We start from the raw sequence: 144,179 nt of genomic DNA, 5'->3' as shown, positions 1-144,179 counted from the left end.
TCATTCTTTTTTTTTTTTTTTTTTAAGCCGTTAACGTTGACAAACTGTTCATGGGTTTTACAAACTTCACTTTTCAACAATTTTTTCATTAAAAAGGGCCCCACAGTACTATTCACACATTTAAAAATTATTTTGCTACAGTATTTCAGTTTCAGCAAAATAAACTCAATTCAAACAGACCCTAAGGGTATTGAAATTAATTGACATTTCTGTAATTTTGTGGTTTCTCATGTTAAGAGTCTAGTTTCACTTGACAGAGCCGCCAACAGTGTAGTTACATAAGATGCATTTCATGTTTTTTTATTTTCTTCTTTTATGGTTTTTCATTTTGTTCTTCATATATACTTGACATTGATCATATTGCTTATTGATTACCTTAATGGCTTTATCTTCCGGATAAATAGCATATCAAGGTTGTGGTAACTCTATTATATTGAGGTTATAGTTTAGTGCATAGCATGTATACTTAAAATTGACTGTCCACGTTTCAAATATCCTATAATATAATCATTTATTACTTATAAAAGAATGCACTTATTGTTCTTAAATTCTTGTAGACTTCATGCAACCATGGTTATTGATGAGCTCTAAATGAGTAATAGACATTAATTCAGCAAAAGAAAAGATTCAACAAAGCTCTTTGACGGTGTATAGTTTCTTAATACTGAATTAGCTTATTGTGTCAAAACGACTTGAAGTAGTTTTGTGTTAAACTCCTTTTATAGCTACACCATTGTTATATTTGTATTTTTTGATGATTCGCTGCTTGGTTTCAATGTGTTTACTGAAATCATTAAGTATTTAATTTTGCCCGCCATGCTTGCATTGTGATGAAGATGCTTGGCATTGTAGTGTGTGTAAACGAGGATATACTGCTCAATTGTGTTAAATGTCTTTTTCCTTAGACGACGAGATTTTTGTTATACCTGTCTAAAGGGTCTAAAAGTCTCTATTGATAAGAAGTTGAAAGGAGAGGGGGGGAGAAGAGGGGTGGGGGCAACCATTGCATATTACATATTACCATCTAATAAGGGTCTTAATTGTAGGGATTTATTTTAAATAGTTGCATTTGTTCTTTGTTTTATCTTTTTTCCTATAAATCTTTATTTCTTTATGTTAATATGAAATGTGAAAGTCAAATCAAGAGTTGTGAATGTGTGAATCTGTGCACATTTGTATGTGCTATCACTTCCAATTTGCATCTTAGTGCTTTTCATCAAATAGATTGATTGATATTTTCTTTTAATTTTGTTTTAGTTGACATATACAAGTGCCCTATAGTTTAAATTCCAAACTATAGAGGCCAAACTTTGCTGTGATGATTAATACTTTCTGTTCAAAATGTCATTACTCTTATTCACACTTTATTGTTTCAATGATTTCCATTAGCTTTATACAATGGAATGCAATGCACCATTTCATGAATTTATGGATGCACACACACAAACATTCTCTCTTATCTTCCTGTTAAAAATTAGCATTCTGTCAAGATCTTCAAGCTCTTGCCCATAACTTGTGGGAACTACTAAAACAAAGTTTCTCTCTAAACTAGTTTGGTTTGGAGAGAAACCCTTTAAACTTCTCACATATTTTTATATTGAGTGTCAATTTTGAAACTCTAACCGTTGGATTGCATGTTCTTCTTATATCCTTCACGCTTACAAAATTTCAAGAAGATCAAAAATCAATTGCTATGTCATCAAAGAAATGTTAAAGTTTCAAGTTTTTGTGATCTAAAATTGTGAATAAAAATAAGTTTATTGATCAAATAGTAAGTAAAATCCGATTTGAACGAAATTTGATATGGATGTTAAGAATATAAGAAACATGAAATTCAATGGTTAGATTTTCAAAATTCCCACAAAAAAAGAGACAAATGGGAAGTTTGAAGAATTTCTCTCTAAACTTGTTTGGAGAGAAACTTTGTTCGAAACTACTATCTAGTTGTTGTTACCTACCATGCTTTTGTTAAAGGGTGACTAATTTCTAATAATCTTTGTTAGCACATGACTTGTTTGAGAAAATTAGAAATACTTGGAGGTGGAAATTTTGGTTTGTAGCCTATAAAGTTGATATGAAGAGAGCATATGATAGACTTTATTGGGACTTCATTTTGGCTATGCTAAAAACAATAAATTTTAGTCTTCATTGGATCAATTTGATTAGGCAATGTATCTGCACAATTTCATATCAAATTCAATTGAATGGTTCCCGGGCAATTTTTTTTTCCTTAATATGGCTTAAGGCAAGTGGATCCACTTTCACCTTATATGTGTGCAACTATGTTGTCTCTGGCTTTATTGGAGGGACAGCTTCAAAGTATTTGTAAGGGAATAAGGATGGCAAGAAACTTGGACCCTAGTTGATTGCATTATTTTTGTTCAAGGTACTAATGATGTGCAACATAGTGTGTTGAAAATTTTGAGGTGGTATTGTAACCTTTTTGGACAGGTTGTAAATTTTGACAAATCTAAGGTTTTTTTTCTATTGCATCAGTTCTGAACATAGTATAAACTGTGTTAGATCTTCTTAACCCATTAAAAAAAATGTTTTCCACCCATACTTCCACTGACCCTCACTTCAAAAGAAGAGGAAAACCCTATGTGGGACAAGTATTTTCCTTCCCTCACCAGCCACTATATGAGTGGACTATAAAGAAAAGAATCCAGCATCTATAAATATAGCCTGATCCCCAAGAAGAAAGGATTCGGAAACTTTTTAGTAAAAAATGTGAAGTTCAAAAGAGAGAAAGTATGGAATATTGTACACAAACCATCTTTTATCGACCAACCTAAGGAAGAAAAGTCAATGCATACTTTCTCTTTAGATCTTATCATTGTATTAGTTTTTACTTTTTAGCCTATACTATATTATTAATTGTGATGATCTAATCTTTGTTATAATTATATAAAGATTTTTGATCCACACATATTATGAGCTGAGTGCCTCTTTTACATTTATTTTATTTTATTTTATTTATTATTATTATTTTTTTTTTTTTTGTGCTTTGAAGTGCCTATTGTAATATGTAAAGATATTGTTAAAACGATTCAAAAGGTTTTTTTTTTTTTTTTTTTTTTTGGGGGGGGGGGGGGATATTGTAGGAATCAAGAAAAATTCATTTACTAATATAGCAAGAGCAATTTGTTTGCTGAATATAAGGAAACTATAAATCATTTGCTTTTCTCTTGTCTAATTGCAAGAGCAATTTTTGCTTTGCTTTAGTGTGTGGAATTAGAATGGATTATTTATAAAGCATAATGGATTCTTTACAACTCTAATAAGTGAGGATCTGGTTATTGGAATTGTGGTTTGTTATCTTTGAAAATAATTTAGTTAGTTTCAAATTTTAGATATTAAACTTAATTAAACCATATGGAAGAATTTACCATTAAGTGACAAAACCTCAGTGGTTGTAGGTATCTGACTTTCATCTTATGGTAATCCAATTACTTTGTTAATGATTATTTCTTCAATTGAGTATAGTTTCCTTTCACCCCTCGAAAAAAAGCTCTTCAATTGAGTATTCTTTTCTCTCCAATCATGATAAATTGCAAACCAACAACACCCTAACCAACCAAAGAAAATGTAATTTGTAATGATCATTATTGAAAAGGAGGACTATGCTCCAATTGGCTTCAAACTCAAATTCATCCACATGAGAAGACCAATATGCCATTCAATCCAAAAGTCATTCATGATTTGTATTTATAAGATACTTGAATAATCTTGTTAATATCATTTTTCTTGTATTTTAAACTTTGATTAAGAAAGAATTTTTGTATTAACATATTTAAATTATGATAAGTAACTGTATTTAGAATTTTAATATTGTTATTATACATAATACACAACAATGTTAAAATATTCTATCAAAAGATCTATCTGACCTCTTTAAGGAATGTGTTAATGAGTGCCACATTAAAAAGTAGCAAAAGCTATGCTTATAAGGCAAGGGTGGGAGGCGTCTTTCCCCGATGTGGGATTGAATAAATTCGTAAGGGTGGCATTGGCTCCTCGGCCTATTCCCAAAGAGAACAATACCTGATTAGGGAAAGATTCGTTCCTCCCAAAAAAAGGCGCTTTTGAGGGCAGTGCCCATCAAAGGTATTGTCCGCTTTGGGTGAAGACTGCACGGATTTGTTACCCCAAAGCGCATGCCTCTACCAATGCATATGCGACAACAGTTTTTGAGACTTGCTTTGTACACACACACTATGGTACACCCTTCCTTAGGCCAAGTGCTTATAAGGCAAGGGTGGGAGGCGTCTTTCCCTAATGTGGGATTGAGCAAATCCGTACGGGTGGGAGCAAGGGTCGACCCTGCCTATCCCAAAGTGGACAATATCTGATTAGAAAAAGATTCGTTTCCCCCACAAAAAAAGCGCATTTTTGTGGGAGGAATGAATCTTTCTCCAATCAGGTATTGTAGCAGATTTTTTTTTTCTTTATGATATAAATGTTTTTTTCTTTTGAGATAATCTTTATGATTAAATGTAATGTTTACACTATTAAAACTTGAATTTTAAGGTTATCTTTTGAAAAAAAAAAAATATATATATATATATATATATATATATTGAGAAACTGAAAATAAATGACATTAGATTGCTATTGCTGACTTTTTAATTTTTTGTGCTATTTCTTCTCAAAAAAGGTTTTTGTGCTATTAACTACCATATATATGTCTTTCTCGAAAAAAAAAAAAAAAAAAAAAAAAAAAAAACCACCATATATATGTGCCAAGTGTTCAGGACCTCAAATATGGAATGAAATAAATGCATTTATTAGTATTATATTTATCCTTATTTGTGAGTATTTAATATTTATCCTAATCAATTCCTTTGAATGGTTCAACAATTTTATCTTGCTCAATGCCACGTTTTGTCTTTTCTTAGCTGGTTGTTCATTCATCTCTTTAAAGAGAAATACCAATTTCATATAACATTAGAAATTTCAAGTAGAATAATAGCAATTATATTTTTGAAAGTTTGAATTCAATATCTAAAAACGCTAGTATTCATTAATCTTTAAAATAAAACTACAAAATCTTATGTGAAAGACATGTTAGTCCAACAACGAATGACAATGCACACTTCGATGCAGAGTATGCATTCCTCAAATGGCTAAAATAAAATAAACGAATAGCTAATCAAAAACCAAATTATAAAAAAAAAATATATATATATATATATATATATTAAAATTTTAAATTAGGCTAAATTAGAATTCTATTTAAAAAAATTAAAAAAAAAAATTGTATGAGTTTTTTATTTAACATATATTACATTTCCATACATGGTAACATAGAAAGAAAAAAGTTTTTTATAATCATTTTTTTTTTTTTTACTCGGTCTGTCAATGACAAATTCTTCGATATCGATACGTTTCAAAGATGTTATACATGGCAGGTGGAGATTTCTTTCCTAGATACATATAACATAGATAGGTAATAAATCATATACCTTTCTCTTTTAAAGATAATAAAAAAATAAAAAAAATAAAAAAAAATAAAAAAACAATTAATTTACTTTAATGATAGTCATAGGGCCACATTGGAGTGCCTATAATCCCACGATTCCCACCTCTATAAATAGCGCAGGCACCATTAGTTTGTAACTCAACAATAGTCTTTCCTTTTTTTTTGAGATAAACGATAGAACAAATAGTCTTTCAATCCAAAAGAGCATGGAGAAGAAAATAATGAGTTGTTTAGTATTAGCCTTTGGGTTGATGATTATTTTGGTCCTAAATGCAAGTGCAAGTGCTGCAGATGGCATAACATGCGAGGAGGCTTTAACACAATTGATAACCTGCCAACCATACTTCCTTGGTTTTGGCCCCACACCAAGCCCTACATGCTGTAAAGGTGCAGAAAATGTATCGCAACAGGCGAACACCACTGCAATACGTAGGTCTTTGTGTGAATGTTTCGAAAATGCTGCAAAATCATTTCAAATTATACCTGAAAGACTAAAACAGCTTCCCCAACTTTGCAAAATCCAAGTTCCTGTTCCTCTTGACCCCACTGTGGATTGCAACACGTAATCTCTCTCTCCCTCTCTTTTTTTGTGTGTAAAAATGGTCATAATATATATGAAAAAAAAAAATTGTAATGAATCTTCTCATGTCTCGACTAATACGTTTGTGTTTAATGATGTGCAGTGTGCCATGATGCTCTATGGAGTTGGAGATGTGAAATAAACAATGGGGAAGCAAGCACGCAACAAATATAGCCAGTTTAGGTGTTAACGTTGTACAACTTATATGCGCCTCATTTATTTTAATTATTTCTTATATTTGTAACACCTATTGTAAGTGAAATGAATAAAAATATTCGTACTTTATTTATCCAATAAAAATAAATGAATTAATGAATGAATAATTTATTGCTTAATGACTCTTGCAAAGTATTATTTCTCTCTAATTGTTTAAATTTGACTCAATATCCACATTAATATTGCCAGGGCTATAGTAGAAATTTGAAGACACCAAGATTTTTTGTTATAATCTATTTTTATTTACTGATTTCGTAATTGTATAATATAATCCAACCTGTATGTGATTAATACTATACAGACACAAAGAATGTTGCATCAATAATTTCTGGAAAAAAAATTGACTATTGAAATTCGATCTTAATGGTTATATTGATAGAAAAAGAGAGATTAGTCATAACATTCCAAGTTTGATCAAATTATCCAACGGCCCAATTGGTCTAATGGCTCCTCCAGGCTATGGAGGAGTGAGGGGTTCAACTAAGATAGATATATATATACACACACATATACATACACGATCAACTTAACAATTCCATGGGAGTCTTTACCTGATGAGATTCATATTTTCACTTTCCTACCCATCAATTCCATAATTTTCTGCACCTTAGTCTTAAAAACTTGGAAATCCCAAATCCAAAACCCAACTTCCATGGGGCTCTGCACTGGGTTGCTTTCAAGATCACTAGTGATGTTAAAATACATAATTTAAGGGATGAAGTCTTTCACGAAATATTGCTGTCAGAACTTCAAGCTTATACCCCCCTGAAGCTTCTGTTTTCACATATGGGAATTCCATCCCCTTGTTTTATGTTGATTATAGTCACTGTCTCAATATATCGGTGATGAAATTAACAATATGGTGTTGTTTCCTCGCGGACCAAAGCTTTAACTATGACTAATCAAGGCAGCTTAGGTTCACTAGAGTACATATATAGTGAAGTACATACCAAAGGCAGTAGGTTTTACAAGGAATGATAGGATTGTGTTGGATATGGATGGAGGACACCTTCTGTCACTGGATTTTGAGACCCAAGAGATTAAGTATCTTAATATAATTGGATATAAGTATAATTTTGTTGATGCTTACATTGAGAGTCTAGTTTTGCTCGACAAATCTGCCAAGAATGTAGTTACTGAGGAAAATAGGTAAGATGCATTTTATGCTTTTTTTTTCATGGTTTTACATTTAGTTATTTAAATATACTTGGCGGTGATTATATCAAAAATTAGATATCAATATATACTGTTCGATATGGCACTGCTCTATAAATTCTTATTATTGCTAATTGATTACCTTAATTAAATGTGTTTTTTATTAAGAATAAATAACTTATCAAGGATAGTTGAGTACATGCTCGCATGTATACTTAAAATTCTCATATAAAATTTTCTCTAATTATTCATTTATTAATTTTATAATAAAAAAAAGTCCGTTTGGTTATTAACTTTGAGCAGACTCCCCCTCAAAAAAAAAAAAAAAAAAAAAAAAAAAAAAAAAACCTTTGAGCAGACTTGTTTATCATGAGAAGTTCATGTTTCCTGCCACGTATGATTTACATTGTATAAATTGAAGTGCTCAACTTTTTGCTGTGCTGTGAATTTTATGGTGACAGGTGACTGCTTTAATTTCACACTCATACTAAATGTTCTTAATGTTCTCGTGGTATTATTCGTGTAAAAAGTTTCTTATTCTCGTGGTGGTGAAGCGAATTTTCTGCTCACTCTATATGAATGGATGGCTTCTGTGAGTAGCCATTCCTTCTCAAGTTTGATGCACTGCTAGTACACTTCCTGCGAACTGTGAATCTGTGATGTTATAATCTGTTTTCTTTCTACATATTAATAAAGCTGATTACTTACCAAAAAATAAATTTTTGATCTGTTTGTGCTAAAATCTTTCTTGTACATTTTAAATCATCTATTACCTTAGATGCCTATCTTCATATCAAAAAACATTCCCAATGAGAAATGGTCATTGAAAAGAAGCTCTCCAGCCCCAGCAAATATTACTTGCTTTCAGTGATTAAGAATTGAAATGACGAGTATACAGTCCTCTTTAGGAACTATTTTTTCCTTCCTTAGCATGATTTGTGTTAATTTTTTTTAGTCCTGATAAAGTAGTTATGCTTAGATCTTTCTCTCTTAATTTCTATTGAATTAGTATTTTCTATTACGTAATTGTATGAAGTAGAAGCGAAAAGCCAACACCAGTGGAAACAATAAAGAGAAAAACTAGGTAAATAGTGGACAACTTAAAATACTATACCTGGGGGCAGCAATAGGCTGTATGTATGGGAAGCATTTCCTTATAGACATTAGATATCCTTCTTGTTCCACACCATTGAGTAAAGTTGGAACTCAATCCGAAAATCCCAACATAACTCCCCCAGAAAAAATCAACCAATAAGCTAAATTAACAAGTACTCTTTCTTTGTGATTAATAATGCTGAAAATTATTTCATCTTATAATGTGATAAAGTTTTTAGTTTGTTCTTTATGTCAAAGTTATCTTTTTGAGGATGGTTTAAGGTTTGTCTAAAGCAATTTAAGAAAGAGGACATTGGTGTTATGAATGGAAATAGTACATGAGCGATCAATTATTGTTGAGGAAGGGGTAGCAATGAGTAAATTTACTCCTCAAAAGGCTCTCACGGACTCGCAAAGGAGTCTTCGCATTGCATAACAAAGACAACGATCCTGATTTCCCAGAACGCAACTGCTTTGAATCCCCTTTCCCTTTCTGTGTTCCACGCAATAACTATTTCGTCGGTACTTTTAACGGTCTGCTCTGCCTTTCCCGTGATAAGTTTCTCCAACTTCCTATTGGCAATCTCACTTTCGCTACACTCAGTCCCTTCTATGCATCTTTTGGGTTTGGATTTGATCCCAAAACTAATGATTATAAAGTCATTAGGATTCTCAGTCTCGCCTTGCGTGGCTCTCAAAACTCTCCACCTGTGGTCGAGGTTTACTCACTCCCCACCAGTGAATGGAGAATACTTAGTGATAGTGCTTCTCTGCCTCCTGTATGTGGCATGCTTTGTCATGAGCGACAGGCATTTGCCAATGGGACACTGCACTAGCTTGCTTCCAGAAATATTAATGATTACAAAAGTCGTTTTGTTTTAGTTTTCTATTTGGGGGACAAGGTGTTTCACGAAATACTGCTGCCAGAACTGCCAAGTTATACCAATGAAAATGCGAATATGATGTGGACTTCCATTTCTGCATATGGAAATTCCATTGCCGCGTTTCAACAAGGGATAAGGAGTGGTAAGCTCAATATATGGGGGATGAGAGAGGATGGTGTTGCATCGTCGTGGACAAAATTTTCACATCAATGTCTAAAATTGGAACTGGCCAAACCATGTCCAGTTGGCTTTAGGAGTCATAGTGAGGTTGTAATGCGAAATTATAGTGAAGGGCTCGTCTCGTGGAATCTAGATACTCAAAAGATTAAGGGTATTGAAATTAACAGATATTTCTGTAATTTCGTGGTTTCTTATGTTAAGAGTCTAATTTTACTCCACAAAGCCGCCGACAGTGTAGTTACATAAGATGCATTTCATGTTTTTTATTTTCTTTTTTTATGGTTTTTCATTCTGTTCTTCGTATATACTTGACATTGATCATATTGCTTATTGATTACCTTAATGGCTTTATCTTCCGGATAAATAGCATATCAAGGTTGTGGTCACTCTCTATTATATTGAGGTTATAGTTTAGTGCATAGCATGTATACTTAAAATTGACTATACACGTTTCAAATATCCTATAATATAATCATTTATTACTTATAAAAGAATGCACTTATAGTTCTTAAATTCTTGCAGACTTCGTGCAACCATGGTTATCGATGAGCTCTAAATGAGTAACAGACATTAATTCAGAAAAAGAAAAGATTCAACAAAGCTCTTTGATGGTGTATAGTTTCTTAATACTGAATTAGCTTATTATGTCAAAATGACTTGAAGTAGTTTTGTGTTAAACTCCTTTTGTGACTACACCATTGTTATATTTGTATTTTTTGATGATTCGCTGCTTGGTTTCAATGTGTTTACTAAAATCATTAAGTATTTAATTTTGCCTGCCATGCCTGCATTGTGATGAAGATGCTTGCCATTGTAGTGTGTGTAAACGTGGATATACTGCTCAGGTGTGTTAAATGTCTTTTTCCTTAGACGAAGAGATTTTTGTTATACCTGTCTAAAGGGTCTAAAAGTCTCTATTGATAAGAAGTTGAAAGGAGAGGGGGGAGAAGAGGGGTGGGGGCAACCATTGCATATTACATATTATCATCTAATAAGAGTCTTAATTGTAGGGATTTATTTTAAATAGTTGCATTTGTTCTTTGTTTTATATTTTTTCCTATAAATCGTTATTTCTTTATGTTAATATGAAATGTGGAAGTCAAATCAAGAGTTGTAAATGTTTGAATCTGTGCACATTTGTATGTGCTATCACTTCCAATCTGCATCTTAGTGCTTTTTATCAAATAGACTGATTGATATTTTCTTTTAATTTTGTTTTAGTTGACATATACAAGTGCCCTATAGTTTAAATTCCAAACTTTGCTGTGATGATTAATACTTTCTGTTCAAAATGTCATTACTCTTATTCACACTTTATTGTTTCAATGATTTCTATTAGCTTTATACAATGGAATGGAATGCACCATTTCATGAATTTATGGATGCACACACACAAACATTCTCTCTTATCTTCTTGTTAAAAATTAGCATTCTGTCAAGATCTTCAAGCTCTTGCCCATAACTTGTGGGAACTACTAGAACAAAGTTTCTCTCTAAACTAGTTTGGTTTGGAGAGAAACCCTTTAAACTTTTCATATATTTTTATATTGAGTGTAAATTTTGAAACTCTAACCGGTGGATTGCATGTTCTTCTTATATCCTTCATGCTTACAAAATTTCAAAAAAATCAAAAATCAATTGCTATGCCATCAAAGAAATGTTAAAGTTTCAAGTTTTTGCGATCTAAAATTGTGTATAAACATAAGTTTATTGATCGAATAGTAAATAAAATCCGATTTGAATGAAATTTGATATGCATATTAAGAATATAAGGAACATGAAATTCAATAGTTAGATTATCAAAATTCCCACATAAAAAAGAGACAAATGGGAAGTTTGAAAAATTTCTTTCTAAACTTGTTTGGAGAGAAACTTTGTTCGAAACTACTATCTAGTTGTTGTTACCTACCATGCTTTTGTTAAAGGGTGACTGATTTCTGATAATCTTTGTTAGCACATGACTTGTTTGAGAAAATTAGAAATACTCGGAGGTGGAAATTTTGGTTTGTAGCATATAAAGTTGATATGAAGAAAGCATATGATAGACTTTACTGGGACTTCATTTTGGCTATGCTAAAAACAATAAATTTTAGTATTCATTGGATCAATTTGATTAAGCAATGTATCTACACAATTTCATATCAAATTCAATTGAATGGTTCCTGGGCAAAATTTTTTTCCTTAATATGGCTTAAGGCAAGTGGATCCACTTTCACCTTATATGTATGCAACTATGTTGTCCCTAGTTGATTGCATTATTTTTGTTCAAGGTACTAATGATGTGCAACATAGTGTGTTGAAAATTTTGAGGTGGTATTGTAACCTTTTTGGATAGATTGTAAATTTTGACAAATCTAAGGTGTTTTTCTATTGCATCAGTTCTGAACATGGTATAAATCATGTTAGATCTTCTTAACCCATTAAAAAAAATGTTTTCAACCCATACTTCCACTGACCCTCACTTCAAAAGAAGAGGAAAACCCTATGTGGGACAAGTATCTTCCTTCCTTCACCAACCACTATACGAGTGGACTATAAAGAAAGGAATCCAACATCTATAAATATGGCCTGATCCCCAAGAAGAAAGGATTTGGAAACTTTTTAGTAAAAAATGTGAAGTTCAAAAGAGAGAAAGTATGGAATATTGTACTCAAATCATCTTTTATCGACCAACCTGAGGAAGAAAAGTCAATGCATACTTTCTCTTTAGATCTTATCATTGTATTAGTTTTTACTTTTTAGCCTATACTATATTATTAATTGTGATGATCTAATCTTTGTTATTACATATAAAGATTTTTGATCCACACATATTATGAGCTGAGTGCCTCTTTTACAACTTTTTTTTTTTTTTTTTTGGTGCTTTGAAGTGCCTATTGCAATTTGTAAAGATATTGTTAAAACGATTCAAAAGGGTTTTTTTTTTTTTTTTTTTTTGGGATATTGTAGGAATCAAGAAAAATTCATTTACTAACTGCAAGAGCAATTTGTTTGCTAAATATAAGGAAACTATAAATCATTTGTTTTTCTCTTGTCTAATTGCAAGAACAATTTTTGCTTTGCTTTAGTGTGTGGAATTAGAATGGATTTATTTATAAGGAATAATGGATTCTTTACAACTCCAATAAGTGAGGATCTGGTTATTGGAATTGTGGTTTGTTATCTTTGAAAATAATTTAGTTAGTTTCAAATTTTGGATATTAACCTTAATTAAACCATATGGAAGAATTTACCATTAAGTGACAAAACCTCAGTGGTTGTAGGTATCTGACTTTAATCTTGGTAATCCAATTACTTTGTTAATAATCATTTCTTCAATTCAGTATAGTTTCCTTCCACCCCTCGAAAAAAAGCTCTTCAATTGAGTATTCTTTTCTCTCCAATCATGATAAATTGCAAACCAACAACACCCTAACCAACCAAAGAAAATGTAGTTTGTAATGATCATTATTGAAAAGGAGGACTATGCTCCAATTGGCTTCAAACTCAAATTCATCCACATGAGAAGACCAATATGCCATTCAATCCAAAAGTCATTCATGATTTGTATTTATAAGATACTTGAATAATCTTGTTAATATCATTTTTCTTGTATTTTAAACTTTGATTAAGAAAGAATTTTTGTATTAACATATTTAAATTATGATAAGTAACTGTATTTAGAATTTTAATATTGTTATTATACATAATACACAACAATGTTAAAATATTCTATCAAAAGATCTATCTAACCTCTTTAAGGAATGTGTTAATGAGTGCCACATTAAAAAGTAGCAAAAGCTATGCTTATAAGGCAAGGGTGGGAGGTGTCTCTCCCCGATGTGAGATTGAACAAATTCGTGAGGGTAGCATCGACTCCTTGGCCTATTCCCAAAGAGAACAATACCTGATTAGGGAAAGATTCGTTCCTCCCACAAAAAGGCGTTTTTGAGGGCAGTGCCTATCAAAGGTATTGTCTGCACTTTGGGTGAAGACTGCACGGATTTGTTACCCTGAAGTGCACGCCTCTACCAATGCATATGCGACAACAGTTTTTGAGACTTGCTCTGTACACACACACTACGATACACCTTTCCTTAGGCCAAGTGCTTATAAGGCAAGGGTGGGAGGCGTCTCTCCCTGATGTGGGATTGAGCAAATCTGTGTGGGTGGGAGCAAGGGTCGACCCTGCCTATCCCAAGGTGGACAATACCTGATTAGGGAAAGATTCGTTTTCCCCACAAAAAGGCGCATTTTTGTGAGAAGAATGAATCTTTCCTCAATCAAGTATTGTAGCAATTTTTTTTTTCTTTATGATATAATTTTTTTTTCTTTTGAGATAATCTTTATGATTAAATGTAATGTTTACAATATTGAAACTTGAATTTTAAGGTTATCTTTTGAAAAAAAAAAAAATATATATATATATATATATTTTTTTTTGAGAAACTGAAAATAAATGACATTAGATTGCTATTGCTGAATTTTTAATTTTTTGTGCTATTTCTTCTCAAAAAAGATTTTTGTGCTATTAACTACCATATATATGTCTTTCTCGGGGGAAAAAAATACCATATATATGTGCCAAGTGTTCAGGAGCTCAAATATGGAATGAAATAAATGCATTTATTAGTATTATATTTATCCTTATTTGTGAGTATTTAATATTTATCCTAATCAATTCTTTTGAATGGTTCAACAATTTTATCTTGCTCAAGGCCACATTTTGTCTTTTCTTGGCTGGTTGTTCATTCATCTCTTTAAAGAGAAATACCAATTTCATATAACATTAGAAATTTCAAGTAGAATAATAGCAATTATATTTTTGAAAGTTTGAATTCAATATCTAAAAACGCTAGTATTCATTAATCTTTAAAATAAAACTACAAAATCTTATGTGAAAGACATGTTAGTCCAACAATGAATGGCATGCAGAGTATGCATTCCTCAAATGGCTAAAATAAAATAAACAAATAGCTAATCAAAAAACAAATTAAAAAAAAAAAAAACTATTAAAAATTTAAATTAGGCTAAAGTAGAATTCTATTTTTAAAAAATTGTATGAGTTTTTTATTTAACATATATTAGATTTCCATACATGGTAATATAGAAAGAAAAAAGTTTTTTATATTCATTTTTTTTATTACTCAGTCTGTCAATGACAAATTCTTCGATATCGATATGTTTCAAAGATGTTATAAATGGAAGTTGGAGATTTCTTTCCTAGATACATATAACATAGATAGGTAATAAATCATATACCTTTCTCTTTTAAAAAAAAAAAAAAAAAAGAAAAAAGGAAAAAAAAAGAAACCAATTAATTTACTTTAATGATAGTCATAGGGCCACAGTGGAGTGCCTATAATCCCACGATTCCCACCTCTATAAATAGCGCAGGCACGATTAGTTTGTAACTCAACAATAGTCTTTCCTTTTTTTTTGAGATAAACGATAGAACAAATAGTCTTTCAATCCAAAAGAGAATGGAGAAGAAAATAATGAGTTGTTTAGTATTAGCCTTTGGGTTGATGATTATTTTGGTCCTAAATGCGAGTGCAAGTGCTGCAGATGGCATAACATGCGAGGAGGCTTTAACACAATTGATAACCTGCCAACCATACTTCCTTGGTTTTGGCCCCACACCAAGCCCTACATGCTGTAAAGGTGCAGAAAATGTATCGCAACAGGCGAACACCACTGCAATACGTAGGTCTTTGTGTGAATGTTTCGAAAATGCTGCAAAATCATTTCAAATTATACCTGAAAGACTAAAACAGCTTCCCCAACTTTGCAAAATCCAAGTTCCTGTTCCTCTTGACCCCACTGTGGATTGCAACACGTAATCTCTCTCTCCCTCTCTTTTTTTGTGTGTAAAAATGGTCATAATATATATGAAAAAAAAAATGTAATGAATCTTCTCATGTCTCGACTAATACGTTTGTGTTTAATGATGTGCAGTGTGCCATGATGCTCTATGGAGTTGGAGATGTGAAATAAACAATGGGGAAGCAAGCACGCAACAAATATAGCCAGTTTTGGTGTTGTACAACTTATATGCGCCTCATTTATTTTAATTATTTCTTATATTTGTAACACCTATTGTAAGTGAAATGAATAAAAATATTCGTACTTTATTTATCCAATAAAAATAAATGAATTAATGAATGAATAATTTATTGCTTAATGAATCTTGCAAAGTATTATTTCTCTCTAATTGGGACAAAATTGGCCAATGCCCTTTTCGTCCAAATTATATAGTCTTATATCCCACTTCTCAAATTAATTAGGAAAATGCCCCTCTTTTGTAACTCGATTTTCTCAAAATCGAGTTAATAAAAAAATTCCGAAACCCTATAGTGGCGTTTTAAGGAGCCTATAGTGACGCTTTAAAGACCTATAGGGTCCGTTTGGATTGAACTTATTATTACTGAAACTGAAAACTGAAAATACTGTAACAAAATAATTTTTAAATGTGTGAATAGTGTTGTGGGACCCATGAATAGTGCGTGAACAGTGTTTTTTGTCCCCTGTACAGTAAAATCACTGTTCACGTGCAGAAAAAAAAAAAAAAAAAAAAAAACAAAGAAAAAAAAAAGGGACTGAAAACGTTGTTGCAAAACGTAGACGCAAGATTAAGTTGAATCCAAACGGGTACATAGTGGCGTTTTGGAACTCGACCTCCATGAAATCGAGTTATAGGCAATTTTTTTACCTAGAACTCGAGTTCATAGAGGCCGGGTTTCAAAACACCACTATAGGTCCTTAAAACGTTACTATAGGTTCTTTAAAAACGCCACTATAGGGCTTAACTCGATTTTGAGTAAATTGAATTTTAAAAGAGGGGCATTTCCCTAATTAGTTTGGGAAGGGAGGCATAAGGCTATATAATTTGGGTGAAAAGGGCATTGGCCAGTTTTGTCCCTCTAATTGTTTAAATTTGACTCAATATCCACATTAATAATGCCAGGGCTATGGCACAAATTTGAAGACACCAATATTTTTGTTATAATCTATTTTTATTTACTGATTTCATAATTGTATAACATAATCCAACCTGTATGTGATTAATACTATACAGACACAAAGAATGTCGCATCAATAATTTCTGGAAAAAAATTGACTATTGAAATTCGATCTTAATGCTTATATTGATAGAAAAAGAGAGATTAGTCATAACATTCCAAGTTTGATCAAATTATCCAATGGCCCAATTGGTCTAATGGCTCCTCCAGGTTATGGAGGAGTAAGGGGTTCAACTAAGATATATATATATATACACACACACACACAAACACATATATACATTTTTGATGTGCAACATATAGTGCGTTGAAAATTTTGAGGTGGTACTGTAACCTTTTTGGACAGATTGTAAATTTTGACAAATCTGAGGTGTTTTTCCATCGCATTACTTCTGAACATAGTATAAACCGTGTTAGATCTTCTTAACCCATTATAACAATGTTTTCCACCCATACTTCCACTGACCCTCACTTCAAAAGAGGAGGAAAACCCTATGTGGGACAAGTATCTTCCTTCCCTCACCAAGCACCAGATGAGTGGACTATGAAGAAAGGAATCCAGCATCTATAAATATGGCCTGATCCCCAAGAAGAAAGGATTCGGAAACTTTTTAGTAAAAAATGTAAATTTCAAAAGAGAGAAAATATGGAATATTGTACTCAAACAGTCTTTTATCGACCAACCTGAGAAAGAAAAGTCAATGCTAGTAGATGTCTTTTTTCAAATATATTATGTCCATTACCTGATACTTTCTCTTTAGATCTTATCATTGTATTAGCTTTTACTTTTTAGCCTATACTATATTATTAATTGTGATGATCTAATCTTTGTTATTACATACAAAGATTTTTGACCCACACACATATTATGAGCTAAGAGCCTCTTTTACACTTTTTTGTGCTTGAAAGTGCCTGATGCAATCTGTAAAGATATTGTTAAAACGATTCAAAAGGGTTCTTTTTTTTGGGGGGGGGAGGTGTGGTTGGATATATTGTAAGAATCAAGAAAAATTCATTTACCAATTGCAAAAGCAATTTGTTTGCTAAATATAAGGAAATTGTAAATCATTTGTTTTTCACTTGTGTAATTGCAAGGGCAATTTGGCTTGCTTTAGTGTGTGGAATTAGAATGGATTTATTTATAGGGTCATACTAACGAATGCCCTTTGGGTATTGATTAATAATCTATTTTAGGAAAGTTTTGGCATCACTTTTATGGGAAATGAAAAAAACTGTTAAAAATTTAATTTTTTTTTTCTTTTCCCATAAAAACTTTCATTAAATAGATTATTAACCAATGCCTTAAAAGCATTCGTTAGCATTTCCCTTATTTATAAGGCATAATAGATTCTTTACAACTCCAATAAGTGAGGATCCGGTTATTAGAATTGTGGTATGTCATCTTTGAAAATAATGTAGTTAGTTTCAAATTTAGGATATTAACCTTAATTGAACCATACGGAAGAATTTACCATAAAGTGACAAAACCTCAGTGGTTGTAGGTATTTGGCTTTAATATTATGATAATCCAATTAGCTTGTTAATAATCACTTCTTCAATTGAGTATAGTTTCTTCCACCCCTCGAAAAAAAGATCTTCAATTTAGTATTCTTTTCTCTCCAATCATGATAAATTGCAAACCAGCAACACCTTAACCAACCAAAGAAAATGTAATTTGTAATGATCATTATTGAAAAGGAGGACTATGCTTCAATTGGCTTCAAACTCAAATTCATCCACATGAGAATACCAATATGCCATTCAATCCAAAAGTCATTCATGATTTGTATTTATAAGATACTTGAATAATCTTGTTAATATCATTTTCTTGTAATTTAAACCCTAATTAAGAAAGAATTTTTGTTTTAACATATCTATATCTATATATATATATATATATATATATATATATATTTAAATGCTGAAGCGTAGTATTTATTGTTGTTACGCTCTCGTTAAGCCACATCAGCGGCCACATCATCTACCTATTTCCCATTTCTCTCAACTACTTCCAACTATAACTTCCATTTTACCTTTTCATCTCTCCACTACTCTCAACTTTAATGTCACTCTTCATCTATCCTTTCCTCTTCCTTTTATTTTGACTATTTTTATCCCCATTCTATTACTATAAATATGATATTTTCTCTCTCATTTTATACATATTTTCTCATATGAGAAATGTTATTACTCTCTCTCTCTCATGTTTTATTTTTGTGTAAATTTTTATTTTTATTTTTTGTATCTCTACTTTAGATTGATGTATTTGTGACTTCTTTAGAATTTTATTTTGGGTTGCAATTTGGTTTTGCCTTATTAAGTTATTATCTTTTTTTTTTTTTTTTTTTTGCTTTTCTATAATTGTTAAACGTTATTCTATTGCATATAAATATAGTTTACAAGAATATAATATTATTCTATTATATATCATGACTTAGATAATTTGGTGTTTGACTTATAACTATATTTTTTATTTTGATGCTACTTTTTCTCATTTTATTTCTCTCTCTCTCTCTCTCTCTCTCTCTCTCTCTCTCTCTATATATATATATATATATTATTTATTCTTTTTTGATGAATCATTGTATTTTTGTATATAATACTATTTTGGGTTAATACAATTAGGTAGTGTGTTTGATTTTTTAAGTTTTCCATCACAAGTCTTCTCTCTCTCTCTCTCTTTTAGCTTTTGTTTGATTTTTTTTTTTTTTTTTTTTTTTGTGTGGACATAATACTTAGTTATTTTGGAAGTGAGATTTTGAATTTATATTAAAATACAATATTGGATATGTATTGGAATATGTCTATCAACTATTAAAATTAAACTACCCAAAATGAATATGTATAGAATATTTTAATTTTAACTTTTCATTGATTTATTATTTAGTTATAATATCAAAATTAAAGTAAATGAATATGTAAAGTTAAACCTGCCTAAAATGAATTTGTAAAGCCAATATATTTATATATTTAATATTGTCAAGAAATTAAAAGTAAAAAATAAATAATAAAAAGAATAATGATATGACCAATGATGTGACGGATGAAAAGGCTTAACAAAAGTGTAGTAACAAAAATCAATATGAAAATCCAATTAAAGGCAATTAAATCTTAATAAATAAAAGTGTATGTAGTCAAAAAAATAATTTTAATCATGTTCTCCTTATGTTTTTATACATACATATATATATATATATATATATATATTTTTTTTTTTTTTTTCATTTTGATAGGTGAAGTGATCAATTTTAGACATAAAGTCCATTTTTTTCCTACATATTATTTTAAATATTAAATTTATAATATGGTATAGTCTCCTAGGAATGTCTAAGAAATATGCAGTTCCTATCTTATGTATCTATATTAGTAAACAAAACTCAATCAATAGTTCAAAACTACTCCTACGATAAGGAAAATTATAAATATAATAATCTTTTTTTAAGAGAAAGGAAATTTTGAATAATATATTTGAAACTCAAACAGTTTAGTTGTACAAGAAAAACAAATTAGGAAAATATATGCACGATAACATAATTTATCAAAATATGGACCGCCTAAAAAATGAATAATATCAATCAAATAAATCCAAATAATAAAATGATGATATAAATTTTGAGATAGATAAATGAAAAATTATTTTAGAAATTATTTTCCACAAAATTTATAAAAAAAAATTATATATTATATATATTTTTTTGATAAGTAACTTATATATTATATCATAATTAAAATAAAATTATCTATTTCTATTCATCGCGTGAATCTGATACTTGTTTAAATTATGATGACGGCTGACCGTATTTAGAATTTTTATGTTGGTATTACACATAGGACACAACAAGCTTAAAATATTCCATTAAAAGATCTACGTAACCTCTTTTAAGGATATGTTAACGAGTGCTGAGTTAAAAAGTAGTAAAATTTAATAAATAAATATTAAGACTTTAATTAAAAGTTGCTCAACTCTATGGCAATGTTTACCTGACGAGATTCTTTCCCATATTTTCACTTTCCTACCTATCAAATCCATTATCATCTGTTCCTCTGTCTCAAAAGCCTGGAAATCCCTAATCCAAACCCCAACTTTCATTTCCACCCATCTCCACCACTCCCACAACAATAACCAAAACCTCTTCTGCCTCTTAAGCCTCTCACGGAATGACAAACAAGTCTACACATTGCATAAAGAAGGCGATCTTGATTTCACTGAATACACCAGCTTTGGTTCCCTTTTCCATGGTCCACACCTTCAGCATGGAAAGGCAGAGTAGGCCGTTACAAGTACCGATGACAGCACCCCAATCACTATGTCATCGGTACTTGTAACGGCCTGCTCTGCCTTTCCGATGGTTCACCCAATTTCGCTAACGAATTATTTCTCTGGAACCCTTGTGTGAGAAAGCTTCTACAATTTCCTATTCCCCGCGTCACCTTCAATACACTCGGTCGGTTTGTTCCAAGTGTCTTTTGGGTTTGGCGACTATTGCATATTACATATCACCCATCTAATAAGAGTCTTGTTGGGATACATTTTAAATAGTAGCATTTGTTCTTTAATTTTATTTTTCTGTTCGTGTGTCTTATATAAAATGTGAAGTTTTTTTGATATCCTACAATGATAACATGTTTTAAGAGATAAAACGAAATGGAATTGGTGATTGATCATGCAGAACTTATTTGAAACATTGAATTAAAGACCAGATCCTATGCACATGAAAGGAAGACAAAGATTCACAAGGCTTTCTTTTGGGATTATACATCAGTACAGTTCCTTAGAAACGGGGGAGAGGCCCCCAACTTAGTGAATTCAAGGTGGGAATTCTTGTCTTTGTTAAAAATAACAATGGTAACTTAAAATTGCATTAGATGGTGTCTTTTAGTTGCAAGAGCATAGGCTTTTGACCAAATAGGGAATTAAAGTTGTTGCAAGCATATGCCTAATAAAATCGAGACAAGGCTGTGTGCATGTGTGTGTGCGCACATGGATTTATTTTACCGTTTGTGTTAACAATATGATTGATTAAATGGTAACATTGTGCAATGAAGAAAAATCAGATTTTATTTTTGGTTTTAGAAATTATTTTATGTGATGCAAATTTGAAAAGACATGTTGAAATTTTAATGACTGATACATATTCCATATGGAACGATATATGATTCTAGTGCATTAAATCATATGTTGACATGTTGCATGAGTATGTAAATCCTTCACCTGTCCTAAGCCCAAAAAAATATTCTTGCCAGCAATTTGCTTTCTCCTTTTGTATCATGTTTCTTTTAGTAACTGTTCAGATATTAAGTCAATTACTTGTAAATTAAGGCATTTTAATTGAAGCTTCAAGCTTTTGTTCTGTCTCTGTCTCACAAGGAAGCTTGTTTCTTTTTTTTTTTCTTTTTTTTCTTTTGGGGTAAAATTCTTGTTTCTTATTATAGTTAGATGGAAGTGAGAGAATAAAACATATAAGCCTTAATTATCGAAAGGAGTGTCCAGCCTGTAACTTTTATTACTAATTAGGTACTTGCAAAATTACATGCATTTTCACTCCTTATTGTACGTGGGAATGGGATTAAGCCTATTCTCTATACCTTGGTTGTAACATTTGTAAGCGTATATAAGTTTTTTTTCCCCTGCTCCAGACCTTGTTCCTGTAACACAACTCATTTCATATTGTGTTAGTATATGGAGGTGTTTTTTTTAAAAAATTTAATTTAATTTATTTTTTATTGGGTGGTGGAAGAGGGAGTGGTAAATATTTGTTTGTTAATCACATCATTTCAGTAGTAGTAATGGGGAGTGAATGGTTAATGGATGTACTGTGAATTGAACCACTTCAATTGACCTTTTACTCTTGATGACGATGACTTCAACCTGTAATGTTGTTGTCTCCTTGTGAGTAACACCAATATAGTTATCTGGATGGTTTCTATTTGTCTTTTATCACTGTTATGTTATGTTTTCTCGTTCTGGTCTTTGATAATTTTGGTTGGAGGGAAATAAATTGTTCAGATGACATTAACAAAAACATTAGTGGTGCAGATTTCAGAATGTGTGTTTTACACAATTGACAAGATTCTCATTTCTCAAATATCCCTGGTTGGTTCATATGCTCTAATGGGTTCCACACAAGTTGTCTTTTTTCCTACTCTTTCTGTTTATATGCAACGTTTGCCCATTTGGGATTTATGGGAAATTGAATTTACCTGAAGATATTGGGGAAAAAAAATACAGATAGATTTTTCTGGCCATGGATGAAAATTCTGTTGAAAAGCCTCTTCTTTTCAGGAGAGCTGCTGATAGTGTGAAGAAAACACCTCTCTTTTTGTTATGGGCCAAGTAGACTCTTAAGTTTGTAATACGGCTTATTTTCCTCGCATGGTTTCCTCTATTTTCCTCTTCCCAGCACAGTTTGTCAATGAAGTTTTGAGAAATGGACTCAATTGAGCAGTGGAACTGTTTTTGGGATTACAGGTTGGTACTTTGAATAACTTGTTCTTCTCCATTTTCCCACCCTCTACCCCTTTCCCCCCTCCCCAACATGATTCTTATCTGCTTGGTGGCCACTGGTGTTTCAAACAGCAGGAAGTATATTCATGGTTTACAGTGGCCCAGATTTTGTTATTGCATACCTTTCCATAGCCTATCTCATCATCTCTAGGGAAGAGGAGCTCCATGAGTATGTATTTCATTTTTTTCTGTGCTAACCAGTGAATTGAATCTTTGTCTTCCATTTGTATTTTGATCTTAACCTTTTAACTAAATGGATAGCTTGTTTTGTAATTTAGAACCTTTCTTTGTAGGAGGAAGGCCTCAACAAAACCAAGATTTCGCTTGTGGACTTTCCCTGTTCTTGTATAGTTGTATGTTTCTACTCTCGAGTTTATTGTCCTCTTTGTTTAGTATTGATAATTTGATGTCTGCTGATAATTGGTTGAATTGCATACATGCTAATGACAATCTGTTTGAACACTCGGTTCTCATTTTAGAAGATTATGCTGTGTAAGGATCAATAGAGTTGTGCCTCTTCCTAAATCATTTGAGCAAGCTTGTCATAAAAGAATGACTATTTCCTCAACAATATAAGGGACTTTTTGTCCTTTTTGACGTTAGAATTTTCCTTTTTTGTTTTATCTTTTTTCCTATAAATCTTTAGTTCTTTACATTAATATGAAATGTGGAAGTCAAACCAAGCGTTGTGAATGCGTGGGTCTGTGCACATTTGTATGTGCTATCACTTCCAATTTGCATCTTAGTGCTTTTTATTAAGGGTCATGCTAACGAGTGCCCTTAGGACACTCTTTAATAATTCATTTTAGGAAAATTTTGATATCACTTTTATGGGAAATTAAAAAAGCTGTCAAAACATTAATTATTTTTTTTCTTTTCCCATAAAAATTTTCTTTAACTAGATTCTTAACGAGTGCCCTAAGGGCACTCGTTACCATTTCTCTTTTATTAAATAGACTGGTTGCTATTTTCTTTTAATTATTTTTAGTTGACATATACAAGTGCCCAGTTTAGATTCCAAACTCACTCTCTGTCTAGAGGCCAAACATTGCTGTGACAATTTACACTTTCTGTTCACAGTTTTATTACTATTATTCACACTTTATTGTTTCAATGATTTCTATTAGCTGTATACGATGGATGCACATGCACACAGACACATGCTCTCTTATCTTCCAGTAAAAAGCGAGCATTCTCTCAAGATTCTAGCTCATGCCCATGACGTGTGGGGATTACTATTGTGTTGTTGTTACCTACCATGCTTTTATTAAAGGGAGACTAATTTCTGATAATCTTTGTTAGAACATAACTTGTTTGAGAAAATTAGAAATACTAGGAGGTGGAAAACTTGGTTTGTAGCCAATAAAGTTGATATGAAGAAAGCATATGATAGACATAACTGGGACTTCATTTTGGCTATGCTAAAACCAATAAATTTTAGTCCTCATTGGATCAATTTGATTCTGCACAATTTCATATCAGATTCTAATGAATGGTTCCCAGTTGAAATTCTTTTCCTCAATGTAGCTTGAGGTGCTTATAGTTAATTCATGTAGGACATAGTGACCCGACGTTCATACTCAATGAGCTACTGGTGGTTGATTCTGATACCAAATATTACAAACCCATAGGTAGAACCTACCCTTGAAAACTAGCTTGTAAGGAGATGGTATCCAAGAGCTTATAAACACATGATTAAGCTTATACTTAATCCATGTGGGATACTAAGATCATAACACATTATTTTTGTTCAAGGTACTAATTAACAATGATTTGTTTGTAAAGTCATAGCTAATTAAAAGACATTTGTTATTTCTAATTCATGTGTGATGTGTGGTAAACATGAGGATAGTGTGGATCATTTGTTTTTTCTCGTCTAATTACAAGAGCAATTTTTTTTTTTAGACAATTAGTTTCCATTATTATGTGGTATTAGAATGGATTTTTATTTTTTCATTTTCAAAAAATAGAGAGGATTTTTTTTTTTTTGGATAAGCCATAATAGATTTTTTGCTATCCTAATAAGTGAGGGTCTGGATATTCCAATGGCTGTTATTTTTTTTGAAAATAATGCAGTTAGTTTCAAATTCATGATGTTAACCTTAAAAGCTATATGAAAAAATTTGTCAATAACAAGTGACTAAACTTCAGTGGTTGCAGGTATCTCACTCTATAATTCAATTTCTTTATTCTCAAGAGTCATATAGTTTATGCCACAACATGTCTCTAATCTTCAATTGAGTATTTTTCTCTCTCCAATGATAATAAATTGCAAACCTGTAACAATGTAACCAACCAAAGAAAATGTGATTTGTAATTATTATTATTATTTTAAAAGAGTACTATGCTCCAATTGGCTTCGAACTCAAATTCATCCACTTAAGATGCTCGATATGCCATTCAATGACTAAAAGTGGCCAATGGATTATTCCATTTAATCCAAAAGTCACAAGCAATTTGTGATGAAAGATGGTTGAAAAATTTTGTCAATATCATTTTTCAAAAGAAATGTGAGGGAATTTTTACTCTAAACCTTATAGTTTAGGGGTAATACTTCGTTGGCGTTACACATTGCATAACGGTGATGACGATCTTGATTTCACTGAATACACTAGCTTTGATTCCCCTTTCCATGCTCAACACCTTTAGCCCCATCACATAACATACAATGTTGTTGGTACTTGTAACAGCCTGCTTTGCCTTTTCGACGCTAACGAATTCTTCCTCTAGAACCCTTGTGTGAGAAAGTTTCTACAACTTCCTTATCCCAATGTCACCTTCGATTCACGCGGTTTGTCTTACGCCTCTTTTGGGTTTGGGTTTGGGTTTGATCCAAAATCTAATGATTATAAGGTGGTCTGGATTCTCTCCATATTGTGAAGTTCAAAAGAGAGAGTATGGAATATTGTACTCAAACCATCTTTTATCGACCAACCTGAGGAAGAAAAGTCAATGCATACTTTCTCTTTAGATCTTATCATTGTATTAAGTTTTACTTTTTAGCCTATACTATGTTATTAATTGTGGTGATCTAATCTTTGTTATTACATACAAAGATTTTTGACCCACACATATTATGAGCTGAGTGCCTCTTTTACACTTTTTTGTGCTATGAAGTGATTGATGCAATCTATAAAGATATTGTTAAAACAATTCAAAAGGGTTTTTTTTTTGGGATATTGTAGGAATTAAGAAAAATTCATTTACTAATTGCAAGAGCAATTTGTTTGCTGAATATAAGGAAACTGTAAATCATTTGTTTTTCTCGTGTAATTGCAAGAGTAATTTGGTTTGCTTTAGTGTGTGGAATTAGAATGAATTTATTTATAAGCTATAGTGAGGATCTGGTTATTGGAATTCGGGTATGTTAGATTTAAAAATAATGCAGTTAGTTTCAAATTTAGGATATTAACCTTAATTAAACCATATGGAAGAATTTACCATTAAGTGACAAAATCTCAGTGGTTTTAGGTATCTAACTTTAATCTTATGATAATCCAATTACCTTGTTAATAATCATTTCTTCAATTGAGTATAGTTTCTTCCACCCCTCGAAAAAAAGCTCTTCAATTGAGTATTCTTTTCTCTCCAATCATGATAAATTGCAAACCAACAACACCCTAACCAACCAAAGAAAATGTAATTTGTAATGATCATTATTGAAAAGGAGGACTATGCTCCAATTGGCTTTAAACTCAAATTCATCCACATGAGAAGACCAATATGCCATTCAATCCAAAAGTCATTCATGATTTGTATTTATAAGATACTTGAATAATCTTGTTAATATCATTTTTCTTGTATTTTAAACCTTGATTAAGAAAGAATTTATGTATTAACATATTTAAATTATGATAAGTAATTGTAATTAGAATATTTATATTGTTATTATACATAGTACACAACAATGTTAAAATATTCTATCAAAAGATCTATCTGACCTCTTTAAGGAATGTGTTAATGAGTGCTGTATTAAAAATTAGCAAAAGCTAATAAACAAATATTAAGACTTTATTCAGCCAAAAAAAAAAAAAAAAAAAAAAAAAAAAATATTAAGACTTTAACTAAAAGTTGCTCAACTCTAAAAAAAAATTGGCCGAATGCAATAAAAACTCAACATTAATAAAACATAGAGGCTAAGGCCCCATTTGACACGTGAGTTCAAACACATGTTTTCAATTTTTAGACAATATTACATATATTTCCACCCACTTTTTCACCCACATGTATTTCCAAAAAAACTGAAAATTATTGTTTAAACACATGTACCAGGCCCTAAATATTTGTGGGTTTAAGTAGCTTAAGGAAACTGTAAATCATTTGTTTTTCTCGTGTAATTGCAAGAGTAATTTAGTTTGCTTTAGTGTGTGGAATTAGAATGAATTTATTTATAAGACATAGTGAGGATCCAGTTATTGGAATTGGGGTATGTTATCTTTAAAAATAATGTAGTTAGTTTCAAATTTAGGATAATAACCTTAATTAAACCATATGGAAGAATTTACCATTAAGTGACAAAACCTCAGTGGTTGTAGGTATCTAACTTTAATCTTATGATAATCCAATTACCTTGTTGATAATCATTTCTTTAATTGAGTATAGTTTCTTCCACCCCTCGAAAAAAAGCTCTTCAATTGAGTATTCTTTTCTCTCCAATCATGATAAATTGCGATCCAACAACACCCTAACCAACCAAAGAAAATGTAATTTGTAATGATCATTATTGAAAAGGAGGACTATGCTCCAATTGGCTTCAAACTCAAATTCATCCACATGAGAGGCCAATATGCCATTCAATCCAAAAGTCACTCATGATTTGTATTTATAAGATACTTGAATAATCTTGTTAATATCATTTTTCTTGTATTTTAAACCTTGATTAAGAAAGAATTTATGTATTAACATATTTAAATTATGATAAGTAACTGTATTTAGAATTTTTTATATTGTTATTGTAGGGCCGGGGAGCTTATGATCCGACCCACGCTCTATCCGGGTTCAGGGCCCGTGCCGAGGAAGTAATGTGCCGAGGACGAGTGATCAAAGGCCGAAGGGTTAAGGGGAACAGCTGAGGACGATTCTATTCTCGGCACTCCAGGATTTCGATGAGAAGATCAAAGTCTTACTGAAGGCTACCCCCAAACCGCCCCCTGATGGGTATGTGAGTGGAGTAGGGCCCACGTGGAGGTACGGTGCAAAATTGGTTCAAGGAAAATACGTCCCCTCCGCATTGAATGCACCTGCCAGCGTCCTGATCATGTTAATGAGAAAAGATGCTTGGACGGTGTAACTTCGATCATCGCAACTAACAGAAAGTAAGAGGGGACAACTGATGGGACAGGTACAGAAGTAAGCACCTGCCTGACCAACAAGTGGAGGGCTAAGATCAACTAAGAAGGACTATATAATGTAAAAATTAGTTCACCAAGAGCTGGCTGGGAAAAATGGCCAAAAACCAGAGCCTCCCAGCCCGCCTCCAGGAGAAAGACTCCTAGGGCGAAAATGACTTAACTATGTATGAACACCACGAAAAACCCACCGTTTGGTGACCAAGGCCCAGCCTTTCAAACCCACGCTCTACAAATTATATTGTTTGGGTTTTTTTACGTGCGAACCCAACACTGTTACGGTTCGTTACAAATCGTGTCCTTACAGTTATTATACATAGTACACAACAATGTTAAAATATTCTATCAAAAGATCTATCTAACCACTTTAAGGAATGTGTTAATGAGTGCTGCATTAAAAAGTAGAAAAAACTAATAAACAAATATTAAGTCTTTAACTAAAAGTTGCTCAACTCTAAAAAAAAAAATTGGTCGAATGCAATAAAAACTCAACATTAATAAAACATAGAGGCTAAATATTTATGGGTTTAAGTAGTTTATGGATAATAAAGTCCATTTTCAATCATCTTCTTCACCAAAAAAAATTAATTAACTCTTATCAAAAAAAAAAAAAAATTAATTGATGTCTTTGATCTGATAATAAAAAAACATTTATCAGAAGCTAATGACATAGATTGAAACTTGTAACCAACTCTTTAAAAAAAAATGAAAAAAAAATATTCATCAAAGTAATAAATTTTAAATTATGGGATTTAGAATGAATTTTTCCCCAAAAGAATGGTTTAGAATGAATTTTTTTCTCCAAAAAAAAAAAAAAAAAAATCTCTTTCTCTTCAGTAAAGACTCGAAGACCCAAACTATTTCCTCTACTCCAGAGACGCTCCACACGAGCACCAGCTTCGCCCCTCCTGCCTTCGTTGATTCTCTCTCTCTGAAATCGGGGTCAATGTCAGACAGCAACAAGTCAATTCGGTGGGGATATTTACCCGATGAGATTCTTACCCATATTTTCACTTTCCTAAATTTAAAATCCATAATCATCTGTACCTCTGTCTCAAAAGCCTGGAAATCCCTAATCCAAAACCAAACTTTCATTTCCACCCATCTCCACCACTCCCTCAACAAAAACAACCTCATCCTCTTAAGGCTCTCACGCAATGACAGAATAGTCTACACATTGCATAAAGAAGACGATCCTGATTTCACTGAATACACCAGTTTTGATTCCCCTTTCTTTGCTCCTGCTCCACACCTTCACAATGTCGTCGGTACTTGTAACGGCTTGCTATGCCTTTCCGATGGTTTACCCAATGACGCTGACGAATTATTTCTCTGGAACCCTTGTGTGAGAAAGCTTCTACAATTCCCTATTCCCAATGTCACCTTCAATACACAATGTTGGATCCACGCGTCTATTGGGTTTGGATTTGACCCAAAAACTAACGATTATAAAGTGGTCAGGATTCTCTCCATATTGGGTAGTGTTTATAACATTGCAAGGGGTCGACCCGTGGTCCATGTTTACTCACTCTTCGCTGGTGAATGGAGAATGCTTACTGCTTCTGTTTCTCTGCCTCCTATATGCGCTATAATTAGTTCTGAGCCACCGGCATTTGCCAATGGGGCACTGCATTGGATTGCTTTCAGTAAAGATAACAAACAGTTTGTTTTGGTGTTTGATTTGGGGGACGAGGTCTTCCGCCAAATTCTGCTGCCGGAACTTCCAAGTTATATGTGGACTCGTGTTTCCGTATATGGAAATTCCATTGCTGGGTTTCAAAGAAGGGTAGGGAGTGGTCCGATCAATATATGGGTGATGAAAGAGTATGGTGTTGCATCGTCATGGACAAAATTTTCATATCAACGTCCAAGTCTGGGAATGCTCCGACCATGCCCAGTTGGCTTTAGGAGGAATGGTGAGGTTGTATTGGAAGATAATAGAATTGGTGAGGCTGTATTGCTAAATGATAGAAGAGTGCTCATCTCTTGGAATCCAGATAGCCAAAATGTTAAGAATCTTGAAATTAATGGATCTCATAAGACTTTTTTTGGTTCTTATGTCGAGAGTCTAGTTTTGCTCGACAAAGCCACCAAAGGTGTAGTTACATACTGAGGAAAAACAGAAAATCGGTACGATGCTTCTCATGTTTTTATTTATTCTTTTCATTGTTTTTTATTTATTTATTTGTTCTTTATATATACTTGACATTGATCATACTGCGTATTGATTACCTAAATGGCTTTATCTTCAGGATAAATAGCTTATCAAGGTTGTGGTCACTCTTATTATATTGAGATGATAGTTTGGTGCATAGCATGTTTACTTAAAATTGTTTGTCCTCATTTCAAAATCTTTAATGTAGTCATTTATTACTTATAAAATAATGCACTTATAGTTCTTAAATTCTTGCAGGACCTCATACAATCATGGTTGGTGATGAGTTCTAAATGACTAACAGACATTAATTCCACAAAAGAAAAGATTCAACAAAACTCTTTGATTGTGTATAGTTTCTTAGTACTTAATTAGTTTATTATGTCAAAATGGCCTGTAGTTGTTTTATGTTAAACTCCTTTTATGGCTACACCATTGTAATATTAGTATTTTCAATGATTTGCAATTTGGTTTCAATGTATTCACAGAAATGATTAAGCATTTAATTTTGTTTGCCATGCTTGCATTAAGATGAAGATGCTTGCCAATGCAGTGTGTGTAAACAGCTCAGTTGTGTTAAATGTCTTTTTGCTCTGTCTACTAGATTTTTGTTATACCTGTCTAATGGGTCTAAAAGTCTCTGTTGATAAGAAGTTAAAGGGAGGGGGGGGGGGGGGGGGGGTGGTGTGTTGGCGACTATTGCATATTACATATCACCCATCTAATAAGCGTCTTGTTGGGATACATTTTAAATAGTAGCATTTGTTCTTTAATTTTATTTTTCTGTTCGTGTGTCTTACATAAAATTCGAATTTTTTTTAATATCCTACAATGATAACATGTTTTAAGAGATAAAATGAAATGGAATTGATGATCGATCATGCAGAACTTATTCGAAACATTGAATTAAAGACCAGATCCTATGCACATGAAAGGAAGACAAAGATTCACAAAGTTTTCTTTTGGGACTATACATCAGTACAGTTCCTTAGAAACAGGGGAGAGGCCCCCAACTTAGTGAATTCAAAGGTGGGAATTCTTGTCTTTGTTAAAAATGACAATGGTAACTTAAAATTGCATTAGATGGTGTCTTTTAGTTGCAAGAGCATAGGCTTTTGACCAAATAGGGAATTAAAGTGGGTGCAAGCATATGCCTAATAAAATCGAGACAAGGCTGTGTGCATGTGTGTGTGCGCACATGGCTTTATTTTACCGTTTGTGTTAACAATATGATTGATTAAATGGTAACATTGTGCAATGAAGAAAAATCAGATCTTATTTTTGGTTTTAGAAATTATTTTATGTGATGCAAATTTGAAAAGACATGTTGAAATTTTAATGACTGATACATATTACATATGGAAAGATTTATGATTCTAGTGCATTAAATCATATGTTGACATGTTGCATGATTATGTAAATCCTTCACCTGTCCTAAGCCCAAAAAAATATTCTTGCCAGAAATTTGCTTTCTCCTTTTGTATCATGTTTCTTTTAGTCACTGTTCAGATATTAAGTCAATTTCTTGTAAATTAAGGCATTTTAATTGAAGCTTCAAGCTTTTGTTCTGTCTTTGTCTCACAAGGAAGCTTGTTTCTTTTTTTTTCTTTTGGGTAAAATTCTTGTTTTTTATTATAGTTAGATGGAAGTGAGAGAATAAAACATATAAGCCTTAATTATCGAAAGGAGTGTCCAGCCTGTAACTTTTATTACTAATTAGGTACTTGCAAAATTACATGCATTTTCACTCCTTATTGGACGTGGGAATGGGATTAAGCCTATTCTCTTTACCTTGGTTGTAACATTTGTAAGCGTATATAAGTTTTTTTTCCCCTGCTCCAGACCTTGTTCCTGTAACACAATTCATTTCATATTGTGTTAGTATATGGAGGTGTTTTTTTAAAAAAATTTAATTTAATTTATTTTTTATTGGGTGGTGGAAGAGGGAGTGGTAAATATTTGTTTGTTAATCACATCATTTCAGTAGTAGTAATGGGGAGTGAATGGTTAATGGACGTACTGTGAATTGAACCACTTCAATTGACCTTTTACTCTTGATGACGATGACTTCAACCTGTAATGTTGTTGTCTCCTTGTGAGTAACACCAATATAGTTATCTGGATGGTTTCTATTTGTCTTTTATCACTGTTATGTTATGTTTTCTCGTTCTGGTCTTTGATAATTTTGGTTGGAGGGAAATAAATTGTTCAGATGACATTAACAAAAACGTTAGTGGTGCAGATTTCAGAATGTATGTTTTACACAATTGACAAGATTTTCATTTCTCAAATATCCCTGGTTGGTTCATATGCTCTAGTGGGTTCCACACAAGTTGTCTTTTTTCCTACTCTTTCTGTTTATATGCAACTTTTGCCCATTTGGGATTTATGGGAAATTGAATTTACCTGAAGATATTGGGGAAAAAAAAATACAGATAGATTTTTCTGGCCATGGATGAAAATTCTGTTGAAAATCCTTTTCTTTTCAGGAGAGCTGCTGATAGTGTGAAGAAAACACCTCTCTTTTTTGTTATGGGCCAAGTCTTAAGTTTGTAATACGGCTTATTTTCCTCTTCCCAGCACAGTTTGTCAATGAAGTTTTGAGAAATGGACTCAATTGAGCAGTGGAACTTTTTTTGGGATTACAGGTTGGTACTTTGAATAACTTGTTCTTCTCCATTTTCCCACCCTCTACCCCCTTTCCCCCCTCCCCAACATGATTCTTATCTGCTTGGTGGCCACTGGTGTTTCAAACAGCAGGAAGTATATTCATGGTTTACAGTGGCCCAGATTTTGTTATTGCATACCTTTCCATAGCCTATCTCATCATCTCTAGGGAAGAGGAGCTCCATGAGTATGTATTTCATTTTTTTCTGTGCTAACCAGTGAATTGAATCTTTGTCTTCCATTTGTATTTTGAGCTTAACCTTTTAACTAAATGGATAGCTTGTTTTGTAATTTAGAACCTTTCTTTGTAGGAGGAAGGCCTCAACAAAACCAAGATTTTGCTTGTGGACTTTCCCTGTTCTTGTATAGTTGTATGTTTCTACTCTCGAGTTTATTGTCCTCTTTGTTTAGTATTGATAATTTGATGTCTGCTGATAATTGGTTGAATTGCGTACATGCTAATGACAATCTGTTTGAACACTTGGTTCTCATTTTAGAAGATTATGCTGTGTAAGGATCAATAGAGTTGTGCCTCTTCCTAAATCATTTGAGCAAGCTTGTCATAAAAGAATGACTATTTCCGCAACAATATAAAGTGACTTTTTGTCCTTTTTGATGTTAGAATTTTCCTTTTTTGTTTTATCTTTTTTCCTATAAATCTTTAGATCTTTACATTAATATGAAATGTGGAAGTCAAATCAAGCGTTGTGAATGCGTGGGTCTGTGCACATTTGTATGTGCTATCACTTCCGATTTGCATCTTAGTGCTTCTTATTAAATAGACTGATTGCTATTTTCTTTTAATTTTTTTTAGTTGACATATACAAGTGCCCAGTTTAGATTCCAAACTCACTCTCTGTCTAGAGGCCAAACATTGCTGTGACAATTTACACTTTCTGTTTACAGTGTTATTACTATTATTCACACTTTATTGTTTCAATGATTTCTATTAGCTGTATACGACAGATGCACATGCACACAGACACATGCTCTCTTATCTTCCAGTAAAAAGCTAGCATTCTCTCAAGATTCTAGCTCATGCCCATGACGTGTGGGGATTACTATTGTGTTGTTGTTACCTACCATGCTTTTGTTAAAGGGAGACTGATTTCTGATAATCTTTGTTAGAACATAACTTGTTTGAGAAAATTAGAAATACTAGGAGGTGGAAAACTTGGTTTGTAGCCTATAAAGTTGATATGAAGAAAGCATATGATAGACATAACTGGGACTTCATTTTGGCTATGCTAAAAACAATAAATTTTAGTCCTCATTGGATCAATTTGATTAAGCAATGCATCTGCACAATTTCATATCAGATTCTATTGAATGGTTCTCGGTTGAAATTCTTTTCCTCAATGTAGCTTGAGGCAGGGGGATCCACTTTCACCTTATACGTGTGCAACTATGTTGTCTTTGGCTTTATTGGAGGGACAACTTCAAAGTATTTGTAAGGGAATAAGGATTGCAACCCTAGATGATTGCATTAATGTTACAAACTTATAGATAAAACTCACCATTGAAAACCGCCTTCCAAGGAGAGAGTGCTCAAGAGTTTATAAACATATAGTTAAAGCTTATAGTTAATTCATGTAGGACATAGTGACCCGACGTTCATACTCAATGAGCTATGCTCGATTCCTCGGGGTGGTGCTTGATTCTAATACCAAATATTACAAACCCATGGGTAGAACCTACCCTTGAAAACTGGCTTGTAAGGAGATGGTATCCAAGAGCTTATAAACACATGATTAAGCTTATACTTAATCCTTATAGGATGCTAGGATCATGACACATTATTTTTGTTCAAGGTACTAATTAATAATGATTTGTTTGTAAAGTCATAGCTAATTAAAAGACATTTGTTATTTCTAATTCATGTGTGATGTGTGGTAAACATGAGGATAGTGTGGATCATTTGTTTTTTCTCGTCTAATTGCAAGAGCAATTTTTTTTTTAGACAATTAGTTTCCATTATTATGTGGTATTAGAATGGATTTTTATTTTTTTATTTTCAAAAAATAGAGAGGATTTTTTTTTTTTTTGTATAAGCCATAATAGATTTTTTGCTATCCTAATAAGTGAGGGTCTGGATATTGCAATGGCTGTTAATTTTTTTGAAAATAATTTCTGTTAATTTCAAATTTAGGATGTTAACCTTAAAAAGCTATATGAAAAAAATTTGTCAATAACAAATGACTAAACTTTGGTGGTTGTAGGTATCTCACTCTATAATTCAATTTCTTTATTCTCAAGAGTCATATAGTTTATGCCACAACATGTCTCTAATCTTCAATTGAGTATTTTTCTCTCTCCAATGATAATAAATTGCAAACCTGTAACAATGTAACCAACCAAAGACAATGTGATTTGTAATCTATATATATATATATAAAACCGAAACTTTTGCTGGCACCACAATTTTCCACGTCAGCACAATATTTAAAAAATAATAAATAAATAAAAATTATAACTCCTCAAAACCCTAACAACCTCACCCCCCTCTCAAGTTAAGAAATATAAAGCCACGGTTTCTGCAAACTCTCTCTCTCTCCAGACGTAGGAAGTCCTAAAGCATTTAAGATCTACAAAACCCTAGTAACCTTACCCCTCTCTCAAGTTAAGAAATATAAAGTCACGGTTTCTGCAAACTCTCTCTCTCCAGATGTAGGAAGCCCTAAAGCATTCAAGATCTACAATGCACGGTATAGATTTTAGCTTATAAAGTTCAGCTTTTGTAAGGTTAGTTTTGTTTATATATTAATTAATACATAGTACTTTGTTCACCATTGAATACTCATCTATATATATAAAAAACCGAAGCCTTTGCTGACACTACAATTTTCCACCAAAATTCTAACTGCGCTATCATAAAATATTATTATTAGTATGAATTTTATGGAGTTGCGGTGTTCAAGAATTGAACCAAAATTCTTTTAAATTATCTATAATATTTTGTTCTCTGAAAATTTTATCTCTTTGATTTTATTATATTGTGTTTTTTAAGCTATAGAGAGATTTTCTTTGGTTTCTGCAAACTCTCTCTCTCTCCAGATGTAGGAAGCCCTAAATGCACGGTATAGCATTCAAGATCTACAACTCACGATATAGATTTTAGCTTATAAAGTTCAGCTTTTGTAAGGTTAGTTTGTTTATATATTTAGTCCTTACATTTAGGTTTAGGTTTAGGTTTTAAGAGATTTATATATTACTACTATGTGGCTGAATTTCCCGTGACATCAGTTTTATGTTTTTAACCAAATACATTAGGAAAGCAAGAGAAGGCGCATAAATATTTAGTCCTTAGGTTTAGGTTTAGGTTTAGGTTTTAAGAGATATATATATTACTACTATGTGGCTGAATTTTCCGTGACATCAATTTTATGTTTTTTTTTTTTTTTAATTTGTTTTATGTAAGGTTAGTTTGTTTACATCAGTTCTTTATCTCAAAGATAAAGCTTTTATTTCTACCGCAAGAACTATTTAGGTATGTATCCCTTGCAAGCACACATGAACTTAAATTGTCTTTTAATATATGCATGTTTTATTATTTTCTAATAGTTTTCTCATGCATCGCACGGGTTAGCGACTAGTTATTATTATTATTATTATTATTTTAAAAGAGTACTATGCTCCAATTGGCTTCAAACTCAAATTCATCCACTTAAGATGCTCAATATGCCATTCAATGACTAAAAGTGGCCAATGGATTATTCCATTTAATCCAAAAGTCACAAGCAATTTGTGATGAAAGATAGTTGAAAAATTTTGTCAATATCATTTTTCAAAAGAAATGGGAGGGAATTTTTACTCTAAACCTTATAGTTTAAGGGTAATACTTAGTCGACACTACGCATTGCATAACGATGACGACGATCTTGATTTCACTGAATACACCAGCTTTGATTCCCCTTTCCATGCTCCACACCTTTAGCCCCATCACATAACATACAATGTTGTTGGTACTTGTAACAGCCTGCTGTGCCTTTTTGATGCTAACAAATTCTTCCTCTAGAACCCTTGTGTGAGAAAGTTTCTACAACTTCCTTCTCCCAATGTCACCTTCGATTCACGTGGTTTGTCTCACGCCTTTTTTGGGTTTGGGTTTGATCCAAAATCTAATGATTATAAGGTGGCCAGGATGGAGAGACTCTCCATACTGTGAAGTTCAAAAGAGAGAAAGTATGGAATATTGTACTCAAACCATCTTTTATCGACCAACCTGAGGAAAAAAAGTCAATGCATACTTTCTCTTTAGATCTTATCATTGTATTAAGTTTTACTTTTTAGCCTATACTATGTTATTAATTGTGATGATCTAATCTTTGTTATTACATACAAAGATTTTTGACCCACACAATATGAGCTGAGTGCCTCTTTTACACTTTTTTGTGCTATGAAGTGACTGATGCAATCTGTAGAGATATTGTTAAAACAATTCAAAAGGGTTTTTTTTTTTTTTTTTGGGATATTGTAGGAATTAAAAAAATTCATTTACTAATTGCAAGAGCAATTTGTTTGCTGAATATAAGGAAACAGTAAATCATTTGTTTTTCTCTTGTGTAATTGTAAGAGTAATTTGGTTTGCTTTAATGTGTGGAATTAGAATAAATTTATTTATAAGCCATAGTGAGGATTTGGTTATTGGAATTGGGGTATGTTAGCTTTAAAAATAATGTAGTTAGTTTCAAATTTAGGATATTAACCTTAATTAAATCATATGGAAGAATTTACCATTAAGTGACAAAACCTCAGTGGTTTTAGGTATCTAACTTTAATCTTATGATAATCCAATTACCTTGCTAATAATCATTTCTTCAATTGAGTATAGTTTCTTCCACCCCTCGAAAAAAAGCTCTTCAATTGAGTATTCTTTTCTCTCCAATCATGATAAATTGCAAATCAAAAACACCCTAACCAACCAAAGAAATGTAATTTGTAATGATCATTATTGAAAAGGAGGACTATGCTCCAATTGGCTTTAAACTCAAATTCATCCACATGAGAAGACCAATATGCCATTCAATCCAAAAGTCATTCATGATTTGTATTTATAAGATACTTTAATAATCTTGTTAATATCATTTTTCTTGTATTTTAAACCTTGATTAACTCTTCCAAAAAAAAAAAAAAAACCTTGATTAAGAAAGAATTTATGTATTAACATATTTAAATTATGATAAGTAACTGTATTCAGAATTTTTATATTGTTATTATACATATTACACAACAATGTTAAAATATTCTATCAAAAGATCTATATGACCTCTTTTTTAAGGAATGTGTTAATGAGTGTTACATTAAAAAGTAGCAAAAACTAATAAACAAATATTAAGCCTTTAACTAAAAGTTGCTCAACTCTAAAAAATAAGTTGGTTGAATGCAATAAAAACTCAACATTAATAAAACATAGGGGCTAAATATTTATGGGTTTAAGTAGTTTATGGACAATAAAGTCCATTTTCAATCATCTTCTTCACCAATAAAATGAATTGATGTCTTTGATCTGATAATAAAAAAATATTTATCAGAAGCTAATGTCATAGATTGAAACTTGTTACTAACTCTTTCAAAAAAAATGAAAAAAAAAAAAAATATTCATCAAAGTAATAAATTTTACATTATGGGATTTAGAATGAATTTTTCCCCAAAAAAAATGGTCTAGAATGAATTTTTTTCTCCAAAAAAAAAAAAAAAAAAAACTAAACTCTTTATCTCTTCGGTCAAGACTCAAAGACCCAAACTATTTCCTCTACTCCAGAGACGCTCCACACGAGCACCAGCTTCGCCCCTCCTGCCTTCGTTGGTTCTCTCTCTCTGAAATCGGGGTCAATGTCAGACAGCAACAAGTTAATTCGGTGGGGGTATTTACCTGATGAGATTCTTACCCATATTTTCACTTTCCTACCTATCAAATCCATTATCATCTGTACCTCTGTCTCTAAAACCTGGAAATCCCTAATCCAAAACCCTACTTTCATTTCCACCCATCTCCACCACTCCCACACCAAAAGCCAAAACCTCTTCCTCCTCTTAAACATCTCGCGGAATGACAGAGAAGTGTATGCATTGCATAAAGAAGACGATGATCCTGATTTCACTGAATACACCAGCTTTGAATCCCCTTTCCATGCTCCTGCTCCAGGCTTTCACGAAGTCGTCGGTACTTGTAACGGTCTGCTATGCCTCTCCTATGATCACGCTAACGACATCTTTCTCTGGAACCCTTGTGTGAGAAAGTTTCTCCAACTTCCTTATCCCGATGTCACCGTCGACACACATGGTGTGTCCTGCACATCTTTTGGGTTTGGATTTGATCCAAAAACTAACGATTATAAAGTGGTCAGGATTCTCTCCATAATGGGTAGTCCTTCGGACTTTGTAAAGTCTCGACCCGTGGTCGAGGTTTACTCACTCTCCACTGGTGAATGGAGAATGCTTAGTGCTTCTGCTTCTCTGCCTCCTGTATGCGCTAAAATTAGTCACAGGCCGCCGGCATTTGCCAATGGGGCACTGCATTGGATTGCTGTCACAAATGATAAAAAACGGTTTGTTTTGGTGTTCGATTTGGGGGACGAGGTCTTCCGCCAAATTCTGCTGCCAGAACTTCCAAGTTATACAGGGAAGATGATGTGGACTCGTGTTTCTGTATATGGAAATTCCATTGCTGGGTTTCAAAGAAGGGTAGAGACTGGTCAGATCAATATATGGGTGATGAAAGAGTATGGTGTTGCATCGTCGTGGACAAAATTTTCACATCAGTGTCCAACTCTGGGAATGCCCTCTCCATGCCCAGTTGGCTTTAGGAGGAATGGTGAGGTTATATTGCTAAATATTGGATTAGAGCTCGTCTCGTGGAATCCAGATAGCCAAAATATTAAGAATCTTGAAATTAATGGATATTTTGATACCTTTTTTGGTTCTTATGTCGAGAGTCTAGCTTTGCTCGACAAAGCCACCGAAGGTGTAGTTACATACTGAGGAAAAACAGAAAATCGGTAGGAAGCTTCTCATGTTTTTATTTGTTCTTTTTATGATTTTTCATTTTGTTCTTTATATATACTTAAAATTGACCATACTTGCGTATTGATTACCTTAATGGCTTTATCTTCAGGATAAATAGCTTATCAAGGTTGTGGTCACTCTCTGTTATATTGAGATGATAGTTTAGTGCATAGCATGTATACTTCGAATTGTTTGTCCTCATTTCAAAATTTCTTTAATATAATCATTTGTTACTTATAAAATAATGCACTTATAGTTCTTAAATTCTTGCAGGACCTCATGCAATCATGGTTATTGATGAGCTCTAAATGAGTAACAGGCATTAATTCAGCAAAACAAAAGATTCAACAAAGCTCTTTGATGTTGTATAGTTTCTTAATACTGAATTAGCTTATTATGTCAAAACGGCTTGAAGTAGTTTCATGTTAAACTCCTTTTGTAGCTACACCATTGTTATATTAGTATTTTTTGATGATTTGCAGTTTGGTTTCGTATTTACTGAAATGATTAAGTGTTTTGCTTGCCATCCTTGCATTGCAATGAAGATGCTTGCCATTGTAGTGTTTGTAAACATGGATATACTGCTCAGTTGTGTTAAATGTCTTTTTACTCAGACAACTAGATTTTTGTTATACCTATCTAAAGAGGTCTGAAAGTCTATGTTGATAAAAAGTTAAAAGGACAGGGAAGAAAAGGGGGTTGGGGCAACAATTGCATATTAAATATTACCATCTAATAAGGGTTTTGTCGGGATTCATTTTAAATAGTTGCATTTGTTCTTTAATTTTTTTTCCCTGAACGTGTCATACATAAAATGTGATTTTTTTTTTGGTGGATATCCTACAATGATAACAAGTTTTAAGAGATAAAACACCTATTAAAAAAGTTTTAAGAGATAAAACTAATGGAATTGATGATTGATCTTGCAGACCTTAGTTGAAACATTGAATTAAAGACCACATTCTATGCACATGAAAGGAAGACAAAGATTCACATGGCTTTCTTTTGGGACTATACATCTGTACAGTTCCTAAGAAATAGGGGAGAGGCCCCCAATTTAGTGAGTTTGAATGTGGGAATTCTAGTCTTTGTTAAAAATAATATTGGTAATTAAAAACTGCATTAGTTGGATTTAGTCTTTTAGTTGCAAGAGCATAGGCTATTGACCAAGTAGGGAATTAAAGTGATTCCAAGCATAAGCCTAAGAGAGTTGAGACAAGGCTCTGTGGTGGATGTACAAGTTTTGTTGCTAGTGGCAGGTAACTTATTTTCATTTGATTTTTACTAATAATTGGTTGAATTGCTTTGAAACTGTAATAGATCTACTATAGTTGCTAAGGAGCAAAAGAAAAAACCTACACTTCCACCTATTTGCCTACATGTTGATGATGTAACCTGTTTGAACACATGGTTCTCATTTTGGAAGATTATTCTGTGTAAGGATCAATAGAGTTGTGCCTCTTGCTAAATCATTTGAGTGAGCTCATCATAAAAGAATGATTATTTCCTCAACAATATAAAGGGACTTTCTGTCCTTCATTTTGATGTTAGAATTTTCCTTCTTTGTTTTATCTTTTTTCCTATAAATCTTTACTTCTTTACATCAATATGACAGGTGGAAGTCAAATCAAGAGTTGTGAATATGTGAGTCTGTGCACATTTGAATGTGCTATCACTTCTAATCTGCAACTTAGTGCTTTTTATCAAATAGACTGATTGGTATTTTCTTTTAATTTTGTTTTAGTTGACATATACAAGTGCCCTATAGTTTAGATTCCAAAATCACTCTTTATCTAGAGGCCAAACTTTGCTGTAATGATTAACACTTTCCGTTCACAATGTCATTACTCTTATTCACACTCTATTGTTTCATGATTTCTATTAATCGTATGAGATGGTATGCCATACCATTTCATGAATTCATGGACACACAAGTGCACGCACTCGTGCGCACACACGTACATTCTCTCTTATCTTCCATTTTAATGTTAGCATTCAATCAAGATCTTCAAGCTCATGCCCATGACTTGTGGGGACTACTATCTAGTTGTTGTTACCTACCATGCTTTTGTTAAAGGAAGACTAATTTCTGATAATCTTTGTTAGCACATGACTTGTTTGAGAAAATTAGAAATACTAGGAGGTGGAAATTTTGGTTTGCAGCCTATAAAGTTGGTATGTAGAAAGCATATGATAGACTTATCTGGGACTTCATTTTGGCTATGCTAAAAAAAAATTTAGTCCTCATTGGATCAATTTGATTCTGCAATGCATTTGCACAATTTCATATCAGATTCTACTAAATGGTTCCTGGGTGATTTCACTTTCCTTATAGTGGCTTAAAGCAATGGGATCCACTTTCACCTTATATGTGTGCAACTATGCTGTCTCTGGCTTTATTGAAGGGACAATTTCAGAGAATTTGTAAGGGAATAGGATTGGAAGAAATCTGGACCCCCGTTGATTGCATTATTTTTATTCAAGGTACTAGTGATATGCAACATAGTATGTTGAAAATTTTGAGGTGGTATTGTATCCTTTTTGGACAGATTGTAAATTTTGACAAATCTGAGGTGTTTTTTATTCTATCACTTCTGAACATAGTATATACCGTGTTAAATCTTCTTAATATTGTAAATTTTGACAAATCTGAGGCGTTTTTCTATCCTATGACTTCTGAACATAGTATAAACCCTGTGTTAGATCTTAAGCTAGCCTGGTAAGTATTTGGGTCTTAACTTAGATTATGGTTTGAAAAAAGACAATGTGTTTTAGAATTGTAGTTGAAAAGGTAGCTCAAAAACTTTAGAGATGGAAAGCAAAATTGTTGTCTCAATCAGGCTGATTAAGTTTAATCAAACATGTTATGAGCTAATCGCCTCTATTACCCTTTTTCATGAAGTGCTTGATTCAATTTGTAAAGATGTTAAAAGGATTCAAAAGTTTTTTTTTCGGATATTGTAGGGATCAAGAAAAATTCATTTACTAAACAGAAATTTTGTCTTGATCATGCAAGAAAGATCTGGGGTGTTATTTGTAATCCAAATTATTTGTTGTCTAAGGAGTTGATGGCTAAGTACAGTAAAAAGGAAAGAATCTTTAGTGTCGGGTTTAAACCTTTCAGCTATTGGGGTTGGAAAGGTGTCATGTGACTCATGTCTTTTAGAAATTCAGCTTGGGTTGTAGCTAAATGGTGTATTGGAGATGGTACTTTAGTTTCACTAAATCATCGTACTTGGTTTAAGTTGAAGGAAGAGGTAGATTGAGGGATGAGAGTTTTTTTGCAAACTATTGCAGATCTAATTGATCGAGACAGATTGTGTTGGAAATTCTGACTAGGAAACTTTACCAATCTGCAGTGGCCGGTGAAATATGCAAGATTCCCCGAGGAAACTTTCAGGAGAAGTTTTATTTCTTTTAGATAATTTTATTAAGAATAGACTACTTCATGAGCAAAGAACATGAAAAGCCTAAGAAAAAAATATTAGAACTAATTACAAGAAGACAAAGATTCTAAAGGTATTTCTTAAGCAAAAACTAGAGGTTGGAAGGTAACGATGGTACTGTTATTTCTACTTGGCAAAATTCTTTTTGGTCCAGATATTAGATGTTAAGATTACTTTTTATGTCTTATTTTTATGTAGAATCAATAATGATTTGTTTGTGGAGTCATAGCTAATTAAAAGAGAAGTTGTTATTTCTAATTCATGTGTGATGTGGTGAATATGAGGATAGTGTGGATCATTTGTTTTTTCTCGTCTGATTGCATTTTTTAGACAATTAGTTTGCCTTAGTATGTGGTATTAGAATGGATTTTTATTTTTTCATTTTCAAAAATAGAAAGGATTTTTTTTTTTTTTTTTTGATAAGCCATAATAGATTTTTTGCTATCCTAAGCTGGTTATTGCAATGGCTGTTGTTTCATTGAAAATAATGCAGTTAATTTCAAATTCAGGATGCTAACCTTAAAAAGCTATATGAAAAAATTTGTCAATAATAAAACTTCGGTGGTTGTAGGTATCTCACTCTATAATCCAATTTATTTATTCTTTAAGAGTCATATAGTTTATGCCACAACATGTCTTTACTCTTCAAGTATCTTTCTCTCTCCAATGACAATAAATTTCAAACCTGAAACAACGTAAACAGCCAAAGAAAATGTGATGTGTAATTATTATTATTATTATAAAAGAGTACTATGCTCCAATTGGCTTCAAACTCAAATTCATCCACCTAAGATGCTTGATATGCCATTCAATCTAAAAGTGGCCAATGGATTATATCATTTAATCCAAAAGTCACAAGCAATTTGTGATGAAAGATAGTTGAAAATTTTTGTCAATATCATTTTTCTTGTATTTAGAACCTTGATTAAGAACGATTTTCCATTTTCCATTTTCCCTTTTTAATTTTTTTTAATACAAATGGTAGTATTTTTTAGAATTTTAATATTGTCAATACACATAACAGGTTCAAAATATTTTATCAAATGACCTACTTAACCTCTTTAAAATTTGAAATACGCTATTGTGTGTTCAATTGCACTCGTTAAGAAGATATTACAGTGAACTTTATTGCATTGGAAAATAGCAAAAGTTTATAAACAAAAATCCCTTTAACAGAAAGATGTTCAACACTCTAAAAAAAATTGGTCTATTAAAAAAAAAAAAAAAAAAAACCCAACTTTGATATAGCACTGACACAAGGTCTTAGCAATTCTCAATTCATCAAAAGTCAAAACCAAAAGATTTGTGGGTTTGAATAGATTGTAGTTAAAAATGAACTTGAAAATGGTATTATAGGAACAAAAAAAAAAGGGAAGGAATTTTTACTTTAAACCTTATAGTTTAGGGGTAATTCAAATTAAAAGAGGGTGGGGGGGGGGGGGGGGGGAAGTAATTCAAATTAAACTCCAAATTTTATCCAAGAAAAAAACCTCTAAATTATTGAAATATAACAAATTAAAAGAGAGGGGAAGATTATTTCTCAACCAAAAAAAAAAAGAAAAAAAAATGCCAATGTGTGTGTGTAGAGAGAGAGAGAGTAAATTTTGCGGTTCAATGAAAAATAATAATAATAAGAGAAAGAGAAAGAATAAAGAATTCATAACAAATCTACTCCAATCCTTTTACCTCTCTATGTACTGACTTTTTTTCTTTTCTTTTTTTGGTGAAAAAGATTTATCAAAAGCTTAGGGTTTTACTTGATATTGTTTTAAATTATAGGTTATATTTGGGTTTTTTTTTTTTTTTTTTTTTTTTTTTTTTTTTTTTTTTTTTTTTTTTTTTTTTAATAATGAAAAATATACTAATAAAGATCTCTAAGGACTCTATAGTCTAGAGCACAAATTATCTATCATAATTTCTACACTCAATACTCCACATCATAGTTTTTAAAACACCAAAAATCGAGAACTAGACACCAATCTAGTTTGATAAATTCGATGGGATGTTTACCTGATGAGATTCATTCCCATATTTTCACTTTCCCACCTATCGATTCCATTATAGTCTGCACCTCTGTCTCAAAAACCTGGAAATCCCTAATCAAAAACCTCCTCCTCGTATGGTTCTCATGGAATGACAAACAAGTCTACGGATTGCATAACGATGACGACGATCTTGATTTCACTGAATACACCAGTTTTGATTCCCCTTTTGCATCCCATAGCATTCGCATCCGCAACTTCCATCATATTCTATTTTACTATCTCAAAAAGCTATTTTATCAATTATACCATACCATTTTACAACACAGCTAACATCTCAACTTTTATTTTCCTATTCTACTCATTAAAATAATATATATTACCCACTAAAATAATATAATACGATGGAGAAGTAGAAAATTAGTCTCTAACTCCAATTCGTCCAAAGGCATCGTCCAGAGCCAATAGAGCTGGTTGGACCAAGAATCACCCTAGAAGAAGAAAAAATGTTCATGGACGATAATATTACTCTTGATTAGTCAAGTCTCCTATGGACAATAAACTCGTCCATGAAGGTCGTCCATGGACGATCATCAGATGTCTAGGGACGACCAGATCATCATACACTAGATGGACGAATACGCAACACTTAGAAAACTTTCTACTCTCTGTAGCGGTTACTAAACCCGTAGCTATCGCCATGAATCCCTCAAATGAGTTAACTTCCGTTAGCGTTACAACTTTAGTAGCCATTGAGGAAGTTAACTTCGGACTCATTGGCTTCCAAAAATCTTGGGGAGATTATTGGACAAATAACCGTCCCCAAGATCTCTATATAAAGGACCGGTCTGAACCCGAGAAAGGTAAGAACATTCTGAGACTTGACTCCCAAAAAACTTGGAACTTCATTCCTGTGAGACTAACTTTGCCATTGGAGGGGGTTTGGCCGGTCTTCTCCGGTCCCCTTTTTTGACAGCGTTTGCTTTTTGTAGGCCTTCCACCACTCAGTAGCCCATCGAAGCCAGAACATCCACCTTACTGATTCGAAGCGATATCATAATATATTCCAATACAACTCTCTCTCATTCTTCTCTCCCATCTCTCTTCCACTTTTTCAATTAAAATATATTATAATTTTCACTAAAGTGCTACAGTGCCATCCTACATTTAGGATGGCATTGTAACACAATTGTAAAAAATTTGCAATTGTAAGATTTTACAAGTTCGGTTGCTAGGCTCTTTTTGTGCCTTTATGCTAAATTTCCCTACATATACCATTTACAATTGCCAATGAGAATGCTCTAACAACATAACCAACCAAAGAAAATGTGATTTGTAATTATTATTATTATTTTAAAAGAGTACTAAGCTCCAATTGGCTTCGAACTCAAATTCATCCACCTAAGATGCTTGATATGCCATTCAATCTAAAAGTGGCCAATGGATTATTCAATTTAATCCAAAAGTCACAAGCAATTCGTGATGAATGATAGTTGAAATTTTTTGTCAATATCATTTTTCTTGTATTTAGAACCTTAATTAAGAAAGAATTTCTATTTTCACATATTTTTTTTTTTGACAAATGATAGTAAATATTGTCAATACATATAGCATGTTTAAAATATTTTATCAAATGACCTACTTAACCTCTTTAAAACTTGAAATACGCTATTGTGTGCTCAATTATACTTGTTAAAAAGATATTAAGTGGACTCTACTGCATTGGAAAATAGCAAAAATTAATAAACAAAAATCCCTTAAAAAAGTTGGTAGATTCAATTAAATAATAATAAAAAAAAAACTTAACATTGATATAGCATTGACACAAGCTCTTAGCAATTCTCAATTCGTCAAAAGCCAAAACCTAAAGATTTGTGGGTTTTAATATATTATAGTTAAAAATTAACTTGAAAAATTAAAATTGAACTTCATTAAATTTTAGGGGTGAAAATGATATTATAGGAAAAAAAGAAATGGGAGGGAATTTTTACTTTAAACCTTACAGTTTAGGGGTAATTCAAATTAAAAAGGGGAGGGGAGGGGGGGGGGGTAATTTAAATTAAACCCCAAATTTTATCCAAGAAAAAAACCTCTAAATTATTGCAATGTAACTGTAGGGTCACGTTTCGCGACGAACCGCAGTAGAGTTGGGTTCGCATGTGAATGGGCCCAAACAATATCATTTGTAGAGAGTGGATTCGAAAAGCTAGGCGTTGGTTACCCGACAGTGGGTTTTTGTGGTGTTCATATGTGATTTAAGCGCTTTCACCCTTGGAGCCTCTCTTCTGGAGGTAGACTGGGAGCCTTTCTTTTTTGGCCAGTCCTCCAGCCCCCTCTCTAGATTACTTATATTTTCTTTTATATCAGTCTGCATTCACTTTCCTTCGTCCACGTGTAGGGTCGACATTTCCAAGACTGATACTTGTCCTGTTAATCCAAACCCAAAGTTGTTGGGAGTGGTTGATAAAGTTAAAGGATAAGGCTCTGTTAGGCGCAGAGATATGCATGGGGAAGGTGGTAAAGGCAGCCTTTCCTAGATATTTTAGATTTCCCTTCAAGCATGTCCCTTTACCGTTTTGCCCCTCTTCTTGGTGGATCTTTGGGTCAGCCGAGGACTGTACTGTCCTCGGCTGCTTCTCCGGGCCAATTGGGCCTTATTATTTTTGAGCTCGGGCCATGACCTTTTTCGGCTTAGGCCTTTGAACTCTCCATCAGCAAGTGGGCCTGGCCCATCAATTATTGGACCCCACAGTAACAAATTAAATCTTGTAATCAAAATTTTTTTTTTTTTGATAGCCCTTGTAATCAAAATTGGTATCACATTATCACATAAATGTTAATTATTAAAAGAGGGGGGAAGATAGGGGAAGATTATTTCTCAAAAGAAAAAAAGATGCCAGTATATATATATATATGGGATTACCACACAAAAAAAAAAAAAACAAAAACAAAAACAACTCTTAAAGATCTCTTTTGACGAACACCCTTTCCAAATAACAAAGGATTTCTAGAGCCCGTTTGGTTTGTCAACTGAAAACACAGTGTTCAGTGTTTAAACACTGAACACTAGTGTCCAAAATTTGAAACAATATGTTTGGTGACAGAGTTTAAAATAGGGCTGTTTGGAAATGGTTGCTCAAAAACCCCTGTTTGAAATATATTTTTTGAAACATGCTCGGCTCACATTTTAAACAATGAACAGACGTTTCTGATGGCACAACGGTAATAAAAATTGAATTCAGTTTTCACTGTGCCCGGACCCACTGATCAGTTTTTTTCTAATGTTTGTCTCCTCTCCTCTCTACTCTCATCTCTTCAGTCTTCACGCCCCAAAGAATATCATCTCATCTCTCCTCTCCTCTCTACTCTCATCTCTACAAAGAATATCACAGTCTGAACTCTATTACTCCTCTCACCCACCTCCATTACTGCTCTGACCCAGCGGCATTCCACCTCACCCCTCACGGATCCGGCGCCATTACTCCTAACAGTAGCTTCATCAACGCGTCAAAATCCCACACACGCATCATTTAGAAGAAACCCCTATGAATCACAGTAATCCCTTTCTCCCAATTAATTCCTCACCAACGACGCTCTGTTGCTAAGGAAAAGGCAACTCACACAGTTTGAAGGGGTCGGTCAGGTAAGGTTTTTAATTTTGTTAATTACTTGTTTCAGCTTTCTTTCACATCCCAACAGATCATTTCACATTAATTCATGTTAGGGCTTCTTTTAATCCCATATATTCTTTCAGATGGACGCCTCACTCCCTTCCTCATCCACCTCTCTCGTGCATTACAGAGCATCTGCTTCCTCCTCTGCTTCCTCTTCTGACCGTGTTCCCTTACTGGTACGTCTGTGTAATATATAGTGAATCATGCTTCTAAGTTCTGTTTTAATCTTGTACGTAGCTGATTGAAAAAATCTCTTCATTTTGTGGCTTGCTGATGTATGCTTGTTCTGTGTTATGGTTTAATGTTTTTGTTGAAGTAGAAAGGGAGTATGTATAAACGGTTGTGTGAGAGAGAGACTTCAACTATTATATAGGGTTCCCATCCCCTGCAAATGTCTCCAAACATTTTAAAATCCAGTACATGAAAATAACTTATACAATACACTGTTGGTCTATTTTAGTTGCCAAAAAGTGGAAGATTCCTAAAACTACCATTTTAATCCCAGATAGCTACAAGCTCCCTCAAGAAATAAATGAAGCATAAGTCAAATGTGGGTAATCACAAACTGTGAAACAAACCTGCATATACAAAAAATTAAGTGAGAACTTCTTAAATGGTAGTTCTATTCTTAAATTAAGTTATTATCAAAATTTTCTTTTCTTGAAATTATAAGTGCATGAAAAAATGAATGTGGTAATTCACAACTAAGATTTCTGTTGGCCTGCTTGAACTTGGTGTTGCTAATGCTATTAACCTCTTTGGAGGTTCTTGTTGTTTTGAGTGTACTATTATCCTGACTGTGTGTTGACTCTCTTGTTGTTTTGAGTCTGGCCTTTTGGCTGGACTGTGTGTTGTTGTTGATGGTAGTTCCAACTTCTCAGATTTACATACAATCTTTGAAGCTTCACTTCTGTGTATGATAATTGAAAAATAGTATTGTGCATTCCTTGAAAATATTCAAAGTAGTATAATTGCTTCTTTATGTCATGAACCAAAAAGGCTTCAGCTTTGGTTTGATACATTAACCTTTCAACATATATTCAACTATAAATTTATAATATGCTCCTATGCCTTCATAAATATACAATGCCACTATAAGTTGAGCTAAAATTGATGTGTATAGAATGTGTATCTTTGTATTTTTCCTTTATATGGGGTGAATTTTCTCTTATATGCCTGCTGCTTGGGTCTAGTAGTAAGTTAAAGATTTTAAATCCATATCATAGAAGACCATTTTACGAGTCTATGTAAGTATACCAACATGTATTTAGATGGATGATGCCGAGGATAAGAAGTGGCCTGAAGCAGTTGAGAGACATTTTATTGATATCTTGTTAGAAGAGGATGCTAAAGGGAATATGCCCCAAGGCCAGTTCAAGTCTGGAACTTGGACAACAGATGTCAATGAGTTTAACAAGCGTGCGTCTAAAAGTTACACCAAGGCACAACTTACACAAAAATATCAACGACTGAAACAGAGACACCGCACATTCTCCCAGCTCATCACACATACAGGAATGGGATGGGACCCCATTTCAAATACGGTGACGGCCAGTGACGATGCTTGGGCTGCTGCATTTGCGGTAAGTCCTTAAATCTGACTTAAATATCAAAAATATCAAAAATATTAGGTTTATTGGCTTATGAGTGTATTAATAATAGTGGCTTTAAATAGTTGTTTTGTAGCATTTTCCCATGATGATACTTTTAGGAATGGAATAAAATCTGACTTATATATGGGGTTTACTGTGGGTTTAATGGGGTTTAATGTGACTTATAAATTCTAACTTATATCTTTGACTTATATTATTTTATTTATATTATTCATCTGTGAAATTACTCAATGTCTACAATTTCCTAAAAAACCTTTTTGGCTTTCTGAAATTTGGAATAAAGAGTGCTGTTATACGGTTATTATAAATTAGCCATCTACTTTGTATTGGGTTTTATATCAATAAAACATCTAACCCAATATATATGATTGTTAATAGGTCAATCATAGATTCAAGGAGTTCAAGAGAAAGGGGATGAGACACTATGAGCTGTTGGGCACTCTTTTCAATTCAAACACAGCCATGGGTTTCCTCCAAATGTCATCTGCCCAACCAGCTCCCAATAGTGATGAAGAGAGAAAACTTGATGCAGCCTTCCTATCTGAGGGGGTACATGTCAATGTCAGCATCGATGGTTTGGATGACGTGGAGGAGCTGCCCACACTGAGTGAAGCCCAAAGCCGGAGGCAAGCTGAAAAGCGGCCAGCTGAACCGTCTCATTCAAGTGGAAAAAGGAAGAAAGGGCACTCCCTTGAATCCATGACTGAGGCAATATGGGGTTTTACTGACATGAGGAACCGTCGGGGGAAAAAGTCCATCGACACTGGAGACTCTGCTGTGGGGGCTGCCAATGAGTCAATTACAGCAGCTGTAACTCTTCTGAACCAGCACACTGATGTCGATTATGTCACGTATTGCAAGGTCGTGCAGGAGCTTCATAACGCCAAGAATAGAGCCGCTTTTTTTGCCATGACGGTTGATAGAAGAAGGGCCTGGATTGAGTTTATTGGGGGTGGATTGCAGTAGTGGTGGTTGTGGTTGACAGTCTAGGAAGTTAACTGATGATGTGCGCCGTGTAGACAGCCTAGGAAGTTAATTAGTACTCTTAGTTTGGTTTAATGTGAATACGCAAAGTTTGTATTATGTTAATACTATGAACAATGTTTGCATTATGCCTTCCTTTATTATGTTAACCTCCTTGGGACATGTATGGTATTTATGTAAGAAATATGTTTTGTGGTTGTCGTGTCTTCTATGAATTTCTAACTTTGGTGACATATATATATATATATATATATATATTTATTTAAAAAGTAAGCTGCTACATTCCATTTTGTAAATTTCTTTTTTGTGTCATATATCTGCTTCAAACGTTGTCAGCTATTTTAAGAATGTAGTATTTTATTGAGCATACAAGTGACATTGGCTGGAATGAGTATTTGGCTTATCCTTTCTCTTTTGTTAGTTATTTGTAGTTTTGGTGAAATTAGTTTGAAAGCAGCACATGAATTGTCTGCAAATTTTGTATACAACTTTGGCTAATAAAAGGATTGTAATTTCTATGAAATCTGTAGGTATGAGAGAGCCACGTCTGTTATAATTGATCCAGGTCTATATAGCTTGCATAAATCAGGTGCATTTTGGGTCTCAGAGCAAAGGAGTGTACCATCTGCATATACGGTATTTACAGGTGAGGATTTTTGTTTATGCCTCTCATTACTAAATCTTCATGCCTCCACAACCAGCTTTAGCTTTCAGGTATTCCTTTTTATAAATCTTTGTTTCATTCTTTGTTAATTATGATTTGATTTTGCTGGAAGTATCAGTTTCTTCATTGAAAAATTTTAGATTAAGTCTCCCTTTTTCTGCTTTATGTAAGCTTTATTAATTTTGTTTCTTGCTGCTGGTTTTTTGTTTGTGTTGCAAAAATATCAACTTCTTAATTAGAGGTTAGAGTGTGTTCTTTCTCTTCTTCACTAATAATAATGGAACTACTATGGAAGTGGGGTTGGGTTTGGATCCTTCCAGCCTGTCCTTATTGATCTTATAAAACCAAGAAAAGATAGATGCATTTGCTTGCATTCACTTCTATTATTTTGTGAACATTGTAACAAGTTAAAAAATTGAGCTAACATTGTCTTTGGGTGTGTATTTGAGCTTTGACCTGATTTTGTAGGCTTTGAAAGGCTTTGTCTTTTTTTTTTTTATTAATTTTTTTTCCTGTTTGGGTTTAGATCAAATGTCTTTTCTTAGAATATTTAAACACGTTAAATAGTATATCTGATGTACTTTTACTCCAATAATAATTGAACAGGAACAAGTAGAGTATATAATTGCAGTTTTTCCTTCTCTTAACTAGAGCTTTTGAACTCATTTTGGAGGGCTTTTTTTTCCTCAGAAATCAAAAACTGCATAATTTGTGGAAATCTACAAGGAGAGGTACTATATGTAGCCTTAGCTCTTGTTTACTGCTCTAGGGCACTTCAATTCATAGGAAATGATTTATTTTCTAGTAATTAGAAGGATGTACTGAAGTTTGCTTTCAGACCACTGTTCACAGATGTTCACTAATTTCTTATTCTTTTCCTTTCTTCTGCTTTGCATGCATTTCTGGGTGAATAAAGTATATCAACCTGACTGTCATACGTTCTAGGAATCTGTTTTGTTAATGAGTTTGCTGTCAGGATTGGGATACTCACTATTGTACTTATATATATTCTCATTTTTTTAGGTACAATTTGATCAGCCTTTGACAAATAATCCGGAGAACAGTCAAGTGCCCAGAAGCCAATTGTTGCCTCTAAGAAGAAAAAAAGTAAATAAACTTTCAGCATTTTACATTACTTCAATGAAATTACTACATTTATATCTTGAAGTCAAAAGTTTAACATTGGGCAACCTCTCAAGATTTAAAGAATGGATATATTATCATAGATTCACCTTCTCTTCTTTGATTGCCTGAATTGAGTATTATTAACAAGTATGTGCGTAGGTGATGCTTCAATGTAAACATGCATGAATATAATCATGATTGTATCATTTTATATGTGTGTATAACACACGCTTATGATAGGAAATAAGTTAATATTGATGCCAAGAATATGGGAAACAGGTCAAAATAAGTTGATATTGAATTATTGATGCCAATAATAAGCTAGTGTTTTAATTTCTTTGCTTACATCCATGATCCATCCCTTACTTCTGATAGGAAATAAACTCTGTTATACTATATATTAAACAGCTTTAGAATGGGTATTTTTGGTCTTGTGTCTAAATTAGTTGGATGTGCGTCGGAGGGCATGCAGTTTATCTTTTGCCTCTATTTTTGGGTGTTTTTTACATCAAAATTATGCCTTTGTGTATTTGCAGCTTTCCCACGGCATTACTTTAAACACAGGGTTGAGTTAATTGTTGTTGTTGTTTTTAAATTATCAGGGAGGACCTCTAGTCAAATCTAACTTACCATGGTCAGCTAGAAGGGGAAATCTCTCTAAATACAATCGTGTCTTGAAAACAGCAGCAGATAGGTAATATATTAAAATATCATAATTGTGATGCTTCTACAAGATTTATGATTCTTGCCTCATGTGCTGTTTAATGCTCGGATTTTCGTTTGTTATATGAAGTTATGAATAGATCATTAGTTAACATGGATTGTTGACTCTGAGCTTTGTTAGCCTATTATTAAGTTTTAACAATCCAAATCTTGAAATTTTAAGACGCTATCAGAAAAATGCTCTATGTTCCTGAGACTAAAAACATTCTTTTGTAACAAGGTAAATGCGTAAATTGAAATGATTAGTGAATACTTGTAATGCTTGTTCTGCACAGACGTTTTTAAATTGCAAAATTGTTGTGAAAAACAGGGAGGGGAAAGAAGGAAAAGGCAACAAACAGAAGGTTCAAAGCTAATTTCCTCACTAAACAAAATTACGTCTTCCAACTCTCGCACACATAATAAAGGCAATAGCTTCCATTTGATTTGAATATGTTTTTAATTTTTTGTAGTTATTTCAATTTCTTCTTTTTGTTCTTCCTTTTTCTATTTGATAAATTTTTCTGGTTAGTTTCTCATCAACAAAATAATAATAATACTAATTGTGGTCTGTCATAATGTCATTCTGAGGAATTAATCAGAGTTATAAAATTATGAACTCTAATATGTCTATTATCTAGTGAGTATATTTGTCATGCCTTACCCATGAGGTTGTTGGTCTTGTTTAAAAATGACCACTGCATGCCAGTTCACTTCACAGAAGCTTTACTCCATCACAGTCCAATGATTCTACACAAAAACCACTTGTCATAATCAATAGCATCCCACCCAACCTCTCCCAACTGTCTCAACAGCAGAGACCAGACCAGGAATAGGATCCAGTTAGCCTTTTGACAATGAAAGGTTGATTTCTGCACAAATCCCAGCCATGCTTTGCTTCGTAAGATGAAAGGTCTATTACAACATTTCCTTACTCGGAAAGAAATGCTAGAAGGCCTATAATAAAATCCACACAGACAATATTTATGGTATTTTCAATATTTATGGTATTTTAAAACTTATTTAAGAAGAAAAAAGAGCCATGTATATTGTAGTCAACCATTTATGTTGTAATCACTAATGAGGTAGTGACAATATATATACATCATGTCCATCTCCCATGTAGTACATTGATTTCAACATTAATTTTTTGCAACTTAGTAGATTCATCATCTGGTTCCATCAGATTAGCAATTCGGCCTACTTGGTCCATTTCGGTCCATTTGGTACATTTCAGTCCACTTTAATCTATTCAGTCCACTGGTTACACTTCGGTCTATTACGGTCCATTTCAGTCTATTCAATCCATTAGGCATAATTCAGTCCAATGGGTATGTTTTAGTCCATTTTCAATACCACGAAGCTACATGCTCTAAAAGCAGTTTAATGATATTTTCCACGCACTCTCACAATCAGCTTTTCTTCTTGAGTTTTTGAAAAGGAATTAATGAATGTGAGTCAAATTATGAGCAATAATGAAGATACGTAATTATTTTTAGGAATATGAAAGTTAGTAATGAATGAGAATTGAATTGATGGCATAGGACAAGGTAAATGCCAACATCGTGGGTAAAAGCTAGTGAACATACCATAGGACAGGGTACCTTACTTGGCTGCACGTGCATGATTGGTCCGAAAACTTCAAAATGTACATTAATGACCACTTGGCAAATAAAACCCTACAAATAAAAAAGAGAGTGGCAGCAATTCAATACGAGTGAAAGTCATAGCTAAATATTAGATTGGTATATTTTCAGCTAATATTGATCCATTCAATATTTCACTTTGACATTCTTTCACCCATGTAAAACGCAAGGGCAATGCAGTAGCTAATAAATTAACTAAATTAGCAAAGATCTTTCTCGAACCTTCAATTTTGGTTAGAAGACATCCATTGTGATGCTGCCAATCTTGTAATGTTTGATAGAAGTTTCTATTAATTCAATAAAGGACTAGTCTTATTTCTCAACAAAAAAAAAAAAAAAAATCCATTTAGAGGATTTTTTTTTTTTTTGGAAAAAAAAATTATTACAAAAAATCATTACATTTTATGCTTTTTAATAGGTTAAGGAGGAAGTCAGGTGAACTCATACTTAATCTTGTCTATAGTAACTTGTCAATTGTATCCATAGAGTATTCCATGTATAGTAGTCAATTACTGCGGAGGCTCCTTCAACTAATTAAGCCATAACAAACTAATGGAATCCATTTACTTTTTTGAAAAGGTAATACTATTTTGTTCATATGTTGTATTTGAGTATAAGCCAATAATAATAATAATAATAATAATATTATTATTTTGAAGAAAATATATTAAATGAAATCATTTTAAATTTTCGAAATTTTTAAAAAAACTAAACCAAAGATAATATGTAAAATTATCAATGTCATAATAATCTCTTACAAATATTTCTTTGCTATTCCTTAAATTAGGTCTTCTTGTGTTTGACAAACCATATTTGTCTTGAAGTCGTAAAGGTTTAATATTGTTTGGATTATATGGTGAGATGAATTTATCAAACACTTGCCTCCAAGGTTGGCCACATATCCACTTGATGGACTTACATATTTTTGCCATTAGAAAGGGGTTAATTCACAATTTTTATTTTATTAAAATATTAACATCATTAAAAGAAAAGGAAAAAAAAAAAAAAAAAATCATAGTGTACTCTACGAAGTAAAGCAATTTGTTCAATGTTTAGTAAGTCCAGAATGTAGAATTAGCGAAGGCGCCTACATTTTTTTAGGCTGCAAGGTTCATGTGATTGTAGGATCTATCATAAAAAATCCCTTGAGAAGCAGGTTTCTATACATAGAGCAATATAGATATATATACATAAAGCGATATATATATATATATATATGTACTTCTTTATAGTGGCTGATGTGAACTTAATGGTTGCCCACAGGTGTGATTCAGTTATGGCCGACACCGATTCAAATCGTGATTCAGGCATGGCTGAGTCCGATTCAGATGAGTACGATAGTGAGGTGGAGCTCGAGATTGCCACAGCCTACGTTCAGCTGTGTATAGAGTACGTGCAAAAGTACTACATGAAGCGACCTATGTGCACTAGTATCCTGAGTGGGAGGTCATATGTGATTGAAGTACTATAAGGAAATCCGCAAGTGTGTTATGACATATTCCGCATGGACAAGACCATTTTTAGACACTTGTGTAATGAGTTGAAGCGGTTGCACCTATTAGAGGAGGACACTGGTTGGGTTTCAGTTGAGGAGTCCGTTGGGACAGTTCTATTTATCGTCGGACACAACGCTAACTACCGGGTAGCTGCCAACCGCTTCCAACATTCTCTCGAGACCATTCAAAGGCGGTTCCGGCGTACCTTGCGTGCTATCCATGCTTTGGGATGTATCATCATCTGACTCGACGTTGATGCAACTGAGCTCTCTCAATCACTTCGAGGGAATGGGAAATATTATCCATGGTTTGAGGTATGCTTTGATTTTTCTTTTTTTGGTGCTATCCATGCTTACTTATTCACACTATATTGCACATAAGTGTAATTTATTAATTACAGCTACCTATTTTTTTTACAAAAATGTGTGGGGGCTATCGATGGGACGCACATAAGTGCTTTTGCCCCATCCGGTAGGAACACCGCATTTAGAGATAGACGGAGTGATATCACCCAAAACATGATGTGTGCATGCAACTTTGACATGCGGTTTACGTATGTGCATTCGGGATGGGAAGGGAGTGATTCACGAGTCATACAGGACGCACTTGGACATGCCGAGTATGAGTTCCCTTGGCCGCCTAGAGGTAAAAAATAAATAAATAAATAAATAAAAATTTACCGCATTTGGTTTTCGATTTGATCATTATTGCATCTGACTTTGCATTTCCAAAGTATTTTGTAGCATATTACAGATGTGAAAAACTATTCAAAATGGGATTATGGAGTAGCAGGATGAAATTCTTGTCTATGATAATTCTCAAAAAGGGTGTGAATTTTTGTGGGTTGTGTGGTTTATATGTCATATTTTTTTAAATCTCATGTCACATATTTTATTCATGAATGTCTTTTAATGGGTTTTTTTTTAAATTTGGATATTTACGTTAGATCACTTAGAAATCCAAACTGAGGTCAATGAGTTTGTAACTACTTTATATTTTGTCCTTTCTGTAAAAAAAAAATTAAAAAAAAAAAAAAAAAAAAAAAAAAAAAAAAAAAAAACTTCTATACACTGCACTTGATTGGTAGCTAGGTAATTTCATTATATCTAAACTAATTCTCTCAATACATGAACTATGTGATTCATATTTAGCACTCTATATCATGGATAAAAGGCCGTGTAAAAGTTTGTCATCTCACTAGGGAAAGTTGCTTTCATGGAGTAGTAAGTTAAAGTGAGTCACTGCATGGTCACTCATTGTTTAAGCTGACATCAAAAAACTGTAGTGCATGCTTCGTATACATACATGTATAGATACACTTTGGTAGTAAGGAACTAGCAAGAATAGTTGTGTTGGGTAACATTAATTGGCAATGGTTATCACTCGTATTGCAAGATCGTACTACCTCGTTGACTCGGGGTACGCAATAAGCAGTGCATTCCTCCCCCCACACAAGTCCACATGCTACCATGTCCAAGAGTTTCGGGGTGCAAACCGGCAACCTAGTACCCCACAAGAGTTGTTCAATTATAGGCATTCCTCATTGCGGATGGTGATTGAACGATGCTTTGGCGTCTTGAAGGCGAGGTTTCCAATCTTGACTGGAATGCACTCCTTCTCTATCTCTAGACAACGGGTGATTGTGACTGTTTGTTGTGCACTGCACAACTTTATTCGCATGTATAACCGAGCGGATGAAATGTTCCATGTGTGGGAAGGATCATTTGTGCGTAACAGTGACGCAAACCTAGCAGGAGCTGCACGCGTAGGCAGTGGGGGCACTGAAGAAGCTTTTAATTCTCGGACACAACGAGCAATGTCGGAGTATCGTGATGTGATAACTGCTGCTATGTGGGCAGATTACATTGTTCAATGATTGAGTTTTTTGGGCATTATTTTATTAAAATGTGGATGACATGGAACTTTGTATAAGTCTAGATGAAGATTACTGTGTTTTGTTGTTGTTATAGGTTTGTATAACGGGGTAGTGAGCCTTTTTAATTTGGACTGCAGCGGCTCTTATTGTTGTTTTTGGTGAACTTAATGGCTGCCCATGAAGCTGGATTGTCAACATATATTAGTCACTTTTTGAATGGCTTTCACACAATTACACTACTCCCCCTCTTTTTGAAAAGCTAGATTCTATTTTGTCCCAAATACATATATCCTTTATAGGATTTTAGTGATAATACTTGTTACATTTGTTTATGTTCAAAGAAAATTTACAAAAAAAAAAAAAAAAAAAAAAAAAAATCCTACTTAATTATGATCAATATTTTTGTCACAAAAACATTGAGTACATTATTATCAATTAAAAAAATTGTTTGCAAAAAATTAATTAGTTATTTTGCATCATCACCAAAAGTAAGAAGAATGATTTTCAAATGAAAAGATAAAATATCAAATAATAGAAACTTAAAAACAAATATGCATTAATTGATATTTAAAAATAAGAAATACCTCACTTATATTAATTGACTTAGGCGAATATTGAGCCAGTTTTGCTAATAAGAGGGGAGGGCTGCTTAATTGGTTTGCCGAGGGTTGCAAAGGGACTGGTGTGTTTTGTGTGTGTATGTGAAAATGTATTATGCCTGACCCCAATGGTAAAGAATTGTAACTGAATACATGCTTTGTGTTTATGACATCTTTTTCGTTTTTCTCCTTTTTGCAGGTATCACTACTCCATGAATCAAAGTTAATGCTTTGTTGACTCTCTTTTCTGGTTACTATAAAAATATGATTAGCTATTGTCAACGTGGTTGGAGAGAGGATGGGTAGCCTTGGATCAACAGATAATAATGGATTATTATTATTAATAAGAACTTCTTGGGTTATTTCCCAGCCTCATGATTGATGATTATGTAATGTATTGTTCTTTAATTTCTATGAATTAAACTTATTTATTATACTAAAGAATATATTGCGGGCTTAGTTACATTTTTTTCATTCCTTCGGATATCTCAGCATCATCATTTGCGAGTACGACAGAGAAGCTAAGCGTAAGTGGATATAGAGGCAATATCCTGACAATGAACGGCCTATATTCAAGTATATATACTTACTATCATCAATAATAACTTTGTCAAATAATTACTATCATCAATAGAAGAGAATTGTAACTTACAATTCTCCTATGTTCCAATAAATTATCAGTACTATAAAAGTACCATTAAGCCAATAACATACTATTGTAAGAATCAAGAGTCAGCCCGATACATATTGTATACACTAGCAAAATGGATGACTCAAGATTGTCTAAAAAATTACACAGTGCATCAAGTTCAAAAGGAGTTAGTAGTACATAATAAAATAATATGATTACATAGTAGGAATTAACACATCATCATAACAGTTTGGTTTACAACATCGTCATAGTTAGCAGTAGTGCAAGCGCGGTGAAAAACAAACACCAAGCAATGAACCTAATCTTCACCATTTTCTTTGGTTGGTCTAAGGGGTGGACCTTGTCATGTATGACCCTCAATTCTTCTCTCAATACACATAGCTCTTCTTGTAGTTGTTGGAAATCCTCCGCATATGACAATGGCGTCTTCAAGGGAATACACCATTGAAAAAACCGACATGTGTCCTTTGGGCAACATTGGAAAAGCCTGTACCGGTTCTAATTTCGCTTATCCGAAATCTTCACACTTGCTTTCAAGCCACAAAAATAGTTGCAATTTCGGAACCGAAGGCCATCGTCAATATCGTCATGCATTGTGTCTGACATCTGCAAGAAGAAGCCACAAGCCTACTCACTTACACATTACAAAATGTAATCAACACTATTAAACAACCATTTGAACATGTTATTCATTTGTGCAACAAACACTATAGTAACATATCCAAGCAGCCCAATTGAGGAATCCATGTCGTTACTACTGATTAGTCTGATTTTTATTTTGTTACTTAATAAACATTGTAGCTAAGACCTAATTGAACCCATTCTACATTTTAGCACCTTATATATATATATATATATAGACAACGCAATCACAAGAAGGTTAATTTTTTTTTTCCCCTAATCAACAACATTATCATTCAACAAGCGAAACAAAGGCTGTCAGCTTTACAAGCATCAACAATCACTGCTGGGATACAATACATATTGAAACAACATGCTCCACAACATCTAAATGCAAACTTTGCAGCCACATGGGCAGCAGTATTGCAACATCTCCTAACACAACTAAACTTACAATTCAGAAACAGTTTATGCAGATCAAGTATATTACTAATAGTAATAGCAATGGACCAATCAGGCTGCATTGCTTGTGTGGTTAGGGAATGAAAACAGTACTTAGCATCAGCTCATAGGAAGGTTATTCAAAGAGATTCCCTTATTATACACACCTGACTCGGGAATGTGGGGGCAACTAAGAATTAAGATGGATATAATTACTCTAATACTTTGGTAAATAGAAGCTATTATGGCTACAAACTTTCAAAAATTTTTCTAGCACAACCACTATTCACAGAACCCAAACAGAGAAAACCGACAGTACTGAAATCTACAAATCAGCCTCAGAGAAACATCATATCAAGTTGAACGTGTATACTATATTAAGTGAAAAACCAAAAACAGTAGATTTTGTGCATTATTCATTAATTCTATATGCAGGTATTAGCCAAACATTGAGAGTACCAATTACCAACAATAAAAAGCTACAATCTTGATATATTATAATGAGGAAATCAACATTGGCAATAAATAAAAACAAGTTGTTTTGTATATGACAAAGTAAGGAGAAACAAATCATGAGGTAAAATCCATGCGAAAAGTAGATGTTGTGCATCTTTGTATGTGCAGCCATCGCTAAGCAGTATTCTATATGCTGAGCATTAGCTAAACAAAAGAACACTAGATGCTGAGCATTATTCTATATGCAGCAAACAGCCAAACAAGGAGTCCTAACTATAAAAAGCTACAATTAACATGAAGTTTTGAATACAGCATATGACATAAAGAATCAAAACAATTAACACAGAGAGAGCTATAAAGGAAAACCAACCAAACAGGCTCCAAACCTCACAAAACCTTTGTTTTGCTCACTATAATTGAGGAACACATTATATCCATCATATCCAAATTGAATTCAACATAATTCAGTAAAACCTGTCACAAATTCATGAGTAATTAAACTACACCCAATCAACTAAAACTAATAGTACAAATTCACAAATGAAACTAATAATCAGCTACGGAGAATTTCATATTAGCTTAAAAATCACACTCAAAAGACCCTCAAATTTCAAACAGCAAGCAAGTAACATTGGAGTTTGGTTGCTGTGAAGCCCTAGGAAAAACCACAACAAATTATTAATATATAGAGTTCTTAGATTTGTTAGAATTTTTTTTTTTTTTTGTTTAATCTTCCGACGCTTTCTCGGCAACCAAACAGAGTGTTAAGAAAAATGGAAAATCGACTGGGTTGTAAATCAAAAATTGTTTCAACAGCAAAAGATTTTGAGAAAACCCTTCTACATTTCGAGAATGTATGGCGTGTATATTTGGATTGTAAATCAACTATTCTCTCAACAGCAAACAAAGAACTGGAAAAATGGGTTTTCCCGATTGGTGAGGAAAAACAAGGAAAAAAAAACAAAAAACAAAAAACACAAACAAGTGGAGACATCTGAGTGAAGAAGGAAATGTTCAATCTTTACACAAAAACCCATTGACAAGCAAGGTGAAAGTGAGATTCGAACCTGGATCTTCGAGTGATGGGTCGGCGGCGACAAAAGCTCGATCTCGGGCTCGATCTTCGAATGTTGACGGTGGAGATGAGATACGACGACCGTGAAGCCCAGCCGTGGATCTTCTTTGGCGTCAATGGAGATAAGGACGGCGTGGGTTTGGCTTTTTTGTGGAGATGAGATACGACGACCGTGAAGCCCAGCCGTGAATCTTCTTTGGCGTCAATGGAGATGAGGACGGCGTGGGTTTGGCTTTTTGGTGGAGATAAGATACGACGACCATGAAGCCTAGCCGTGGATCTTCTTTGGCGTCAATGGAGATGAGGACGGCGTGGGTTTGGCTTTTTGGTTTTCTGCTTTGAGGGAAGACTGAAGAGAAAGGGATAAAGACGGAAAGAAATGGGATAAAGAAGGGATAAAAAAGGGATTACAAATTTGTTATTTAATACGGGTCAGCTTTTTTTATCAAACAAAACATACATACCAAACACATATTTTACATTTTTTGAACACTGAAAAATATTGTTTAAACTATGATACCAAACACATTTTTTTGTTTTATTCACACTAAAAACACGTTGTTCAACAATACTTTTTAAATCACAATTTTCACATCTTTTTAAACAAAATTTTTTGAAAACTATAACCAAACGGGCGCCTAACCATTTATCTTCTAAACTAATGGCCTGTTTGGATGTTTAAAAAATGAGGGGGAGTAGAGTAGAGGGAGAGAGAGTAATTCAATTACCTTGTTTGGAAGTTTTTTAAGGAAGGAGGAAGAGGGGTTTGAAGGGATTTGGAGGGGTTTGGAATACCTCTAATTCCTCATTTTTAATTCCCCCAAATTGGAGAGATTTGGAGGAAGAGTAGAATAGTTAAATTATTGACTAAATGAATTCTCTAATTTACCCTTTCTAAATTAACAAAATTACAAATCATTTATATAACTAATCTTTGTTTGTTTCATGAGAAAATTTAAGCTGAATGAAAAAAATGAAAATAAATTTAAGCTGAATGAAAAAATGAAAATAGTGCAATAAATCCAATTCGAAATCAAGTTCTAAAATCACATTAAATTATTAAAAATAAAATAACTTTTTGTTATGAGAAACATGCAGTCAACTTTTTGTTGCAAAAACGATTTGTCTGTTTCGTTCCGTGTAGTTTTAAAACCAAAATAATAATAATAATAATAATAGTAATAATAATAATAATAAAGAAAGAAAATTACAAAAGACTCTTTTCCTTTTAATATTCGTTTGTATTTTCCCGGATTTTCCGAGCAAACAAACAGAGAGAGACGTACTGAAACACGTCCAGCAACTGTCCATTCCTTGAATCGGCGTTGGAAATCCATCTTTGGCAAACAAACTCTGGTACACAGGTCCCATGGATGGCCTTCCATCTTTAGCTTCCTTTTCTTTCTCCACCTACACTAGATAGTTCTTCTGCGCCATTCTCACTCTGTTCTTGACTTCTTGTGAAGCACCACTGGCTCCCAGTCCTGGGTTAGAGCTCCTAGATATCGGCTCAGCATCGTAACAAACTCAGAGAAAGCAACAAAGAAATAGAGAGAGAAATTCTACACTACTAATCTTTGTTTGTTTTCTGAGAAAATTAATTAACAAAGAAAACTCAGAACTTCCTGTAGAATGAGAATGTTGATTAAATAATTATTTAATCTAACAAATTAATTATACACCAATGTTATAAGTTTATTTTCAAATAGGAGTAAATTTGTCTATTTAAATCATTTTCTCTTCTTTCTATCATAATTTTTAAAAACATCCACACAAGAGGAAGGGCTAATTACTCCCTTTTTCCTTATTAATTTTAAAAACATCCAAACAAAGTAGAGGATAATCATAAACATCCAAATAAAGTAGAGCATAATCATTCCTCTCTCTCTCTCTCTCTCTCTCTCTCTCACAGGCCATAAACTCTTTTTCTCTTCAGTCAAGACCCAAATTATTTCCTCTACTCCACAGCACAAGCTACGTCCCTCTTGCCTTCGTTGGTTCTCTCTCTCTGAAATCGGGGTCAATGTCAGACAGCAACAAGTCAATTCGGTGGGGGTATTTACCTGATGAGATTCTTACCCATATTTTCACTTTCCTACCTATCAAATCCATTATCATCTGTACCTCTGTCTCTAAAACCTGGAAATCCCTAATCCAAAACCCTACTTTCATTTCCACCCATCTCCACCACTCCCACACCAAAAGCCAAAACCTCTTCCTCCTCTTAAACATCTCACGGAATGACAGAGAAGTGTATGCATTGCATAAAGAAGACGATGATCCTGATTTCACTGAATACACCAGCTTTGAATCCCCTTTCCATGCTCCTGCTCCAGGCTTTCACGAAGTCGTCGGTACTTGTAACGGCCTGCTATGCCTCTCCTATAGTTTACCCAATCACGCTAACGAAATCTTTCTCTGGAACCCTTGTGTGAGAAAGTTTCTCCAACTCCCTTCTCCCAATGTCACCTTCGACACACATGGTAAGTCCTGCAAGTCTTTTGGGTTTGGATTTGATCCCAAAACTAATGATTATAAAGTGGTCAGGATTCTTTCCATACTGCGTAGTTGCGACGACTTTGGAATGTCTCGATCCGTGGTCGATGTTTACTCACTCTCCACTGGTGAATGGAGAATGCTTAGTGCTTCTGCTTCTCTGCCTCCTACATGCGCTATAACTAGTCGCGGGCCGCCGGCATTTGCCAATGGGGCACTGCATTGGATTGCTGTCGCAAATGATAAAAAACGGTTTGTTTTGGTGTTCGATTTGGGGGACGAGGTCTTCCGCCAAATTCTGCTGCCAGAACTTCCAAGTTATACAGGGAAGATGATGTGGAATCATGTTTCCGCATATGGAAATTCCATTGTTGGGTTTCAAAGAGGGATAGGGATTGGTCAGATCAATATATGGGTGATGAAAGAGTATGGTGTTGCATCGTCGTGGACAAAATTTTCACATCAGTGTCCATGTCTGGGAATGCCCTCTCCATACCCAGTTGGCTTTAGGAGGAATGGTGAGGTTATATTGCTAAATATTGGATTTGAGCTCGTCTCGTGGAATCCAGATAGCCAAAATATTAAGAATCTTGAAATTAATGGATATTTTGGTACTTTTTGTGGTTCTTATGTCGAAAGTCTATTTTTGTTTGACAAAGCCACTAAAGGTGTAGTTACATACTGAGGAAAAACAGAAAATCGGTAGGATGCTTCTCATGTTTTTATATATTCTTTTTATGATTTTTCATTTTGTTCTTTATGTATACTTGAATTAAGTTGATCATACTTGCGTATTGATTATCTTAATGGCTTTATCTTCAGGATAAATAGCTTATCAAAGTTGTGGTCACTCTCTATTATATTGAGATGATAGTTTAGTGCATAGCATGTATACTTAGAATTGTTTGTCCTCATTTCAAAATTTCTTTAATATAATCATTTATTACTTATAAAATAATGCACTTATAGTTCTTAAATTCTTGCAGGACCTCATGCAATCATGTTTATTGATGAGCTCTAAATGAGACATTAATTCAGCAAAACAAAATATTCAACAAAGCTCTTTGATGTTGTATAGTTTCTTATAACTGAATTAACCTATTATGTCGAAACGGCTTGAAGTAGTATTATGTTAAACTCCTTTTGTGGCTACACCATTGTTATATTAGTATTTTTTGATGATTCGCAGTTTGGTTTCACAGTTTGGTTTCAGTGTATTCACTGAAATGATTAAGTATTTAATTTTGCCTACCATGCTTGCATTACGATGAACATGCTTGCCATTGTTGTGTGTGTAAACATGGATATACTGCTCAGTTGTGTTAAATGTCTTTTTCCTCAGACAACTAGATTTTTTTTGTACCTGCCTAAAGAGGTCTAAAAGTCATTATTGATAAAAAGTTAAAAGGACAGGGAAGAAAAGGGGGGTGGGGGTGACAATTGCATATTACATATTACCATCTAATAAGGGTTCTGTCGGGATACCTATCAAAAAAAAAAAAGGGTTCTGTCGGGATTCATTTTAAATAGTTGCATTTGTTCTTTAATTTTTTTTTTTTTTTGGTGGACATCCTACAATGATAACAAGTTTTAAGAGATAAAACACCTATCAAAAAAGTTTTAAGAGATAAATCTGATGGAATTAATTATTGATCCTGCAGACCTTAGTTGAAACATTGAATTAAAGACCACATTCTATGCATATGAACGGAAGACAAAGATTCACATGGCTTTCTTTTAGGACTATACATCTGTACATTTCCTAAGAAGTAGGGGAGAGGCCCCCAACTTAGCGAGTTTGACTGTGGGAATTCTAGTCTTTGTTAAAAATAATATTGGTAATTAAAAACTGCATCAGTTGGTTTTAGTCTTTTAGTTGCAAGAGCATAGGCTTTTGACCAAGTAGGGAATTAAAGTGATTGCAAGCGTAAGCCCAAGAGAATTGAGACAGGGCTGTGTTGTGGATGTACAAGTTTGTCGCTAGTGGCAGGTAACTTATTTTCATTTGATTTCTACTAATAATTGGTTGAATTGCTTTGGAACTGTAATAGATCTTCTATAGTTGCTAAGGATGATGTAACCTGTTTGAACATGTGGTTCCCATTTTGGAATATTATTCTGTGTAAGGATGAATAGAGTTGTGCCTCTTGCTAAATCATTTGAGTGAGCTCATCATAAAAGAGTGATTATGTCCTCAACAATATAAAGGGACTTTTTGTCCTTCATTTTGATGTTAGAATTTTCCTTCTTTGTTTTATCATTTTTCCTATAAATCTTTAGTTCTTTACATTAATATGGCATGTGGAAGTCAAATCAAGAGTTGTGAATGTGAGTTTGTGCACATTTGAATGTGCTATCACTTCCAATCTGCATCTTATTGCTTCTTATCAAATAGACTGATTGGTATTTTCTTTTAATTTTGTTTTAGTTGACATATACAAGTGCCCTATAGTTTAGATTCCAAACTCACTCTCTGTCTAGAGGCCAAAATTTGCCGTGACGATTAACACTTTCCGTTCACAATGTCATTACTCTTATTCACACTTTATTGTTTCATGATTTCTATTAACTGTATGAGATGGTATGCGATACCATTTCATGAATTCATGGATGCACAAGTGCACGCACCACATACATTCTCTCTTATCTTCCAGTTAAATGTTAGGTTTCAATCAAGATCTTCAAGCTTGTGCCCATGACTTGTGGGGACTACTATCTAGTTGTTTTTACCTACCATGCTTTTGTTAAAGGGAGATTAATTTCTGATAATCTTTGTTAGCACGCGACTTGTTTGAAAAAATTAGAAATACTAGGAGGTGGAAAATTTGGTTTGCAGCCTATAAAGTTGGCATGTAGAAAGCATATGATAGACTTATCTGGGACTTCATTTTGGCTATGCAAAAAAAAAAAAAAAAAAAAGAATTTTAGTCCTCATTGGATCAATTTGATTCTGCAATGCATCTGCACAATTTGATATCAGATTCTATTGAATGGTTCCCGTTACTTTCCTTATTGTGGCTTAAAGCAATGGGATCCACTTTCACCTTATATGTGTGCAACTATGCTGTCTTTGGCTTTATTGGAGGGACAGTATCAGATATTGTAAGGGAATAGGATTGCAAGAAATCTGGACCCTTGTTGATTGCATTATTTTTATTCAAGGTACTAGTGACATGCAACATAGTGTGTTGAAAATTTTGAGGTGGTATTATATCCTTTTTGGACAGATTGTAAATTTTGACAAATTTGAGGTGTTTTCTATCCTATTACTTTTGAAGATAGTATAAACTCTGTGTTAGATCTTCTTAAAATTGTAAATTTTGACAAATCTGAGGTGTTTTTCTATCCTATGACTTCTGAACATAGTATAAACCCTGTGTTAGATCTTAAGCTAGCTTGGTAAGTATTTGGGTCTTGACTTAGATTATGGTTTGAAAAAAGGCAATGTGTTTTAGAATTGTAGTTGAAATGGTAGCTCAGAAACTTTAGAGATGGAAAGCAAAATTGTTGTCTCAATTAGGCTGATTAATTTTAATCAAACGTGTTATGGGGTCATTGCCTCTGTCACCCTTTTTCATGAAGTGCCTGATGCAATTTGTAAAGATATTGTTAAAAGGATTCCAAAGTATTTTCTGGGATATTGTAGGGATCTTAAGCTAGCCTGGTAAGTATTTGGGTCTTGACTTAGATTATGGTTTGAAAAAAGACAATGTGTTTTAGAATTGTAGTTGAAATGGTAGCTCAAAAACTTTAGAGATGGAAAGCAAAATTGTTGTCTCAATTAGGCTGATTAATTTTAATCAAACATGTTATGGGGTCAATACCTCTATCACCCTTTTTCATGAAGTGCCTGATGCAATTTGTAAAGATATTGTTAAGAGGATTCCAAAGTATTTTCTGGGATATTGTAGGGATCATGAAAAATCATTTACTAGATAGAAATGTTATCTTGCTCATGCTAGAAAGATCTGGTAAGTTATTTGTAATCCAAATTGTTTGTTGTCTAAGGAGTTGATGGCAAGTACAGTAAAATGGAAAGAATCTTTAGGGTCGGGTTTAAACCTTTCAACTATTGGGGTTGGAAAGGTGTCATGTCTTGTAGAAATTCAGATTGGGTTGTAGCTAAATGGTGTATTGGAGATGGTACTTTAGTTTCACTAAATCATCCTACTTGGTTTAAGTTGAAGGAAGAGGTAGATTAGGAGATGAGAGTTTTTATGCAAACTATTGCAGATCTAATTGATTGAGACAGATTGTGTTGGAAATTCTCACTAGGAAACTTTACCAACCTGCAGTGGCAGATGAAATATACAAGATTCCCAGAGGGGACTTTCAGGAGAAGTTTTATTTCTTTTAGATAATTTTTTTAAGACTACTTCATGAGCAAAGAACATGAAAAGCCTAAGAAAAAATTATTATAACTAATTGCAAGAAGACAGATTCTAAAAACATTGCAATAGAATCACAATGTGTAAAATCCCATGAACGATACAAATCAATTAAAGAGTTATAAAAAGTTGCTAGCGACTGACTCTCTGTGCACTCCTCACCTTCAAACGTATGTCAGTCAGGTTCTCTTCAAATAATCCACATCAAACATATATAAAGGTATTTCTTAAGCAAAAACTATAGGTTGGAAGGTAATGATGGTACTGTTATTTCTACTTGGCAAAATTCTTTTTGGTCCAGATTTTAGATGTTTAGATTACTTTTTATGTCTTATTTTTATGTAAAATTATTAATGATTGGTTTGTAAAGTCATAGCTAACTAAAAGACAAGTTGTTATTTCTAATTCACGTGTGATGCGTGGATCATTTGTTTTTTCTCGTCTAATTGCAAGAGCAATTGTTTTTTTAGTCAATTAGTTTGCGTTAGTATGTGGTACTAGAAAGGATTTTTTCTTTTGATAAGCCATAACAGATTTTTTGCTATCCTAATTGAAAGTTCAAATATGTATATCAACACCTTTGAACGTTTAGACCCCCAATTTACAAATTAACCAATTCAAGCTTTATGTCAAACAACTAGTGTGCGGAAAATGAACATAAGCAATAAACAGAATTGGAAAACAATCTAAGCCAATTATAAATCACACCCACAGCAGAAAATAAAAGGCAAAGATAAAGGGAAGAGAGATGCAAACACAAGGACAACACACGATGTGTTATCGAAGAGGAAACCGAAACCCTCGGCGTAAAACCTTTCCGCCGCCCTCCAAGCGGTCAATAATCCATTAGAAAATGTAGTTGGGATACATGAACAGCAATAGACCCTCCAAGCCTAATCTACCCGATGTACCTAAGCCCTCCAAGCTTCTTGCTCCAATGAGGTTGCGCCGAACTTTTTTCTTTTCTAGCTTACCGGATTCCGCTACTAAATCATAGCATCCGCCATCCTTGGCATCTTCCAATGCTTCCCAAAACTCCAAGAACACTCAACACTCTAAATGGGTGTGGGTAGTGTTTGGATAGAAATCTCCTCTCAATAGATATGACAATAAGAGAGGGAATGAGAAGAGACTACAAAGATTTCTCTCTAAGAATGAGTAGCTCTCTCTAATTGGGTGGGTGTTTTGAAGAAACCTCTCTTAGGGTTTTTCTTTTTGAATCGCCACATATATTTTGTGGGAATGAGGGGTATTTATATTGGTGTGAGAATGGAATGCAAAGAGTCAGTTTTTCCAAAACAGGGCTGGCTGGCGACTTGACCTCGCGACTTGACTGAGTCGCGAATTCAAGCCGCGAGCTAACTTAATGGCCAGTTTGGATTTTTGTCCTGTAGTGCTCTAGGTGGCATGACTGTTCAGCTCCCCTGCATGTTCTGCGCGTGTGCAACTTTTGGCGGCTTACAAGCCGCGAGCCTCCCGCGAGTCCTAGCCGCGAGTCTCTGCTTCACTGCACTCTCTTACACATTACCCTTACATGATTCCCACCTAAATACAAGGTTTCTAAGTGCTGTATAACAAACAAATTTGTCACGGAATAAAGCCAACACATGGTTGATTAAATTCAACCTTACAATCTCCCCCTTTGGCTATTTCGTGACAAAACACCCTAAAACAGACTCTAGACTTAAACGTGAGCTTGGGAACAATGGCAAAACTCACTCACACCTAAATCTAGAAGCTGTGAAGCTCTTGAATCATATGAACATAAGACTCCTAAAACACAACAATACACCATGATCATTGTAAGCAGAAAATCGTGAAATGCATATGAAACAGGCAATATGTGATCAAGCAAAGATGGAGTTAAGAAACAAACCATGGCTTGATCAACCAAGTAATCACTACAAGGTAATGACCACAATGTTCATTCACACTTGGAATGACCACAATGTTCATTCACACTTGGAATGAACACTAGGACATACAAGCTAACAAGCTCAATGCAAGTCTCTTGCATGCCTAACACTCAACCAATGCATAATACACTAAGTATATGCATCTAGGAACAATCCTACAAAAGCACAAGAGTGACAGTACTTAAAAGAAAATGCAATATATTTATATAGAAGTACTGATTTCAACATAGCATAAAAGGCTGCATTAAGCAAGGTGCAAACCATAAAGCCTACAAAACTATGCATAAAAACATTAACCCTAAAAGTTTACAAAAGCACATGGGTACAAACTCAAAATTACTGAATAAAAACTTAAACAATATAAGCTAAAAGTGCATAAAGGTTCTCCCCTTCAAAGTGATGAGAAGCTGTGATGCACTTGGAACATATATACTTGTAACCTGAAACACTTGCACAAAACACATTAGACCTTCAAGGTAAAGCAAGTAATAAAAGGACAAGTATAATGTAATAAGTAAATTGCGATCAAGTAAACATGATGTGAAACATGTGAGCAACTTGATCATACACCAAAACAGTCATATAGAAATGACTACAATGATCACATAGCAAAGCAAATGATCATCTGAACATGCATTCAAAGAAGCACAATAGCATAGGGATATATGCATGTCCAAAGCACAAACATGATGCAATGAGAAAAACAAAGCATAACTCAAAACACCATAAAGCCAACAAGAAAACAAACAGAACAAAGTTTTCTTATGATCTCAATGCCTTCTCCCCCTTGGTATATGCATCTCCCCTATGGAATATCTCTCTCCCTACAAATGTGCATGAGAAATAGAATTTCTCCCCCAAAGGATGTGCACAAGAGTCATATAGAAATGACAAAACACTCCGGTATACTCTCTAGAGTATACTCTACCCCTTTTTGTCAGGAATAGACAAAGGGTCAAGAAGAAACGAGGGCAAGAGATGAAGGTACGAATAATGCTAATGATGCATGAGGGGTGCGAGATGAATGAGAAAATGAAGCTCAAACCTAAGACAATGAAAAATGCTACAGAGCATAAAGTAGACATGACATGCTAGGATGAAGAAGCAAGGTAAAGACCAATGCATGACAAGGGTAGCAAAGGTGTGTGCAAGAGGTGGCTAAGTGCAATGCATGACCAATGCATGGTAAATGCACATATAGGGAAAGGTGTGTTAAATACACAACCAATGAACCAAACATGTTCCTAATGAGGAAACATGAGAAACCCCAAAGTTTGGTACTCATCGGAGTCCAAACAAACGAGAAAATGCCTAAGAGGCATTTTATCAAACACCTAGCATGCACATTATGAACAACAATGTGAAACAATGCATGAACATCATGAAATCCACCCTTAATACATGTTCTTTCTGCCACAAGAGGCCAACATCCAATGCAAATCAACAAAAGAAACCAATCCCATGAAGAAATTTGACAAAAATTAAGTTTTCCCAACCCCTATGATAAAAATCCCAACCAAGAGTACAAAACTTTCCAAAACATAATCTAAGGATCAAAATTAATGAAAAGAGTTTATAAATACCTTAGAAATGTTAATGGAATGAAAAATCATTCAAATTGGTTGGGTTTGGCTGTAAAAATATTGAAAGAGGGGTTTTAGAGAAGATGGAAGAGGTTTAAAACAAGTTTCCTACAAAAAGCCCTTTAAAAAGCTGTTTCTGGGCGTTTCGCGACTGGGCAAGTCGCGAGGTTCAGTCGTGAAAATTTTCGCGAGTCGCGAGTGAGTCGCGAGACAGCCGCAAGTCGCGAGTTTCAGTCGCGAAAATTTTCGCGAGTCGCGAGTGAGTCGCGAGCAAGCCGCGAGTGAGTCGCCAAAAGTTTCTGGATGAGCTTGCGACTGGGGTTTCGCGACTGGCGAGTCGCCAGCTGAGCCGCGAAAAACTCTGACACCAGTTTTTCAATACAGAACATGATTAATCAATGAAAAACAAAGTAAACACTAAACATGAACACAAAGAGTGATAAAAATCACTTCCAAAAACATATAAAATGATCAAAAATCTTTTTGAATTGAACCATATATGATTGAGCACACACACATCACATTTAGACAAGTACAATCTAACAAATGAATAAGACATTCATTGAATATTAGGCATGTGTGTTGTGTGTGTGTATCAAATGTGGAATAGTCCTTAATCTAGAGTGAAGCTTCAATGATCAATTCAATCAAGTCATACACAACTAGTACTAAGTCAAGTGGTTTATCTCAATTATAGAAATGAACATATATGACCTCCCACAAGAAAATGATTACATACGATGAAGCTTTTCATTTGGCTTCTTTACCATTCATATCATTTGATCATTTTGAATCAATACAACTCATTATGAGCAATACATCTCATTTTTTGAGATTGATGCCTGAAATTTTTGATATTTCAATTTGATGAATAAGCCTTTGGCTTTTGGGCATCACACATTTTCAATACAAGTCGCTTTCCCTTTTTCCTAGTCAAATACTAGTATATGCGACGGCTTTTGCAGTTCATTATCTCTTTTCATTTTGAGATTTACATTTATTGAGTTCTTTAAGCAATAAAAATAAAAGAGTGGGAAGAGATATAGGCACAAGTCTACGCATGTATCAAAACCAACATGACAATTGACTAATCATTCATGACAAGCTTGAAGATCGATTTACAACAATCATACAAAGATGTCAAGATTTTTCCCACAAAGATATAAGTGCAAAAATAACAAGCTAAGCTCGTAAATGCACAAAGCCATTTGTACAAAGGTACAAGGCCAAAGTCACATGTGATATGTGCTCAAACATATAAGATCAAACTTTTTGAATTTTTCACTTTTTATGTGGTTTTGGATTTTTTACTCACACAAAACTAAAATATAAAAGTAAGATAAAAAACAAAACAATGCATATAAATAAATGCAAGATGCACAAAATGCATGAAGATATGACATTTAATGCATGAAGGGTCCTACAAAGATCGAAAGAATTAGATCAAGGACCAAAAGAGCAAAAGCTCAACCATAGGAACTCTTCCTCATCCAAACGGAATGATTGTTTGGAATGAGTGTCTCATGGGAAGTGAGACGAGAGTTGGAAAAATGAGAACCGGAGATGCACATAGCCAAGGAGGTAAGAACATTAACCACTTTCTTCAACAACTTACCATTTTCCATCCAATCCGGTTTAGCTTTCAAAGCACGACTTCCAAAAAGCTCAAGTTTCTCTTTTCTTTTGATTCTCTTAAGAGCTTGAAACTTAGAGCAATGAGGCCTTAGATGACCAAAGGCACCACAATGGTGACAAACAATGTGTTTAGGTCCATTAGGCTTTTTGGGAAGGGATCTAATAACAAAGGTTTGTTCTCTTTTTAACTTGGGGCATTGGGGTCTTATGTGACCGATCACACCGCAATGGTGGCAAGTAGGAACAAACTTAGATCCACTCAATTCCCTAGATTGGGACCTAAACAGAGGCTTAGGCTTAAGAGCCTTTCTCTCCACTTTTTGATTTCTTTTGTGTGGAGGAATGTACACCGACTTGTCCTTAGAGGTAGAATACACATTAGGCACAAGATCGGGTACCACAACATGATTGCAACACATATTATCATCCATTTTATCAATGGGTTCAGCAATCAAACACTTGGCATGCATCTTAAGAGATTCATTTTCACATTTTAACTCATCAACAAGTTTGTTAAACAAAAAAAGTTTAGCATCCAAGTCCATATTCAAACATTCAAACTCTTTTAGCTTTTCAAGAGAAACTTCAGCAAGTTTTTTATATTTCACAACCAATTTGTTGGATTCATTGAACTTAGCAATCAAATCATCATTTTTACAAAATAACTTGCTTAAATTCTTTTGAAACTTCTTAGCATTTTTCTTCAAGAGTTTGTCAACAACACCCATAGATTCAAATAACATGTCATCACACTTATGAGGATTAACACTCATAGAGGCATTTTCACAAACACGTGGCATGTTACATTCATCACCAACCAAATCATGCAAAGAGGCATACAAAGCACAATCCATGACAAATAAACACAAGGGGTCAAGGATCACACTTAGGTATTTAAACCACAACAAGTGTACCCGCTCTGATACCAATTGAAAGTTCAAATATGTGTATAAACACCCTTGAACGTTTAGACCCCCAATTTACAAATTAACCAATTTAAGCTTTATGTCAAACAACTAGTGTGCGGAAAATGAACATAAGCAATAAACAGAATTGGAAAACAATCTAAGCCAATTATAAATCACATCCACAGCAGAAAATAAAAGGCAAAGATAAAGGGAAGAGAGATGCAAACACAAGGACAACACACGATGTGTTATCGAAGAGGAAACCGAAGCTCTCAGCGTAAAACCTCTTCGCCGCCCTCCAAGCGGTCAATAATCCACTAGAAAATGTAGTTGGGATACATGAACAGCAATAGACCCTCCAAGCCTAATCTACCCAATGTACCTAAGCCCTCCAAGCTTCTTGCTCCAACGAGGTTGCATCGAACCTTTTTCTTTTCTAGCTTACTGGATTCCGCTACTAAACCATAGCATCCGCCATCCTTGGCATCTTCCAATGCTTCCCAAAACTCCAAGAACACTCAACACTCTAAATGGGTGTGGGTAGTGTTTGGATAGAAATCTCCTCTCAATAGATATGACAATGAGAGAGGGAATGAGAAGAGACTACAAAGATTTCTCTCTAAGAATAAGTAGCTCTCTCTAATTGGGTGGGTGTTTTGAAGAAACCTCTCTTAGGGTTTTTCTTTCTGAATCGCTACACATATTTTGTGAGAATGAGGGATATTTATACTGGTGTGAGAATGGAATGCAAAGAGTCAGTTTTTCCAAAACAGGGCTGGCTAGCGACTTGACCTCACGACTTGACTGAGTTGCGAATTCAAGCCGCGAGCTAACTTAATGGCCAGTCTGGATTTTTTTCCTGCAGTGCTCCAGGTGGCATGACTGTTCAGCTCCTCTGCATGCTCTGCACGTGTGCAACTTTTGGCGGCTTGCAAGCCGCGAGCCTCCCACGAGTCCTAGCCGCGAGTCTCTGCTTCACTGCACTATCTTGAGTATTTCTTTACACTCTCTCACACACTACCCTTACATGATTCCCACCTAAATACAAGGTTTCTAAGTGCTGTATTACAAGCAAATTTGTCACGGAATAAAGCGAACACATGGTTGATTAAATTCAACCTTACACTAATAAGTGAGGGTCTGGTTATTGCAATGGCTGTTGTTTCTTTGAAAATAATGCAGTTAACCTTAAAAGGCTATATGAAAAAATTTGTCAATAATATGTGACTAAACTTCGGTGGTTGTAGGTATCTCACTCTATAATCCAATTTCTTTATTCTTAAGAGTCATATAGTTTATGCCACAACATGTCTTTACTCTTCAATAGACTATATTTCTCTCTCCAATGACAATAAATTGCAAACCTGTAGGAACGTAACCAGCCAAAGAAAATCTGATTTGTAATTATTATTATCATGATTTTAAAAGGGTACTAAGCTCCAATTGGCTTCGAACTCAAATTCATCCACCTAAGATGCTCGATATGCCATTCAATCTAAAAGTGGCCAATGGATTATTCCATTTAATCCAAAAGTCACAAGCAATTTGTGATGAAAGAGAGTTGAAATTTTTTGTCAATATCATTTTTCTTGTATTTAGAACCTTAATTAAGAAAGAATTTCCATTTTCACTTTTTTTTTTTTTTTGACAAATGATAGTAAATATTGTCAATACACATAGCATGTTCAAAATATTTTTTCAAATGACCTACTTAACCTCTTTAAAACTTGGAATACGCTATTGTGTGCTCAATTGCACTTGTTAAAAAGATATTAAGTGAACGCTACTATATTGGAAAATAGCAAAAGTTAATAAACAAAAATCCCTTAAAAAAGTTGGTTGATTCAATTAAAAAAAAAAAAAAAAAACTCAACATTGATATAGCATTGACACAAGCTCTTTAGCTATTCTCAATTCGTCAAAAGCTAAAACCTAAAGATTTGAGGGTTTTAATAGATTATAGTTAAAAATTAACTTGAAAAATTCAAATTGAAATTCATTAAATTTTAGGGGTGAAAATGATATTATAGGAAAAAAAGAAATGGGAGGGAATTTTTACTTTAAACCTTATAGTTTAGGGATAATTCAAATTAAAAAGGAGAGGGGAGGGGGCGGGGGGGTGGTAATTTAAATTAAACCCCAAATTTTATCCAAGAAAAAAACCTCTAAATTATTGAAATGTAACAAATTAAACCTTGTAATCAAAATTGGTATCACACTATCACATAAATGTTAATTATTAAAAGAGAGGGGAAGATTATTTCTCAAAAGAAAAAAGATGCCAGTATATATATATATATATATATATGGGATCCCAAAAAAAAGAAAAAAATTCATAAAATTGAATTTTCCCAAAAAAAAAAACTCTTAAAAATCTCATGTGACTTTTGAGTTTAAGTCGAGACCCAAATTATTTCCTCCACTCTACACTCAACATCAACAGACGCTCTTCGCCCCTCTTGCATTCGTTAGTTCTCCTCTCTCTCTGAAATCGGGGCAATGTCAGACAGCAACAATTCAATTCGATGGGGATGTTTACCTGATGAGATTATTTCCCATATTTTCGTTTTCCTACCCATCAAATCCATTATAATCTGCACCTCTGTCTCAAAAACCTGGAAATCCCTAATCAAAAACCCATCTTTCATTTCCACCCATCTCCACCACTCCCACAACAATAACAAAAACAACCTCCTCCTCTTATGGCTCTCACGGAATGACAAGCAAGTCTACGCATTGCATAACGACGACGACGATCCTGATTTCACTGAATACACCAGCTTTGATTCCCCTTTCACTGCTCCACACCTTCAGCCCCATCACATAACATGCAATGTTGTTGGTACTTGTAACGGCCTGCTCTGCCTTTCCGACGCTAACGAAGTCTTCCTTCTCCCAATGTCACCTTCGATTCACGCGGTTTGTCCCACGCGTCTTTTGGGTTTGGTTTTGATCCAAAATCTAATGATGATAAGGTGGTCAGGATTCTCTGCATACTACTGCGTAGTCCTTCCGAGTTTGGAAAGTGTCGACTGGAGGTTGATGTTTACTCACTCTCCACAGCTGAATGGAGAATGTGTAGTGCTTCTGCTTCCCTGCCTCCTATATGGGGTACACTTCGTCGTGAGCGACCGGCATTTGCCAATGGGGCGCTGCATTGGATTGGTCTCAGAAATGATAACGAACAGTTTGTTTTGGTGTTCGATTTGGGGGACGAGGTCTTCCTCCAAATTATGCTGCCGGAACCTCCAAGTTATACAGGGAGGATGGTGTGGACTCGTGTTTTCGTGTATGGAAATTCCTTTGCTGGGTTTCAAAGGATGGTAGGGAGTGGTCAGATCAATATATGGGTGATGAAAGAGTACGGTGTTGCATCGTCGTGGACAAAATTTTCACATCAATGTCCAAGTCTGGGAATGCTCCAACCATGCCCAGTTGGCTTTAGGAGGAATGGTGAGGTTGTATTGGAAAACGACAGAAATGATGAGGTTGTATTGGAAGATGATGGAATTGGTGAGGTTGTATTGCTAATTGATAGAAGAGGGCTCATCTCGTGGAATCCAGATAGCCAAAATGTTAAGAATCTTGAAATTGATGGATTTCATAAGACTTTTTTTGGTTCTTATGTCGAGAGTCTAGTTTTGCTCGACAAAGCTAACAAAGGTTTAGTTACATACTGAGGAATAACAGAAAATCGGTAGGATGCTTCTCATGTTTTTATTTATTCTTTTTATGGTTTTTCATTTTGTTCTTGATATATACTTGACATTGATCATACTGCGTATTGATTACCTTAAAGGCTTTATCTTCAGAATAAATAGCTTATCAAGGTTGTGGTCATTCTCTGTTATATTGAAATGATAGTTTAGTACATAGCATGTATTCTTAAAATTGTTTGTCCTCATTTCAAAATTTCTTTAATATAATCATTTATTACTTATAAAATAATGCACTTATAGTTCTTAAATTCTTGCAGGACCTCATGCAATCATGGTTGGTGATGATCTCTAAATGAGTAACAAACATGAATTCCGCAAAAGAAAAGATTCAACAAAACTCTTTGATAGTGTATAGTTTCTTAGTACTGAATTAGCTTATTATGTCAAAATGGCATGTAGTTCTTTTATGCTAAACTCCTTTTGTGGCTACACCATTGTTATATTAGTATTTTTTGATGATTTGCAGTTTGGTTTCAGTGTATTTATAGAAATGATTAAGCATTTAATTTTGTCTGCCATATATGCTTGCATTGTGATGAAGATGCTTGCCAATGCAGCGTGTGTAAACAAGGATATACTGCTCAGTTGTGAGAAATGGACTCAATTAACCAGTGGAACTGTTTTTAGGATTATGGGTTGGTACTTTTAATAACTTGTTCTTCTCCATTCCCTCCCCCCCCAACATGATTCTTATCTGCTTGCTTGCCACTGGTGTTGCAAACATGGCAGGAAGCATATTCATGGTTTTCAGTGTCCCAGTTTTTGTTATTGCATTCCTTTCCACAGCCTATCTCATCTTGAGGGAAGAGGAGCTCCATGAGTATGTATTTTGTAAAGTAGACAGAGTTCTTATGTTCCTTTTTTCTGTGCTAACCAGTGAATTGAATCTTTGTCTTCCATTTGTATGTTGAGCTTAACCATTTAATTAAATTTATAGCTTATTTTGTAATTTAGAACAGAAGAGGTACAATGTTTTATGTGTGTGTGTAGTTTTTTTTCAGTACATGAACTTTGGTTTCATTGGCTGAGAGTCCTTGTTTATTTGAAATTTCCAGTTTTTTCCTTTTGGAATTTCTGGGGCTTCGCTTTGGTTTGGTTGGACTATATTGCTTGGCAAGAAGATATTGGACATCTCACAATGATGCTTTTTACTCTCCATGGACTATTATATGTAATTGCATGGGGAAATCTCCTACAAGAAGTGAGTGCAAATGGTGTAATTCTTTTTTTGTGTGTTGCTATATATATATATACATGTGTTTTTCTCTTGCGTCTATATTTGTTTGTTTGTTTGTTCATTTTCCAGAAGAAGCATACATTTATAATCACTGAATTTGAACTACCCCGTTGCTTGAGTGGCAATATATATTCATATATTATTTATAGCATACAAAAAAAAAAAAAAAAAAAAAAAGCAAAGGAAAAGGACAGAAACAAATAGGAATGACAATACTAGATAATTATTTAATAAAGCAAAGAGTTTCAAGACTTACGAGCAGTAACAACTATTAATTTTATTAATTTGATTTGACTCCCGTTGAAATTGATACTTAATTCCATTTCCTTCTACTTGGGCTGTTCCATCCACAGCTCTTTGATTAAAGCATTTTATTTATTTATTATTCATATGCACAAATTACCTTGAATTGTCAGTTTTCACTGCAAGACTAGTAATATACAGACTAAGTTTATGGAAATGAAGAGATAGCTATTTGATCACTGTTAAGATTGGTTGTAGTTTCATAGATTGGCCTTGGGCCTTCATGTTACTCTTGTTGGACTACATAGCTTGATCAGACGCTTGATGAAAGAAAGACTAGCTGGGATTGGAAAGATAAGCTAGCTGGGATTGAGGTGGGAGTTCCACTTTAAAATGGACTTAATTCTTGAGAAGTTCTGCTTGAGGTCTGAGATGTTACACTGTTGTTTTTTTTTTTTTTTGGGGGGGGGGGGGTGAAATATAGCTATTCAACCGGGGGACAAAAGGTTTTTTAAGGGCAACTAAAAGCAGGCTTACAGAATATGGTTATGTGGTGGCAGTCTTTATTCATGTTTATTATACAAATAACATGGTGATTGCTCAAAGACATGAGCACAACACTACTAACTATTCCAGAATGGGATTTTGTGATTATATTTCCTTAAAGATGTTATACACAATAGAATTTATGATTTAAATTAACTTTGGTAAACAGTTTATGGAATGAGAATGTGACGATTCAGGTAGAAGAACGTCAATAACTTTTGATCATTGGGTGGATTGTATTGATATTCTTGCTTAGATATCAGCTAAGGCTGTCTGGTGAACTTTGCTGAGTTACGTTATAGTTGACTAAACTTGTTTTGGTTTGTATATACTCTTTCTTGATTGTTGGATAGATCATACTGATATTCTTTTTTAGACTAATGCTAAAGGCTGTCTGGGGACCTTTGCTGCATTACGGTATGGTAGACTAAACTTTTTTTTTAATTTCTATATACCCTTTCTTGATTGTTGCTTAAAATCATCTTCTTACTCCCTTTTTCTTTATAATCTATCATCTTCTTGATTTGATGATACGTTCATAGATAATGATTACGAGAAACACAGACTTGGAAAAGCATGGTGCTAATGTATGTGTCATTGACCAGACTTGTTGGTGACCATTGGCTCCCATTCATGTTGTCTTATTCGTGTAACAAAACATTTGTGGTGCTAACTAGTTCATGGTAACTTGAAAAATTATGTGCAAAACATGAGAATAGTAGTGAGTCCCTTTGGTCTTGGCTTCTTGTCATAATCTTTTAGCTTGTGTAGTGCTTGGTGTTTCTGTATGCGTGCGCCAATCAGAGTGCTTCCTTGGTTTTGGCAGAAGCCAAGCTGATATGTAATTAGATGTATGGTTACATGCTCACATTATTGCAACAGTGTTTCTATGTATCTCACTGTAATTAATTTGTTGCCCATCACATAGAGTTGGAGCCATTTTCCGTTAAAGCCATTTTTGAATTGGGTAGAACTAGGCTTGCTAATTTCACTACTCCTACAACAAAAACCTCCTCCTCTTCAGCCTCTACTCTCAGACTCACAAAGAGTCCTACGCATTGCATAACAAAAATGACCCCGATTCACCCAACATTCCAGGTTTGATTACCCTTTCCATGTTCCATTCCTTAAGTCACCTTGCGAAATATACCGTGTGGTCGGTTCTTGTAATGGCCTTCTCTGCCTTTCCGATGATAAACTATCTTACACTAACAGATTATGTCTTTGGAACACTTGGTTTTAGAAAGTTAGTTGAAATTCCTCTTCCCAACATCACCTACGCCACACACAGTAGCTTCGACGTGACTATTGGGTTTGGATTTGATCCCAAAACTAATGACTATAAAGTGGTGAGAGTTGTGACCTTACTAGATAGTCTTGACCTTGAACATTCTCGACTGGAGGGATTTACTCACTCTCCACTGGTAGATGGAGAATGCTTAGTGCTAGTTTGGTTGCCACATGTGCTTTGAGTTGTCGTGAGCCACAAGAACTTGTCAATGGGGCTCTGCATTGGGTTGCTTTTAGGAGGGCTGATGATAACAACCCTCAACATTTATTTAGTTTGACAATTCTTCTTTTATGCAAGCATTCAAGAGGTTTTGCCTCCATTGTAGCTCACCAATGAATATATTACCTTATTTGGAAGGGAAAATTATTGAAGTTCATAGGTAATAGGCATCTTTTTAGCCTTTTATTTTTCTGTAATTGAAAAATTCTTATTACAGTGTTCTTTGTCTGCGTGTATTTGTCTTCAAGTTACAACATTCAGCTACTAATTTTTTTCTTGTAAACATGTATAAGCATAAACTTAGTTTGACCATTATTATTTTATGCAAGCATTCAAGAGGTTTTGCCTCCATTGTATCTCATTGATTATATTTCCTTAATTAGGAAAAAAATTATTGAAGTTCATAAATAGTATCTCTTTAGCCTTTTATTTTTCTATAATTAAAAACATGTTGATGAACAAAGCAATTGTAGGTTTATAAGATTTAGGATAATTACAGTAAACTCACCTGTGGTTAGGCCTGTTTTCACTTGCCTACCCGTGGTTTAAAACTTTACATTTTGCCCACCTGAACTTCAATCCGTTACCCATTTGTTACCCACCTCACCCTCAGACGTTAGATAAACACATTTTTAGAGAAAAACAAACATAACAAAAAAAAAAAAACTAGGGTTTTGATTGCTTAAGAACTTCTATAAGAACAAAGTAAAGGAATAGCACACAAATCTGCTAAAGCTATTGCTTGCTTTCCTGGAAGATTTAGATGGGCTTAGAATGGACACTAAGACGGAGAAGGCCTGGGTGAAGCTTGTGGAGGAGACCATACTTGAACTACTACAAGACATGGATGGCATACTTAAAATAGCAAATCGAATTAGCTGGATTTTCTATATTGATAATTGGAGAAAGTTCATGCTCGGAATGGAGTGAAAATCAAAACAAGATAGAGTCCCGGTCAAAGTTCAAAGAAATTGGGCGATTTAAAACAGCACTCAGAATTCTCGAGATTTGCATAACAATATTTTGATTTTCATTGAGGCATTTGATTTGTGTGCTATTCCTCCACTTTGTTCTTATAGAAGTTCTTAAGCAATCAAGACCCTAGTTTTGGCAAGACCATTGGTGTGGAGAGACCTCTTGCAATTAGCTACCCTGACCTGTTCAGATTTTGCAGGAATAAGGAGGCTAGTGTGGCTGAGCTTATGAAATCCCCCAATGGTGTCCTTTTTTGGGATGTGAGTTTCTTTAGGGGTGTACATGTTCGGGAATTAGAGGCTTTGTCAAGCTTCATGGAAACCATTTATGGTTCTTCTATAAGGGGGTTTGGTGAGGATAAGGTGTGTTGGATTCCTAGCAAAGCTAAGGGGTTCTTGGTGAAAGATTATTATAGAATTTTAGCTGGTCCTACTATCTTCGGTTTTCCTTGGAGAAGTATTTGGAAGTAGAAGATTCCCTCTAGAGTAGCTTTCTTTGTATGGTCTGCGGCCTTAAGGAAATGCTTGACGATTGATAATTTGCGAAAAAGGAAGGTGTGGATTTTGGATTGGTGCTACATGTGCAAGAGTAATGGTGAATCGGTTGACCATATCTTCCTTCATTGTCCCGTTGCTATGGATCTATGGTCTATGGTTTTGGGTTTATTTGGAGTATCTTGGGTTATGCCACATACTGTTTTGGGGCTGTTAGAGTGTTGGCAAGGCAGCTTTGGTCGTCATTGAAATGGTTATATTTGGTCCATCGTTCCACATGGCTTAATGTGGTGTCTTTGGAGGGAGAGAAATAGTCATTGTTTTGAAGATATTGAGAGATCTATTCCGGACCTCAAGCTTTTCTTTTTTAGAACTTTGTTAGATTGGTTGTTTGCTTTGCAAAACAAATCTTTCCCTTCTTTTTTTGTTTTCCTAGATTCTTACAATTTTTGTTTTTGATTTGTTGCCCCCTTTTTCACTCCCTATGTACTAGGGTGTTTCCTTTTTTATATTAATATATCTTATTACTTATCAAAAAAAAAAAAAAAAAGTTTTTCCCTAAAAATGTGTTTTTCTAACGTTTGAGGGTGAGGTGGGTAACGGATTGAAGTTCAGGTAGGCAAAGTGTAAAGTTTTAAACTACGGGTAGGCAAAGGGAAAACGGGCCTAACCACAGGTAGGTTTTCTGTAATTATCCCTAAGATTTAAGAGTGATTTTTTTTTTTTTTTTTTCCCTTTGGTAGCAATGAGATCTTTGATAATTTTCTATTGTTACTTGGGAAGAAATTGTGGTTCAATTTGCAGTGTTTGCATTTTTTTTTCCTTATTATGAAGGATGTCACATTTCTGTACTTACACTCGGTTACGTTGTATCTTTACTGTATAACTTTCCCCGGTTCAAAGGTAGCAATAGATTGTAGGCATGGCAAGCATTCTTGCCTACATTTTATCTCAATGATGAATATATTACCTTAATTGGAAGGGAAAATTATTGAAGTTCGTAAGTATTCAGCATTTGTTAGTCTTTTATTTTCTTTAATTGAAAACATGCTAATGAAGAAAGCAATCTTAGGTTCATAAGAGTGATTTTAGTTTGTAGCAATGAGATCTGTGATATCATCTTATTATGTAATTGTTGGCATGGGAATATGCTTAGATCATTTACCTTGGTCCCCCAATCCTCTTAGTACACATGTTCATGTGGTAATGGCTTGGAGTAATTTTAACATGTACATTCCAAAAAATCACAAATATCAGTGTCAGTTTTTATTTTTTTTTTAATTACTACCCTAATTGGTGTTATTTTATCTACTTGTGGTGTTACATCACAAGTACGATTGCACTTGCAGGTCTTTATTTCTTGCATGGCTTAATGCATTCATGATTGGTGGTGAGTTGTAGAAACATAATTTAACTTAGCAAAACAAAAGATGCAACAAAGTTATTGGAGGTGTTTTGTCTTAGTATGGAATAATTTATTTGTGAAAATGAATTGTAGCTGTTTATGTTAAGACTTTTTATGGTTACACTATTCTTCTATTATTATTATTTTTGAATGATTTGCAATTTGGTTTTAGTGTGTTTGTAGAAATCAAGCACTTAAACTGTCATGCTTGGATTGTGAAGCAGATGTTCACCCACACAATGTGTGTTTTGGGGACAAGGATGTGTTGCCCAACTGTATTAAATTTCTCCTTGCCCAGTTGTGGGGTTTTTTCTTTTTAATTATTATTTTCAAATATTTTATTTAAATGTTAAACTCCTTTTGTGGCTACATTCTTATGTTAGTATTTCTAGATTATTTGCAATCTGGTTTCAGTGTGCTTACAGAAATCAGGAATGATTAAGCACTTAATTTTGCTGGGATTCAATTAAATGGCAGGGTATGTTTTGTAATATTATTTTTCTGATTGTGTTTTGTACATAAAATGTGAATTTTATCTTTGATAACTGATATCTTACAATGATAACAAGTTTAAGAGACAAAACCAAATGGGATAGATGATCAATTATGATGACCTCAGTCCAAACATTGAATTGAAGGACATCTTTCAATTCACATGAAAAGCAGAAACTTTAGACCCAGAATATAGATTCTTATGGGATTGCACCATGCCGTTCAGAAGAAAATAGAGGAGAGGCCTCCAACTCGGGGAGTTTGAACGCTGGAATTCTAGAATTGCAAGTATAGGTTTATTTCCCAAACCTTTGTTCAAATTGGTATTTGTTCTTGGGTTTATTTATCATGTCCTCAATTGTCATTTATGACTTCGTTTTCTTCTCACCTCTTCAAAATAGGTTTTTTATTTATTTATTTTAAGATTTGAGTTCTCAATATTATTTATAAAAGCATCTGCCTTGGATATTAGGTTTCCTTTTTCAAGATTGTCACTCTTTTTCAAAGGAATGAGCAGAAAATATAATGGAGAAACATTGGCTGCTATTAACCATCCATCCATAACAAAATTTAACTACTAATTCAAAGGAATTGGTTCCACCTGGTACCTGGAAGATTGTTTAGTTGGACAACGGGGCTAATGCCTCTCTTGCAAATACTTTGGAATACTAGTCTATTCAAATGTACGCTTCTTGAAACAATATGGAGCTGACATAAAATAAAAAATAAAAAATAAATAAAAGAAGAAATATTTATTTGAAGTTTAATGCATTTGAACATGTTATCTCTAATGCTTATCAAAGATATTATTTTCAGTTTATTAGTTAAAATATTAAGCACATCTAATATCTTGAATGATTAATTGATAAGAATTCACAGCTAACTCCATTTAATCTGGATTAAGGCTTAGTTGTTGACTTAAAATATTAAGTGAGGGCAATCAAGATGAAACAGCTAAGGTTTTTAAAGCTTTTACCTTTCTAGACTAGTTGAACAATTTTGAGAATTTAGAATTACAATAATATAGCCTGGTTTCAAATCCAACAAGAAAGGAGAATAAGTTCATTTGACTGCTATGTTTTTCTTATTTGGATTGAATATAGAACACCATATGGAAGCAAATATTCTGGATTATTCAATATATTAAATAGAAATTTTAAGAGGCTTGATGTCAGCTTTACGTTTGAAGCACAGAGAGATTGATTCATCCTCTATTGAGAACAGACTAATTGAGTGCGCCTTGCGAAAATAACTTTTGTCTAGACAATCCTGCAGAGAATAAATGGAACTTGTTGCCATAAAAGGATCATATCTATGTAAATATTACTACAAGTACATCGTCAACATACCTTAAAAATGTATGCATAGACTGAAGCTGTCTACCCACAATTGGAATTTTCACTGTCAAACTGAAGCTGTATTGGTTGCTGCTCACACAGACTGCACTTACACAGTTACACATATAAAAAGTTGGGACTTATACCAGGAATATACAGATACAAATTCAGGAATGTAATAGACATAAGTACTATGCTGGCCTCCTTACCGATATTGTGCAATATTGAGTTATAGGTGAAAAGTGTGGACAGAATGGGGCCAACACCGTGAGATTATCTTGTTCGACAATCACATCCACCTATAGAGAGACACTAACAAAAGCACCTTTTCTATCACTGACGGGCTACACGCCGGTTTTTTTCCAGAGATTCTGGAATACGGTGGGGAACTCAGTTAAGGAAGAGGTCAATCATATTTTCCTTCGAAGGAAAGTTCCGGAGTACCTAAACAGCACAAGTATTGTGCTCATTCCAAAAATCCAAAGTCCGGAATCTATTGGTAATTACTGGCCTATAAGTCTTTGTAACTCGGCCTACAAAATCATCACCAAAATCATAGTTGGTAGGTTGCGGCCATATTTAGATAAGCTTATAGCCCCTTGTCAAGCGGCTTTTGTTCCGGGTAGAAGAGGAGTAGACAATGCCATAATTGTTCAAGAGATTATTCACTCTATGGAGAAGACCAAAGGGAGAGGAGGCTACATGGCTTTGAAGATTGATTTGGAAAAAGCTTATGATAAGCTTGAGTGGAGTTTCATTAGAGACACCTTGATTAGATTCAATTTGCCAAAGAACCTAGTTGAGCTAATCATGAGTTGTGTCTCGTCTGTTTCGACTTCCATTCTCTTCAATGGAGGGACTTTAGACTCCTTCAAGCCCTCCAGAGGTATAAGACAAGGAGATCCTCTATCTCCTTATATTTTCATCATGTGCATGGATTACTTGGGGCAATTAATTCAGGAAAAGTGCGTTACAAAAGCTTGGAGTCCTGTTAAGGCCTCGAGAAGCGGGCCGGCTTTTTCGCATCTTTTCTTCGCAGACGACCTGGTTCTATTTGCGAGAGCTAATCCTGAAAATTGTGCAACAATTAGAGGAGTTCTGGATGATTTTTGCAGTTAATCGGGGCAAACCATCAGTGAGGCCAAATCTAGGGTCTTTTTCTCCCCCAATTTGGATAAAGACCATAGGGATGCCTTAAGTGACATTCTCGGTTTTCAGTCTACTCCCAACTTGGGTAGATACCTTGGGTTTCCTTTGAAGCACCGCGGAGCCTCTAGCCAAGATTTTAATTTTGTGCTTGAAAAGGTTAAGAAGAAGCTTGCGGGGTGGAAAGCAAATCTTCTATCTATGGCTGGCCGAGCTGTTTTAATTCAAGCCTCTACTTCGGCTATTCCAGCATATGTGATGCAAAATAATTTACTGCCTGGGAAGATTTTGGATGGCATTGATCGGGTGAATAGAAATTTCCTTTGGAATACCTCTAGTACTAAACAAAGTATGCATTGGGTAGGGTGGAGGAAGGTCACTTCCCCTAAGGAGGTAGGAGGCTTGGGATTGCAAACCGCCAAGGGAAGGAACACGGCCCTTCTTGCTAAACTCAATTGGAGGTTCCATACGGAGGGGGAGTCTCAATGGGCTAAGGTTCTAAGACTGAAATATTGCACTCACCAGAGGTTAAACTCCAGAAATGAAGCCAAACTTCCTGGTTCTCGTACATGGAAGAGCATGAAAAAAGGAGAAGAAATTTTCAGGAAAGGCATTAAATGGATTCCTGGGTATGAAAGTAACCTTAGCTTTTGGAATGACAGTTGGTCTAACATGGGTATGCTTAGAAACATCATCCAAGGTCCTCTTACTATTGAATCCTCTAATCTCAAAGTTAAGTATGTTGCTGATATGGGTGGATGGAAATGGGACCGGCTTCATATAGATCTACCTGAAGAGGTTAAAAGGGATATTCAAGCTACCCCAATTTCGTTTGTGAGAAGGAATGAAGATAGACTGGCTTGGAAGCATTCTCCAAGAGGTTCCTTTGAGCTAAAAAGTGCTTACTCACTTGCCATTGATCCTCTGCCTGATCCAGGTTTCCAAGGTAAGTGGATATGGAAGCTAGATACCTTACCTAGGATTCAAATGTTCTTATGGAAATGCATGCATCAAAGCATAGGTGTTAAGGAGTGTTTGCAAGCTAGGGGGATGTTAATAGACATGGCTTGCCCTCACTGTCTTAGCAGATCTGAATCCATTTTGCATGCTCTGCGGGACTGCCATATGGTTAAGAAAATTTGGCATCAACTGGGTGTGCACCTGTTGGACAGCTTCTTTTTTTCTTCCAACCTTCAGGAGTGGCTAGTGAGTAATTGCTCCTCAAAGAGCATCCGTGTGGCAGGTCAAGCTCCATGGAATCACATCTTCATGTTTGCTGTTTGGTTGATTTGGCAAGGCAGAAATAAATTAGTTTTTGAAAACAAAAGGCTGAATCCGAAAATTGATGGTGATATTGTCTTTAAAGCAGCAGAGTACTTCCACTGTGCTGGGAAGCCGTTGATGTCAAAGCACAAGATCATGAAGCAAATCAAGTGGGATAAACCTACTAATGGCTGGAGGAAACTTAATGTGGATGGAGCTTCCATGGGGAATCCGGGTATGGCTGGAGGTGGTGGTTTAATAAGAGATGAGGAAGGTAATTGGCTTGGGGGATTCGCTAGAAGAATAGGCTGTGCTAATAGTTTTACCGCTGAGTTTTGGGCTCTTCGCGATGGCCTTATGTTGTGTAATCAGCTGAATGTGCAGGCGGTCAATATAGAGCTGGATGCAAAATCTATAGTTGATGCCATTAACCTTCAAGGTAATTCGAACTCTGTGGTGTCTTCTATTTTGGAGGATTGTAGACAATTGATTGCTATGATTCCCCAAACAACAGTAAGACACGTTTTCAGGGAAGCCAATCGGAGTGCTGACTGTCTAGCAAACTTAGGTCTTAATTTAGATGTTGATTTCTTCTTGTATTCCAGTCCTCCTGTGGACTTATATTCTTGTTTAGAGGCTGACTGCCATGGCTTGTACAGCAGCAGGATCTGTTTTGATCCTTTGCTCTCTATTTAGTTGTTTATGAAATCTTCCTTTTTACCAAAAAAAAAAAACTCTAAAAATGACACTTATTAGTTTCTCGTTAAAAAATAAAAAAATGAAAGGAAAGTTGTCCCATACATTCAATAATTTCATCTTTTATTCTTATGTGAATAAATGATAAGAACTATGCATTATCGGGTGTGCCACAATTTTATAAATTGCATACAATTTATTGTATCAAGTTTGAAAAACTAAGAGATCTCAAAATACATTTAGGCCCAAATAGTCTTTGAAATAAAAAGATGTCATTAGTATTTCACTATTCTCATTTCGGTTCCCTGGTTCAATTTCTTTTCTTATTACAAATTTTAAATATAGCAAGATCAACCACCAGCGGGTGTGGTACAACTGGTAGGTGACTGCTGAGACTTCACCACATCCCAAGTTCGAGTTCTCATGAGGACTGTAATTGCAATTTCTGGAAATCCCAGAAACCAATAAAGTATGGAGTGTGAGCTCCAGTTCGAGCTGGTGGTACCCATGGGCTTACCCAACTGTACCATGGTGCGTGGGACAATGACTGCCACACGCAAGTCCCCTTTTTTTTCTTCTCAAAAAAAAAAAAAAAAAAATATATATATATATATATATATAGCATTATCAATAGCATTTCAATATCCTCCTCTTTTTTATGCCTCTAGTAAATCTTATCACTCACAACAAACTTACAACTAGTTGCTGCCTCCTGCCATATTGAGAAAATTCTAAGTTATAACACCGCCACACACAAGTTATCACAATTCACACCAAATGAAATTAAGTTAGTGTATGTTTGGCAAGATTATTTTTGTCAATTTATTTTACTATTGAACTTATTTTTACTACTATTCATGGGTTCCACTGCACTTTTGGGTATTATTTATGAGTTCCACTGTACTATTTTAGCTAACTTTTACCTTTATTTACAGTACTTTAAGTAAAAAGTTTTCAGTTTCAATATATTCTGAGCTGATAGTTTTTATTGTTTAAATACGAAAAATTATTGTTTGAACTCTTTAACCAAAGAGATCCTTATCTTTTGTCTAAGTAGATAACACTAATTTGTAGTATTAAATAATTTGATATGTTTGACATGGACCATACCATTACATTTAAGGTCTGTTTGGGATCCGTTTATTTTATAGAAATTAAAAACTTTTTGCTGAAAGTACTGTAGATAAATTTAAAAGTTAGCTGAAATAGAACATGAGAGTTATGAATAGTACAAAAAAGTATAGTGAAACCTATAAATAGTAGTAAAAATAAACTGAATGATAAAATAAGTTAGCAAAATTAATCATGCCAAATAGATACTTAAAAAAAGGGAAAAGATTAAAAAAGAATGACACACGAGATGAACGACGTCGTCCTCATCTCATGTGTGACAGTACCAGCGTTAATTGAAGTAGCTACTCCGTAACTCCTAAAACGACGTCGTCCTCACAACTCACCTTCAACACTCTCTAAACGGCGAAAATGGGTAATTACCCATCAAAAGCAAACTATATAGTTAAGAGGACCGGTTTACAAACTATATGGATTTTTAGCAACTCGAGCCTTAAAGGCTCGATTTTGGGCCCCTAAGTCGAGCCTCTGATGCTCGATTTTCATGGGTTGTTCGTCCCTGACTTGGCACTTCTCCACGTGGCGTCTACATGGAAATCGAGTCTCTAAGACTCGATTTACATTTAAAAAGAAAACAAAAAAAAACCACAAGGGCAGCACCAACGTGTTCATCAGAGAAGAAAGAAAAAAAAAATCCAGAGAAGAAGGTGTTCATCAGAGAAGAAAGAAAAAAAAAATCCAGAGAAGAAGGTGTTCATCAGAGAAGAAAGAAAAAAAAAAACCCGTGCGACCTGGGTTCGCCGCATGACCTGGGTCGCGGTGCGACCTGGGTCGCCGCACGAACTGGGTCGCGGTGCGACCTGGGTCGCGCGGCGACCTGGATCTATCGCGCGCGGCCTGTGTCGCCGGCCTGGATCTGGCGCGGCCTGGGTTAGCTCTCCATTTCTTCTTCTTCTTCTTCTCTTTCTTTTTTTTTTCCTTTCTTTCTGCGTTTTTTTCCGCTGTTTCTGCATTTTGGGTCATTAATATTTTATTTTTGGGTTAGAAATCGAGTCTTAGAGACTCGATTTCCATGTAGATGCCACCTGGGAAAAGTGCCATAAAAATCGAGTATCAGAGGCTCGATTTAGGGGCCCAAAATCGACCCTTTAAGGCTCGAGTTGCTAAAAATCCATATAATTTGTAAACCGGTCCTCTTAACTATATAGTTTGCTTTTGATGGGTAATTACCCATTTTCGCCCTCTCTAAACTCTAGACAGTATTTCTCAAAAAAAAAAAAAAAAAAAAACTCTAGCCAGTAGCCACCCCCCCCCCCCCCCTCTCTCTAAAAGCGGCAATGTTTACCTTCAGATTGCAACCGATATTTTTCTACGCTTACCTATCAAATCCATAATCATCTGCAACTCTGTTTCAAAATCATGGAAATCCCAAATCCAAAACCCAACTTTCATTTCCACCCACCTCCACCATTCCCACAACAAAAACAAAAACCTCCTCCTCTTCAGCCTCTACTCACACACTCACAAAGAATCCTACGCTTTGCATAACGAAGATGATCCCGATTTCCCCCAACACGCCAGGCATTTGTCAATGGGGCTCTGCAATGCATTGGGTTGCTTTTAGGAGGGCTGATGATAACAACCTTCAACATTTTGTTTTGGTGTTCCATTTGGGCAACGAGGTCTTTCGCGAAATACTTCTGCCACAACTTCCAGATTATGCAAGTAAATTTGCGGGTTTGCTGTCAGTTTCTGTTTCCGCATATGGGAATTCCATTGCCTTGTTTCAAAATGGCTATTTTAGTTTGGTAAAGGGGTGTCAAACTGGTGATTTCTATTTGTGGGTCATGGAGGAGTATGGTGTTGCGTCTTCGTGGACCAAAGTTTTAAAAAATTGGGGAGGGTTTACCAAGGCCAATAGGTTTTAAAAGGAATGGTGAGGTTGTATTGTTATCATATGATGGGCAACTCGTATCGTGGGTTCCTTGGAGCACAGAGTTCAAGCATCTTAAGATTATTGGATATGAGGATACTTATGTTGATTGTTATGTTGAGAGTCTAGTTTTGCTCGACAAGGTTGCCAATGGTACAGTTACATACTGAGGAAACTCGGTAAGATGCATTTCATGCTTATCTTTTTTTTTTTTTTTTTTTTTTTTTTTTTTTTTTATGGTTTTTCATTTTATTCTTTACATATATTTGGCATTGATAATACATTAGATATGAATATATAATGTTTGATATGGTACTGTTCTATAAATTCTTAAGCTGATTGATTACCTTAATGAAGTGGCTTTATTGTTAGGATAAATAGCTTATCAAGGTTGTGGTCGGCGATAGTTGAGTACATACCATGTATTCTTAAAAAATTTTGTACTTATTTCAAATTTTCTTTAATGTAATAATAAAGAAAAAGGAGTGGTCAGTGTTGATTATCAACTTTGAGCAAGCTTATTTATTTATCCAAGTTCAATGTTTTCTGCAACTTATGGTTTACAATGTATGCATAGAGGGCTCAAACTTTTTCTTTGATGGCAATCTATGGTGACCTCTTTTAACTTAATGTTTTCAAACATACTAAAAGTTCTTCACATTCTCCTTATGTCATTCATGTAAAAGTTTCTCATTCTGTCAAATTTAATTTGTTTATGTTAAAGATTTTTCTTGTTCATTTTAAAATCTTCGATTGCCATAGATGCCTATCTTCTTGCTGAATTTACTGAAAAACATTCCCATAAAGACATTTTCATTGAGAAAGCAGCTTACCAGCCAGTATTGCTTGCTTTGGGTGATTAATGATTATGAATTGAAACTGAACTGTCTATACTCTTCTCCTGGATCTATTTTGTTATCTTTCCTTACTTAGCATGATTTGTGTCATTTTTTTTTAGTCCCAATAAAGTAGTTAGGCTTAGATGGATTGTTTTGTTGATCCCATTTCATCCCATTGTTTATATTTTCCCTCTCTTAATCTCTTGTTGATGAGTTTGGATTTCTATTGCACAATTGTACGAATGAAACAAAAGGTCAATACCACTGGAAACAATAAAGTGAAAAACTAGGTAAATAGAAGACATCAACTTAAAACTACTATTGTATCAATGCATAATTTGTATCTGGAATTTGAAGAATTTTAATTTTTTTTGTTTTTCTTCTTCTTTTTTTTGGGGGGGGGGGGAGGGGGGTGGGGGGGTTGCGGGGTTGTCGCTTGGACTAGATTGTTGGTCTGCCTAAGCTTGTGTTTTGCTTGCTCAAACGTATTCATATGTGCGTCTCATATAGGACAGAAAAAGGTTTTCCCCTAGTGTGTTTGATATGGTGCCTTTGGTTTGGTGTTGCTCTCCAATTGGTTGTCTGGTCTTATTTGATGACCAGCTATTATGGTTAAATACAATTATTTGTGTGGTATTTTCTTTTTTGATCAGTAATTCTGTTCTTGTTGTATTATGGCATATTTTATTAATATTTGTATGTTCCAAGAGTAAATGTAAGTTATAGTTTTCCAAAAATGAGTTTCCAAGTAATGTTTATGTTGATTTATACGCCTGTCATATTTGGAGCTATCTTTTCCAACCCATTATGTGGCGATTTATAAGACTATTCATTTTTTATTTAAACAAGTCACATCACTCATTAAAAAAGTCATGTGACAAACTACATATAGATGGTCTCTTCAATTTTCATGTTTTATCCTCAAGTTTTCTTCTTTTTCTTATAAAAAAAAATTGTTTAATCCTTAAGTTTTATTAATTTTCACAACGTTTTTTACTTTGTCTCCACCTTCCTTCCCTGTGGAAAAAAGGCACTTAAAATGCTAATAACTTTTGGGTTGAAAGGATTATTGGCAGGTACGGTTCCTGTGCATCAATATGCTTATGTATTGTTTAAATTTGCTGAAAGGTTAGACTGTTTATTTGTGTTATTGTGTGCAATTGTCTTGCTAATTAAAATGGTGGTCTTATCAAACAATTATATGAGTTTAACTAGAAAACTTTTGTTATCTGGTTTATAGTTTTTATCAGCCTTGAATGGCACAGGACAATGTTGCGAGTTTTGAGATAAAAATGGTGTTGGTATATGTTTTGCACGGAATGCCTCATATCTTGTTAGAGCTTGTGATCTCTCTATGGACGATGGATTGGTGAACCCATTATTACACATTTTATGAAATGCACTTTGATTAATCCAAGTGCAGATTGGTAGCCAATGAATACAAGTTCTGTTTAGAAAAACTTGGAGATGATGATGATGATAAAATTTGTAGTGTGAGATCCGGCTACAATATGAATACATGTTATATTTAATTAATGAATTTGAATTTGGAAAAGTGTACTTGAGGAGAGGGAGAAGTATTGTCACCCTGATTTTCTAAAAGATGTATTAATTCTAACTGAACTCCATTCCTCCATGCTTAGGCTGCCAAAAGGTCATCTCCAAGGGCAGTACCTAGGCTCCTAGCTTGTTTCCTAATGTAGGTAGTTACAACTTAAAATTCAAACTGTTGCTATTCTATATGTTAAGATAAATAACGTAAATTTGTTGAGAACAAGTAGAGCATCTATTTATTTGTTTATAAAGAGCAGCTATGTTTTGATTGTATTAAATAATATCATTTCTTAATTAAAATGGTTCGCTGTATTAATGTGTTCATATCTCTAATCTCATGTAACTGGTAATATTTTTTAGTTTGATTGAAGTTAGATCATTATGGAGTCCTTAGTTATGCATTAATTCTTTTCTCAGCCCATTTTGCTTAATGTTGCCTATGCTTGTACAGGAGAGGATCTTAGGAACTTCTTGATGATATTAGAAGAGATTATCTTTTGTTGGATGTCTACAAAAGAGGAGCTTCCCATTGTACAATTTTGAAAGAACATTAAATTCAAACAAATTTATGAAAGAGAAGCAACTAGCAGTGCTTATCAAGCATATAGTTTTAACTTTGCAAATTCCTTACTTGCCCTTGAATGACTTTATTATCTAACATAATAGGTGATCAATGAACATTTGAAGTTTGAACCTTGTTGCCTTTTTTAAAATGGCACAATGCATGATGGAAGAAAGTTTTTACTTTTTAACTATACTAGAGGGTGATCAGAAATATCCTATGACAAACAATTTTTGCTTTAGCTTCATTTTGTTAAGTCTACTCTCCCTCCGCCCCCCTTTCTGTTTTGCTTTTTAGGAATACTAATGGCATATTTTATTAATATTTTTACATTCCAAGACTAAATGTAAGTCAATAGTTTTCCAAAAATGAGCTTCCAAGTAATGTTTGTGTTGATTTATAAGCCTATTTGCATGTTAGAATTGTGTAATTCATGTTCAATATATTGCAGTTGTTTGTGTGCCATAATAATAAATTAGTAAAATACTGCAATTTATGATCTCATATGTAGTTAGAAAGAATAGTGCATAAATTTACTGATTTTATGATCCTTACTAATGAGGGAACTTCCAACACTGATCATGCAAGTTTATGGAATTTCCTTTTTGAAGTTTTATTATTGAGGAATTTGGTGTGAAATTATCACTCAAATATAAAATTAGTTTGGTTTTGTTGTCACTAACCACAAACCAGATTTGGGGACTAGCATTTGGTCTCATGTGAACTGTATTTTTGTTACTAGTGCTAATAACTCAGGGCACTTTTTTCATGAAGCTTCTGTCATCTTAGGATATTTGGATGTAAACTGACAATGGTTGGCAACATTAAGCTCTCAGATATTCTTCGTTTTTGCATTGACTTAGGAATGATATTGGGAATTGCAACCCTTAATTGAAACTTGGTTAATAAAGCTCGACCCATTGTTATCAGCTCAAGCAACTTGGATCCATAAAATTATTATTTAATGTGCTAAGTTTATGTAATTTTTTTATTTGCTCTTTGTCCTAGATTTTTCTTTGTGGTAGACTGAAATGTTTTGTAGCTAGTGACAAGTAACTTATTTTCATTTGATGTCTAACGATAATTGGTTGAATTGCTTTGGAACTGTAATAGATCTACTTTAATTGCTGGGGGTCCAAGGAGGACACTTACACTTTCTACATGCTGCTGACTTGTTTGAACACTTGGTTCTCAAACTGGAAAATTGTGCTGTTAACAGATCGGTAGAGTTGTGCCCCTTGCTAAATCATTTGAGCAGTTAGTCGTAAAAGCATGACTATGTCCTCAACAATATAAACTATGCGGGAAAAAAAGAATTTTAGATTAAGCAATGCATCTGCACAGTTTCTTATAAAATTTTATTGAATGGTTCTCTGAGTCAAATCATTTCAAGGGGATCCACTTTTGCTTTATAATTGCGCTATTTTTGTTCAAGGTACTAATGATATGCAGCATAGTGTTTTGAAAATTTTGAGGTGGTATTGTTTGTAATTTTTTCTAGAGACATTGTAGGGAGCAGGTGAATTCATTTACTAAAGTGGAATTTTATCTGTGCTCATCTAAAAGAAAGATCGGGGGATAGGAATTACGATGTAGAAAATGGGTCCTTTGAATAAGGTTTGATAGCAAAGCAGTTCTGTTATAAAGGAGTTATTTGTAATCCAAAATGTTTGGTGCATAAGGAGTTAGTGGCTAAGTACTGTAAAGGAAAGCATTTTTAGTTTCAGGTTTAAGCACTCTGACTATTTGGTTGGAAAGGTGTCCTGTCTTGAAGATGTTTAGCTTTGGCTTAAACTAAATGGCGTATTGGAGATGGTACTTCAGTTTCGCTGAATCATCTACTTGGTTTAAGTTGAAGGTTAGATTGAAAAATGAGAGTTTTTATGCTAACTGTAGATCTAATTGATCGTGACAGATTGTGTTGGAAATTCTCTCACTAGGAAACTTTCCCAACCTATAGTGGTAGGTGAAATATGTAAGATTTCATTGTATAGGGGGAAAATTTAAGGACAAATTAATCTGGCCACACTCTGAATTTGGTCTGGACTTTATAGTGTTAAAAGGGTATTTCTTATCAAAAAGACTATACTTTGGAAGATAATGATGGTACTGTTGTTTCTGCTTGGCTGAATAGCTTTTGGGCCAGATTTTAGAGCTTGATATTACCTTTAAGAGTCTGTTAGGGAACACTCTATTTAGCTGAAATTGAAAACTTTTTGTTGAAAATACTATAAATAAAGTTAAAAGTTAGCTGAAATAGTACAATGAGATCCATAAATAATATCAAACACAACCTAAATATCTTATTTTTCTGTGGAAATAATTAATAATGATTTGTTTGTGAAGTTAGACCTGAATTAGAAGACAATTTGTTGTTTTGATTCATGCGTGATGTCTTGTGAATATGAGGAAATTGTGAATCATTTGTTTTTCTCTTGTCTAATTGCAAGAGCACTTTGGTTTGCTTCAGTGTGTGGTATTAGAGTGGATTTTTTACATTTAAAATAAATAAAAAATTTGGGGTTGGGGTAAGTTAGAATAGATTCTTTGCAACTCCAATTAGTGAGGGTTAGGTTAGAGAAAGGGCTACATGTTTTCTTTGAAAACAATGCAGTTATTTTCTTGTTATGGAGGTTACCAACTTTTGCATCCAGTTCCTTTTACATTTCCCTCATTTGGGTTGTTGTTTCTCTACTAAATAGTTGTTTCTCTACTATTACTTTTGGGAATGACTTATTTAGCTGAAATTGAAAATCTTTTGCTGAAAGCACTGTAAATAAAGCTAAAAGATAGCTGAAAAGTACAATGTAGCCATGAATAGTACCAAAAAGTGCAATGGAACCATAAATAGTACCAAAAAAAAAAAAAAACTGGCTTTCAAGCTAGTGTTAAACGCAACCTATATAATTTTTCTGGTTAGGAGGCAGCGATAAGTTAAGGAATTTGAAACCTTTCCTTATAGACATCCCTTTCATCCCACGCCAATGATGTGAAGGGGTGGAATTTAATCCAAAATCCTAACACAAGTCCTAAAAAAATATACCAGGAATCTAAGTTAACACAAGGCCTAACACAAGTGCTGAAATTTGTTTCATCTTATAATGTGCAGTTATCTTTTACTAACTAATAGCTAAAGAAATAAGTTTTTGGTGTTATATGAATGAAAATAATACATTGAGTGATCAATTATTGTTGAGTGAAGAATATCAAAAAATTATTGTTGAAGAGGGGATAGCCCTACAGGTAAGACACATTGAACACTCTGGTGTGTCTATATATATATATATATATATATATATGTATACAGACACGCGCACACACACACACATACCGTTAACTTTTTTATTTTTTATAAATGTATACACGTTTAACCAATAGCTAGGGATGTATTACTTAGAGCATGCTAATGAATAATACCGGCCTTAAATCTTATGCTGTTTTGTGGTCGCAAGGTTGGCATTGGCTTTATTTTCAAATGTTTTATCTTGCTTGTAAAAAACAGTTGATGTCATATTATATTTATAATAATATTATGTTTATATTATGTCTTCTCTTATTAATTGCCCTTAATTACCAAGATATCTACTTATTATATAATTGTATAATTGTTGGCATGAAAATATATGCTTTTAGCTCATTTACCTTGTCCCCCACCTTCCTTGGTACACACGTTCATGTGGCTTGGATTACTTAGTACGTGAATTCCCCAAAACCACAAAATATTGGTGTAGGTTTTTTCCTTATGGTTACTACACTAATTAGTGTTAAATGAAAAAGAAGAATGCACTTACAGTTCTTAATTTTTCGCAGAAACTTGTGCAATCATGGTCGGTGATTAGCTGTGAATAAGTAATGGACTTTAACTCAGTAAAGGAAAAGATACAACAAAACTTTTTGATGGTGTTTAAAATTCTTAGTATGAAATTAGTTTATTATGTCACAATGGTTACTTATGTTGAACACCTTTTGTGGCTACACTATTCTTATGTTAATATTTCTAGATGGTTTGCTGTTTGGTTTCAGTGTATTTACATAAATTATTCAACCCTTAACTTTGTCAGCCATGATTGTACTTTGATAAAAAAGCGAGTGTTATGCCTATTTAAAACATTGAATTAGAGGCCATCTTTCAATGCAAGGTAGCAACTAGCAACGTTGGTCCTGGCATTTTATAAGCAACAACCACCAAATTAACTTCGGAAAACACCTTCCACTGGACAATACTATTTCAATACTAGATGCATATCCTTCTATTCCGTGGCATAATAAGCAGCCTGATGAAAAATCTGTGATAAAACCGGGGTTGTCCCATTGACACGACTTTCATTTCAAGTAATTTGTATTAACATCAGGGTTCTTGGACGCTCCTATCCAAGAGGTGGGTGTGCATCATTTAACTTTTTTGCCAAAATTGATGGAAAAATGGTTAGACAATGCCAAGTCTTTCATATACGTGTTGGATACTCTAATCCAACACCTCATGGTCCTACCGGCATAAATGAACCTGTATTATTGTTCAATATTTTGAAATTATGTTTTTTGGAAAAGTGTCAGTTTTAAAAAATGCTTAATGAAATTGGGAATTTTTTATTTTATATAAATAAAGTGTTTGGTAAAAACTGTTAGAAAAAATAAACAATAAATCAGCTTATAAATGCATCTCAAACATGCACGAATCTCTAGTAATTAATAGTTTCTAAGAACTAAAAATCATAGCAAGAATAATACATGTCATTCAACACTAGAAAAAGAAAAATATGAAGTTCAAAAACAAATACAAACAAAAAGAAAAAAATTCAACATCTCTTTTTTTTAAGTCAAATTCGACAAGTAATTTCTGAACTGCTTTTCCTAAGAAGAAATTTCTATCAACTTGAGAGACAAGAACACTTTACTTCTTTTGCAGTTCTTGGACACTCCAATCCAAAGTGGTGGGGGTGCATAATAGTTTTTCCCATCATTAAGAAGCTTATAGCCAATCTTGACCGAATCATTCTTGGAAAATGCTACCTAAACGTGTTGGATACTCTCATTCTTGGAAAATTCCACCCAAACATTTTTATTTTTATTTTTACGGATACAACCCAAAACGTGTTGGATATTCTAAATCCTACTTACACAAAAAATCTACCACTATTTTGGATAGACATTTCATTGATTCAAGAATACCCTTACACCCCTAGGTTTAAAAAGAGAAAAAACTAAAAGACAACTTAGTAAAAATGCATCCCTAACTCTCATGTACAACATTGCCTACATGATAGGACCATTTTCTTGTTGGTTTTCAAATTTAATCCCAACTTCAAATTTATTCGGTCAAGAATTTTAATTTTTAATTTTTAAAATTTTTTTAGTAGAGGATTCTACCCACAAGTAATTTATCCTAAACTCTCAATCATGGTTTTTCATTTTATTTTTAAAAAACCCCATGCTTTAGGGTTATGGAAATTGAATGTAATAGTAACACTTGAAAAGAAATTTTCTACGACAGTTGTTACGTTAAAGTGTGACAATTTTGATTTTCTTTTAATGGGTGTAGATGTCGTGGCATATCCAATCTAACCGTCATGCCATCAATTTTTACTATTTACCAAAAAAAATTATGAGACAATTTTTCTTCACATGATAATAGGTTTCCTTGTCTTGAAAATTAATAAGCCACTATCTCTAATTTAATATATCTCGCACAATTTGTTTTTGTTTTGTTTTTTTAAAGATATATCTCATACATGTTAGACACATTCCCTAAAAATTAGTACACACTATCTCTATTTAAAAATATCTCACACCTCTCTTTTTATTTTAGATTGTCTCTCCATTTGTTCGCACCCTTATTTTGGCGGTAGTTTAGTACCGCAAAAAGAATCAAATTTTTCTATCTTTGTGTTATTTATTTCACTGTGTTTACATTGGTGGTTGTTGTATTTAGTTTAATATGTTAATAATTATGGTTTTCTTCCTTTCTTTTTTTATAAATTAGTTTTTATGTACAATTGTACTGTTGTGAATGGGATTGCTTTGCCATTGGAGTCCAATACGATATATGTGGAATAAAGATGGGCAGGTGGCCCTGGTAGAAATTAATAGCTTTTAGCCAATCTTGACTAAATGATTCTTGGAAAATACTCTCCAAATGTGTGGGTACACAAAAAAATTAGCTAGTTTCTTAATTTATTGATAGAAATAATCATCAAGAAGTGAGTGAACATCATAAATTTAAATTCTACTATATTTATATATAAATAAAAAATTCAATTTCTCAAAGAAATAAATTCAAGTAATTTGTGTCAACATGATGGTTCTTGTACACCCCAATCCAAGTGGTGGGTGTGCATTATTTAACTTTTTGACCAAATTTGATGGAATGAATGTTGGACGATACCAAGTCTATCATATACGTGTTGGATACTCAAATCCAGCACCTTATGGTCCTACAGGCATAAATGAACCTGTATTATTGTTCAGTTTTTTTTTTTTTAATTGTTAGTTTTAAAAAATGCTTAATGAAATAAATAAATAAATGTTTGGTAAAAGTTGTTAGAAAAAATAAGCAATAAGTCGGCTTATAATGCATCTCAAATAAGCACGAATCTTTAGTAATTAATAGTTTATGAGAACTAAAAATCATAGCAACAATAATACATGTCATTCAACACTGGAAAAAGAAAAATATGAAGTTCAAAAACAAATACACACAAAAAGAAAGAAAAGAAACAAATTCAACATCCCTTCTTTTTAGTCAAATTGGACAAGTAATTTTTGTCAACTGCTTTTTTCTAAGAAGAAATTTCTATCAACTTGAGAGACAAGAACACTTAACTACTTTTGTAGTTCTTGGAAACTCCTATCCAAGATCAGTGATCCTCAAAGTTGTTTAGTCAATGGCGGGACATAGGAACCATATTTACAACTGATGGGGATTTATATTTATTGCTTTTGGACCATTTTAACAATGATTTGAGGAAGTTGCCAAAATGTGAGGACTTCATAATAGTGTGACACTGAGAAGACAAAGAATTCCATACCATAAATAAAACCCCATTAATACGCTTATATCATGACCATCATATACGTTTTGAATGTTCTATTTCTGTCCAACTAATAATGAAAAGTTATGCAACTTTTTTGCTACGCAGCCCTTCATTACTGATGAATTATTCTGAAAGGCTTACTTTAATTTTTTTTGTGTGGAGAATCCGCTTATTTTAACTTGGTAGCATATAAATTTTCACTTCCCTATTTACCTAGCAAAAGAACAAATAAATAAAGCGTTGTAAATTTGTATATTCTCCTTTTTTTTTTTTCAGGGTCATAACTCTTATAAGAAAATCATTCAAAATTGTACGGTCAAACTCTATTGTGTGAATGCAAAATTTAATCATAATAAATATATTTATTATTATTAGTAGTAAACCATAAATCAATCGCCAGTTACATGTTTTAGGCACGAAAATCTTTTCTTCCCCTTTTTGGGAATTATTTTTTCTCTCTTGCCACAAATCCTCTTTCTAGGCTTATACTTCATCAAGACTGTGTTACCTCTTGCATTTTGAATTTTGATTATACAAAACTGTATAGGCATTTTTTTTTTTTTTTTTTTTTTTGAGGAAGAAATTGTATAGGCAATTTGATTCTTATTTTTCCCATGGTTTGTTATAGTTATTAGTTATCACTAAGTGCAAACCCTCAACATCAACGTAGATGATAAACAAATTAAATTAATAAATTTCATCAAATGGTATCCTATTCCATACTTGAGCACTATCTTTTGATGTTGCGCATAACAATTAAATTAATATATGACTTAAGGATGCGAACTAGCTTGCTAGAATAATAATGTCATAAATTAACGAGTTTGCTAAAAGATAATATGGTCCAAGTGACCTAGTCCCCAAAGATCCAGTGGGAAAGTCTTCAACTTGGTACAAATGTATATATATACCCGATGAAAGTTAATAATATCCATAAAAAAATTAATTGTCTTATCATTTTTCTCATAAAATATTTCTAAAAATAGTTCATAAAATAATAACTATAGGACATCCATTAAATTTTCTCATATACTTAATTTTCTTTGACAATAAATAGTTCTAAGAACTAAAAATGGTAGCAACAATATTACATGCCATTCAACACTCAAGAAGAAAAATATGATGTTAAGGGTCTGTTTGGTTGTGTTGTTTAAACAACAGTTTACGTTGTTTAAACAACATAACACATATTTCCACAACACTTTTTCACTCATACGTATTTTCACAAAACATAAACAACATTATTAGAACATTACCAAACGGGCCCTAAAAAAAGTAAAAGAAATAAATTCAACAACTTTCTAAGTGTTTGTTTGGAAATAACTTATCTAGTTTTAAATTAAATCATATAAGTAGGTGACGTATGTAAGACTTGTAAATAGTATAAAAAATAAGCAATAAACTAGCTTATAAGTGCATCTCAAACAGGCATGAATCTTTGAAAAGTGTCAGTTTTAAAAAATGATTAATGAAATTGGTTTTTTTTTTAAATAAAAAATAAAGTGTTTAGTAAAAGCTTTTAGAAAAAAAAAAAAAAAAAAAGCAATAAGTCAGCTTATAAATGCATCCCAAACGAATACAAATCTTTAGTAATTAATAGTTTTTGAGAACTAAAAATCATAGCAACAATAATACATGTCATTCAACACTAGAAAAAGAAAAATATGATGTTCAAAAACAAAAACAAACTAGAAGAAAGAAATGAAATAAGTTCAACATCTTTTTCTTTTCTTTTTTTATATAGTCAAATTGGACAAGTAATTTCTGTCAACTGCATTTTTCTAAGAAGAAATTTCTATCAACTTGAGAGACAAGAACACTTAACTACTTTTGTAGTTCTTGGACACTCCTATCCAAGTGGTGGGGGTGCATGATAGTTTTTCCCATCATTAAGTAGCTTTTAGACAATCTTGACCGAATCATTCTTGGAAAATGTTACTCGAATGTGTTGAATACTCACATTCTTGGAAAATTCTACCCAAATATTTTTAATTTTATTTTTATGGAAACTATCCAAATGTGTTGTATATTCTAAATCCCGCTTACTCAAAGAAATCTATCTTTATTTTGGTTGGACATTTTATTGGTTCAAAAATACCGTACATCCTTTGGTTTAAGTAGAGACAAAATTGAAAGGCAACCTAGTAAAAATGCATCCCTAACTCACATGTACAACATTGCTTACAAAATAGGACCACTTTTACTTTGGTTTTCAAATTTAATTTGAATTTCAAATTTATTCGGTCAAGAATTTTAAATTTTAATTTTTACAATTCGTTTAGTAGAAGATTCTACTATCCACAAGTAATTTATCCTAAACTCTCAATCATGGTTATTCATTTTATTTTTAAAACCCCCATGTTTTAGGGTAAGGGTAATGGAATGTAATAGTAACACTAACAAAAGAAATTTTCTGGTTATTGTGTTAAAGTGTAACAATTTTGATTTTTTTTTTTTAATGGGTGTAGATGTCGTGGCGTATCCAATCTAATCGTCTTGCCATCAAATTTTTACTACTTATCAAATTAGTACACACTATCTCATACACATTAGACGCATTTCCTAAAAATGAGTACACACTATCTCTATTTTAAAATATCTCACACCTCTCTTTTTCTTTTAGATTGTCTCTCCATTTTTTCCCACCCTTATTTTGGTGGTAGTTTAGTACTGCAAAAAGAATCAAATTCTCTCTTCGGTTTTTTTCTTTGTATTATTTATTTCACTATGTTTATAATAGCAGTTGTTGTATTTAGTTTAATGTGTTAATAATTACGGTTTTTTTCCTTCTTTTTTTTTAATAAAAAAATTAGTTTTTATGAACAGGTTGTGAGTGGGATTACTTTGCCATTGGAGTCCAATATGATATACATGGAGTAAAGATGGACAGATTGTTATCTTTTTATTTATTTTTTTTATATATTTCATTTTATTACTTGATTTGGTTTGTAAGTGTACATTTCTCTTTTATATTACCACCAATGTGATTGCGTTTATATTTAGGTACATGTTGATTTGGTTTGGTGTATTCATTTATTTCATTTTCAATAACTTGGTATACACCTTTACGATTTGGGTAGAACTATGGAAGAGTGTTATTTTTGCAATCAATGGTTAAGATGAATTTTGTGTTGAATTAAAAGAAATGACACTAAACCCAAAATAAAGTTGAATTTATAGTTTTAACTTATTGATAAAAATAATATGAAAGTCACCATAAATTTAAATTCTACCATATATATAAAAGAAAAAAAATTACATAATATTGAAAAAAAGGAATAACATGTTATAAAAAAAAAAAAAATTCAATTTCTCAAAGAAATAAATTTCAAGTAATTTGTGTCAACTTGACAGTTTTTGGATGCTCCTATTAAGAAGTGGGTATTTTTGACAAAAATTGACTGAATGATTGTTGGACAATTCCAAGTCTATCAAATACGTGTAGGATACTCTAATCCAACAAACAACTCATGTTCCTATTATAATCTCATGGTTTGTCTCATTGGCACGACTTTCATTTCAAAACGTTGTTAGCATTCACACCACAGTCGCAAAAGTTTCCAATTTCCAAAATATCTAGCTGCTTCAAAGCAAAATCCACAATGCCTATGAAATGCCTCACCCCCACACTGTTGTAACTTGTAACTTATCCAGGGAACAAATTCCATAACTTAAAGCATGAATAGAGGAGTGAGCATAAGAAAATTCAAGACAATGCCTTTTGTTAAAGAATCAAAGGATATCAGACGAGTCCGTAAAATGCCCCTACAAGCTCTCCAAATAAGATTCTTTGTTTTCCTTTTTTTTAGTCAAATTAAACAACTCTAGTATAGTCATTTCCGTCAACTGGTTTTTGTTTTTTTTAGAAGAAGTTTCTGTAAACTTGAGAGACAGAACAAGTGGCGGGGGTGCATCATTAATTGCTTTTAGCCATTTTGACTAAATGATTCTTGGAAAATATGACCCAAACGTGTTGTATACTCTACTCCTGTTAACAAAAAAAAATAAATAAATAAATAGCAGCTGGAATCTTAACTTATTAAGACTATATATTTAAATTCTACTATATCTATATAAATAAAAAATAAAAAATTTCATGCTCTGCTTATAAAAAATGAATTACATGTTATAAAAAAATAAATAAATACAAATTTTCAAAGAGAAATGATATGTTCCCAATATTTTCACAATAAATTTTAAGTTGCAAGTTATTAATAATTGTTATGAGTGAGTAAAAAAGTGATTTAAGTGATGAGTCCATATTAGAACCAATAACAATTAACCACTTAGAATTTGTTGTAAAAATATTGTGAAAATATTATAGATATATCACTTCTCTTTCTCAACTAAATAAATTCAAGTAATTTCTATCAATTTGATGGTTTTTGACGCCCCTGTCCAATTGGTGGCTGTGCATCATTTTTTTTTTTTACTTTTTGACCATAATTGACTGTATGATTGTTGGAAAACGCCAACTCTACCATATATGTGTTCATATATGTGCTGGATACTTTAATTAAACAACTCAAGGTCCTATATGCAAAATGAATGTACCTGCATTATTGATCAAATTTTTAAAGAGTGTGCATCAATTTTTACTTTTTGACTAAAATTGATTGATTGATTATTGGACAAGGCCAAGTCTATCATATACGTGTTGGATACTCTAATCCAACAACTCAAGGTCTCAAGTGCAGAATGAATGTACCTGCATTATTGATTAGATTTATAAGAAGGAAAATGGTAGGTACACAAAATAATCTACAATTTTTACTACAATTTATCACATGGCGAATTGTGTCAAAAATTGTGGATTATTTTGTGTCCCTAAACATTTTCTCTTTAAAATTGTGCTTTTCTAAAAAAATGGTGTGGTTTTAAAAAGTGTTTAATGAAATTGAGTTTTTTTTAAAAGTTGAGCGTTTGATTAAAACTGTTAGAAAGTAATTTTAAAAAAACTGAGTATTTGGCTAACACTTTTATATATATATATATATATATGATGATGATGATGATTTAATAATAATAATTATTATATAGTTTTTGACTTAGTAATTATTTTTATTAGCGTCATAATTATTTGTTATTATTATTAATGACTTCTTATTGATAGCAATTATTTTTTTTCTTTATTTTCATTATCATGATGCACAAAATAATAGTGAGAAAAAAAATCAAATACATACCAATAATCCAAGTTCAAATTGTACTACATGATAATTAAAAAAAAAAATAGTGTTATTAGATTAGGGAATTAATTTGTTCCTTAAAAAAAAAGTAGGAAATAATAATTACACATTTATTTACATTATCAATTATCAATTTATAACAGTATAACTACATAAGCAAATTTGTGTTATCAATTTTGAATATAAAATACAATAGAATAACTTAATATAAAATAAAAATATATACAAGTTTTTTTTTTTAATATATAACACTCGGTAGAGGAAGTTAAGTTACTGAATATATCATTCTCAACAAAAAAAAATTACTGAAATTACAAATATTGAAGCTTGTGTTGCAGTTTTAATAACATTGCAGCAACTTCCTCCCCATGTCATATAACTTAAGGGTAAAATTGGGATTTGGAAATAAAACTAAGGGTACTTCGGGATAATAACAGCTTCCCTCAATTTCTTATTTCTTTTTTGTAGGCGAAAAACACATTTTGGTCCCTACATTTTGACCCGATTCCTGTTTTAGTCCCTAAGTTTTTTTTTTACCGCTTTTAGTCCCTCTCCAGAAAAACGGTTCCATTTTAGTCCCTACCGTTACATCAGAAACGGATATTGCTGACGTGGCAAACGGCAAAGTCAAAAAATAATAAACTAATGTCCACATGGCCTAAATTAATAATAAAAAATATTTTTTAATGCCACGTCAGCATCTAAATTAAAAAAATTAATTAAAAACTCTCATAAAAAAATCCTTAAATAAAAAAAAATTAATTTATTAATTCTAACTAAATAAAAAAAATTAAAAACTCTCATAAAAAAAAAAAAAATCAAAAACAAATTTCAAACTAAACCCAGCAAGAACAACAAAACCCAGAAAGAACTAAACCCAGCAAGAACAAACTAAACCCAGCAAGAACAACAAATTTAAAACCCAGCAAAAACAAGATTAACAAAACACAAACACGGCAAATTTAAAACTCAAAAAATTAAATTCAAACCCATATTTGCAGAGAGCCACATTCCTCGTCGGTCATCCTCAAAAACTCGACCTTTTTCATTTGTTTTGTTTCACACAACAACCCAGGCCAAGAAAATCAACCCACAGCCACAAACCCAAAAAAAAAAAATTTGTCAACAGCTCAAATCTAAACCAAAAGACAGCAAAAAATAATAATAAAAGACAAGAAAAACAATTTCTTAGGAGCTGATGGATATTGTTAGCAAATTTGGGTTCGTGGATATTGTTATGAATTTTTGTTGTTTTTTTATTTTTCTTTGTCTTGGCTGGTTTCGGTTGAAAAAGAGAGAGCAAATCTGGGTTCGTGAGAGAGAAAGTGTGAAGGGAAAAATGGGTAGGGGGTTAGAGTGCTGGGTTGAGCGGCGGCGGTGGCGGAGCAACAGCAGCCGCTGCCCCCGCCCGTGTCGGCGAGGAAGCTGGCGGCGACGCTTTGGGAGATGAATGAGATTCCGTCGCCGAGTCCGAGCGTCAAAGAGAGCTCCGACGAGCGGCGGATGAGAAAGAAGGAAGCGATCAGAGGTAGAGAGAGAATCGCTCGGTCCATGCACTCCGGCTCTCTGCCGCCGCATTTGTCCGATACGTCTCACAGTCTCGTTTCTGAGGTTCGCGATCTTCTTCTCCTGTAGATTCTTTTGCTTCTTTTATGAAAATATTTGTTAGATGAGAAAAACATCTGGGTGGGTTGAAATATTTCTGGGTTATTTCGTTAAGTCTTCTTCTATGTGAAATATTTCTTTGACAATACCAAGTATCCTATATCAGTATCCTACCACTAAAATTTATGAAATACAGTTCCCGTTTTTTTATTTTTCTTTGTTGTTTTTTTATTTTTTTTTAAATAATTTCTGGGTTTGTGTTCTTGGATCTGGTTTTGTGTTCTTGTTGTTCTTGTTCAAGGCACACTTAGATCTCAATACATAAGATTTTTAGTTTTTAATTCTGTTTTTAATTTTTTTTATTTAGTTAAAATTAATAAATTAATTTTTTAATTTAGATGCTGACGTGGCATTAAAAAATATTTTTTATTATTAATTTAGGCCACGTGGACATTAGTTTATTATTTTTTGACTTTGCCGTTTGCCACGTCAGCAATATCCGTTTCTGATGTAACGGCAGGGACTAAAATGGAACTGTTTTTCTGGAGAGGGACTAAAAGCGGTAAAAAAAAAACTTAGGGACTAAAACGGGAATCAGGTCAAAATGTAGGGACCAAAATGTGTTTTTCGCCTTTTTTGTATTGGACTCAACTGGTCCGATACCCAAACGTGCCTTTTGGGATATAAAGCACTTTCCAAATACTTGCCAAGCGCAATAACGCCAACCACTTTGATTGACTTGGAAATTGGAATGGAAGCACTATATATATTCAACCCATCCCAAGCCTCCCTCTTAACATTAGATATATTTTTATTCAGCCAGAAAAATCAGATATATATTTTCTTAGTCTTTCAAAATCAAAATGGGGTGTTTAAGTTGGAAGCATCAAGTTTTGTGTCTACTTTCCTTTCTCTTTCATTCTACTCCATCGTCTCTTTCTTCTTCCTTGTCTTCAATCTCATCCTGCTCTGCTTTACTCCATTTTAATCACTCTCTTTCTCTTCATAGAGATGCTTCTCTTCCTCTTGATACACCTACTTATTCTTCTGATTATAGATCTAATATTCATATGTGTGATAATTCTTATCCAAAGACAGCCTCTTGGAAGGAGGATAAGGACTGCTGTTCTTGGGATGGCGTTGTGTGTGACAAAACCACAAGCCATGTTATTGGCCTTGACCTCAGTTGCAGCTGGCTTAATGGCTCCATTCATTCCAACAGCACCCTCTTCTTTCTTCCCCATCTCAAGAGGTTGAATCTCGCTGGGAATTTCTTCAGTTACTCCCCAATTTCGTCTAAGTTTGCCAACTTTAAGACTTTGACTCATCTTAACCTTTCTAATTCCATGTTTTCTGGCAAAATCCCATACGAAATCTCTCATTTGTCTTCACTGGTTTCGCTTGATCTTTCTTACAACAATTGGCTATTAATTGAAACGCCAGTATGGAAAAGAGTCATTCATAACCTTACTCAGTTAAGGGAACTTCTTTTGGATTGGTCAGATATGTCCTCAATTAGACCTAATTCTTTGATGAATCTATCCTCCTCTTTCACAACTCTTAGTCTCCATAACTGCTACTTGCAGGGAAAACTCGAAAATAACATCCTCTGCCTTCCCAGTATACAAACCCTTAATCTAGGGTATAATCACAATCTTGAAGGCACTCTTTCAAAGTCTAATTGGAGCAATAGTTCTCTAAAATTCTTAGATCTCTCTAACATAAACTTTTCGGGAGAATTACCTGATTCTATCGGTAATTTGAAGTCCTTGAAGCATTTGGATCTCCATCATTGCAATTTTACAGGCTCAATTCCAACATCACTTGGCAACCTCACACAAATTACTTACTTGTATCTATATAGAAACAAGTTTACTGGGTCAATTCCAACATCACTTGAGAACCTTACAAAACTTACTTCTTTGGCTCTGTCATATAATAGTTTCAGTGGTGAGATTCAATTGACACATTTAAATTTTAGTTGTTTTTGGCAAACACACGAACTAACAATTTTTTTAAAATTATTGGGGAATATTTCAACAGGTTTGCTGCCGTTGTCATTATTTAACTTGCCCAATCTATCAACTTTATACTTGGGCTACAATCAACTTGTTGGTCCCCTTCCTAATCACGTAAGTGGGCTTTTGAATCTAAATATACTCTTTTTAAGATCAAATTTCCTAAATGGAACACTGCCATCTTGGCTATTCAGTTTGCCCTCTTTAGTGAACTTAGATATCGCTAGCAATCAATTCATTGGCGAGATTGGTGAATTCAAGTCAAATTCATTGGAGTATCTTGATTTGGGTCACAATAAGCTACAAGGCTCTATACCTAGGTCAATATCTAGATTTGTTAACCTTACTTATCTATCTCTCTCATCAAATAACTGGAGTATTGTGTTGGAGTTAAAAATGTTTTCAAAGCTCAAAAATCTCCAGATACTTGATTTTTCAAATAACTTAGTTAGCATCAACAATAATGTCACCTACACCCTGCCCAATCTTCAACAATTGAACTTATCTTCTTGCAACATTTGTGAATTCCCAATTTTCTTAAGAACAACAACAAATTTACAATACTTAGACGTTTCCAATAACAGCATTTATGGTCAAGTTCCAGGATGGTTGGAAGATGTGGGGAGGGATTCATTATATTTTCTTGATCTTCGAGCCAACTTGCTTCAAGGATCATTTCCCACTCTAAGTTTTCTTAATCTGCGATATTTGTTTGTCTCAAATAACAAATTAATTGGAGAAATCCCTTCTTCAATTTGCGATGCAAACCTTGATGTTCTAGACTTGTCTCATAACAACTTAAGTGGCATAATTCCTAAGTGTTTGGTAGACTCTAAATCCCTCACAGTGTTGGATTTGCGAATGAATAGCCTTCATAGTACCATCCCTACAACATTTTCCACAGGAAATAGTTTTAGGAGTATTAACCTTAATGGCAATCAATTGGAAGGGCCATTGCCACGATCTTTGGAAAATTGTAGGAACTTGGAAGTTCTAGATCTTGGGAGTAATAAGATAAATGGAACCTTCCCTTATTGGTTGGAAGGTCTTTTATATTTGCATGTTCTTGTCATAAGATCAAACAAATTTCAAGGTTGTATAGGCAAACCTAAGACCAAATTTCCTTTCCCAAATTTGCGAATCCTAGACATCTCTAACAATGAGTTTAATGGTCCTTTGCCGATAAAATATTTCAAATATTTGAAAGCCATGACAAATGTGAATGACGGAAAAGTTGCTTTGAAATATATGGGAGACGAGTATTATCAGGATTCTTTGGATGTGGTGATGAAAGGGTTGTATACTAAGTTGGTGAAAATCCAAACTATCTTCACGACCATTGATTTTTCAAACAATAGTTTCAAAGGAGAGATGCCCAAGATAATTGGGAGGTTAAAATCACTCAAGGGGCTTAACTTTTCTCACAATAACCTTACAGGTTATATTCCATCATCATTTGGAAATTTGCACAATCTTGAATGGTTAGACCTCTCTTTCAACAAGCTTAGCGGGGAGATTCCTAGGCAATTGGTAGATCTACCATGGCTTGAAGTTTTAAAGCTATCACATAACCAACTCACAGGATTCATACCTTCAGGAAAGCAATTCAATACATTTGATAACGATTCGTACACTGAAAACTTTGGATTATGTGGATTTCCGTTGTCAAAAATGTGCAACAACCATGAGGCAAAAAAACCACCACCATTGGTCTCACAACAAAAAGACAATTTAGAGCCTGAAAATGGGTTTGGTTGGCAAGCTGTATCGATGGGTTATGGATGTGGAGTGCTATTTGGAATGTTGGTGGGATATCTTATGTTTAAAGTCGGAAAACCAAAGTGGATTGTGAGGATGGTCAAGTTAGAGGAACATATCATGCTCAGAAGGCTGAAGAAGAATGCCCAAAGACATGGTGGAAAAAAATAACTAGTCAAAACAATTTGTGGGTGGTTTTGCTAGAGTTTTTCAAGAAGTTTTATGGGGACACAGGACACCATTCTTTTCCAAGGTATACCTCCCTCTTTAGTTATATCTTTCAGTGCCTTTGTCACTTTCTTCCCTCTTTTTCTCTTAATTCAATGGCTCATTCAAAGAAAAATCAAGATGCTGGGCTTAGTAATTATTATTTATAAAATAAGTGTTTGATTTATTTATTTTAATGCAGCTGGTTAGCATTGTTGTTGTTGGAAGTAATTAGTAAGCCTGAGTTCTCTTTCAACTTTGCAATTTCGTGTTCTGTTTTTATAATGTTTGTTTTTTATTGATTTGATTTGTTTACTCAGTAAGGTTCAAGGTTGTTGCTTCTGATGTTTTGAAACATATCAATAACCTCTGTGCTCTTGAACAGATCAAGACCTCTACAACTAACACTAAGGTCCTATTTCTCTCTTTCTTGATTTTTATGGTTGGGTTCTATACCATATCCTTATATATTCAAATTTTACTTTTGTTTTTTTTGTCCATTTTTTGATTCTTTGGTGACTCATTTCTTAATGTTTAACATTTTTTATCTATGTTGAATGTGAATATTGTCATTTTTTTATTGGAAAAGGAAAAATGAGAATTCAACTTGGTTGAAGATTCATGATGATATTGAGATTGTATCGTGATATATTACCATGTTAAATTACCAATTCTCCAAAAGCTTAAGTTATTAGTAAATGGTCAATTTAATCATTTAACCATATTCTAATAAGTATCATTTCTCAAAGAGGCTATGTCAGTTAAGTCATTGTGTCTAATAAAATTCCTGGTCTATACTTGGTACCAAGTGTCAAGTCTGAAGAGACATTAAGGCCTGGTTTGAGGTTGCAAAGAGAATTTTTTGTTAGTGAATAGTCATGTTGTAATGGAGGGCGAGGGGGGGGGGGGGGGGAATTTCTATGATTTTGATCATAGGCTTAATTGAGGGTTTTAGTTTGATTCTTTGTAAGGTTAGTTGCAGCTTCTATCTAGTTTCCTGCTTGCTTTGTTTTTGTTGTTAGATGTTGCAGCTATTAGCCACTGGAGTTTGCCATTTATATGGTTTGTTTCTTTGATAAATTCATTCATTCATAAAAAAATAAATAAATAAATAAACAAGAGATTGCAGTTATCTATGATTTTCCTTAAGGACTTCTAGTATATTTGCTCTCTTAGTTTTTACATTGCCAAACAATCTACAATGAAAGTGCACATTCAAACCTGAATTCCCTTGTAGCCAAAACCTAATGCTCTAACTTAATCAACTCTTTTTATTGGTAACATTGCTCCTGTGGTTATAGTTTTTTTTTTTTTTCCATTTACTGTATTTTTTTTTTTTTTGGGTTAAATTATTGAGAAGTTCTAGATTTGGATAAAAAGCGTAAGAAAATGAAGCTTTTGAGGAATGTTTAGCAACGGTTGAGGTTCATATCCTTTAAGAGTTAATAGTCAAAGGTGATTGAGATTTCAACCGTAATTGTGCAATCCCTTTTCCCTTCTTTTTTTTATTTTATTTTTTTTTCAATTGCTATATTTGCATTTTTATTTAATGTATCTTACTGTTAAGATATAAATTTAATGATAAAGAAATTTAGGTGTTTCAAGTTCAACTTTCAAAGACCAAAATGATATAGATCCATCTAGGAATGTTAAATCATGTATGCTTAGTGTGGTAAAATCTTGAAAGGTCCAATTAGTCTAAAGGTTTAGCTTTGCTATTTCTTTTTACATTTTAGGTTTAGCTTTAGTGATCATTATTATGGTGAGTATTCTTGCCTATAGGTTGGCCATGTTTGGGATTTAATGATGCATTTGATTTGGGCTCATCTTTAATGACCCTTACCTTTGTCAACAATGATTCTGACTCCAGTCTGTATCCACCATCAAAGAAAATTAGAACATATTAACCTTAATGCCAAGCTAGGCTGCCTTCTTTAGTTACATCTTTGCATGCCTCTGCCACTTTCTTCTCTCTTTCTCAAAATTATAAGGCTCATTCATATGTAAATCAAGCTACTAGGCTTTGTAATTATTATTTATAAAATACTGTACATATTTGTTATGTATGCCGAATCAGAATAGTATTAATTTTCAACAAAAAAGAAAGAAAAGAACCTTGAGTTCAACTTTAATGAAGATTCAAGATGATATTGTAGTTATATATAGAAGTTACTAGTTAGGTGAGATGTAAGTTAGTTTGAAGGTATAGACTTGATAACTTTTCTTACCTTTGTTTTTTTCATCTTTGGATTTTGATATATCAATGTGGAGTGAAGGTGAAGATAGTATCAATGTAATCGTCTATAGTGAAAGATTTCCTGATTTCATTTAATTATTAATTATTATTATTATTACTAGCTGCGAACCCGCGCATTGCGCGTGATAATTATTTTTATAGTGGTTTTATTAAATTTTTTTTTTTTTTTTACAATTTAAACTAATCTAATAATGAGTAATGTATTTCGTAATTATATTTTTATTTATTATAGGAACAATCATAAATGTAATAAAGGAACAATCCAAAACACCAAAAAAACATAAACTAAAAAAAAATTAATAAAACTTAACAATGATTAATTGAACCAATATTATGATAAATTTTTTTTTTTGATAATCTATTAAGGTTATTTTCTTTGTAGAAATTATACTTTCGGCCACCCAAAACATATTATCAAATAAACAATTATTAGAAAAATATAAGAATTAAATTTCTATACATGCATTGTTATAAAATAATAATAATAAAAAAAATAAAATTGCAAAAGTTAAAATTTGTCACCTATCCGATTATTTTCGTTTGGCTAACCTTTTTTTTTCTTTAAATAAATGGCATTATAGAGTACTTCTAATACAACTATTAAGAGTACTTAGTCCACCACAAAGGATTAGAAAATAAACAAAAATTAGTAAAGTCTCATAGTTTAACATCTAAATTGAGCACTATAAAAAATCATGCTATGTAACAAAATAAATACCAAATTATGCTATGTAATAGAATAATATTATATTTTTATATGCTATATTTAATTCTTTAGAACGCAATAGGATAACATTTAACAATCAAACAGAATTAAAAAAAAAAAAAAAAAAAAAAAAAAAAAAAAAAAAAACAACAACAACAACAACAACAACAATTTAAAAAACAAAACTAAATCACAATTTAAAAAACAAAACTAAATCGCATTAACCCAAAATAGAGTTTTAAAGAATATAAAAAAAAAAAATATCAACCTAAAGTAGAGATGCAAGAAAAATAAAAAAATCCACCAAAAAATTTAGAGAGAGAGAGAGAGAGAGAGAGAGGGAACCTTTTTTTTTTTTTTGTGAGAGAAAACTATGCATAGAATAGAAGAGATAGTGACAAATTTATAGTAAGAGAATGTGAATAAGAAGAGACAAAAATAAAGAAAGATGAAGCGAAAGAGGAAGAATGATATTAATGTAAAGGGTAGTGGGGAGATAAAAAGGTAAGGGAGGGGGAAAGATTGAAGAAGTAGTGGAGAGATGAAATGGTAAGGGAGAGAGAAAGGTTGGAGAAGTGTAAATATTAAAAAAAATAAATGTTAAAACAATTATAATAAAATTGGGAAAAAAATAAAAAATAAAAAAATAAAACCTAAAGCTTGATAAAAGGCTTCAACGTTTTTTTTTTTTTTTTTTAAACTGAAAAGGCTTACACAAAACCCTAAAACTGAACTGAAAAGGATTTGGGTTGGGCTTGATAGTGGAACTAAATAAATAAGAGGTAGGCTGGATTAATTATACAGATTTATTATAGGGTGATAGTGGAAGTAAATAAATAAGTAGTGGACTGCATTTATAGGGCTGAAAATTGTAAAAACCATTTTAGAATTGTAGGACAAATTATATTTTAAAAAAGAAAAGAAAAAAAGAATGACGTGGCAGCTGATGTGGCATAATGTAAGAGCAGCAGCAGCAGCATTAAACGCTACGCTTCAGCTTTTAGTAATATATAGATTAGTAGTAGTAGTAGTAGTAGTAGTAGATATTGACTCTTCTTACTTTTTAGCAATAGTTGGTATGTAATTGTTTAATATCCTTCAATGTTTGATTTCATTTGGTGCAATTCTATTTTCCCTTCTACTTAAAGAATAATAAATAATACATTGACCCATGTTGTGAGTAGATGAAGGTATTGAGATTAGTCATATTTAGAAGAAATGACATAACATTCCAGTTCTATTGAAAATAAGCTGAGGAGTAAATAAGAACTATATCTCCTAAAATGAAGTGGTAGAAAGTGATCTGACTTTCCACTAAAAACCGGACATTTAAATGGGGCAATCATGTTGATATTTTGTGTGTCTTCTGCAGGAGCTTCCTTAAGAGTAGGACCACTTGTTCTTTGAGTATCCTCTCTCAAAGAGACTATGGGAGCTAGTTAAGTCATGATGTTCAATAAAATCCCAGGTATAAAGCTTGTGTTAAGTGGTTCTGAGTGTGGGGTATGGATAGGTTGAAGGGTAAAAGCTTTGAAAGCACCATATGCAAACTTACTTGGTCTATGGTGGTTTATTGTATTTGGCTTCAATGAAATGCTCTTGTTTGTAGTGGTAATGTAAAGTCTAAGGAGGCTATCCTACTTTTGATTAGAAGAAAGATTAAGGCCTAGGTTGAGTTCATAATGAGAATGAAAAATTTGTTAGTGAATAATCTCATGTTGTAATTCTTTGGAAGAGAGGGAGGGGGGGGGGGGTGAAATTTCACTATCTTGTATGATAGCCATAATTGAGGAGTGATAGTTCGATTATTTGTAAGTTTGGTTTCAATTGCTTTTTTAGTTTGCTGCTTGCTCTGTTTGTATAGTTTGTTTACTTTAAAAATTTATTCATTCACAGGGGAAAAAAAGTTATGTTTATCTTTGATTCTCTTTGACCATTTTTTCTTACTTATTTTCTACATCGTGAAACAAACCACAAAGATAGCATGCATTCAAACCTGAATTCCCTCACTGCCAAACCTTACCTAAATTCAAACCAACATTTGTTTGGCAAAACAAATACACTTTTGGTCCTCTAACAATGGGGATGGTTCTAGTTTGATCCCTACACATTCTATTGTGTCGATTTTGTTTCTTGACCTACAAAATCAAGTCAACATTTAAGGATACAATTGATTTGATTTTGAAAGTTGAAGGATGAAATTGACACAATTAATAGAGAGGGACCTTAATTTTAAAATTTGAAGGACAAAAGTGACACAATCAAATATATAGGGACAAAATTGGCCCACACTTTTTTATTGATCACATTGCTCCTATAATTATTGTTTTTTGCTATTTGTTGTCATTTCATTTTTGGTTTTACTGTTGAGAACTTCTAGATTTGGGTAGAAAGTGCAAGACAATGCAACTCTTGACCTTGAGAAATGTCCTGCAATAATCAAGGTCCAGATCCTTTATGAGTTTCAAGACAGAGGTGATTGAGATTTCTATATGCTTCACAATTTTATCTTCTTTTTTTGTGTGTTAATTTTATAGTTGTTTTTTATTGTTATCATATTAAATTCAATGATGAAACAATTTATTTGTTTCAGGTTTGACTCTTAGAGACCAAAATGCAATAGTTGTATCAAGACAGGTTGAATCATGTAATGCTTAGAATGGTAAAATCTAGGGTCCTTGTAAAGTTGTGATTTATAACTATCTTGTTTTGACTTTAATTCCATGCCAAATTTGATTGTAATTATGTTCAATCTTTTGTACCCTGTATTTTATGTGGAATTTTGTTGTAAGGGTTGTGTGTGAGAGAAAGTGTGAAGACTCAAGGCACAATTGAAGACCAAAGAAGTTTTTGAGGGTAGCTCGTGAGAAGCCTTCCCGCGAAGTGAAGCATGTGCCCAACATGACTGGAATGTGAAGAGTTATGAAAGATGGTGACAGCTGGTTTTCGTGAGTGTCTCGTAGGTAAGGACTTCCCACAAGATACACATGAAACATTCTGTTTTGCCAATTTGTCATATCTGATACACCCTATCCCTACCCACACTATATATACCCACATTACCCACATATGTTGAGGAGTACTTTCAGAGAGAAAACCCTAGCCACAACCCTTGAGAGTTAGAGATTGTTATACCCATAATCCTCTACACAATCCATTGTGGTTTTCCTCAACTCCTACCTCTCCATTTCCAAATCCTTGAGAGGTTGATAGCCTAAACACTTACCACACCCATTCTGAGTGTAAAGTGAGGCTTTGGTGCTGCTGGGAAGCATTGGAAGAAGCCATAGGTTTGGTGGATGCAATCGGGTTGAATTGCGTGATCCAGAGAGCTAGAGAAGACAAGGCTTGGCGATGTCAGTTGGTAGTAGGAGCTTGGAGGGCTCAAGTACATGGGGTAGACTAGGCTTGGAGGGTTTTTTGTTATTCATGTACTCCAACTTATTCTCTAGTGGATCGATTTACTGCTTGGACGGCGGCGGAGAGGTTTTTCGCCGAGTTCTTCGGTTTCCTCTTCGATAACACATCGGCATGTTATCTTGTGTTTGCATTCTTCTTCCCTTCTCTTTTAGCATTCATTTTACTGCTGTGTTTTGACGAATATGGCTTCAAGTAGTTATATTGTTTGTTCGCTTGCGTTTACTCTATTCCGCACTTAGTTTAAGTTAGAGTAAAATCAACCGAGCCGTAATTTTAAATTGGGGGTCTAAATAGCTCTTGTGTTTTCACACATTTTCGAGCTTTCAGTCCTGTTTATCTAAAGGTTTGGCTTTTTTGTTTCATTTTTCTTTTTGGGTTGTTTGAAGGGTTCATTAGAGTTTAAAACGTAGAGGCAATAGCATAGAGATCTTGTTTTGTGGATCTTCTGCTTTCCACATTAACTTCTTTGTTCTCCAAAATCTGGGTTGACGTGACTTTTTGTATTAGCCAAACGTTTTGACTCCAAGACCATATTTCATAGGAAGCCCAAGCATAGATACCTTGCCTAAGCTACTGATACATTGTTCATCTCCTTTCAAAGTAATGATTTGTGATCTCATTGTAGTGATCAGATAAATGCAGAAGATTAGGAGATTTCATTTTGGTCTTTTGAACTTCAGTGCAGTCACTTTTCCCCATATTCTTTCTATCAATTATACATTGCACAAAATTGTGGTATCATTGTTGCACTCCCTTTTCCAACTTATTGGACTCTTCCACTACAAATTTATTTTGTTTCTCAAATCAAAAGAGTTTCTCCCATTAATGTTTGCTTTGCATGTTCTAAAACCTGTAATTTTATATATTCCCATTTCCTAAATCCAAATTTGATCTATGTTTCATTTCTTCTTGGCAAAACTCAAGGTATTTTTTGCTTTTTATTGTCCTTTTTATTCTTTAAATATTTCCGTTGTTTAATTGAATATTAAATAAGTATTTGCTACATACGAAGCTGCTTATATAATCTCTAAACCCCCCCCCCCTTCTCCCTCCCGTAAATTTTGATTTTTGTTACATTCATGCAAAGTGTTTGATACCCGAGGGTTTTTTTTTTCTTTTTTTCTTTTTATTACAATTTGATATTGATAGCATACCTTCTATTTCTTCTTGCCTGCCTCTGATAGAAATTTCAATTTTATGAGGTTTGAATCAAAATGGAATCATTTTAATTTGTTGTAGTGTGCTCTTAGGAACCATTTGTGGTGTGTGATAATGAAAGTAGTGAAAACAAAATACATGGATTTTGATGGGAAGGAAGCACTAAATCGTTCAGGCATCCAACAACTAAACTATAGTGCTTCTTTAGGTAATAGAATGGTGAAAATTACCCTTAGTTAAATATACACTTTTACAAAACATGAATTTGAGAATCCACTTGATGCTTTTATTAGTGTTCTGTGATTCAATGTTTTTGTGTTGCTCACAATTTGGATGTTATGGATTCACTTATTTGGTGTTAGTACTATTTTTAGTTATGAAAGAAAAGAAAAAGGTTGATGGGTTTTGAATCTTTTGTGTAGAAATAGTATGTTATTAATATTTTTCAATGTGACTAATATCAATTTAGTACACAAACATGTAGGTGGAAATGAAAGTGCTTGGTGCTCTTTTTTAAAGCTCTCTGATTTATTATTTTTCTACTACTTAGGGCTTACTATGTCAATGTTAAGGACTTTGATGACAAACTTATTTTGCATGTGTTGATGATTAAGAAGTTTGGTATCAGGTCTAAGTACCTTAGTACCGACCATGGTGGAGGTCTGAAGGAAAGAGGAAACATCTTGAATGTCAAAGGCTAATAGCACACATGCTAATTAGTTTTGGGTTTGACAGTGCCACAAAAGTGAAAGTATTCTCATTTACTAATTAATGTCATGCATGTAAAGTTGATCAGGTATTGAAAGTTTTTGCAAAATGCTTATAGTTACAAAAAGTTGTGTTTAGCTACGAAACAACTTAAGATGTTCCTTAAAACTTTGGGATATCGGTAAATATGTAACTTCTTTTACATTATGCTTCAAAAATTATTCAACTACATGGGACGCTGATCCAATTTGGCTATTTCACCGAATTGCCACTTTTCCAACTTCTTTGACGTGGTGCAGTATGTTATAGAAGAGGGAAAAAATCTTGAACTTTTTGCCATGTTAACCTGGACTATTTGGTATCGTAGAAACCAAATAAGAGCGACAAAGACTTCCCTCAATCATAGGTCCTTCCCCAAGCTTTGCAAGCTCTCCAAGACTTTTATAAGGTCTCTCCCTATAATTCGGCCCGACTGTCCACTGCACAGAATTCTCGGGTTAGGTGGTGTCCACCTCCAATCTCATCTCTGAAGATCAATTTTGATGGTGCCATGTGCAGGGAAACTTCGAAAGCAGGTTTGGGAGGGGTTGTTCGTAATCATCAAGGTCAGGTTATCGCATTCTTGTCGGAAAAAGTTACACTTCCCCCTTTAGTAGATGACATTGAAGCTTAGGTGGCTGTCACAGCTATTTCCTTTGCATTAGATCTTGGTTTTTCATCTATTATCCTTGAGGAAGACTTAGAGACAATTATCAAGGCTTTGCGGAGCAATGAGGAATCTTTTGCTTCATGTGGCCACCTTCTCTCTTCTGCAAAATCTTCTATAGATGCCTTCAGTAGTATTTCTTATTCTCATATTCATAGGTTAGGTAACTTTATAGCTCATAACTTAGCTAAACATGCCAGACATATTAATGGTTTATGTGTGGATGGAGAATATTTCTCCACACCTTCATAATATACTTATGGCCAATTATGGCTAAGTTTTTTAATAATAGTTCGAGGTATTCCTTCTCAAAAAAAAAAAAAAATATATATATATATATACTAGGTTGCACGGACACGCCATTTTTGGCGTCGTGTCGGTGTCGGACACGTGTCGGACACCGGAACGGGTACGACTCGCCAAATTCCGGTGTCCGGCGAGTGTCTCTTTTTTTTTTTTTTTTTTCGCTTCTCCGACACGGCTCCGACACGCCAGCGGTGAAAAAAAAAAAAAGGAAATCACAGATTTTGACTTACCAATACCATTGATTTTGTGAAACAACAAGCCTGAGAAGTCCCGAAACCCACATCTCAAGTTCTCACTTCTCAACCCACCCACCCTCTGCTCTGCCCGCTGCTGCCGCTGCCCTCCGTTCCTCGCCGGAGCTAGATCGGGCCGATCGGCGAGCTCCATCGACGTCGACGCCGTGTTTGTCCCTTCCGATCTCTCTCTCTCTCGGCGTCAGGTCCTACCTCTTTAAGCTTCTCTCTGTTTTTTCTTTTTTTTCAGATATTCGGCCATTTGGTTTGGGTGAATGACTGAATGGGTTAGTGGGTTACTTATAACGCGTTTTTTTTTTTTTAATCCCACTCTCACTGTCCCGTTACTGTGTTTCTTTACTCAGCCCTTCAGCCTTTTGTTTTGCCTCAAATTATAATGTTTATTATAAATGGGTCCTGTTAACAAATCTATTTTTGGAAAATTTTTATTAAGAATTAAAAAAGTTGTCAAAATTTTTTTAATTTCTGATAAACTTTTTTCAAAATTGGTTTAGTATTTTGTGCCCTTAGGATACACATTAGTAAAATCCATTATAAATTTAGTGATTTTTGTTTTTGTATGTCCTGCTATAGTTTTATTTATTTATTTATTAAAGTTAAATATTATAGGTGATTTTACTAAAATGAATATTGAAAGTGAAAAATCAGCTCAATCAGTTGCCTAATTTAAATTCTAGACATAAACGTATTTTATGTCTAAAAATATTTAAAAATATGCCTAAATATAAAATTTAATTAATTATTTAACCGCCGTGTCCCCGCCGTGTCGTGTCCTTATTTTTAAAAAATTGGCGTATCCCTGTGTCCGTGTCCGTGTCGTGTCCGTGTCCGTGCAACATAGTATATATATATATATTTATATATATATTTATATCAACTTTCATATTGGTTGTATATTAAACTTTTGTGTTGTGTATATGCAAATCAACATTTGTGCACATAATTTATACATGATCAAACTTATAGTTGCATGGCTAGATAGCTTAGTAAATACATGTTGGTGTCAAATGGGGTTTCTCATATAATTAAATTACTTCAAAGCATAAATGTTTTAGCACTTAGCACCAATTGTGTTTTCAACCAAACCAAACAAATCTTCTAACTTTGCAATTTAAAATAAACATTTGACTTGCATAACTATTTTTCAAATACAAAATGTACCGATAATGAGAAGCGCTATTTTGAAGGGCAGCTTAAATATATTAGAATAATAATTGTGATTGCTACAGGAGGAGCATGAATTTATTAAATTCTTTTGCCAATCCAGAATGGAGTAAATTTTAAAGGCTATGATTGTGAATTCATCAAACTTAAAACATTTAACCATCCAAACTTGGTGTTTAAGTACAAGAAAATTAAGGATTTAATCTTGTAAAGTTGTAATTTACAACAATTTTGTGTTAGCTTTAATTTCATGCCAAATTTGATTGTAATTTTATTCAATCATTTTTCCCTGTAGTTATGTGGATTTTTAATTGTAAGGGTTGAGTGTGAAGACTCAAGCTTAAATTGAAGAACAAGTGGATTTCGCAAGAAGCTCGCGAGAAGCTAACCCGCGAAGTTGCCATGTGTAGAGCACATGACTGGAATGCGAAGAGTCATGACAACCTGGAGTTTTCACGAGTGTCTCGCGAGTAAGGCCTTCCCACGAAATACTCGTGAAACATTCTGTTTGGCTAATTTGTCATGTTTTGTTTTACCAAGTCTTTACCCACACTATATATACCTTCATTGTCCACATATTGTAAAGAGTGCTTTTCAAAGAGAAAACCCTAGAAAACACACTTGAGAATTAGAGATTGTTATACCCACAATCATCTACACATTTCCTTGTGGTTTTCCTCTACTCCTAGCTCTCCATATTCAAATCCTTGAAAGGCTGATAGCCTAAACACTTACCACACCCAATCTGAGTGTAAAGTGAGGTTTTGGTACTGTTAGGAAACATTGGAAGAAGCCAATCATTGGCGGATGCAATCGAGCTGAATTGTGGGATCCGGGAAAACTAGAGAAGACAAGGTTCTGAGAAGCCAGTTGGTAGTAGGAGCTTGGAGGGCTCAAGTACATTGGGTAGACTAGGCTTGGAGGGTTTTTTGTTATTCATGTACTCCAACTTATTTTCTAGTGGATCGATTTACTGCTTAGAGAGCGACGGAGAGGTTTTTTGCCGAGTTGTTTGGTTTCCTCTTCGATAACACATCTCGGTGTTATCTTGTATTTGCATCCTTCTTCCCTACTCTTTAAGCTTATCTTTTATTGTTGATAATGGATGCGTATGGCTTAGGGTAGTTTTATCGGTTGTTTGCGCTCATTTACTCTTATTCTACACTTAGTTTAAGTTAGAGTAAAAGCAATCGAGCCGTAATTTTTATTGGGGGTCTAAACAAGCTCTTGTGTTTTCACACAAATCCGAGCTTTCAATTGGTATCAGAGCGGGTACACTTATCGGATTTCATTATCCTAGTGTGATCCTAGACCCTAAGTGAGATGGATCAATCTCAATCGCTTAATGCTCCTCCATTCTTTGATGGGAGTAATTATGCTTTTTGGAAAGTACGTATGCGGGCATTTCTTTGTGCTTTTGATGAGATGGTGTGGGATTCCATTGCGAATGGGTATGTTAGACCCACTACCGCCAAATCCGAATGGGAAAAGGCAACTCTTGCTTTGGCAAACACTAGCAAAGCGATTAACGCTATTTTCTGTGGTGTTTCTAGTGATAAGTTTCACAGGATTTCACATGTGAAGACCGCCAAGGAGGCATGGACCATTCTAGAGACTACCTACGAAGGTACCAAGAAGGTTAAGGACACTAAGCTTAAAATGCTCACTACTCGGTTTGAAGAACTAAAGATGAGCAACGATGAGTTGTTTGATTCCTTCTATGGGAAACTCAATGAGATAGTGATTGCCAAGCTCAATCTTGGGGAGAAGATTGAAGATGCTAAGGTGGTGAGGAAGATTTTGAGATCCTTACCGAAAAACTTTCGTGCTAAGGTCACAGCCATAGAGGAGAGTAAAGATTTGGATGAGATAAAAATTCAAGAACTGAATGGATCTCTCCAAACCTATGAGCTCGGACTACCTTCTCACAAGCCTAGCAAATCACTTGCTCTCAAAATTGTAAATGAGAGAATGGATGATTCCTACGAAGAAGACGATATGGAGAAGAAGGTGGCGTTTCTTGCAAAGAACTTCCGAAAATTTCTCAAGATGAAAAACAGTGAGAAGTCTTTTGGCAAAGGAAAGTTTTCATCATCCAAAGGTAATAAGAAGGAGTTCAAGAAGAAAGATGGGAAGGAATCTCCGTCCACTCAAGGAATCGTGTGCTATGAATGCAACGGTCATGCATAACACTAGTTTCGATGATTGTGAAATTTTTGTTTGGTTATATGATTTGCACTATGCCCTAGGCTGTCCATGGTATTATTTGTTAACACAACACACATTGTGATATGTTTGAGGACTTAATGCCTAGACTCTGCTGTGCTTTGATGCTATATGTTCTCACATGTCAAGTTGCTATTAAATTATGCTTTAAGGCCTTATTCTATGTCCACTTCATAGTTACTAACTTGTACTAATTATTTTTGTTACCATATGTTGTGCTTTGTCTTGTGGTCTTTGCTACTATGTTTTTGCAGATAACTCCAAAGAAGAAGACCACTGCACATCATGCTGGCAAAAAGAAGAAAATGGACAATACTAGGTTCCGCTCTATCCAACACTTTGAAAGATACAATCAGTTCTACGCGAAGGCTCTAGTCATCCAAGAGCGATTTATGGACTTGACTGATTTGAAGGATTACTTCATCTCAAGTTGTTTTCAAGATAAAGGTTGGGACAAACTCCTTGGTGATCTCCCTAGGGTGTGTGAACCCTTGATTCATGAATTCTATGCCAATGCCATTCTCCGAGAGGATGAAATCGATTGCTAGGTTAAAGGCCATGAGTTCACCATTGACTTGGAAGATATTGACAATATTCTTGGCTTTGAGGATCTTGAGCATGATTTCACTCAGTACAAGGACAGAATGCTCTCCATAGAGACGATTCAATTTCACTCAATACAAGGACAGAATGCTCTCCATAGAGACAGTTCAATCACATATTGGTGGTGTTAGAGAAGGAAGATGCCTTAACACAACCGCTTTTCCACCGGATCTGAGATGTCTTACATTAATTATAATGTTCAACCTGTACCCAATAAAAAAGATGACCACCATTAATAATGCTAGAGCCATTTTTCTCATGGAGCTTCAGGAGAATACTTACATTGATTTTAGTGCTCATGCCTACTCCATAATTGCTAATGAAACAAGGACAACTTCAAGGGCAAAGTTGACTCTCCCTAGTCTTCTCATGAGGCTCTTTCGAGCAAAAGGTGTGGAAATTCCCCAAGACATCAGTCTTATGCCCACTCCTCCAGCTATAAATGCTCTAACAATTGCTAGAATCAACGTTCGTCTTCCCGATGATGAAGAGGAGGGTGATCAAGCACAAGGAGAACCTATGGATATCGAGACAGAAGTAGAAGGACAACCCTCAAGCTCATGAAGCCGTGGTAAAAGAGGCCGAGCGTCATCATCTTCTACAATACCTCCAGATGCATTTCAAATCATCCTTGAAAGGATTGACTGGCTGAGAGACGTCCAAAATGAGCAATCTGACAGGCTAACTACGATTCAAGAATAGTTGAATTTGCTTTCAACAAAGTTTGATAACTTCACTACACAGTAGTAGCCCTTTGGCCATTCCAGTCAAAAAGGGGGAGATATGGAGTAGGAGTAGCTCTTAAGGGGGAGCATCACTTTGAGGGGGAGAAACTTTAAGCATTCTTAGTTTATGTTGTTCATGGTTTTTGATGTTTATAGTTTTTATAACTCTTGGATGGTTACAATACTTTTTGTTTAAAACTTTGTTGAGTACTTTGGTTTATTTATTTCAGTTACTATTCAGTACTTTGTGGTTTGTACATTTGCTTTGTAGCTCAATACTTTTAGTTAATGTTATGCATTTTTTTTAGTAAATCACTCTTGTGCCCTGGTTGGATCTATATCCTTGATGCAATTACTTTGTGTTTTTGTATCGGTTAAGTGTTGGACATGCAAATGATACTTTGCATTGAGCTTATCTGCTTACATGTCCAGATGTTCATTCCTTGTGTGAATGATCATTGTGATCACTACTTATAGTGATTATTCTTGTTTAGTCAAGCCATGCTTTATTGCTATACTCTTTACTACTTGATCGCATTGTGCTTGCTTCATATGCATTTCAAGATTTTTGCTTACAATGATCGTCTTGTGTTGTTGTTTTCAGGAAATACTTGTTCGTATGGTTCAAGAGCTTCACAGTTTCTAGAATTAGGATGTGAGTGAGTTTTGACAACTGTTCCCAACTCATATGTTAAGTCCAGAGTTTGTTTTAGGAATTTGTCACGTAATAACCAAAGGGGGAGATTGTAAAGTTGAATTTATTCAATCATGTGTTGGCTTTATTCTGTGCCAAATTTGCTTGTAATTTAGCAATTAAATACCCTGTATTTAGGTGAGAATTATGTAAGGGTAATGTGTGAAAGAGTGTGAAGAAATCTCAAAAAGTACGCAATTCAAGGGAGTCTCATAACTGGAACTTGCGACTGGCTCGTGACTAGCAAGTCGCCAAAATGGCACACGTGTGAAGCATGCAGGGGGAGCTAAAGGGTCACGCCAACTAGAGCACTACAGGACAAAACTTCCAGTCTGGCCAGGCAATCAGCTCACGACTCGTTCTAGTCGCTAGAATGGCTTGTTTGATTGAAACCTGACCTTTCGCATTCCTTATACACCCTACTATAAATACCCTTATACCCACGAAATGTAGAGAGCTTCCAGAAAGAATTTTGAGAGAGAAACCCTGGAGAAAAACAAGATTGACTCATCCGCAATCTTCATCCTTTGATTCTCCAAATTCCTCTACTCTTACCCTCTCCATTGACATATCCTTGAGAGGTACATTTAGCCAAATCCTTATCTCACCATACCCATATCAGTGAAGAGGTATTTTGGTGCTTGGGAAGCAGTTTGGAAGGGACCAATTAATTTTGGTTGATGCAATGGGCGATTGCAAGATCCGGTAAGCTAGAGAAGACAAGGTTCAGCGTAACCCTGTTGGAGCAAGAAGCTTGGAGGGCTTAGGTGCACTGGGAAGATTAGACTTGGAGGATCTTCAACTATTCATGTATCCCAACTTTATTCTCTAGTGAATTATTGACCGCTTGAATGGCGGCAAAGAGGTTTTTCACCGAGTACTTCGGTTTCCTCTTCGATAACACATCGCCATGTTATCTTTGTATTTGCATCCTTCTTCCCTTACTCTTTACCTTTTAATTGTTGTTGTGTTTGTAATTAATTATGGTTTAGAGTGTGTTACCTATTTGGTTATAGCTTATATTTCATATTTCACACATATATTGTTTGATTATAAGCTTGTGTTGGTAATTTTGTATTTGGGGGTCTAAATGTTCATTGGTGTTTTATACGCTAATTAAACTTTCACTATGTTTCTTTGAATTCTAAAAATCCATGTAGCATTTGATGTACTTTTTTCATGTATATATATATATATATATTTTTTTTTTTTTTTAAATCAAGATTCCCAAATCTTTCCCAAAAAAAGAAAAAAAAAAAAAGAAAAAATTTCAAATGAGAAAGTGTTTGGATTAGGGGCATTGGGCCTTTGAGTCATTTAAAAAAAAAAAAATCTTTGAACTAGGGCCATTGAACTTCCTAGTGACTTTTTCAAAAATATCCAATTTTTTTTTTCTCTTTCAAGATTCAAAAAAAAAAAAAAAGAAAAAAAGAAAAAGAAGTCTCCTTTTCAAAATGGTACTTGAGGATCCCTTGGACAAAACATTTTCTAAATCTTGATGTTTAAAGGCTTGAGCAATCAACTTGTACCAAGGAATGATTAATTTCATTTGATCCATGACTTTTGCTACTTGACTTAGAATATAAGAAGAAATGGTCTTAAAAGGCAATCAAAAAGAATCCATCCATCGGAAAATCCTAAGAATCCATGCACTTGATCCAATTTTCAAAAGTCTTTTGTTTCACAATATTAGAGCATTCATACTTTTTCTTTTAAGATGAATTTATTAAAAGAGCTTAAGTCACTATGCCTACAAGCAAGCATTAGAAGGGATAGGAGGCCCTTTGGTTAAACCAAGATTATGCCTTAATACCTAGAATGATCATTATCCATTGCTAGCCCATTTGAGCCTTAAAACACTTACCTCTTTTTTTTTGCATGAACCCACTAAAATCTAAACTTGGGGTGGAAAAAAATCAAGTTATGCATACTTAAATCTCATGTTGAGGAGGACTCAACCTTGTAGCTTTGAATCTAATTGATAAAGCTCTCCTAGAAGACATGAAAGACAAGTAGAGCATTCATTAAGCTAAAGATAAGAGATCATCAAAGAAAAATGAGGTTTCACTCAATCTTGGAAAGAGAAATGAAATTCCATTAATGTGAGAGAAAAGAAAAGTGTACATCAAGTTTGAAGAGCCTAAAATTCATCGTGCCAAGAGGAATACAAGATTCATCAAAAAGAGATTTCATCAAAAAAGGAAAGATTCATCAACCAAAGAAAGGTGCAAGTGCATCGAGGCAAGAAGGAGTTTAGAGAGTGCTTCAAAATGACCAAAAATCATTAATCTGAGAAAAAAAAGGAGGGCAAAATGTCCCCAAAAGTTCATTCAATCAAGAGATGAAAAAAAAAAAAAAAAAAAAAAAAAAAAAAAAAAAAGCCCGCTAGGTTGAAAACCCAAAAGGGCAGTCTAGGCAAAAGTTAGGGCCAAAGAAAAGAAAAGAAAAAATTGGAAAATCCTACCAAGTTGGAAACTTGAGGGTGCAACCTAAAAAGAGAAGAATTTTACAAGATGAAAGTCTAGAGGTATGATTCAAGATGAATGAGCATAAAAACAAATGTTGATGCAAGTGACCAATGAAGACTAGTGAGAAGATGACAACAAAGAAATGAGAAAACCCCTCCAATACTTGATTTTTGAGTAATGCATACTTGGAGGAACATCATAGGGAATTTTGGGCCTTTTTATATCATTCATTTCATAACCTAAACCCGGCCTACATTACAACTCATGAATAAGACCTCCTTGAAGTCTTGCTAATTGTAGGCGCATCTTAAACTCTAATAATATTTTTCTCTTTAATTAAAAAGGAAAAATGCTTAAAATTGTCAAACCCCACAGGATGATATGTCCGGGGACAAAATTTCTCAAATTCTCAAATCCTCAAAATGACTTAAAAGAACTTCCAAACCTAGAGCACTCTCTTTGTTTGCACCCAACAATGTGATTCATAAATATTATCACATTTTATTTCTTGATTGCCTTTGGAGACTTAATCTGACGATGTTCAAAAGGATGAAGCAAATTTGATTACATGAGTTTAATGATCTTGATCCTTCCTAATCAAAGAGATTTGTTTGATTCTTAAACACTTTGATCTACCAAAATGGTTGTTCAAAGGATCACCTCTTGTTCATAAAAAATAAAAATAAAAATAAAAGAGAGAGGGAGAGAGAGAAGAAGAAGAAGAAGAAGAAGAAAGAAAGAAAGAAATAAAGAGAAATCTCATTTCCACAAAAAAAAAAAAAAAAAAAAAAAAAAAAATCATTCTTTTTCAAAATCCAGTTCTCTTGAACTATGTCTTGACCTAATCCTCTATGAGAGAGGTTTGTAGGCAGCCTTGCAGAGGCTCGATCCCAATCACCCAAACAACCTTGGAGAACAAAGTCAAAACAATGTGACAAAATTGTATGTGTATGTTAGGTTAAGCCCATTTGTTTGCATTAAGCATATTTAAACTTGGAGCATCGGCCTATTTATATTGTGTGCAAATATGTTCTTCTTACATGGAAGTATGTTTTCATTTGAGGCATTAATCCATTTGTTTGCAAGCATGTCCACACTAAGGACATTGGCAAAAACTGTTTTCATGATAATTGGTTTCAAACAAGCTAGAGAAAGAAAGCCTTTTTGCAGGAACCAAGGATGACGGACCATGATCTTCTTTCATGTTCCCCAATGGTCACAGCATCAAATGAATTCAACTTCAATCTAAGCATGGAATATGCCCCAAACTTGGGGCATTGGGTAATTACTTCCAGCTCATTTCAATGAATAAATCCATTGCTAATTGAAATTATCTTTTTGCAGGAATTAAGCAAGGACTTTTCCAGCAATCCGCATCAACTTCCAACCAAAGTTATTCTCATTCAAAGGATAGGTTTTTCAAAAAAAAAAAAATCATGAATAAATCTTCATCACTTTTACACCATCTTCATCTTCATCTTCTTCACTTTTTGATAATGAACAAATCTTCAAATCTAAAAAAAAAAAAAAAAAAAAAAAAAAAGAAGAAGAAGAAGGAAAAAATTTCAATTAAAAAAAAAAAAGATTTCCATATCTTTCAAAAAAGAGAGAGAGAGAGAAGAAAAGAGAAGAGAGAATTTTCAAAAAGCCTTGGGACTAAGGGCATTGGGCTCATACTTCTTAGGTTACCATCACTGTTTTAAAAACCGGACCGGACCGGTCGGTCCGACCAGTTCAACCGGGAATCGGGAACCAATCCGGTCCAGTTAAAAGCCTCAAAACCGGTCAATAACCGGTCAACAACCGGAAAACCGGCCAAAAACCGGTCAAAAACCGGGGTTGAACCGGAAATTAAAAAAAACGGTTCTTTATCCGGTTCGGTTTTTAAAACAATGGTTACCATAAAAAAAAAAAAATCATCTATCAAAATTTTCAATTCCTTCAAAAAAAAAAATTCCAAAAAAAAATTCATCAATCAAAATTTTCAATTCCTTCAAAAAATTCAAATTTCCCAAAAAAAAAAAAAAAAAAAAACATCAATCAAAATTTTCAATTCTTTCCAAAAAAAAAAAAAACAAAAACAAAAATTCAGGATTTCCAAATTTTTCAAAAAAAAAAAAAATCTTTATTAAATTCTTCTTCAAGAATAGAAAGTTATGATCCTTTTCCATATTCCAAAATTTCCAATCCTTGGACCTCTGGGAAGTACGTCCAAAATTCAATTCCATTGGACCTCTGGGAAGCACATCCAAACTTCAATCCATCGAACCTCTAGGAAGCACGTCCAAAATTCCAATTCACGGACCTCTGGGAAGCACGTCCAAAATTTCCAATCATCAGACCTCTGGGAAGCACGTCCAAAACTTCAATTCCATCGAACCTCTAGGAAGTAAGTCCAAACTTCAATCCATCGGACCTCTAGGAAGCATGTCTAAACTTCAAATCCATCGAACCTCTAGGAAGCAAGTCCAAACTTCAAATCTATCGAACCTCTAGGAAACACGTCCAAAATTCAATTTCAACGGACCTCTGGGAAGCACTTCCAAAATTCAATTTCAACGGACCTTGGGAAGCACATCCAAAATTCAATTTGAATGGACCTCAGGGAAGTACGTCCAAATTTCAAATCCATCAGACCTCTGAAAAGCACGTCTAAATTCAAATCCATCGAACCTCTGGGAAGCATGTCCAAACTTCAAACCATCGAACCTCTGGGAAGCATGACCAAATTTAAAATCCACAGACCTCTAGGAAGCACGTCCAAAACATCCATCAGACCTTTGGGAAGCATGTCCAAAATTCAAGATCACGACTGAAATCTTCATTTTGTCATGACCATTGGTAAGCATGTCTTGTACTTATTTATTTTCAAAAAAAAAAAAAAAAAAAAAAAGGCTGCATGCATGAACTACGTTTGGACCTGATCCTCTCACCAAGAGGTACGTAGGCAATCACCTCGAAGATTCGGTCCACATTTTGATCCACTACATAACAGTCTGCATTCTTATTTGCATTCACCACAATTAAATACTGATTGCAAAGTTAGGTGTCTTTTTCATACATTGACATTCGCTCTTTAAGCTCTATCAATGAGTGGTATTCTGTTGACACCTCATTTTGCAACCCGTATTTAACCTCACCTGGAGGGTAAAAGGGTAATTTTGCCTTGAAAATATGCATCTTGGTTCTGCTCATTAAATCTTTAATCTCATTTCACCAAAATTATTTTAATGTTATAATGATCAAATCGACTGGTCATAAGCCTTAATCAGACCATCAGATTGAAAGTTATCATCAAATCAAATTTTAATGGCTAAAATGCACTATCACAAATTGAGTCCAACTATATGTGATTATGAACAATTGATTTCAATTGGTTATAGATATAATTAATTTGAGATCAATGATGTATCATAATTTGATTGGTTAGGACTACATTTTATGGTAGGGTTGCACACACCTAATTAACTAGATAGTTAAACATTAATCATTCAATGAGTAATTTATGCATTTATCTTTTAATTAGGGTAAATTTGGAACTAATTAGGTCTGAAATGGGAGCGATTGGAGCCTATTAATCTTAGTTGGGAACTAATCTTGGACCTATTAATGCTAATTGTGCTGAAATTGTTTTCTAACAAATGACCTCTGCTCACCATTTCGTTGATATCTCTCAGAATATTTTAAATTTATGAATGAGGTTAATCTTCCTAGAAACTAGACATCCGGGGCTTTAATTTGAGCAAAAGAATGAGACAATTCAATTCAGAATTGAGTAAGATATGATTTTTTTAAGTTGGCTCTACATGCTATTACAGTAGCTACGGGAAAATCGAATTTTGTTTGCTCCTCACTCCCACCAATCTCTACATTTTATGCACCAGATTTCCCCAAAGCCTAAAATGAGGTCTAGGTTCATGATTCTTTGTCAACCCTCATTAAATGGCATTCCATTCATATTTTCTTAACTACTACTATATAAACCCCTCCTCTCCTCCATTCCAAGACACAAAAAGCCCATCTCTTCCCCTTGTAAGGTTGAATTTATTCAACCATCTAATTGGCTTTATTCCGTGCCAGATTTGCTTGTAATTCAGCATTTAGTAACCCTGTATTTAGGTGGGTTTGTTGTAAGGGTAGTGAGTGAGATAGAGTGAAGTTTGCTCAAGAGTGTGCAAGAAAACAGAGACTCGCGGCTGGGACTCGCGGGTGACTCGCGGCTGCAAGCCGCCAGAAGCAGCACACGTGCCAAGCATGCTGGAAGATGAACAGTCATGCTAGCTGGAGCACTACAGGACAAAACAGGACAACTGGCCATACGGTTAACTCGCGACTGGATCTCGCAACTTAGTCAAGCCGCGAGGTCAAGCCGCGAGCCACCCCTGTTTTGTAAAACCTAACGTTTCACATTCCTCTCCCACTCCAGTATAAATACCCCTTTTATCCACGATTGAAAGAGAGCTTCCAGAGAGAATTTTGTGAGAGAAACCCTAAAGAAAAACAAGATTGTTTCACCCACAATCTATACCTTAGAGTCTCTTCAAATTCCCCTACTCTCTTCCTCTCCATTGTCAAATCTTTGAGAGGCATTATACCAAACCTGGTTCTCACCATTATCATCTCTGTGAGACAGTTGTTTGGATTTCTGGGAAGCAGTTAGGAAGGAACCAATCTTCATTGGTTGATGCTATGGTCTAGTAGCGGAATCCGGGAAGCTAGAAAAGAAAAAGGTTCGGCGCAACCTCGTTGGAGCAAGAAGCTTGGAGGGCTTAGGTGCACTGGGTAGATTAGGCTTGGAGGGTCTATTGCTGTCCTTGTATCCCAACTGTATTTTCTAGTGGATTGATTACCGCTTGGAGGGCGGCGGAGAGGTTTTTCGCCGAGGACTTTGGTTTCCTCTTCGATAACACATCGCGTGTTGTCTTTGTGTTTGCATCTTCCTTCCTCTATATCTTTGCCTTTATATTATCTGCTGTGATTTTATTATGTTATGGCTTAGATAGATTTTAACCATTTTCATATTATAGCATGTGTTAAGTTTCCGCACATTAGTTGTTTGACATATTGCTTGAATTGGTTAAGTTGTAATTTGGGGGTCTAAACGTTCAAAGGTGTTTTGTACACGTTTTTGAACTTTCACCCCTCTCTTAAGTTCTAGTGAAGTTGAGTAGTCTTGTCATATCTTAGTTTTCCTGAGACTCAAGATGTTGAGTGACACCCACTCTTCCTCTCCTAACTCTTCTTTTCCTCCACTCTTAGGATCTCTACCAAGAGTCTCCTCCTCCACCATATGGATCTTACATAAAGGTATAATCCATTTCTCTAACTTTTTTTTTGTGTTACCATGATGAGAATTTAGAATTAAAGCATGATAGTAACTATTTAAATTCTCTTGAATATGTTTGAATGTTCTTAAATGTTCTTATGTGTTCTTCATATGTTCTTGGTTGTTCATCACATGTTCATGCATAACACTAGTTTCGATCTTAAATCCACATCAAAAACATGAAAAATGATGTTTTTTTAATAATTCTTTTAAATTCTTGAATCTAGGATATCACCATCCACACACATTCACTAGAATTTATTTTTCAATCCAAATGAAATGTTTAATAAATTGAATTAGGGTTTATCACATCGACACACTTCAAATTCAACATACAAATTGATGGATAACATATTGGATGATGTGATATGAATGTTGGCCACCTTCCCACCTTGTAACATAACATCCGAACTTAGATCAAGGGTTAGTAGAGCAAATGCTTATCCGTGTAAATTTTGATTTCTAGATTGTAACTAGGAAATAGAGCCATGTACTTTATCTTAGATTGTATCTAGGACCAAATCCATGTAATTTTCCTATAATCAATGTAAATTCAATTTTAAATTAATAAAATGAGGAATTTTTCAATTTTAGTTTTCTTATTTATTCCAATAATTAAATAAGTGGCGACTCCATTGTAAAATCCTTAATCTAAAAAGGAAAATATAATCAGTCGAACCTCCATTTTGAGAGGCAATAACACGACTCCACCCATTCACGTGGGTTTGGCCCAACATCCTATAAAACAGGTCGAGGGCACGGTCTCTCACAAGACAACTCATTGGAGATGTTGAAGAACATTTCATTATGCCTTGCTAGCTTCACCCCGAAGTTTGAAAGTTATGTCGGTCATACCCCACCATCTAAGGATCTCACCCAAAACACTCATACAGAGTGGGTGAAGAAGGGTACTCATGCATAAGTATTGTCTATGCCCATGCATTAATACTTCCAACGTATTAGGATTATTGTTTCATGCATCATGATATGCAATCTTCTTGTGTCATTTTTTCTGATTTTTAGCATTTTTTTTTTGTGCTTGTTGTTTTTGTTGATCTTACTTTGCTTGTTTTGTTTTTAAGTGTGTTAAAAAATTCAAAAATCCATAAAAATTGAAAAATCTGTCCATGAACCAGTTTTAATTACAGAATCTAGACCTAAATTCTCTCCTCCACTCCACAGTCTACACATTATAGTATTCCACAACCTTCCTTTCCTCTTTGATGGGTCACATTATCTAGTGCTAGTTGTGCATGTCTTGATTGAATTGATCATTGAAGCTTCACATTAGACTAAGGACTATCTCATTTTTGATATCCACACACATCACACATGTCTATGTTCCATGAATGCCATATTCATTCGTGTGATTGTACTTGTTTAAATGTGTTTTCACATGCTCAATCTTTGTTGATCAATCACAAATAGATTTTTCAGTGTTTTGGTTGTTTTTGGAAAGTATTTTTTTTTTACAAAAATTCAAAAACTTTGTTGCCCTATTCTGGTGACTCAGTCACGGGTAGAACCAGTCGCATGCCCTAGTCGCAAACCCATACAGAGATTTTTCGCGATTCACTGGCGACTCATTGGCGAGTAAATGCTTCAGTCACGAAAAAGACTTAGAATATTTTTCAAAAATTTGGAGTTTCATGCTTTTTGCGACTCAGGTTAGTGACTTGTTTGTGGGTGGAAGGTCTAGTCACGAGAGGTACACAGAGATTTTCGCAGCTTAGTTCGCAACTCTCTCGCGAGTGGAACTTCCAGTTGCAAAAAACACTTAGAAAATTTTTCAAAAGTTTTCTTTCAAGTGTTCTGGCGGCTGGCCCTGGCGACTTTCACGCGACTTGATTCAGTCGCGAAAATCGCATGTTTTGCGCAAAAATGGTCAGTTTTTAAACCTTTTTAGTTTACCTCGAACATTTCTAACTGTTCATCTTCTTCCTTACCTGAAACACTCTCAAACTCATCGTGTCACTCTCGAACATACCTCCATTTTTGCTTCAGTTCAACCTCAAATCTTCAAGAAAAATGTATGGGTTTTCTCTCTAAAACTTCATATTTCATGTTTTGAGCTTTGTTTTCTTGGATTTGTGAGTTGTTATTGAGTTTTTGTGATATCTGTGGTTTCGGTTATGGGCTGGGTTCATGTTTGATGAGTTTGGGCGTTTGGGCTTGGTTGATCTTGCTTCTAGGATGCTAAATACGATTGCCTTAATGTTTAATTTCACTATTGGAGTCTGTAAACTGATCTATACTGGTTGGCAAATCTCATACCCATGTTTATGGGTCTCATTGTCATATGATATTTGTTTTGATTTTTTGTGTGATATACTCTGTTTGTGAGTTTTTTTGGTTCAATATGGTTGAGTTCTGTTTGTTGGGTTATAATGTTTTGACTTTTAGTTGCTATAGTTTCTTGATATCAAGTTTGCTACTTCTGCCTTGAGGTTAATGTCTGCTCTATGTTGGTTTGATAATATCATAATCATTATGTTTTGTCTCATAGACATGTATTTTTTATAAATGTGGTATACACTGCTTCAATAAAGCTGAGTATTGGTTGTTGAATTTTGTGTTTGGGAATGTGCCCTAGAGTGTTTTTGTTTGAGTTGTTGTGTTGAAAGGTTGTTCTATACCTTTCTGATTTGAGCTTTCTCATTCAACTTCTGACTTTGAACTGTGTCTAGACTGAGTGTTTTGGTGAAAAGATTTTTTACTAACCTGTTACTAATGGTTGTGTTCATCTATTATGCTCTGTTATTGTGGCCCTTTCTACTTGTTTACAGATGGCCCCATCTCCTACAAAGAAGAAGACTCCTGCTAAGAAAGCTGACAAAAGGGTGAAAATGGACCATAACCTATTTAGGTCGGTTCAACACTTTAAGAGATATAGAGATTCTTTCTTGTGGGGAACCATCATTCAAGAAAGGTTTGTTGACTTAGGAGATTTGCAGAACACCTTCATTCTAGGTTGTTTTGAAGGCAGAGTATAGGATAAATTGTTGAGTGACCTACCTGCTGTTTGTGAGCCCTTAATCAGAGAATTCTATGCAAATGTTATAATAAGGGAGGATGAATTGAGCTGTTAGGTTAGAAGAAAGGAATTCACTATAGATGCCCATGACATAGATGAGGTGCTAGGGCTTGAAGGCTTAGAGGACTCTGACTTCACCAACTACAGGGATAGGATGCTATCTATTGAAACTGTCCAAACTCGCATTGGTGGACAAAGAAAGGGGAGATGCCTCAACACTACAACATTTCCAGCTGACATGAGGTGCTTAACCACCATCATGATGTTCAACTTGTACCCAATGAGGAAGCTAACTACAATTAACAATGCCAGAGCTATCTTCTTCATGGAACTCAAGGAGAAAACCTTCATTGACATCAGCTCTCAGATCTTTGACACTATTGTGGATGAGACTAAAACCACCTCTAGGCCAAAGCTGATCTTTCCTAGCCTTCTTATGAGGCTTTTTAGAGCAAAAGGTTTTGAAATTCCTCAAGATATCAGCCCCATGCCTACACCTTCAGCCATCAACAAGTTAACCATCATCAAGATACAAGTCCATCTTCCAGGTGATGAAGAGGAAGGTGACCAAGGTGAAGGTGACCAAATGGAGACTGAGACAGTGACTGCAGGACAAACTTCAACACCCTGAAGTCGAGGCAAGAGGAGCAGAGCTTCAACCTCATCAGAGGTACCTCCTGATGCATTCCAGATCATCCTGGAGAGGATTGATGGACTCAGAGAGGTCCAGAATGAGCATACTGACAGGATGGCAGCAATTCAAGATCAGCTCAACATACTTTCAGCTAAGTTTGACAGCATCAACACCCAGCAATGACCCTTTGGCCATTCCAGTCAAAAAGGGGGAGAATTTTTTAGGGACAGCTCTTGAAGGGGAGTGTCATTTTGAGGGGGAGCATGTCATAAACAGTTTTTTTCAGTTTTACTTTATGTTTCTTATGGTATTATGGTTTATGGGTTTGCTATGTTAAAACACTTTGGTTAATGGTTTGGTTTAAAACTCATGGATTTGTTTTACTGTTAAAACACTTATGTTACTTTAGTTTGTTAATATTTAAAGTCGTTTTCAGTTTTTTTTTTTTTTTCTGAAACTTATTTTTGGTACATTTGTACCCATATTGCTTTTGTAAGCTTTTAGGATTTGTTTCCATGTGTTTTGTAGGCTTTTATGGTTTGTACCATGCTTATGTAGCCTTTGTGTTTTGTTGCCTAGTACTTCTAGCTAAATGTTATGCATTTTCTTTTAGTACTCTCACTTTTGTGCCCTAGTAGGATTTTGTTCCTAGATGCATATACTTTATGTATTGTGCATTGGTTGAGTGTTGGGCATACAAGTGATTTGCATTGTGCTTATTGGCTTGTATGTCCGGATGTTCATTCCAAGTGTGAATGAGCATTGTGGTCACTATTTTATAGTGATTGCTTGTTTGGTCAAGCCATGTTTTATTTCTCATTCCATTTTGCTAGATCGCATTGTGCTTGCCTCGTATGCATTACAAGTTTTTCTACATACATTGATCAAATTGTGTTATTGTGTTTCAAAAGATTCTTGTTCATATGATTCAAGAGCTTATCAGATTCTAGAGTTAGGTGTGAGTGAGTTTTGTTCAACTGTTCACAACTCACATGTTAAGTCTAGAGTTTGTTTTAGGGTTTTGTCACGGAATAGCCAAAGGGGGAGATTGTAAGGTTGAATTTTATCAACCATCTTGTTGGCTTTATTCCATGCCAAATTTGCTTGTATTTTAGCAATTAGTAGTCCTGTATTTAGGTGGGAATCATGTAAAGGTAGTGTGTGAGAAAGTGTGAAGAAATGCTCAAGATTGTGCAAAGAAGCAGGGACTCGTGACTGGATCTCGCGAGTGGCTCGTGGCTTGCAAGCCGCCAGAAGTTGCACACATGCCAAGCATGCTAGAAGTGGAAGCGTAATGCCAGCTGTTGCACTACAGGACAAAAGTCTCAAGCTGGCCAGGCCGTTAGCTCGCGACTTGAACTTGCGACTCAGTCCAGTCGCGAGGCCAAGTCGCCAGACCACCCTGTTTGGGAAAAACTGACTCTTCGCATTTCTTTCTCACCCCACTATATATAGACCCTTATACCCATGAAATATAGAGAGCTTCCAGAGAGAATTTTGAGAGAGAACCCCTAGAGAAAAACAAGATTGATTCATCCACAATCTTCACATAGAGACTCTTTAAATTCCTCTACTCTCTTCCTCTCCATTGTCAAATCCTTGAAAGGTACATTATCAAAACTTTTTCTCACCATACCCATATCTATGAGAAGGTCATTTGGTGTTTGTGAAGCAGTTAAGAAGGGACCAATTTCATATTGGTTGATGCTATGGCCAAGTAGCGGAATCCGATAAGCCAAAGAAGAATACGTTTGGCGTAACCTCGTTGGAGTAAGAGCTTGGAAGGCTTAGGTACATTGGGTAGATTAGGCTTGGAGTGTCTTCTGCTATTCATGTATCCCAACTACATTCTTTAGTGGATTATTTACCGCTTGGAGGGCGGCGGAGAGGTTTTACGCTGAGGGCTTCGATTTCCTCTTCGATAACACATCGTTGTGTTATCCTTATGTTTGCATCTCTCTTCCCTTAATCTTTGCCATTTAATTTCTGCTGTGGATGTGTTTTTATTTGGTTTAGATTGTTTATCAATTCTGTATGAAGGTTATGTTCATATTCTGCACATTAATTGTTTGATATTGAGTTTGAATTGATAATTTGTTATTTGGGGGTCTAAACGTTCATAGTGTTTTATACACTAATTGAACTAGACCACTGTGAGATTTATTATTCTCCTAACGACTGTCAAATAAATAATAAATTTCACAACTTCTATTTACATCAACTCTAAATCTTGAGAGAATAATGGACCTGATCATGAGGTGTAGGTTGCTTTGATATATCAGGAGTGAGATCTAAAAGATATGATCAAAACCTCAGTATGTTGGGCAACCACATTTAGTGTTGATGAAACATATATTCTCAAGATGGAATTCATAATCTCTTAACAGAGATATAAAATATTCCCTAAAGATAAGTTTATTGGGTTTGGTTATTCAGAGTGTTGGGCCCAACCACTTTAGTAAGGAGTTACTAATGTATATATTTATGGAATTAGATTTCATAAATATATGATGAATAACATAAAGGATTAAACCGAGAACTCAAGGATTAAGATGTAGTAATCGTCAAAGTGGCAGTCTATTTCATAACTTTGTATTACTACGAATATTTTAATGAAGGGGTTGCGTGTATAATAAAGTCTTGGGATATAATTTATTAATAAGGCCTAGAGTGCAGTTATATTCTTATAGTGGTATTGAATATAATTAA

General features: G+C 34.1%; 4 protein-coding genes and 1 long non-coding RNA gene across 13 annotated transcripts; all 5 read left to right on the top strand.

Annotated features, from left to right (window-relative positions):
- Positions 1-29,295: 29,295 nt before the first annotated feature.
- Positions 29,296-32,064, top strand: LOC126693694 (F-box protein At3g07870-like). Of its 2 annotated transcripts, none has more exons than XM_050389819.1 (2): positions 29,296-30,576; positions 31,488-32,064. In XM_050389819.1, the coding sequence occupies exon 1, from the start codon at positions 29,393-29,395 to the stop codon at positions 30,557-30,559; it is 1,167 nt and encodes a 388-aa protein (XP_050245776.1). In that variant the 5' UTR covers positions 29,296-29,392; the 3' UTR covers positions 30,560-30,576; positions 31,488-32,064. The 2 variants fall into 2 exon arrangements, with proteins under 2 accessions (XP_050245776.1, XP_050245775.1); XM_050389818.1 differs by lacking the exon at positions 31,488-32,064 and adding an exon at positions 30,860-31,149.
- A 53-nt stretch (positions 32,065-32,117) lies between these two features.
- Positions 32,118-101,333, top strand: LOC126693698 (uncharacterized). 2 transcript variants are annotated; one of them, XR_007645468.1, is made up of 3 exons: positions 32,118-33,455; positions 33,580-33,639; positions 101,084-101,333. It is a non-coding gene; the product is annotated as an uncharacterized LOC126693698 (long non-coding RNA). The 2 variants fall into 2 exon arrangements; XR_007645467.1 differs by having other exon boundaries at positions 32,118-33,639.
- LOC126693697 (F-box protein At3g07870-like) lies at positions 37,112-80,214 on the top strand. Its single transcript, XM_050389827.1, has 2 exons — positions 37,112-37,400; positions 79,227-80,214. Exon 2 carries the CDS (start codon positions 79,326-79,328, stop codon positions 79,929-79,931), a length of 606 nt encoding a protein of 201 aa, XP_050245784.1. The 5' UTR covers positions 37,112-37,400; positions 79,227-79,325; the 3' UTR covers positions 79,932-80,214.
- LOC126693695 (F-box protein CPR1-like) lies at positions 38,996-80,476 on the top strand. 7 transcript variants are annotated; one of them, XM_050389825.1, is made up of 2 exons: positions 38,996-40,266; positions 80,228-80,476. In XM_050389825.1, exon 1 carries the CDS (start codon positions 39,101-39,103, stop codon positions 40,247-40,249), a length of 1,149 nt encoding a protein of 382 aa, XP_050245782.1. In that variant the 5' UTR covers positions 38,996-39,100; the 3' UTR covers positions 40,250-40,266; positions 80,228-80,476. The 7 variants fall into 7 exon arrangements, with proteins under 7 accessions (XP_050245782.1, XP_050245781.1, XP_050245783.1 ...); XM_050389824.1 differs by lacking the exon at positions 80,228-80,476 and adding an exon at positions 66,437-68,114 and having other exon boundaries at positions 38,996-40,179; XM_050389826.1 differs by lacking the exon at positions 80,228-80,476 and adding an exon at positions 67,483-68,114.
- Positions 101,334-113,736: 12,403 nt separating the features above from the next.
- Positions 113,737-115,104, top strand: LOC126690932 (receptor-like protein 33). The gene has a single exon (XM_050386036.1). The coding sequence runs from the start codon at positions 113,978-113,980 to the stop codon at positions 115,043-115,045; it is 1,068 nt and encodes a 355-aa protein (XP_050241993.1). The 5' UTR covers positions 113,737-113,977; the 3' UTR covers positions 115,046-115,104.
- Positions 115,105-144,179: the final 29,075 nt, after the last annotated feature.

This window comes from Quercus robur, chromosome 7 (genome assembly GCF_932294415.1).
Source record: "Quercus robur chromosome 7, dhQueRobu3.1, whole genome shotgun sequence".
Classification (NCBI taxonomy): domain Eukaryota; kingdom Viridiplantae; phylum Streptophyta; class Magnoliopsida; order Fagales; family Fagaceae; genus Quercus; species Quercus robur.
This window is presented reverse-complemented; position numbering and strand designations above follow the sequence as displayed.

Coding starts and splice junctions, on each gene's coding strand:
- LOC126693695 (XM_050389822.1), top strand. CDS start 65,349: ATGTCAGACAGCAACAAGTCAATTCGGTGGGGGTATTTACCTGATGAG.
- LOC126690932 (XM_050386036.1), top strand. CDS start 113,978: ATGAATAGCCTTCATAGTACCATCCCTACAACATTTTCCACAGGAAAT.
- LOC126693694 (XM_050389819.1), top strand. CDS start 29,393: ATGTCAGACAGCAACAAGTCAATTCGGTGGGGATATTTACCCGATGAG.
- LOC126693697 (XM_050389827.1), top strand. CDS start 79,326: ATGTGTAGTGCTTCTGCTTCCCTGCCTCCTATATGGGGTACACTTCGT.